Here is a 144,179-nt window from a genome sequence, read left to right as displayed (position 1 = left end):
GATTATCAGCCCTGAGCTGAGAATTTTCAGCTTCTCATTGTCACCAATATTAAAATAAGGGCACCTATTAGTTAATCCTTTCAGAACATACACAGGCAACCATAAGGTTTAGACCCCATCTCTTAATATTTGTGGAGCTGATATTGAGCAAGAAAACATGTCTGGGGGTTCTGATACCTATGTATAAAATAAATGGGTTTATCAGCTACCTACAAAGATAAACAGATGTGGCTTTCAGATTTGGTAAATGCAGAAAATAAGGTAATTATTTGTAGCCAGGGGGCTAATTTGACTTGGATTTCTGACTAAGGTATTACCTAAACCTTCAAACCTTATAAGCTAAGTATATGAGTTAAATTATGTTTCAAGGACAGAACAGCGATCCCTGTTCTTTGACACTTTCACCTTCAGGTAATGCTTGATTAAACTTATGGCTTCTGTACATATATTAAAAAGGGCCCCCAAAGTATTGCTATTATTGCAGGATTTTAGAGTCTGAGTCTAAAAGTCTGACTAATTAATTAGGATGCTATATTTACAAGTTATCTGGATATTTAAGAAGTGCAGTACTTAATATGCTCCTGCAGTTTTATAGCCATAGCCTTAAATGTACTTAAGCATCTACCTTCCACTAAAATAGCTGATGTGATTTAGTAGCATAAATTCTTTTGCAGCTCTAACCCCTGGACTTTCCTCCTACCTTAATTCACTGAGATTTTTGCAGTCAATACCTCTGAAAGTGATTTTTAAGTGCTTGTGTATTAGACAAAACTATTCAAACTTTAAGTATTTTGTATAATCTGTCTATATTTGCGTTTGCTTACCTATATAAGGTGCATTTGCTTACCTATATAAGGAAACAAATAATGCTTGCCTATATTTTTGAAGTACAGTAAGGTTTGTGATATGCTCTGAAATGTTAATATTTCATTATCTGTCTTAAATATGGTTGATACAACAGTAAAAGCCACACCCAGATAAAACAGGAAACAAAATCATTTATCTCTAAGAATCAAATTATCTTCAGAATACATCTTAAAGGGTTTTTTTAACATAAAATTTTGAATAAATAATGCTTATTGATTCTACTCAATAGCATATGGCATTTTCTATCTCTGTCCAGGACATTAATTCATCTCTTCATAACATTTTCCTTAATGAGTAAATTTTTTTTCCCTAGCTTCACATCTGGAAATGTGGTTTTGAAAATAATTCTTCCTATCCATTTAGCAAGAAACAATCTATAAATATACCTATGCACTCACAGGGTTTTAATACTTGACAGCTTTATTAAAAACAACAAGTACACACAGTCTTAGCATTGTTTCTAAGATGTTACTTACCCGTGTCTGTGTAATATCAGGAGAGCAGAATGAGACACTGGCGTCTCAATTTGCCAAATGTGAGAGGTTATAAAAACAATTTTTCCCGTACAACATATTTATGAAGAAAATGTACTTCAAGAATAACGACTCAGAAAAACTGGCACATTTAGAAACAACTCAAATAGAAGTTCATTTCTTGCGAACACTGAAGGTCATTTTGTTTCCTGTTTTTTTCCCAGCCTTCATCAGAAAAAATGATTGCCACTTCTCACAAAATTCACAGATTTTATGCATCATTTCTATTGCTAGGTTTATCATGGAAATGAAGGCCAATAAAATTACTGGAATTTATTTAGCTGACCTTTATCTTGACTAGCTTTGATTATGTAAAAGTGAGGCTTCTAGCTCCAACTAGTAAGCTAGCTGTTGGTTTTAATCAAAGAGAGGCAGGCACCTTGAGCAGAACAGTGCAGCTTCCTGCTCTTTGATACATCTGGAGAGACTGAATTACCCAGCTTCTGAGTCACTTTTTTCAGTCAGAAGAGTCCAACCAGTTGATAACAAGTGAAAGTAAATACAATAGTTCCTGGAAAACAATACCCAAGTCAAAATAGTGATTCCACTGCATCTCCAACTGAGGCATTAAGCACTGAATTAAACAGGCACTGGATGTGCTCTTCCCTTCTCAGGAGCTAACTCTTACATGGCTTAATCTTTCACAGTGGGGACCTTTCTGAACTGAAGTTAAATGGCCCCTGACTGTTATTAGTTTTGTTTTGTTTCTATTTTTTTTTTCACCCCCTAGAATTACTTTCTATGTGTGTCTGTTGCATTTTTTATATGTTTTTTTCATTTGTAAAAAGAAACAACAAAAAAGAAAGACCAAGAATTAGGAAGAGAAGAATAAAATTTAATGAGCATTAGTTTATTTTTTAAAAAAATCAAGGTAATATAATGTTCTTTTCTTTTAAATGGCTCATAGGTTCAGCTGCAATTTGCATTGAGAGAAAAATTTGAAACTAAAAACAAACCTCCAAGACTTGGCGAAGAAAGAGATCAGGAGAAAAATGACACAAAAATAAACAATTTGTTAACTTTCCCTTCAGTAAAGCAGCTTTTAGAATTGGGGGTAGGGAAGATGGGTTAGATTTCTGTTAAACTCATTAACCTTGAGAATAGCTGTAGAAGTCATAGGATAGGTTACCCAGGACATTGAACTAGGCCTCAAATCTTTCCCAGGGTAAAGCTTTTCCAGCACTTGCAGCATGATGTCAATGCAAAGCTTTTCCCAAACTTCCTGGAACAGTGACAGGCAAATCACTGGAGACACAAAAAATATCTGGGGCCTCAGCCAACAGCATTCCTCTATGAATACTGGTATCTCAATTTGCTCTTTATTTTTCTTAATTGCCATTATGCAATTTCAAAGATTTACAGCCAATTAGACTAGGAAAAATAAAATAAAACAAGGCCGTAGCTGAAAGTTACAGCAGCGCTTTTACCACATAGTGGGCATAAGTTTCTACTGCAAACTCAACTAGTTTACAACAAAATCTCCCCTTTAATCTTCTGTGATGTTGCAAAAAATCATCAACCTCCCAGATTATATCTTATCTGTGGGTTGTGTAATGAATGTTTTAATCCACTGGAGCAACAGAATAAGCCATAATTACATGTATTTTAAACTGAGGGTATGTTTCCTTAAAAATGTATCCTATTTTAGTATGAAAATCTCAGCTTAAAACAAACAATCCATAGACTACATGATCATTACTCTATATTTTGTTTATGTTGTCAAATCTTCCAACAGCATTTTAAAGAACTACCTCAAAGTACTGCTGTTTTGAAACCTATTGTAGATAATCTATATAATCATGAACAACTGACTCTAAAAGGGAGGGTTATAAAAGGCACAGAGTGCAGTTAAGCATATGATTGTCTTTGGGAGATAATGGGAATCGGTCATGCGACTCCTGTCTGTACCTCAGAAAATCTCCCCTAAAGAAAATGGAGAGCCTGTGTATGTAGGATCTATCAAGCCAGTGGCAGAGCCTTCTCTGTTGCTGTAAGCAACAGCATCTCCTTAAAAAGTTTCAAATGAAAAGGTAAAGAGTGTGTGGATTTGGCCTCATGAGAGCAATTCCTTAGCTACTTTCCTGCACTTCGTGTCCCTGATATTATCAGTCATAAGAAATGGTCAATGTTAGCAGAGTCTGGGAACTCTCCTTTAGCTCCTTACACATGAAAATATTAATCACTCTGGGTGTAGTCAGCCCCCTGCGGCTGATAATTCAGTTTTGTTTTGGAATATAATGTTTCCAGCAGTTACAGCCACAGCCAGACCTGGGTCTGATCCCTGAGCTGTCTTCCCCTGACTTGTTTGTCAGCTGCACTGGAGAGTGACTGTACAGTTGGCTCTAGTGTGGCCAGTCTCAAGATGTTTCTTCCAAGGGACTAAACTTCATTCCCATCCCTAGGAAACCTTAGCTAGAGGCCTACTAGAAACAATGGGTTCTTTTTGCTTGGAAAAATATTCCAGCTTTAAGTTCTGTGCACTTGTCTGCAGAGGATGCTTCTAAAGACTGAAGATCTTTCCTACTAAACTGAAATCCATCTCACTGTTGCTTCTTGGTGTTTTGTGATTGCTTTTTTTGGTATTATGTTTTGTTCTGTTCTGTTTGTTTAGTTTTTATGACAATCTTCTAACCTTCAGGGCTACGCTACCACCTGTGTGCAGGTGTTCTGAAATATTTAAACATTAAGCGTTTAGAAAGCTGGCCTTAATTTGGTCTCAAAGGGGGAGTCTTTAAATAAACAATAGCAGTGTTCTGGAGAAAGATGCCAGATGAAAGGGTTTTATGGTGCATAGGAATTTTTTATTTTATTTTTTGCTTGTTTGTTTGTTTTTGTGTTTCAGAACTGTCACACAGGCTCAGAGGTGGAGCAGTGGTTCACCGTATGAGGTGTTCTGTGTACACAAAACAAAAAAGCAGGTCTTGATAAACTCAGCAGCGCTTATTGAAATCCTAAATAAAATAAAATCTCTTATAGTGAACAGCTTCTGCCTCCATTTAGCAACAGGGAATTCATTATGACCAGTTGCCAAATTTGACTTTGGAAATAGACCATGTATTTTGTCTGTATATGTCTGGTTTATGTATTTTAACTGTGTTTACTTGACAATAAAGGCAGAGAAGTCTTCCTCTTGAACTCAGTGAAAGTGTTGGCTCTGACCTCTTTTAGGAAAGAAACAGACCAAAAAAGGTGATTGGTTTCTGTATTGAATTCTTTTATTATTTCTAACTCAAAGTGTGATTCTTAACTGCCTTGGGTATAATTGGACTGCATACACAATTATTTTTTTGGAGGGAGAAAGCTCATGAGGTCCACAAATCAATTAGAGTCTTGCGAGTGCTGGGGGAAATGTAAATCTAGAGAAATCAATACATTCTGCCACTCATTGCTCATTTTTTTCAGAGTCGATCTCCCCAAAACCTTCTGAAATGCATATCACAATAGGAAATTGGGATGTGAAATTAAAATACACAGGACTGTTAGGAAAAAAAATATGAAACTCTAGCAGGGAGCAACGATATAGGTAAAAACTGTAAAAAATAGGAGCAGGGGACTGTGAATGAGAATGAGGGGTTGAAACATGTGCAAAAGAATTCAGCTATTGCTTTTAAAACAGACATTTTTTTTCAGTCTTTCTAAATCTGCATATTTACTGAAGGGAATCCCCCAGACAGAGAGCAAACAATGAAGACAGTTGATGAAAAATATCAGGGCCAGTTGGGAGTTAGACCTGCTGTGGGATTGCTTCACTGCCCTGACTCCAATGTTTCCAGTCTGCAGCAGCTGGATGTGGGGCTCTCTCTGTGCCAAGATTGCTGCTAACAGCTGGAGGGATGCCCTTCCCCCTCCAGCTCTTCTTGACAACAGAAGAGCCAGTTTTAAATTTGTCAAATGTGGGTGAGAGAGGGGAAAAAAAAAAGGTTTTCACTATTTCTAGGCTGGCATATAGATGACTAAACCTAGGATTTTTTAAAATTTATTTTTCTTTTGAGCAGAAAAACAGAGTGACTGATAAACAGTACCTTGGAATTAGAATGATTTTTGCTCTGAGAGCCTCCTCCAGAGAAGAGCTTTGCAGATGCACCAAACTCTGAAAGATTAGAAATATGAATGTGTAGGTTTCTGCAGAAACCAGTTAGATAGAGAACAAAGTAAGCATTGCTGATTTCAAACACATATATGATATTGTGGTGTTTCTGAAGGCTGAGAGAAATGTAATCTGCTGATTCTTTCAGCTGAGGTTTGCTGATGGCAACTACCCCAAAATGGAGTGCAGAGGGGAGATATAGAAAGGTGGTGAGCTGTAACTCACTTCTCATGTTCACGTTAGCACCATAAATTCTAATGCTTGCTAGACACATCTAGACCCACAGGTGACAGATTCATTAAAAAACCCCCAAAACCTACTTAATAATTTTTCTCCTTTTTTTTTTTTTTTCTATGTCTCATCTATATGCTTATGTAATGGGCGAACACTCACTTTTTCTCTTCACTAGTTAATAATGGGATTCTTTGTTTTCAAGTTCCAAAGCAACTTATAAATGGTTGTGAGCTCCTACTTAGCCATTAGAAAGCATGTGACATTCAAAATTCAAAATGGATTATTAAGCGTCAGGGTCACAGCACAGCATATACTTTTAAAATTATGAAATGCGTTATTATTTAAATTACAGTTACTATGAGAATATTACTAATTTTACAGATAAATATCCTTCTGTGAATATTTCACAAAATCCATTTACAAGCTCAGTTTTGGCACATACATGTTCCTTGTTTCAACAGACTTACATTCACTTGTTCTGAAGCAGAAAGAAAACTTAGTACACATCTAGTGTACCTGTGCAACATTTCACACAGGTTATTTATCCCTAATATTCCCCAAAGCTCAAGTTTTCTGTGTGTCTTTTCTTTTAGAAAGACACATTGCCTTATCATCAAGGCAAGAGTTAGAGTAAAAGAATTACAGACACTACCCTGCCATTAAGAGGCTTCATTTCAGATTTACAACCTCCCACTTGGTACCTCCAGGGAATGTTCAGGCTACAAAATGACCTGAGAGGCAGGTATATCCTTTGGGAACAAACTCCCAATGACACCTGTGATCTCAATCAGGATTTATACTTAGAACTGCATATCAATGCATAAAGTCAGCGTAGAAATTCATAAGCCAAGGAGACTTGTCCTTAAGACACTAAAAATGTGAGTAATCCTCTCTAGCGAGTAAGGTTCCTCAGAGAACAGAGGCAAGAGTCAATGAGCAGAGGGTTTTGCAGGGTATACTTTTCTGTACGGACTCTTAGTTTATCTTGCATTAGTTTCTTTATGTTCTTAAGTTCTTTTTTCCCAGTAACACAAAACATTTGATATTTTTTCTCAAGCGAAGACCTTCCCTTGTTATTACTTCAGCTTAAAAATATGAAAAAAATATTGCCCAAATCCTTGTATATACTGAGTTACATTCAACTTCCAGAGGATCTTGGTATGTGTGGGAGGAGATAATTCTATTGTTTGGAGGAGAAAGTATTTTAGTAGCATAAAAGAGTCAGAGTTGATTCTTTGGCATAACTTAAAGCTAGTGTCAGCTTCAGGTCAAGATACATAAAAGTTTTCTTGTGTTTTGTTTTGTTTAATTATACTAATTTTACATTGCTATTTTATGCTTTGTGTTCTTACCACAAACTTGTAGCTTGTGGAGTTGCTTGTGGACATCTCTAACTCTGTGATACCTATGCCTTCCTTCTCCTGTGCTGTCTTGTTGCCTCTGCTGATTTAGACCCGCATCTGATTCAACTTTACTGTCAACTTTTCTCACTCTCATATTTAGGGAATGAAAATCACCACAATTTTGAATTGCCTCAAATTTTATTTATGCACCTGCACTTTGGAAAATATTCAGGTTTATTTTTAGGTAAATACCAAAGAAAAGTTCTATATTCCTAATTCTTTCCTATTAAAACTGATGTGGGCTTTCATGTTCTTTTGCACACTAAACTCAGCAATTTTTTCATAACCTCATACTACAGAAAGCCACAGACCTTTATTTTAACTGAAAATAGTGTACAAAATCCTAGTTCCTTATGTTTCTACTGTATGTCTCACAGGTTTAAAATTATATCTATATGAAATTATGAGTGTTTTTCATCCACTTTTCCCACCAAGAGGGTAACTTTGGAGACAGTATGTCTGGGCTGACAATATTTAAAACATATTTCCTTCCTTGGTAAATTTGTCTGAAGGCAGATTATTATTGAAATGTCTGTCCTAATGCTTACTCTATCTCATTTTTGTATCTGCAAGCATGAAAATTATTACCTACACTATTCCTGTGACAGGCTAAGAGGATGCTGGTCTTGTCTTGAATGTATTTCAAGACCCACCATAAGCTTCTGTAAGTTTTTTTGGCAGTTAGAAGCATGTTATAAGGTAATAGTAGTAGTGTGGGGATTTCTTCAGTGACCAGATTCCTCAGCACAGTAGATACAAGAGCAGGCCATCAGGGAAATCAGTGGAATACTGCAAAGAAGCAGGTTATTTGCTTCAAATTACTTGAAAAATAATGTTATGTGTTGGGAAAGTATTAACCTGAAACAGTCCTTTGTGGAATGATGGGCAATTCCACTACAAATCTGTTCTGCTGCCATGGTAAAAGCCAAACCCCATACTCAAGAGTGAATATCAGCACCAAATAGTCTACTTTTACCTGTCTAGCTTTTTCTTTGGGATACCATTCTCAACAATGTTGCTTCATAGCTCTCAAGGGGTAGATGTAAATTTACCTCAGTCTCATGCATTTTAAAAATACTTTTTTCCACCCTTTTTTGGTATCACTTTTTGCCCAAATTCCTCCAACATTATCACTCTTATTGATCAAATATTCCTTGATTTTATGTGGCTCTTTCAAAGCCATAGCAAAGAAGCATTTAGATTTTAACAGCTTTGGAAAGCAGGTTGGTTTTTTATCAGTTTGCTTCTTCCCACCAGGCTTTCTTGCCTTGGGGGGTCTGGTGTTAGACCTCTGGAAGAACCAGCTTCCTATAGTCAGGTTTCCCATTTTATTCAGCAAAGAAGGCAGTTTGTGTCAAGCAAATAGAAATATTTATTTTTAGGGTTATTTATTTTTGTCCTGGCTTAAGGGAACCAGGATAAAAATTTCCTATGGCTCTACTAACCTGAGACCTCCTGGGATCCCCCAGCATGCTGTGGCTGTGGCTGTGGCAGTCACATTGAGGGGGGAGCAGCTGTGCTTGTGGGGAGAAGAAGGGAGGAGAAGGAAAGGACCAGTCACTGTGTTCCTGCCCATGGTGCTCAGAGCTTTCCTTACTTAAAGGTAAGAACATATAAAAAGGCTCCTCAGAGAGGAGGGCTGGTGTGCTGTCTAGATTTGGGTTGTCTGTCATATCTCCCTCTGCTGCTGTTCCTGTATGCTGTTTCTTGCCATCATGCACCCAGACAGGTCACCTTCCCCTACCTCCCTGAGCAGGACCACTTGGCTACTCCAAGGCAGACTGTCACTGACACTCTGGATTCAGGTACCTCCATCTGCTACCAAGCTCAGTTGGGGATTTTTCTGTTTGGGAAGTAATTACCATGGAATGAGTGGGGGTTTCATATTTATATATTTGTATTTATTTATAATTCATCATCATGATTGTTATTACTTTTTTAAAGCTATTCTACCTTTTTTCTCCAATTTTAAAGTCTCCCCCTCTGATTCTCTCTTTTATCTTCCCCTGGGAGGGTTGTGGAGGGATAATAGATGTCACCCAGTTATTGGCTAAAACATTGACAATTCTCTTTAAATACCCAGTTTCAAAATATGGAAGTGTTATCACATCAGCAGTATCCTAGGCTGCACACTGCACGAACCACATCTGCTCCCTGTCTGTGGTATTGCAGCTGGCACTGATAACTGACAGCAGCCAGGAGGTAATAAAACACCCATGGAGAAGTGAAAGCTGTTCTTGAGACAGATTTTGATGGAGAGATGGCCTGTCTGGCCAGTTCTACCTTTCCTTCAGTAACAAAGCATTTTTCTAGATAGCTCATTAAACTAAAAATATCCCAGGTGGTCAAGGTTTTGGGCCCTTCAGGTATGCAAGAGATTTTTACTGTTGGTGACAGAGGAAAACAGATAAGAGGCTGCCAAAGACTGAAGTCACTTAAACCTGCACAGCTACACAGGGATTGTTGTTCTTTCTAAATGCTATTCCCCTTCCCCAAGTGTGCTATTGGTACACACTTGTATGCTGAATAGGTTGAATTATTCAGCTCCATATGTGTTGCAGGTGAATCTAATAAAACCACACACCTAATGGTGAAGTCAATTCAGAGATAGGTACATAAACATTAATGAAGTGCTATGGCTAATGACCAATTTCTGGTATCCATTGCTCAGCCTCCCCTGCTCTGTGGTGTTACTTCCTTCAGCAATGCAAGATAACATTTAGACATACACTGAAGTGACAGCCACACGAACCACAGGAACAGAAATATAGCTACTTTCAAAGGTAGAAAGTTCAATATATGAGCCTTTAAAGTGTCGTGGTTCCCATCAGTAAGAAAAACTGCTTTATAAAGGAATGGTTTTGTTTCTAAAGTAAAGCATACAGAAATCCAGCTAACCACCAATGTCATGAGTTCTTAACTTAGCAAAGCTATCAAAGCAGACAGATGTCGGTTTCTATTTTGCTAGGCTAATGCTGAAGCACCAAAGGAACCCACACTAAACAAATGAGAATTTTTTAATGTAATACTGAGAAAATCCATATGACTCTAAGAATATTAAAAAAGTGGGCTAGGTCAGGGGCAATTCTATACCTAAAGCAATATTTATCAAAAAGTTTTTAAGAAAAATAAAAATGGATGCTTCTATATTCTATAGATGTGTGGCTTCGTAGCTGAATAGCTCCTGTTGCCTTTGCCTCTGTAAAATGGTCAGTTCTTCTACCAGTTTGCTGCACAGGCTATGCAACACTGTGACATGTCCCCAGATTCAGAACAGTAGTGCCTGCCTGCACTATTTGTCTTTCAAACAAGGAGCACAAATGAAGCTTAATAGATAAATGGACTTTATCTCATATCTGTGAACTACTGCTGAGCAGCTGGGAAACCAGATAGTTTTGGGTGATGAATATCTGTCAGCTATTTAACATACCATTAGATGAACTGTCTGTTAATGATGTATAAACCTGTAAACGACTATTGGATGATTGTAGACTTAAATCATTCTAAATCATCAATTCTGACCAAGGCATGATTCAAATGGCTTCCATGTGAAAGGCTACAGAATTCATGTAAGACAGAAGAATGGGTGTCCTACAGAATATTTTTTCTGGTTTTTTGTCTTTTTCCTTTGTTATTGAAGGGCAGAATTCCTGAAAGACTCACACTTCACCTTTTTAGGAGGTTCATAAGAGCTCGTGCTTTTTAACACTAACCAACAGTTTCATTTTCATTTCAGCAGTTTCATCACTGACTTTCCTGTTTCAGTTTTAAAGAAATAGTTCTTGCATTGTAACCAAAACTGTAGGCAGTCTTGCTTAGACACATAAAAAAAATAAGAATTTATTTATTTATTTTTACTGACCAACTATTTTTTTACTATTAAAGATGAAATGCTTTCCTTTGAAAGTTAAGAAAATATGTTTTCCTGTTATAGAAATCCATATGTTTATTAAGGAACTACTCGAGAAAGAAACTTTCTTCTCTACTGTAAAATGTCAAAGCAGTTTCTCCAACTGTGCCCTCACGTTTGGAAATTAATTCTAGTTACAAGCCTTGGAAAATATTCCAGGTATAACAGTCCTCTAGTCAAAAAAACTTCTTGACAGTATCCATTTAAATTAACAAACACAATATATTACTACTGAGAGAACTTGTTTGCTAGCTTCTATCAGTGCTGCATCTTTCCAGTTTATTGTAACTCTCTTGTTCAAAACCAGAGGATCATAATGCTAATGCCAAGACAAGCTACAGTGATTCATAGACATAGTAACAATGCTCAGACCAGGCTAAACAAAGAATTATTGATGTTCTCCCTCTAAGCACTCTAAAAATAAACCAAGTTTTTTTACGTTATTCATAAGCAGCTTCCACAAAAGCTTCAGTTAATATGAACTCCCAAATATTTTAAGGTCCCAGTATGTGAAAATGACTCCAAAATTCACTATGAATGATTAATTTTTTGACTTAGATATTAATGAACTTGAAAGAAAGCATGTGTATTTCTTAGTGTTGTTTACTCTCCCCAGTAGCAAACACATCTGAATTTGGATATACAGAATTAATTTGTTTCAAAGAAAGAAGGGAAGATAGAAAGACTGAGCACTGAAAACTTGTTCTTCAGACCCAGAATCCTAACTGGTATTTTTAGTGAGGTAATTTGAAATGAACAGTATAAACCTGACTAGAAATCATTGTAGATGATCTAGCATGCTATTCAAAACACATAATCATAGAATATGCTGAGTTGGAAGGGACCCATCAGGATACCCAAGTCCAACTCCTGTCCCTGTGTAGGGCACCCCCAGGTTCACACTATGTGCCTGAGAGCACCATCCAAACCCTTCCTGAACTCGGGCAGCCTTGGTGCTGTGACCATTTCCCTGGGAGAGCTTGTTCCATTGCTCATCTGCCCTCTGGGTGAAAAACTTTTTCTTCATGTCTAACCTAAATGTTCTCTGATTCAGCTTCCTACCATTTTCTCAAGTCCTGTCTTTGGCCACTGGAGTGAAGAAATTAGTGCCCTCATGAGGAATTTACAGACTGCACTAAGGTCACCCCTCAGCCTTTTCTCCAAACTGAACAATACAAGTGACCTCAGACAGTCCTCTTAAGTCATCCCTTCCAGACCCCTCACCATCCTTGTTGCTCTCCTTAGGGCACTCTCCAATAGCTTGATGTCTTTTCTACACTGTGGTGCCCAAAACTGCACACAGCACTCATGGGGAGGCTGTACCAGTGCAGAGTAGAGTGGGACAATGACCTCCCTTGATCTGATGCTGTGCTTCATGCACCCCAGGATGTGGTTTTCCCTGTTGGGCACACTGCTGGTTCATATTCATCAACCAGGACTCCCAGTTCCCTCTCCACCACCCTGCTCTCTAGCTGCTCATTCCCCAGTCTGTACTTGCCACCAGGGCTGCCACGCCATAGGTACAGAATTCAGCACTTGCCCTTGTTGAACTTCATGTTTTTGCCTAGATCTGCGAAAATAGAAGGAGATAAATTATGATTTTGGTGATGTGAGGTTAGAACAGTATTATTTCAATTCTGCAAAATACTGATAGAAGGGTGTGTGTGTATGTGTGTGTGTGTGTGTGTGTGTGTAAGAACAGAATTGAGGCTCACTGTCTTCATGGACACAGTCAATGCTGAGCTCTTTCCTGAAGATTTTCTATTATTGTGCTGTGACTGGCATTGCTTCACATATGATAGCTACAGATGGTGCTTTTGCACAGACACAGCCCAATGTCTGCAGGCAGATTTATTACCAAAATCCTTGTACATGAAAAGCTAAACTTCAGGCATCCTTTTCCATGCTGTCCCATTTGGTCTCTTGCATGACACACATTTCCCAGCTATTGATGTGGTTTGTCTGCACCAGTGCAGTTGGATGTAGCACTCTGGTTGTTAACCAAAAGGGAATTGTCACTTCAGGTTGTGGCACCAGAGTAGCAGCTGTGAGGAGTAAATATACTTGACTGTTGCATGTGGTAATGAAGATAGCAGCAGTGAAGAGACAGACCTCACCTTCATGATGAAGTATTTTGGGAAACTGCTGTTTGTATGTCCTTCTTCAACACATTTCTGATACACTTTTCTGCTTATCTTGTTTGCAGAAATAAATTATTATTACATTACTTTTTGGAAAAGAAAATACAAACACAAATCCATGCAGACTCTGTGACTAAGAAGCAGAGTACAAAAAGCTGCCACAAAACCCAAAGAATTAATATTTGGGAATAAAATTATTTAGTTTTGAGAGCCTAAACAATGGAGACCACTATCATAATGAAAATGGATTTAGTCTTGAGTGCTAAAACTCAGTATCTATTTTATGGGAAGAAATAGTGTGGAAGATACACTACTGATTAATATTGTTTATTTATTTAAAAAAATATTTAAGAATGTAGATTTAAGAAGTTATTTTTAGATAAAATCTGTATGTATAAAATATGGGATAGGACAGATTGAAAGTTTAGTATCCTTCTGTCCTCTTTACGTTGAATTCCAGCAAAATCATCAGTTTGGACTGGGCCTAATGTGGTAGTATGAGAAAAAGACTAAGAAGTATAAAACCAGCAGTAAACCTCAGCTTGTTTTTCAGAGTGTAATAATGTTCTTTTGCTGTCTTAGTTCATGTAAAATTTATTACTTTTGCATTGTAAAGCAAAAAGGTAAAACACATGTTCTTGCAAATGGGATACTCTTTTCTGTCTCCTTATTTTCTCCTCTATCTCTGATCCTATCTCCAATAAGCACTGGGATCCCAAATCACAATAATTCACTTTATACCTTGGCCAAATCTGAAAGGAATTTGGGGGTTGGGGGGATGGAGGAGTGTGGTAGGAAAAGAGTTTTTGTTACCACAGGGAATTTTCTTTGCCGAGGATCAAAAGCTTACAGCAAGCAATGAATGTGGGAAAACTTTGAAAGGAAAAATCAGAGGAATCCTTTAAAATGGAAAGTTCAAGGTACTGCTAACATATGCTCTTGCAGCATAAAACCCCCCTCAAAATGGTGCTTTATTGTCTAGAAATGGTACTGGAAAGCAAGAGGTGTGAAACAAAACCACCTTAAGGGTTAAAAAAACAAAGGGACAACTACAAGCAAGAGACTTGGCTACTTTTATAGAGCAACTCTTAAGGAGTTTCTCCATCAGATGTATCATTCCAGTCTGTGCTACTGAATGTTTTCTGGTTTTGCCATTACAGTGAATAGGAAGTAACTTCAGCAGGAGCACAATCAGTCCAGATTGAATACTTTTAAATGATCTTCTACCTCACCATCTCTGAATAGCACTCAGTACTATGTTAACAAACCTCTTCACCTTCCTCTAATACTAAGGGGAATTTTGTATATCAGTAAAAGCTCAGTGTATTTATTAGAGCTGTTCAATCTACATTTAAGGAAAGAATTTCACAGCTATATTTCTAAAGATTTTAAGTTGCCTAAACAATGGCAGCTATTGTTGACATCAGGGAGAACTGGCAGCAGACATTTAGCAATCAGAGCTATATATTATTTGTGCTGTGTAAACCTTTACTCTGATGCTGAATGACACTTGAAAATGCCGTCAGTGTTTTACCATATATTTCTCACAGAAGTTCCATTGTATGCACAGAAGCTTTCAACAGCTTGCACTGCCATTCCTGTAATGGTCCTTGACAAGACAATTTTTTAGAAGCATATTTTATCAGTGACCAGATCTAGAGAGATTAATAGCAATGATTCAAGAGGCACGAGCTAATGCAGGAGGAATGGCACATTTCCTGAAAGTCTTCTGCCTTTACCCTGGGCTGTTTCACTCAGACCTCCCACAGAGTCAATTCTCTATGACTAGTTTTCTTTTATTCATGATTTAGAACCTTCAGAACACTGAAAAGTCAAATAAAATGTCTTCTCATTTTTCTCTCTGTCCCAGTGTTCTGAGCCCATTCTGAGCTTGGTCCCTTCTTGCAAACTCCTTTTAAAACCCTGCAACTTTCAATGGGTTTTAAAGACCTGATGCTTTTACCAGAACGAGCTAGTCCTGTTAAAAGAGAAATTGCAAGCTTGCTTTTGAAGCCCTTCCTCCAATCAGTAAAACCCAGGATGGTTGCTGAGAACCTTAGGCCAGGGGAATACCTTCCAGGAAAAGTTAGGTAGCTGTGGGGAAAAAAACCACTCTGGAGGGAATGGGAATACAAATTCAGATACAGGGATGAATCATAATCTCTTTGTTCATTCCTTCAATCTGAAAATACATCTTGGATGAACTTCTAGATAAATGAGTAGAACTGCATTTCTGTTCTCTAAAATTTGCTTCAGTTACTTAGCAGAGTAATTCTGTATTGCTGAATTAGAAACAGGTAAGGAATCACTTTTATTTACTCTTGGGTAGAATCTTACCAATACATGTTTCAAACATAATTTCTAGGATTAAAAAAAAAAAAAACTGCATTGAAATTTCAACATCTGATGTTTGAAGACATTGTACATAGTGTCATGAACATGCTTTTAAGGAAAAAGTTTTGGACTGAAAGGAGTACAACGGAGAGAAAGAAAAAAAATAATAATAATTATTCACTACCAGTTTTTGGTTTACAATCACGAAGACAATCTAAGCCCTCTAGTCTCATGTCATCCATGTCCCAGCCTATGTTCCTACCCTGTGGGTCTTGTACTGTGTCTCCTCATTTCAAAGTGAAACTTCATTTGCTTCAAGGCAAACGGTGGAGGAGTAAATGAAACTGCAAAAAACTACCCTAAGAAAGAACAAGTTGACACACACTATCTGGGCTGCCTGGATTTGCATTTGAAATCTGTTCATAAGAAAACAAATGTGAATGTTAGAAGAAGGACTCTGTTTCTTACCTGACCTTTACTTTATCTACCAAACAGAAAAATCCACTAAAGAAGGAAAATTGATACAGGTTGATTTAATAATTTCCTTGCCCCCATTTTTTTATTCTCCAAAACAGCAACCCTTGTCAAACAAAACATTCACTCTTTACTATCTACAAGCAGAATATCACTGGATATCTAAGAGGACTTTAATTTCACTGTGATCATTAGCACATGTGTTCATTTTTTCCATGACATACAGGGTGCTGTGACAGTTTGCCTGAGTATATTCAGGAAAGGAAACGGTCAGACTTCCCAGTATTCTAGGAGGAATGTAGCATTCAATAGAAGCACTCATCATGGTTGTGATTGCCATCCTGATCTCAGTGGAAATTTGAAGTAATATTTAAAAGTGACTGATATATCTCCTTACTGTAAAGAATGCAGGGTTTATAAATTAATCCTTGTGTAACAGAATTTAGAAGACTGAAGCAGGAGAGATGACATGATAGGGATATTAAAAAGCAATAAATTTTGTGTTATCTTAAAAATTGCAAGGTGAGAATGAACAATATTGAAGATGTTTCAAAAAGCACTCAAGTCCCAGTGGATTTTCTCCATCAAAAACCAAAAAAAGTTTTGGAAAACAGTTTTCAGCTAATGTCTACAATGTGCATTGTTTGAAATATTTCATTAATGCTACTATATTAACTGGCAAAACAGAGTGCCTTTAGCTAGACATAGTGCTCATGGAGGTTTAGGAAGACCAGTGATGCATAAATAAAGGTGTAAGAAAATGAAACTGGACTTCAAAGTGCTATCACTATGACTTTAATCTAAGTGTAGAAGACTTTGTTCAAGTGGAAAAATAATATTAAAATCAAAATAGCCAGCAGTAGAATAATCACAGTGACATTATATATTACTAGAAAATATTTGTCATTTCTTTAAAGGAGGAAAGCGGTAAGTCCTAAATCAATGAGACTGACAAATGTCAGTAACATGATAGTAACAGGCAGTCTCTTCAGAAATAGGACATATCTGAGAAATAGAATCACTAAATGACTCTGGCTGGAAAAGACCTTTAAGATAATTGAGTCTAACCATTAACCTTACTCTACTGAGTTCAGTGTTGAACTATATTCCAAGCACCACATCTACACATCTTTTGAACATGGACTGTACAATTAAAATTTAGTAAGCTGTTTGTATTTAGAATATGATAAAAAGACTAAGAAGTATATTCAGAGAAAATTTCTCCCATATGAAGAACTGGAGTGTCTAAATGCCTGACAAGTGCTTTGCGATTCAGCTTCTATTGGCACTATCAGACAGGAAAGATAAAAAAAAAATTATCTTGGGAGATACAGCCTTAGTGACCATGGGTCTGCGAACTTGGCAACAACTGGGTATTATATTCCCTCCTAGACTGCTGTGACAAAGATGATAGAAGAGCATAGTCAGTCACCTGAGCCAGCAAGTAACACTGAGTGCTATCAGTGACAGCACACAGAGGAAGATCCTAGAGGTGGGCCAAGATCACCATATTCCCTTCTGTGTGTAGTCTTCTGTACAACAGCTCTGGTTACTCACCCAGCCATCTATCCCACTGCTTCCATAGGCAAGAACTCTGTCTGGGTACAGTAGGTATATGCACTGATGATGCTTGAAGAACCAACAAAACAGTTCCTGCAGGGAATTACTCTGGGTTGCACTTGACAGAGAAAACCCTGCTCTTACAAGTAGGAACCTTTACTTGTTGCTAAGGAGGAACTTGGCCTCTGAGTGAAGAAGTTTTGGTTGAGGCTATAAAACATAAATGAGTCAAGCTTCTCTGAGTTTTTGACTTTTCATTGTGTCTCGGCTTTTTAAAGAAAAAAGATCTTTCTCCAATGAAAAATACCAATCTCTTTCTGGTAAGAGTAAGATTTTATTCATATAGTGTATGCATAGCCTCTCCTAATTAATTCAGCTACAATTCAAGGAATTTGTCATGTAGAGGAATTCATAGAATGTCTCATTTTAGCTGTCTGAAGTTCACTCATCTAATCTTAGTTCCTGCCATAGCTGCTAGAGACATAAGGTGACTTTCAGAGGATCACCCTATAAATGGCATAAAGGGATCATTCTTTCTAATGTCTATCTTTCTCCACTGAGTAAAGATGACAGCTTTACACTTGACACTGAACTTTTAGATAGCCTGGCATGTTAGCTGCCAGAAAAAAAGGGAGTGAAACTATAATCATTTGCAGTTGTAGACTAAATAACATACATCACAATTACATTGGAATGATCCATCATCTGTGACTTAGAAGGTGATATTAGCCAGGTTCCTTCTGAACACAAGAATAAAATTGACTTTTAGAAAAGACTTAGCTTATAACTAATACCATTATTTTTTTTATATTGCCAACAGAATTGTGTCCTGTATTCCCTAGAGGGATTTGGTGAGCATCACCTGCTTCTAGAACCACCCTCTTCAAAAACCCAGAATATCTTGTGCAAAGGCTGAGTCCTCTTCTCCAGTCTTTTTTTTATTGCTGGACTATTAGAATGTTCATTTATAGTTTATCTGAGTTTAGTTTAGTTTCATTAGTACACTTTGCTTTTTACCCCATATTACCTGCAACTAGCACTGCATTTGTGATCTTTTTCACTGCACATATATCCAGGCAAAAAAGTCTTTTTCTTGCAAAGAAAGAAAACTCACTCTCAGTTTTGCCATTTCTGAACTGTGCCTAGTCTCTCTTTTTTCTTTTTTCTCCAAAATCTCAGTCCTAGCTCACATCATCAGATTCATTTGCAGGGGATTTGAGAAGTCATTGGATTCAAGCTTGAGTTGTAAAATGTATATGAAGTAAGAAAGTACTCTACTAAACTGTGGCCACCTGTTTCATATAATCTATGATGATTTGTCTCCATAAATCACACTTATTATAAATGTGATGCAAGAAAATCTTTTCCTAGAAAATGGCAAGAATTTTTGTCATGAGTTGAAAAATATTTCAGCCATTCTGAAAGAATTCCCCACGCTGCTTTGGTTCATAGTAAAAGCAACATACAGCAGAGTGGTGCCTCCAGCAATGACTAACTGTAGGATTCAGCATTGTGTGCAATGGTTATAGCAAGATTTTTTTCGATCAGTTTGAGTTTAGGGCCTCAAGCTATTAATTCAGCACAAAATCCTACAGACATTTGAGCAGAGATTTGCCCTTTTAGACAAAAAATATTTGTCATCATACACCTGAACTATAAATAAAATGTCCAGGGGTTGTACTATTTATTTCTTGGTCACCAGGGATTCATACATTAAATTTGGATTCAAAGTAATTTTATAGTTCTTCCTGTTTAAAGAAGATATTTTAATTTAGGTCCTGTAGCATCAAGGGCTATCTCAGGCTGTCCCATTTGTTTTTGCTACCCTTTTGCTTACTACTGCAAGATTTTTGTTTCAGGTTTCCTGTAAAACAGTTTCTGAGCAGCTAGACTCTTCTTTGTTTCTCAATAGATTAATGTCTCAGACATATTTGTTTAAATATTTGCACTTATTTCTTTATTCTCCTTCCTCTACTGGCAGTGTTACCATTAGCATCTTCCTCCCTCTCTATATTTTTACCTCTATCTTACTTACATATCTGTGTCATCTCTATCTAGATCTGTATGTATCCAATGGATCATTACTGGTAGTTTGCAGTCACCTGCTGGTCTGCAACAACTTGTGAGATCCCTGCAGTGCTGATTTGGCACCTCTCTAAGTAGCACTGCTGTTACTCAGTAGGGATTTTGTACAGTACAAGAACCTATAGACTGGCTTAACCAAAGTATTACAAGAGAGTTTTAAATAGAGTGTAGTCAGTGGGTGCCTGTGGCCTCATTTATTTTTGAAAGACTGTATTGATGTATCTCCTCCCCAGAATTCAAATAGAAATCTGGGAGAAGATCCCTTGAAAGACGAGCCAGAGAACGAGGGAGACCCTCTTTACCCCCTGCATTAACATTTCAACCTTGCCTCAAGTACTTAGTACTGAGTTTGAGAACAAGGGAACTGATGTCCTGAGGCTTCAAGGCACTACTTTGCCTTTGTTCAGACGTAGGCCATCCTGTCTATATAGATCACTGTGCTTTAGCAGGAAAGGCTCCCTCATGTCCTAAGAAGGTAATAACTTCTCTTCATATCATCACTATCTCAGCTCTGCAGTCCTATTCCTAATTGACCTTAGGTGATTCTGATAGCAGAGACCATGCTTAAAAAGCCATCTGTGCTTACATTTAAATACCTAACCATTCATCAGGCTTAACTCTTGGTTAGTAAGTCTTCAGATCTGGTGTGTAATGACCAACAAATTAGATAGCGGAGTATAAAACCAAGGTTAGTCCTGTGCAGCTTGTGTTTGATAGCAATAGCTGTCTGGGTTTTTTTTTTTCTTTTTTCTTTTGCAGGCTTCTGTGTACAGTACAGAGTATTTCACAAATGAGTGATTAGGAAAAAAAACCTCATTGATTTTGAGCATTCACAAAAGTGAATTCACAGGCAGCAGACAATAGAAAGGTTCCAGTCTAACTCTACATGATGCCTTGGCCTATTCCAAATCTCAGTGTTAGTTTGTAGGTGTTTTTGGGGGGTTGGGGTGGGTGGGGTTCGCACTGAGGCAGACATGGACTGGGCTAATACATAGAATGCCATTAGTTGCCTGTATGGCAACCAAATACACTGAGTGCTGTTGAGAAAAGATTTACAGGTAGGATTGAAAGACATGGAGGGAGGAATGAGAGGTCAGTCATGGATATACCAGAAATGTGTGTATGTCCCAGATCACATATAAGGAAGGTGTAATTAAATATTCTTCATATTTAGGATTATCTGGCTTATAACACTGCACTGAACCCAGAATGTAGCATTATGTGGAGATATCAGATGTCTGTTGAAAAGACATCACATTTCTCTGTAGGAAGTGATAAACCGGCTAACAGACATCTTGGTGATTATCAATCCATTTGAGATGTAGTGTTAGCATGCTGGTGTTTTTTTATGTTCATACAGGGTGAGTGAATGAATGAAACTTATTTTTAGTTCTCCATCTATTTTACTTTTCATTTCACAGCCAGGTAGACAGTCAAATAGAATATTCAATATGCAGTATAATGCAAGAATTAATTTCCCATATGGAAAACCTGATATCTTCCCTCTTAACAGGAATAGTATTTGATCATGAAATTATTTTGTGGTAAACTATTGTCTTTTGACAGAAATGGAGTTCATATGTGCAGAGTTTATAAACTGCTGGTGTCTTTGCTGGCTAAGGTACTAATGCCTTACTCTAACAAATAAACACTCCTTGCAATTTGATAGCCTAGAATCTCAACTGGCTTTGAATAAATTTAATCAGTCTCTTAAAGTCAATGGAAATCAAAGGTCCATTTTCTTATGAGACTTTCAGTGGCAAATATGAAGAACCAACTTTTATTTTTTTTTTCAGAACTGTTTGGTGGCCTTATATACGCACACAGAAAAAGAGTCAAGTGTATCATAAAAATCAGAGAATCATTGATCTTGGAAAAGACCTTTAAGATAATTAAACAAAACAAACCAAACCAAACCCAAAATTTTTCAAAAAACAGCCAAACTTTAAAAAGTTCATCATAGTTCCTAGTCAAATAAATTTCTATTTGCAATTTTTTTTTACATGACCCTGTAATGTCAGAAAGCGAATAGATAACATATGTATGAATTTAGTATTTTATTTTGCACCTCTAAGATTCTTTTTAAAAAAGAAACTTCACACAGAAATCCACAATAATTAATTGAAACCTTTCTTGCTGCTGGGAGGTCAAAAGTCTTCCTGAAGAATCATCATGAAAAATGAGTGCATACCAACTGGTGTGTCAAAACACTATGTAGGGTAGTGTTAGAAAGTAACCTGGTGAAAATCTTTTACCAATTTAAGAATTTCATATTAAAAATAAATGTGGAATATACAATATATTATCTTATATACATAAATGAAGATCCGTTCCCTCCTTCCCTCTGTGTTAATCTTTATGTTAATTCTTTATGTCCTCTCTGGTGCTGATGATAGTTCTAGGGCTGTATAAAGACACAGGAAATATAGCTCACAATAGAATTTATGGTGTCACTAATCAAATGCTGTGAAAGAAACACAAAGCCATAAGCATAAATTCTCACTATTCATTATGCTTTCTGTTAACCTCTAAATGAAGAAATAATCTGCAGAAACCACAGTAGCATTGAATTTGTAATTGCAATAGTATTCTAGATTTAAATCTATGTAAAATATAGTATTTCTAACATCTCTATAATACATATGTATGTGTATATGTAAACAGCGAGGAACTGACATTGTTTAAGGATTTTTTTTACACTGCTATTTATACTACAACTATATCCAAAGACCCATCTGGTCTGTTTTTGTGTTAGGTGCTATGAAGATATACTTAAGTGATTACAGGGTCTTTGCAATGAGGACTTTCACACTAAACTTACAGAAGCTGGGAGAAACAGACCACTAGCCCTTTACTGAACAGATAGGGAGCTGAGGCACAGAAAGATTAAATGACTAGAATATATTACCAAAACCCATATTGTTATGTCATCTTTATTTTATGGGATCATGTTGCTGTTATCCTATTAGGTCATAAAAGGGTTAGCAACATCCTGGGAACTGGATCTCTAGGAACTGATTCTTATTCCAATTGTGACTGACCAAATTAAACTTGACAAGTTTGGCTATTGATTTCAGTTCACTTCACATCTGTTCTGATCAAAGCTTTGGACTGCTGTGTACAGAAGTTGCCATCGCCTTGGCATTATAGTGAGGTCTTATGATCTGCATTTCAGGCAGGTAGCACTTCTTTTTGTGCCTATACCATGCCTCCTTTCCTCACTTCACCAGCCTGGTTATACATTTGCCTAAATGTCAAAATCTAAATTGTAGTAAGGTCCATGAGAACAGATGATTTTAACTCTCCTTTATGATCAGAGGAGAGACTGTGTTAATAGAGTCTCTAGTGTTAGTTGTTTTACCTGAAAATTAATTTTAAATCTGGACATCTGGACATTGTCCAGCTTTTTTCCATTGTTTGAGTATGTGAGACATCTGGCTCAACTCTAACTGTATTAAATGTAAGTGAATGAGATAATTCCCACCTAAGGTCTATGAAATCTAGGAAAAGGAAATCTTTATTACAAAGACAATCTCTATAGGCTTCTACTCCTGAGTGAATTTTGTACACTGGGAAGTAATGATCCATCACTGTTTCTACAGGATATATGATCCTTTCAAGTGTAAAATTCTGTCCTCTCTGGCATAACAACTCCTGGAAGAGTGAATGCAAGGCCTAAAATGGGTGTTTTCTTGTACACATTCAATATAGAAAAGATACAATACAGTAGCCTGGTTTTAGAACATGTCACCTGTAAGTTATTGATTCATGTGTTATCATACCATGAAGAGTCTGAAATAGCAACTTTGTTATGGGCTTAAATACTCTAGTTCTTGAGTACACTTACAACATTGTAGCTTAACTTCTTCCAGCAATTATAATACTATCCTGACTATCTCCTCCTTTCTCTTACAAAGGTACAAAGAAAAAACATGATTCCCAGAGTCAGGCTACCCTACACCTTCATGTAGCATATGCTAACAATTTGTGCAAGATATACAGTGCTAATTGAATTGTATAACACCAGAGCAGTAATTATCAACCATTTGGAAAAGAATAAACTGAAATGAAAGAACTGCACAATGTGATTTAGTGTGTTTGAACTCTCCACTAATGGACATTTCTTGAAAGAAAAAGAAAATAAAATGTCAGCTTTGCTGCTTAGATGTCAGTGTTAAAAGTCTACTTACTATATTTTGCATCTCCAGAACAAATATAATAGCCTCTCAGGATAAATATGTTATACACTGTGGAGAACAGTGAATGCTGAAGAAAAATGCTGTAAGGGCATGAGAAGGATGCAGACTGGCTGTAGTCCAGCTCCCCACTTGTAGATTATTGCTGTAAAATTTCCGTATACTTCCCCTGAGTACAATGAAAAACTGTGTAAAGTGATACTTCTGGCTTTGAATGAACTAACAGCACCAGGGAATTTGTACAATAAAATGGAAGAGGGACAGCTTATACAATCACTTTATCCTTGGAAAAATGGATGCATAAAAATGTTGTTAGAGGTTTACCTATAATATTTTCTTGATATATTTAAACTTTGTTCATGGGCATTAGGCAACTTTGCAAAATGTGGATCTGGGTATAGGCAGGCCTGAACATGCCTTAGACATTAATGAAGCTTTTAAAAGGTATGGTATGCAAGGAGTCCTCTACAGACCTGCATTTTCAACTAAAGATTTACTTAATACCAATAACAATACCTTGCTAACATTTTGGCCTTTAAGCTGAAAATTAAGCAGGGGTACTCTCTTTATGAAAATCACATTCCTCAAAGAGGTAAGTATCTGGTTTAAAAACAATATTAAAAATGCTTTTCCATAAGCAGCTTATAAACATGCTTCAGATTTATCAGAGAATGCAGAGCTCCTGAAATGGGAGAAGAGCTATGGAGTTTACTAAACATACAAAAACCTTTATGTGAAAAATTCAGATTCACCAAGATGTTTAGATTTGGTTCCATTTAACTCAGAAGCTGGGAACCAAAATGTCTGTGTGGATTAGTCCATCTACAGAAGGCAGCTCAGAGTTGCCAGGTTGGGCACGCACCATTAGAGAAGAGAGCAGTGACTGCATCACTGAGAAACAACTTAAATGTGGCATAATGCTTATTTTAAAAATCTAATCAGGTGAACTGCAAATTGAAAAGACTTTCTTTTACTTTGCAAACAGCACATATAATTTATTAAAATGAGCAGAAATAAAACCATAAATAAAATTCAGATTAATAAGAAAGTATTTCCTTCCTTTTTTTGCTATGATGTAATGAACAATTTTTCTTTCTCATGCAACAGTGCAAACCTTCCTGTCCCAAAACACCTAACTACAATTTAAGATTACTGGCTATGTGTCTGTGAGAGACAGACAATAAGGCCATAATGGTTGGCTGTGTCCTCAGCCTGTCCTCTGCCCTAGGGATCCAGCATTATAAAACATTCATTGTTCTTGTCCATGGCTAAGAACAGCTGAGCCATGTGGACCTGTTTTTCTGCTACGTTTCCTCAGCCTCATTAAATTTTTGTACCCCTAATGCTATTTTTTCCTTTTTCACTAATTTTCTCAGAATTTTTATGAGTGAGGAAGTACTTTTGAGGGCACTTAGTGTAAGACAATTTAAGGTTCTTGAAATTCTTTTTATTTATTTACCAAGTAACAGTAAATAAAGCAGAGAATGTTTGGTTTTTTAGTTTTGTTTTTTTTTTTTGGGGGGGGGGGTAAGAGGCAAATTATTAACTGAAAAAGACATAAGTTACTTATCAAAAAAGTTGAACAAATTTGTCGGATTTGACTACCTGTGCCAGCTGAAAGAGGGTAGATTTAAGTTAAACATCAGGAAGACATTCTTTACTGTGAGGGTGGTGAGACAGAGAAGTTGTGGATGCCTTATCTCTGGAAGTGTTCAGTACCAAGTGAGATGGTACTTTGAGTAGCCTGATTTACTGAAATGTGTCCCTGCCCATGCAGGAGGTTTGGAACTAGATGATCCTTAAGGTCCCTTCAAATGTCTACCATTCCATGATTCTATCAAATATTTTTTTTGTAAAAAGCTCAAGGAGTTTATTGTTGGCATTTTCAAAGGTATATAATTTTGTATTGTGCAATATCTTGAAGAAAGAAAATTCCTCCCTGTCTTAGAAGACCCTGAAAATATGCAGCAACTTGCACCTACACTGGGAAACAGCTCCCAGCTTCCATGGAGTACAGACACATGAGAAAACAGCTGCTAAACACAATTTAGAATCTTAGGTTTGTGCAAAGTGTGGCTCTGAATTTTTGCCATGCATCCAAATCAGCAAAACTGTCAAGTGTAGGGGAGCAGCTGTCTGGGAGGGTCAGAATAGAAGCTGACTGCAATCAGGAAGGTGATGGCTTCAGTCCTACAAAGACTGTGACCACACTGGGGTGGGAGCTGTGGGCAAGGACTGGGAAACACGGCTGCTCTCAGGAGAGTTGGGAACAGGCTGGTGGCTTGGGGGTGGCCATGCTCCTCTGGGTGAGGGTGATCTCTAAAGTCCTGAGCTATGATTGAATGTGAAAAACTAGAGAGGAGATTGGATTCAAGACTTTCATCTGCAGGTCAGTAGAGTTGGAAATTAATATCTGAGTATAGTTGAATACCCTCATGAATACCTCATTTTGTGGGGTCAGATGTGTCTTGGTACCCAGTGCATTAGGCACCCCTGGGGGTAGTCAGGGAAGCACTGTTTAGGAACTTGCTTAGGTACCAGACACATAGGGTGCTGGGGACATGAAGAGCTTAATAACTTAAAAGCATAAAACATTATACATATATTAAAATGAATACTATTAAAATTTTCCCATGGGATAAAATCTTTGTAGGATTTCACCCTAGAATAAAATTTACAGCTGAATCATAATCCCTCAAAGATGGGGGTTGTGGAAACTTTGAGACAAGTTTAATTATATTACTGATTAATAAAGGATGACAAAAGTAAAAGGTCTGGCCTCTACACAAGCCAATTTTGGAGGGTTTTTTACAGCATTGTATGCAGTTACACAGTATTGAAGCCAGAAGCAATTTTTCCCCCACACATTTTACTCAGAAATTTTTATAGTCTCCTAATGAAGAATCATTGTGTAATGTCCTGGAAAAGTTCCCTCAGTCTTCCTAACCAGAGCTTTGGGCAAAATAATATGGGTCCCCATACAACTTATCTCAATTTCATGGAAGAACAACCTGAAGTTTTTCCAGGGCATCTTGTCTGACATACACTGACAAGATACACTCAGGTAAGACCTCCAGTTTTGATTAAAATGGAGTTAAATATATGGAAGCAGATTTTAATTAATTTAATTAATTAATTTAATTAATTAATTTAATTTAATTTTAATTCCTCAGCACCCCTATTTCCAAAATAAAAGGTGTTTCAGTTTCTGAGAACCCTTGGCTGAAATTTTGAAAACTTTCCATGTGATTTCAGCAATATTTATTTTGGTAAACTGTACCAACCATGTACCAAACTAGTGTACAGATTATGTCATACCAGTGCTTTCGTTTTATACCATTTAAAAATAAAATTCAGATTGATAGTGGAGTAGTGAAAAGGCTGAATCAGTCATGAAAGGACAATTCTAGTCCTAATCTGTCTCAGGTAAAACTGGTAAGTGTCAACATGTCATGCAGAAGGTCTTCTTGAAGTTGTTGTGTCACAAGTGCAGACCACAAAGGAAGTATTGAAAGAAGAGTAAGCATTCCATGTCAGCAAAGGGGGAGCTTTAGGAGATGTCTGATATGAGAGGTGGCACAAGATAGAAAACTGTTGTTAATATGTAAAGATCAACTAATTACTAAATACATTAAAATAAGTAAGTGGAAATGGGATCAACTGAACTCAGGCAGCTGCAACAGCGTATAACATCCTTTGTAGAAGCACTTAGTGAGGCCTTCGACCTACTGTTAGAGGAGAAGAGGTTAATTTTGCATGGATGTGTGACCGTATAATCTTATTTTCTTTTGGATTCCCAGTCATGATTATTGTTTTGAATATGTAGTGCATGTCAGGCCATATAAGTGTAGAATTGTTATTTTTTAGGAGGTAATTTTGATGGTGAAGGCAGTGATTTGTCTGACAGGAACACGAGGATGTTTGAATTTGCAACCAAATGCCAAGCAAACTAGCATTTCCTGCAAATGAGAAACCCTGCTTTTAGATCACATCCATCTAGTGAAGCCCTGGATACTTTTTATAAGTGGCACTACTGCACCTCCATAATAATTAGGATGAATACTTCTACTTCATATCACAGACCTGCTGACCCACCCCTTAGCTCTCAAGCAAACAAAGTCACAAGACTGATATATTGTGAGCCTTTCATTACTGAAATTGCTCTTATTACCCACAATATCTAAGCTTTATTACTGACTATGTTGGTTTTACAAGTATCCTTGGGAATTTAGAGAGTTCCACAGTTCAGAAATGCATCAGCCCTGCCAGTACTGAATGTCATAAGTAAATAGGCAGCAGGAGAAATTCTAACTTCCAAAAAGTCCAGAAGCCAAACAAAATATTATGGGTAGAGAAAAAAAACAACAAATCCAAACATAATTATATAGCTGGAATTCAGGCTGTTTGGACTTGGAATGAAACTGCTTGCCCAGTCCTATCAGGGGATCTTTACAGTTCCAAACCCACGTATGCCTCCCAATTACTATTTCTATTCTATACCAGCCTGCTATTTTCTGCTCGGATGGTAAGCAAATGTTACTTTTAAATATATTTTTTAGTCTGTACTTATTGTCAACTGTCAGGCAACAAAACCAGTAGAAAAAGTGTGCTAGTCCATCTGCCTTTCAGGCCATACCTCTAGGAGAGGCTTTTGTTATCTAGAGGGTTTCTTCAGTCTGTTTCAGAGACTTATGCAGAAATAGATTTCTCAGTCAGCCATAAGAATAGCAAAGACAGCAATTAAAGTATCCTAATGTTTCTAGAAAAATGTTTACACTTCAGATTGTCATGTTCAAGGTAGCTTGACAAGAAAAATTACAATACGTAAAGAAAAAAGATGTCCCTAATGCTAATCTGAGCACTTTAGAAAGAACATGTAGGCAATAAAGTTATAATTTGATCTCAATTTTAAAATTACTCAAATCAATCATACTATTGATAAAATAATATTATAGAAAATATTATTATATCAATATTCATATCAATATTATTATATATAATATTGAGTTTATGCTAAGATTATGAGTACTTTAGATGGAGAAAGGGGAAATAGTGTTCACATAGGCTATTAGGACTATCCTAACTGATTAAAATATGTTTTATCTAAAGGGGAATCACTAGATTTCCTACTTCTTGGAACAGAAATATGCCTTATCACAACAATCCTGAAAACAGAACAAAGTTGGCAGCAACCTTTTCTTCCTCTAAGGACAAATGTTATTTGTATAGAAATAGAAGCTGCTTTTCTATTCTCTTACCCATTCCCTGGGTCCCCCAGAGCTACTGTATCTGCATGTCTGTGGTTTGGCCACAAAGAATCAAATCCCAGATGGAGTCAAGGACATCTTTTGGGCATAATTTACAGAGAAGGAATAGCCAGTGGGTTACTAGTGGATGATTTGAGTAAGTTAAGCCAATGTTAAGCATGTTAGCTGGGGAGAACTGTTGTCCATCAGTGTGGGGAATTTTTTTTGAAGGAGGAATAGTTCAGGCCATTTAATCATATCATATTCAGGGCTGGATGCAATCAGTGTGTGTGTCTGTACTATGCTATGCAGAGTGCTAAAGGGAGGAGGTGTTAAGAGTCTCTGTCACCACCCAATCCATCTGTCCTGTTTTGCTTCCATATTAGACATTACAATGTATCTCTCCTGTCAAATGGTAACGTGCTCAATCAAAGCTTGTTAATGCAGTGTAATACAACAAATTATTACTTGTGCAACCCTTATCTTTGAGGACAAGTACATGAGGACTTGTCATAAGTTATGCTGCACTTAGGAAAGGGTAGGGGCATAAAATAAAGAGAATTTATGTGATCCATGAAATGGAATGGTAAGAATTACTTTGGTGTCATGCTAGATTACAGAGACTAGTGCCATACAAAAATATTTTCTCTGACTAAGATAGGAATCAAGTGTAGGTAGTGGTGTCAAACAAAGAAACTAAATACAGATATTACATTTATGTAATTTATTTAAAGGCTTTTACCATATCAGAGAAGTAAAAACAATAAATAAACACACAACAGTGTCTATGAATGTTTATAAATCTGTTTGGTTGTTTTTTTTTTCCTGTACAGTTAGTAAACATCAGAGATTTTTCTCTGATAAGAGGAAAAAATATGGCCCCAGCCAAATGCAGAACTGACACAGCTGAAAAATGCAATAGCAAGTTCTCTTGCTCCCAGTTTGCAAGCCTATTTTTCAGCCCTCTCCTATGCCAAAAAGATATTTTCCTCTTGTTCCCTTATGAGACCTCATCTGCACAAACCTTTTTCCTCTTTTGGACACCCAGACTTTGCTGTGAAACCTCCATGAGGTCTGTATACAAGCAGCTACAAGAAAAACTCCTATACTGAAGCCTGGCTTTGCTCTGTTACCACTGGGACAATTCTTTTGTGAAAAAGATATATATTTTTTAGGATACTGCATTCCATAAATGCACTGATTTTTTTTTTCTATTAGTCTTAAAGAGAGTGGGAAGCACACCATCCATTACAACCAGATCTGGAATTAATAGCAGTCACTGGTGCCTTTAAGAAGGCCGATATGACAGAGGGAGAAGAAAGATCTGCCAGTTACTAAAGCTACCTCACACATCTCATGACAAAATCCCATTTTTAAATGCTAATATATTCAGCATACTTCAACCGTTTGGACTGAATTTTTCCATACTCATTGACTACCTCAGGCTAAATTCTTTTGGAAAATTTGAGCAAAAAGATTTAGCTCAAGAATTTTTTTCTCAACTGGCTGAGCTTGTGCACTTCCCAACTACTAGAAACAAACAAGCTCCTTCCATTCCTGCAATGGAAGATTCTTGCAGTAATATAACTTAGAAATGTTCAACGAGTTCCTTACTTGGCAGAAATAAACATAACAGTGGTGACTATAATAAGGAGGGGTGATTTTGCATTGCTATGGTTTTGGTCTTCCCTGTGAATCTACAGATCTTTGTAAGAAGTTAAGACTGCTACCATACATTCTGTGGAACTGGAGGGAATAGAATGCTTGATTATTTTTATTTTATTTTCAAAGTGAAGTAATGGGCATTGATCTACAGATACTATTGTATTCTGCCTGGCCACAAGGAAAACCTGCTTGATTTTGGTCTGACATGGACTAATGTATAACTTTGATGTAGTTGCTAGAGATATTTCTAAGAGAAAGATGCATTAAAAAAATAGTTAAATTTGTAGTTTTGTACTAATTGATCTCTGCAGCCTGATTAGTGAAGACATAGGACCAGTAAATGTGGCTTTGTTCTATTTTATCTTACTCCTCTAATAAAAATTTCAAAATCCCTCCGACATGAGCCAGCTAGAAAAAATGAAAGTGAAAATTTTCCATATTATTAATATGGGTCTTCTTTCATGTGCATTCTCTACAAACATTCACAGCTCCTGTGATGCTGATAGCACTTAACCTATTTTGAAACCTCATTAACCTCCTTCTTGATGCTTGTGAAATGAGATTTGTTAGATACTCCACTCTTTAAATATTTCTCTTCTGTTAAGCTAAAAGCAAAACAAAATAAAAGCAGCATATAAAGACCTGGGAAACATCTCATCATTGATGTGCTATTTGTCTTTCAGTAGAGTAAGCATAGAATATATTCTCCCAGATTTGTTGCTGCGATCAGTGATACATCATCTGTACAATTTTTTTGGTTCTTATGCTTCAGATAAATTTCACAGACCTTCTGTTCAAAGTTACCCTTAAAATATAAATATTAAAAGATATAACAAAGAAAAATATTATTTAAGTCTAATAATCCAGTCCACTGGATATTTTCTCATATTCTGAGTAGGCAGTCACTGCTCTAAATAAACCATGCCCAGAACTTGGTTTATTCCTCAGTCTACTGTAGTTCTCACATTGCATTTAGAGATCTACACCAAAGACTGTGCACTCTAGACTTCTTTTTTTCTTATAGGTCTCCAACACAGTGGAGGAGGGTAAGTGGATTTTTGAAACCTGGTTGAATTCTAGCTGCTCTATAGAGAAAAGTATCCCACTGTACTATATCCCCTGAACTATATAAAATATTCTCAGACATTCATAGGTAGCTGTAGAGTGATTTCTGTATCACTATCAGAAAAAAAGCCTTATTTCTAGGGTGAGATGAAAACACTTAAATTTTAAACTGGAAGCTTCCTTTAAATGTGTTAATTCTTTTTATTTTAATATTTTGAAGTGTGAAGCCCTTCAGTGGTCTCTGTGAATGAGATCTGAATGGTGGATGTGCAGCTGTTGGATTTATGGATCTGCTGGATCAAGAATACTAGTTTTTCCCACTGTTAATATATTTGGGGAATATCCTCTTTAAACAAGGCTGAAGTCTATAGCTCTCAGTACCTCATGTGCTAGTCAAAGAGCTCATGATGAACATACCCTCAAATGCCCTTAATATTTTGCAGATGCTGTGAACACCAATTACAAACACTGACTGCAGGGAAGGGGTTAATGATTAATTAAGTATGATGATATGAATTAAGTATCAGCGGGGTCTAGAGTAATTGATGTCAGGTGAATGGGAAACTCCCCAGGATAATGTTAGTGCCAGAGGGAGTGGTGATTAGTGGGGATAAATGCTGGTGTGATCTGCATCTGATGAAGGCAGGGTTGAAATGTTTGTGGGACTGGGCTCAGCTGAGAATAATAAGGGCTTTTCTGTTCCCAACTGAGAGTAAAGGAGATTTTGAATCAAAATACATAAATACAGGTAGAACCTGTTCCATCTTTAAAGAGTGCAACAAGGAATATGCTTTTAATATATATCTGTATAAACCTCTAGCAAGTAATTTTAGAAGTTCAATGTGAGCTGTGTAATCCCTAGTTTTCTTAAGTAGTTTCAAAAGAGGAAGAAAATTGAGGTCCATTATTTTTTTTCTCTATTGTGACAAAGAACAATGCAAAACAATCTTTAAAGAACAAATGAAGACTTTACTGCACTTTCATTTACTTTATTTGCAAACTAGGTTACAAATATTCTGGTACCTGTCTGGTAGACCTCCTGGAGTACACCAGGTACATTCTATTGATAGGTACATTCTATTTAGTTTTAGATATTTATAGTTATAACTTTCTAATGTATAGGCATGTCTAAGAGGGGCTTCTTCAGCTCTAGAAAATTTTGATTCATTTACAAAAAAAGTTTGTGGTGTGCATTATAAAATGCAGTGTGCAACACTTAAAGATTCTCATAATGCATGTATTCCTCTGAGATCAATTAAGATTGTGCAAGAAAACCCAATTATTTCACTACTAAACCTAGATGTGATTAAAAACCTTATTTCTTGAGTAACTTGATGCACTAATCCACACAAGCAATTGTCTATCTTGAGTAATTATTTTTAAATATTTTCCACTTCGCAATACCTAAAAGGGCCATGATAATGATGCTTATTTATTTACTGTAAGCAAATCCTCTAAACCTCTGATGTGAATCTTGGTCCATGTCATTTTAGTTGACATGCCAAATGTGAAAACCAGAGCAAAATTAAAGAGTTCCCTGGGATATCAAATTTAATTTGCAGAAATTTGCTGAAGTCTGGCCATAGTCTGTGAATAATACAGCCCAAACGTAGGTCACAAGAAAGAAAGTTGATTTTTTCTCTGTGTTTTTGAAATCATAAATTTAGCCTTGTTGAATGACTGGATGGCTCATTATCTGTACATATCGTATATTGTGGCACTGTACTATTTCTGCATTATATAAAAAGGTAGCTTTAAGTCCAAAATGACAGACATGGTAAAACAATGGTGAATCTGTTTATGAAGATAAACCAGAAGAGATTATTCTGTAAGTAGAGTTTAACTTCTATATATGGAAATAAATTCTTAGTGATTATTGTACCTCTGCATGGTAAGATAGGTCTAAAATATTAAATTAAGAATTATTTCATATCTTTTCAAGTTATCATTATAATATTTTATGTATTAATTTTATAAATAAAATAAATTTAATTTACTTAGTTAATAAAGAGATTAATCTGTGAAGTCTGCAAAATTTAGATATACAGATTTTGCAAAAGATCTAATAATATGGGAAGAGTTTGTTTCACTTTCCAACAGATTGTCTACATGTCAAATACAGAATACAAATTTTATTCTATTATGAATTATTTTTTAATGGCTACATACTATTTCTCTGGTAAGGATTATATAATTTATTCATAGATACTGTTTTACAAATGGTGTGATTCTGCTTTAATTAGAGGTACAAGTATTCTGGGTTTGGATCGTGGTTTGTTTTTTTTTCTGGTCAAGAAATTAATCACTTCATTCCTAAAGAGCCTTTATGAAACAAAGTGTGTAACATTCTCTGTTCCTTTACAGCAGGGTAACTTGAGGATGAGATTGGTCAGGGAATCCACTTCTTTGGACCAGATGACCTTTGGAGGTCCCCTCCAACCCAAATTATTCTATGATTCTTTGACGTGTTTATACAACAGACCTTTCAGGGAGGTCATCTGGAACTCTTATTGACCTCTGTGGAACAGCATTTATGCCAGCACAAAGCAGTTGGTGCATAGGAGATGTAGAGAACCTGGTCACTAATTTAAAACCAGGTCTTGTACTTTAAATCCCACATGTTCTGACATGAAGAAATATTTGTTTTTCTGACTCTTTCTCCATAAGAACACATAACTGCTATGAACTCAGCTTTCTGGATTCTGTGGCTTCTCTGAGGTTGGGGTCACTTGGCCAGCAAAGCGGCGCTCTGCAGCTGCACCACGATTTCCCCCGACAGTCCTCTCCTGCAATGTCTGTTATATTTTGCTTGCAGTATGTCTTGCTGAGTAATGTATGCAGCCTCACTACTCATGGGTTCTGTGTAGATCACCTCTTTCAGGGAGTTTGTTAAAATTGCCATTGTCTAAATTTCCTGGTAAAAACAAGGGGAAAAATATCTGGTTTTCTGAACCTGGACATCTGATGGTATAGATACTCCCCTGCTGCTGGCAGAAGGCTGCAGGAAATTTGGGACAATCCTTGGAAGAGAACAAGAGGTGACTGGATGTGCAGCCATGCAGCTAATGCACTGAGTGGGCATTCCAGCAGTCTGGATAAAAATTATTTATGTTGTGGCTATTTGTAAAATGGCCTGGGCGCTTTCCAAATGCAAGAGAAAAAAACATCCTCGCACCCAAGAACTGGGGAATACAAAGAGAGATAGACACTTAGTGAAGGTTTTTTGAGGACAAGGCAAAGAAATCAGGTGATAAAGCTGAAAGCAGAAATAACCAAACATTTCTAAATATGGCTGGTCTGCTTAATGTCAATACTAGCAGCTATACTGCTGCTACTACGATCCTAATACTCCAGTCTTCTGTGTCACTGTTTACCTTGTCTGGAAACTCTTTCTTGATTACTTAGATCCCTTATGGTCTTCCCTTTACTGGGTAAATAACCCTCCCAGGACACAAAGTAAGTCACATGTCCCTGAGCAATAATCAGATAATAGTCTGCAGTTTTGGAGTCTTGGGTAGCATGCAGGAACAGAGAATTTGCTGGTGAATAAATCTTGTGCACTAGGAATGCACCCCATAATCTTAGTCCTGATGGCTGGACACAGTCTGCAAAATATGAGGATAAATTGACATTGCTTTCACAGAGTGATGTGAGAAATTTGAAGTTCTCTATTTTGCCTGGTGCTCTAGGGAGTACAAAACAATACAGCCTGCAAGTGTTCAGTGTAGTCAAAATACAAGAATTAAAATATGAGTTGTGATAGGGAAGCAGAGAAACAAAAGTATCACATAGTGAACTGGAATGCCCAATGAGCCATGTGCCAGGTGAAGTCAGTAAGAAATGTCACAGGTACCATTTGTATTCCCTGGGAAAACAGTCACATGATGTTTTTAGTTAGGGCTGAACTGTCTGGATAAATTCTAGAATTAAATTCCTGGTTTTCTAACTCTGGACAGCATTGTAAGGGTACTTTTAAAACAATCAGGGAATGTTTTACACAGGCAAACATCTGTAATTTCACTTCACAGCCATGTGATTCCAAATCAGATTCACTGCTGGAACCCCTAAGGAAGGCAGTGCAGTGACACAGCCCCCAGCCTGTAGCTTTTGGCCTGCCAGGATGCTTGTGGTCACTGTAGATGCTCAGGGAAGAATCATCATAGGGCAAAGGCTGTCCTTATGCTGAGTCAGGAGCTTGATCTGAAGGCAAAGGGCTGATTTGGTCTTGCCCCTTCGATTTAGGTATCTAACATGCAGCCTGGTAGAAGTCTGTCTCTCTTATTTCAGCTTCTTGGCTTCTGGTGTTTCCCCAAGGACAGGTGACCTATTTTTAATTAGAGATATAGCCAAACCTATTTTTCAAAACACAGCCCTAAAGGCCTTTTGAGACATTTCCTTAGGTGTCAAAAGAGCTTCAGTTTAGTAGCTCTGACCATTAGTGAAGAGTGGATTACAGTCTGAGTTTACAGATCAAGTTTAATTTCCTAAATCCTGCCAATTGCAATCTTTTTTTTGTGATTCTGGACCTCAGTCTGGAATATGGTTACAGAATGACTGTGTAGGAATCACTTCTGCATCAGGTTGATTGCATTTTTTTTTATGGTTTGGCAAAGAAGAAATAAACCAGAATTCCTACTGGAGACAAAACCACTCATGAGTCAGCGTGAGGGTGGTGATACACTGGCACAGCTGTCCATGGAAGTTGTGGAAGCCTTCTCCCTGTGGAAGTATTCAAGGCCAGGTTAGATGGAGCTTTGAGCAACCTGGTCTATTGGGAGGTGTCTCTGCCTATGGCAGGAGGCTAGAATTAGATGATATTTAGGGGCCCTTCCAGCCCAAACAATTCTATGATTCCATTATGGAGTTTCAGATGAGACTGTAAATCTTATCTAGGAATTCCTTATATCTTAAAATGAGGCTTATGTTTATAGCATGAGAACAGTGAGACCAGAAAATGATTGACTGCCCTCGAGGATCATGTCAAACATAGCAAAGATCCTACATTTCTTTGTGAACTCAAAAGTAAATTCAGCCATCACTAAAACAAAAGAACTGCAGTTACTATATGAACTGGACTAAAAGTTCATGCATATGAAAAAACATATTGACTCACTCTCTATTTGAGAAAATCCTCGGTGAAGGAAGTACTCTTTTGTGATCACTTATCACTCAAGTAATAAAAATATTTGTGGGTTTTATTGGACAATCAAAAGGACTATTATAGCCATTACATGCTGCACTTCCCAGATGTCAAGAAAAATGTGTAAACTTATTATAAATATAAATAAGTTTTACATTACTTGCTATGACATAAGTTGCTGCTGATAATGTAAGTAGTAGTTTCAAGAGAAGGGACTGTTTCTGTAGGGGAAAAGAAAATTAAAATATGTATTTGCAATGACCTAAGTGCATAGCATATGAGAAACTGTAGTGTAGATACATCACTGCTTGATTGCTAATAGATTGTATAATGTATTTTTTCATTTATTTTATTTTCTTTCTAGAAAAACACCATAAAAATTTTGGAATATTTTTTTTCCCAGATCATTTTATAATTCTGAGAAATAGCAATACTCATGTTTCCCTAAAATGAATAGGGAAAATTGTTTCCATAGCTGAGACAGATTGCAGTAACATCCTAAATATTTTTTTTGAAATGGATGAATTTCAGGTTAAAATTAAGCTCAGTTTTACTTGTTTGAATGCTTCAGAAAATTCTGGAAAAGAATTCAGAAAGTACTTGAGTACATTGTACTGGTAATAGATACCAGTTAACATAATAAATAATTTTTAATTATTGAAATACTTTTCAATCAAAACATGTGAATATGAGGAAAAAAAAATTGATTTTCCAGCAAGTGTAACTTCTGAATAATTTTCCATTGTTTTTTGTTGTTTGTTTTCTTTGTTGTTTTTTCTCCCTGTCTTCTTTTTATGTTTGTTGTTTTGATTTTGTTTTGTTTGTTTTATTTTGTTTTGGTTTGCTTTTTTTTTCTGTCCCTTGGCTTCACCAGCTGATACAGCTGTAACAGCTGCATAAAAAAGTCTGAAGAAGCAGCCAATATTGTCATATATCCTTGTTGATTTAACTTTCCTCTGAATTACATGAACATTATTTAAACCATGAACATTATCTAAACACAAGAGAAAATTCATATCTGGCTCTGATTCCACTGACATGAAACTCCATTGAAATTGAAATATATAAATGATTTCTCTTACATTTTAATTGAAAATAATATATTTATATATTAAAAAGGTGTCTGTTCTAGAAATTTTAGTATAATGTAAGTATTGCAATCATATTTAGAAATGAGGATACTTTAATTATATTTTTCTGATATTGTTATAAGAACTGAGTGGCTGATAAACCAAACATTGACAGGAAAACAGAAGATAAGCTATAAAACTGGTCTTTATCAAGAAAAAATGTTTATAAGAAGGGTCATTGGCTATGATGAAATAATGTCTATGTTAAAGCATTTTCTTTTTTTTTCATCAATGTTATAATGAAGGGAAGAGACTCATCCTACTTACCTGAATATGTCTTTCAGAGATTTTTATAGCTAAAACAATTTTCCACTGGAATCCCAGTTTTGGATTTGAACTAATCTTTTTTTGGAGATGGTCTCATTATTTTCCCCAGTTTCAGACCTCACATGGAGCAATTACGGAGCTGCATGTGTAGAACAGTTGTATTTGCCATGACTGATTAACTGGAGTGACTGAGCGTTGCTGTTTTGTGAGAACTGACTTCACAGAGAAGTGAAGGAAAAGACAAAAAAAAGGAAACCTTTCTATTATCCAAAGTGTCTGCATGAATTGCAGAGCTGCAGCTGTGAAACTGAATGTTCGTTGTTTATTTCTGAGAGATGGAAATTGGAATGCTTTGTTTAATTTAAAAATTAAAAAAAAAAAAAATCCAAATACTAATCCAAACACTACTTCTAAGGACTTGTGTGATCGTCACTTTGGAACACCGAGCAAACAGTATTCGCCACTTGTGGGATGTACTGCAGAAACTGGGAGCAATGGGACACCACCAGCCTGGCACTGAAGTGTGACTGTCTGCAGGTGGCCTGGAAGATGTGAGGTCCTAGCACAGCCATGCAATGGTCAAGTTCCAGGTCAGCATCCGTCCCAGGTCATGCATCATGTTGTATACAGCAGGAGCATGGCAGCTCTCTTGGTCTCTCCTATGAGTCCAGGCAGCATTCAGACATGCCCTTCCCATGGCTGGGGAATCTCTATCACAGTGGGATTGCTGGCTCTGTCCCCCAACATTTAAGAGCTGGCCCTCTCCCAGCCCCCATATTGATGCTGCGAGGCCCACTGAAGCGTTGGCAAGCAGCCCTGACATCACTGCTGTTTGAAAGCAGGAGTATTTTTCTTGAACACATTAATTGTGCTGAGAATTATACCTGTGCAGAAACCATTTTGTTGGGAAATCAGCATCTGATTGCAGGAAGTCTAGAAATAGATTTCTACTACAGCTGGTAAAATGGTAGATTCCTGCCAAATGGACTGTGGTTTCCTGCATGGATCTGGAACACAACAGTGACACAAATGTGAAGGTTTTGAGTAATTTTCTGCAGAAAGATTTCTTTCTCTCCCCACCTGGAGAGAACCAAGCAAGAATGGCAAGTGGGAAAGTGTCTTGGTTATCTGAGCTCTCCGCATTGAACTCAAGGATTTTTTTAAAATGTTGCTAGTTTTCTTCTGTCTGTCCACAAAAGGTCATAAAACTTGTGTATTGTTAAAGGACAAGTAATTCTTACCTCTGTAGTTAGAATGCCACCAGTAAGTGATCTTACATATTATATTTATATGTCAAAGACTAACTGCGTTGTTAAATCTTCCCACCTACATTAAGGACAAAAGAACGCTAAATAGCCAAGTATTGGAGAGTATGTTCTTGGTCATCCACCAGTAGGATACCTCTAGTCATCTGTTAGGGACTGAGCTGTATAATACTGTAGTACTTTTGGATGTTAAAGGATAATAGTTGTTTAGGATGTTTAGGATAATAGTTGGCATAGTTATTTTTGGTTCTTAAGGGTTCTTCAGAACATCTAAACAAATGTTTTAAAAGTGCCTGGGGGAAATGGATGCTTAAATTCACTTGGTTACTAAAGTCATGGTATGTATTTTAAATACTGTTAAATGTGTATATTATTATGAATAAAAAAATTCAGTTTACTGAAGTTCGGATATGCAGACGTATTTTTCTGGAATGTTTTGCTCCTTTAGAACAGGGTAACACATTTACATGCACATCTGCCCACTTATCATATTCTGGCTTCCATTCTGATATGTTCTTCGGTACCAATATAATGGGGCTAATTTTATAATAAGAATTAATTTATTTTTTAATTGAGTTGAATGACTAAAACACACTCTTATGGCCTTCATTCATTGTTTCAGACTCCAGCCTGTAAGTTATTTATAAAAATCATTAAAAAAACCTAAGGCAAGGAATTCAGTTCCATTGGGAGGGGAGTAAGGAGATAGATCTTCAATCCAATTTTGCTGTAATCAATTCTGATGATATTTTTATCACTGACAAGTCATGTTATGGGAACTTTCTCCATCTCTAGCTGGAACTGCTAGGGCTGTTTTTCCTCTCTGGAAAATGTTACAGAGGTATAGCTAGTAACTTTTAGTGCTTTTAGAATCCAAATACAGCTGCAGCTCCCTGCTAGCTGAAGATTAGGAGGGAGGAGTGAAAAGCCACTGGGCATTAAATTGCCTGGTGGTAGGAAGGTATTTACAGGTGTTCAACAGATATGCCAGATGAAAGGGTTATTGGAAGTAAAACTACTTAACACAGGACATCCTCAGGTACAGATATTAATTTTTTCAAATGTGTCATTATTATTGATGAAATTGTCAGAAACTCTGGAAACTGTTCAAAATACTTTGTGTCAGGACTCTGGTCAGATCTGTGGTAAGGACCTTTCAGTAAGACTGAAACAGATGTTCAGAATTAAGTTTATTTGATCTCATAATTCGGCGCCTTCAAAAAATTTAAAAACAGACATTCTGAAACCCAAAAGTTTTCAAGAAAATTTTGTTCAAAGTTTTAAATTAATTAAGCATTCAGTTATGCTTGTTCTTCCTGTGAAGTGTGGAGCTCAGACAATTTGCACAACAGATCTAGAAATCCCTGTTAGAATCCCCAGACAGCTAGTGAAGCCTTGAACCAGCTGAAGTCAGATAAAACTACCATTGACTTTAGCAAGGCCAGGATTTCTCCCCTTACTGACACATTTAAAGAAATGATCAAAGTTTCAGCACTTTATATGATCTGACTCCATATATGCAGTAATTGCTCTGTCTCTAGGCAGAGGGTCATATTTAGCATGTTTTGAGCTCTTCAGTGTAAATATAATAGGAGAATTCTAATAAAACCACAAGATTTGCAAGTCATCCTGCAAAAGTTTTCATCCCAGGCAAAAGGTTTTGCTTCGGCTCTAATAAAAACAGTTATACAGCTTTTCTATATAATGAAAAAAAGAGCAAAGCAAAAAACTCACTCACTTAGGTGGTCTAATCGCATTTTTCCTTCAAAGTCTTCCTTGAAAGCCAAGGAATAATTGTAAATGCAATTCATAAGGAAGAACATATCAGTTGTTATACTGGTGAGAACCAGCATGTAGCCAGGTTAGAGCTGAGTCCATTTTGCCTATTGAAAAAGTGATCACAGGGCTGACAGCTGGAGTTTACTTGCCTGTACAATAAAGCAGCTCTATAGGTCCCTTTTGTTGTATTCGAAATGCCAAATGTAATTGCAATGCACTTTTTTACTTTCCCCTTCCCCCCCTCTGTTTAGCATTATGTGTTTAACCAAGAAAACAAGAAGATAGATAAGTAGAAAAAGATCAACATACACCATAAATAGTTTTAGACACTCTCTAGGTAAATGGTAACATTTTTCACCATTCTATATTTATTCACAGGTAGTAAATTAGCTGGTGAAGAGAAAGTCCAGTGTTAACTTGAAACTGTGCAAAGAGGATCAGCTACAAGCACAGAAAACTGTGAAAACCATAACTCCTGGTGATACTTCATGTTTTCTATCAAGTTCTGTGCATTAGTGATGCTTGAGTACAGGTAGCATACATTCAGTAACTGGAAAATAGTCCTTAAAATATGGAAAATCAGAACAAAAGAAGAAATCAAAATCCCAAATCATCTCAATGATTTAACTACTTAAACAGATATTTTCTAGTTTTCAAAAATACAGTAGACTTGGATGCACCTTGCAGACTTTTTCAGTCATAATTCTAGATAGCAAGTATGTTTGCCAGTATGTATTCCCTATAAACTTCCCATTCACATGGCTTTCTGTAGTGATCATTCACTGATCACATTTTGTTAGCAACTTTTCTCCTAAATGGAAAGGATGCGAGCCAACTATCTTACCACTGGAATGGAACAATCCTTAGACAATAACAAAGTGATGCCCTTATTGTATGACAAAGAGAGAAGAGACATATGGGCAGAAACAGATCCCCCCTGCCTGGAAAATCACTCTGTGAACTGCCTGGTCTTTTTGAATGCATGCTATGTTAGACAAGACTATCGTGGATCGCATATATTTTGCCATCGCATTTCTGAGAATGCCATAATTTATTTTTAGGTACACGTTGGAACTTCCTTATAGGTGTTAGGTGAGAGAAATTCCAATGTACTTCATACTGGCTTGGGTTGTTCTCTATTTTGCAGGGTGGTCACACAGACAGAACTAAAATTCACAGACAATGTTGTTTGTTTTACCAAATTATTATACTTTTTAGACATCAGGAAGGCAAGACTAACTCTTGACAGTCTTGGATCCCAAATCACATATAGAACAAAATTAAGCTTTTCGCTGAAATGCAGAATTATATTTTGGTTCAGCTCTTCCCTGTTACTGTTACAGGATGCACTGTTGCAGGATCTTGTCCATGCAAATACAAACAAAGCCTCTATTTCTTCCAGAGCTATTTCACAGGAGTGTGTAAATGCTTGTGGATGTGCAAGTGTGAATTATGTCATACTTCATTGCCCTGTTTTAAGAGGTAAAGTAGGCTGAGAGTTTGTGAACTCCAGACAGGCAAGGATCCTGCAGAACTAACTCTAATAGTAACACAGACACTGGCCAGGAAAGGTCTGCCAGTAGGCCCCTAAAACCACGTATGTGACTATTAAAGAAAAATGTGCTGAACTGTTTTTAAAAGGGCCGTGTGTTTTGTAGCTAAGTCCTCAATGCAGAACTCAGATAAATAGGATTTGTCCTCATTTGAGACAAGCATGTTTAGCTGATGTCACTCTTCAGAAAAAAAGTTTTCATTTTGAACAGCTTACTTTTAATAGAAGTGAAAAACAAGGTTGGTTTGTTTCTTTGGTCCAAAAGCAGACTCTCACTCCTGAGAGTCTCTATAACTCTCATAACTCTCGCTCCTACACCCATCATTGATAGCTGATTGTTTGAAATTCCACCAGGAAAAATATTTTTTAAGAAGTGAATCTGAATGACCACTTAAATGTTTATCTGTGATAGCTGTTGGACCTAGGTGAGTATTAGAAAACCTCTCAAGAGTTTTGACTGGGCCTAACATGCAATATTTTCACGTGCTGTGGAACATGACTATTCCACATTTCTTCACAGCTCTCAGGCTCATCTATCTATTTGAAATGGGTACATTTTAACTTGCCCACCAATCCGACCTTGTGCCCTTGGCAAATATTGATTAAAACAGGATGTAAAAGGCTACCTTGAAAATTATGATGCCAGGTGGTGTATCCTGGAGCTCCTGGCCTTGCTCATGGGCAGGACAGGCTGTGTCACCTGAGGAAGAGCCCTGTGAAGGAATGGTGACTCAGGGGCCTTTTGCATCTCCACAGTACTGCAGCTACTTGAAGCTGCCTTTTAGAGCAGGAGTGAAAGGATCACAGACATTTCTGGGCAGAAAGTGCCAGTCTGGCATAACCTCTCTAACCATCTTGATCAGCCTTTGGTTTAAGGCACAATCTATTTTAAAAACATAGTATTCCTGTAACTTTCCTCACCAGCTGCCATTTCTATTCAGTCCACTTATAGAGTTCAGAAAAAAGCCCAGAAATTGGCATTGTGGACAAAGTTTGTCTGTTATAACCAGAGAGGAATGTCTTGAACTTAATATGTTTGGTTTGGGAGATCTGTTTTTGTCCGCTATAACCAATTGTCCATTATAGCCATGTCCATCATAAGTGTAGTGTGCACTATATAATTTAACAGCAGTGGTTAGTACAGCAAAAGCCAACTGTTGAGACTGAGTGGGAAACCTGAGATATTTTGTTAACCAAATATGTCCTAAAATAATCTCAATTTTTTGAGAAACTATCAATCTCTGCATTCTTGGCTAAGTGCTGTTGTTGAAATTTTAAAGTGGTCTATTCATCCCTAAATGTAAGCTTCACCAAGAAAAGGATTTTTTTTTATTCTTTCAAACTATCAGATGCTTCATGTAATAAGTAGGACCTCGGCATCCCTAAACGAGGAAAAAAGGTTAAAATGGGAAGGGAACAGACCCAAATAATTTATGTGGAGGAAAGTGTAACTTTAATTAATTGAAATATAAAATTAATCTTCCTTAAGTATAGAGAACAATTATATAAGACTAAGATTTTTTTATCAAGGGAAAAGAAATAGTACCAAAATTTAAGGACACATGTAAAAATTATCACATTTATCAAGTTTTGTAGCATGAAGAACAAGGAATGGAATAGGGATTAACTCACAATGCAGTGCATTTTACCCATTTAAATGCCACTGATCTTTAACATATCCAAGTCATTTTTCTTGAAGAAGAAATGCAGTTGGTTAGAACTAGTAGGGTTTTCTCGGTCAAAATGAGTTATAGGTTTTTTTTTCCTATGAAACAAGGAATTTTTTCATTTTACATATTAATATGTCAATTACAAAGAAAGCCAGAGAGATGGTATTCCAGACTTACACACCATTCATAAAGTTAGCAGATGATGTAGCCCATCTTGCAGTTAGTGACCCTGTGGCTAGGAAACTCACCCAGGGGGTGGGGAAACAAAGATTCCCTTTGCAATGGCTCTGCCTTTCAAGAAATATCCTGGGGGAAGCGGGGTTTTATTTTATTTTATTATTTTATTTTATTTATTTTATTTATTTTCATTTACTTTATTATTTTATTTTAGCTTATTGTTATTATATTTTATTATTTTATTTTATTTTTAGTTCCCTGTTAAAACAGTCCCCATTTACATGAGATAGAACCTTTTTAACTAACTTTTAACCTTATAAACAGGGACTTAAATCATTGTGTCCTTCTTGTTGTCTCTAGCCTGGCATTCTGAGACCTTTTTGGACTTCCTGGACTTTGTGTGGCCAGATTGGTGTCATTAGGAGAGTATCATGGATGTGTTCTCATCTGCTGAAGCAGGTCTGAGATGGGGCAGAGGGAGAGGAGCAACTTGCACAAACTTAACAGCTTTTGTAACATGTGCAGGCATCTACATGTACCAAGTAGTTATGGAACAGGGAGTAAGCCTCAGGCACAAACCCTTCTTGGGTGGTAGCCTGTGAATTTGGCAGTGAGACACCATGAGATAACTTGTATGAGAGCTCTGCTGTTCAGGGGCCATTATTAACCAATTCTTAGGTAAACTCTTCCTGAAATTCACTTCTACCATCCTGAGACTGAATATCCAGTAAGCTGCACATGGGACTTTTCAGTTAGTTTTCTCTGGTTTGTTACCTACGCTTGTTAATGGTAATATAAAATGGTTCACAGGCAGCTTGGTACTGGAGGCTGACATTTTCTTTTTAGGTCTCTACTGTGAATAGAACAAGACTCTTGATGAAAAAAAAGCAGTTTCTTGATCAGAAGTGTTACACAAGTTACTGTAATTGCTTGGCCTGAGCACCTCAGGGAGCAATTCTGAACCTCAGTACTGGTTCTTGCAGGCAGGATAAAGTCAATCTTGCTTGGCAGTGAAGTTTCAGAATTTCTGCTCCATCCTGACTAAACTATGAAAAAACTCTGCAGTAAGCTCCAGCATGTCTCAGTCCACCCAGATATAAACTAATTCATCTGCTGAAAGTTTATGACAAATGAGATGCAGCCAGTTCCACCTTGGCCTTTAGAGCTGAGAAGTAAAGGCCTGTCTCTGTCCAGTGATAAATGAGATGTTTATTCCAAGGTTTTGCTCTGCCAATGAATTATTGTTGGAACTGTTAAGAAAGGAAAAATAGTGGCTGGAAAAAGGAGTGTATTATGTGAGTGACACAATGTTTGTGCATGTATGTGGGTGTTCTGAGAAGATACTCATGATGCATAAAAGAATAAGGATGAAGAATGCTTAAGTGTTGCCAAGTTGTCAAGTGTTTATCTTTTCAGATATATTGTTGTATTGACAGTTCTTTTTACTGGATGGCTCCTACAGTAAGAAGAAAAAAAGAAAGAAATGGATGGAATCCTGACAGAGTAATACATATTTTCTTAGAATTAGAAAATAGTATAAATAAATTAATAATGTTAATATGTATATAAGTTCTTACTCCATGAAAGGAGAACCTGTTCTCGTTCATGGCATAAGAGAGAATCCTGCAATGGCAAAATTGTTTTGAGTAACACAACTTCATCTCAAAGTTGGGATTAATTTATTCAGGCAAGTCAACTCCCTTTCTAAAGCCAATACCAGTTTTTATAGTTGTGGTGCTTCTTTGTCAGAGTGTCAGTGCTTTGGCAGCACTGATGTTTGTCTTGCAATCTCTCTTCTGCCCTTGTACCTGTCACTAGCAGGAACAATCAGCCTTCTTCAAGAGTTAACCTTCCTGCTTCACAAATTCCATATGATCTCTTCTTTCTCCTTGTGAGAGAGGTGATTTAGCACTTCTCAAGAGCTGCACAGGCCCATGTCTGTTCTCTGACTATGAATTTCCCACTCCAGAATCCAAACGACCTAAGCCTACTCCTCTCCCTGGCTTGTGCACTGCCTGGATACCTTTGAAGACTTCAGGGTGTCTCCTTCACTAAGGAAAAGGACCTGCAATCCCAGTAACTTATTAAAATTGGAAAGCCTCCATATGGTGTGCCAGACAGAGAAGAGAGTCCTAGTTCAGTGCTCCCTGTCAGTACTCACATACTCATGACTCAGATTTTGGGCCCTCCTAAAACACTTTCCATTTGTTATAGAAACACTGTACTGAATTTGAAAATTTAGGTGTGACCAGCCTCTACACTCATACAGACAGACTTAGCATTCCAGGTGATGACTGGGATAAATTTTAAACTTTGTATGTCTAGTATTCAGTGTATTATTTATAAAGTGAGCATCAGTGATGCCTTCTACCCTCAGTATTCTGGGCAGAGGAGGTGTGCATATGCACATAGCCACGGATACTGGTATGAAAGCTTCTGCTTGCTGTATTATTCCATGACACTGTACAGATGGTCTTCTAGATTACAAAGGAAATGCCTCTGGCAAGCTGTGCTGTGCCTGATGCTATGAGTTATAAGCTTACAGTTCCTCAAAAATATCTCTTTATCTCATTTTTTTTGTTCTGCTAATAGAACAATGTGACACACAATACTTCTTAACAGTCAGGAAACACTTGTAATGTGTTTAGCTGGTCACCTGTGAGATTTCCAGTTTGTAAAGGTTTCTTTAACTATCAGTTGAAAGGGACATTCTGAGACCATTAAGCATTCTGCAGTCATCAATGGCTAGTGGCTAAAAAATAAAAATAAAAATAAATACTCATCTCCTATCTTCTCCATCTCAGCATCCCACAATACTTCCCTCTTAACCAGAAAAATACATCTTCACTCAGTTAATTCTATCTTTTTTGAAATAAATTTCAGAGAATAGTCAAGAATCTTCAGTAAAAAAGAAATAAAAAGCTGCTCTCTTCGTATTTACTACTTGTCTTTGGGTGTTTCATATTTATTTTACTTACAATTTTCATCAATTTCTAAAATGTCAAACATAGCATTTCTTCATAAGGATTTTCAGTTTTGAATGATAGATTAGTCATCATCTCACCTGAAACAATATTGATAACCCTTACTGAAGTGGATGTGTAAAGGGTCAAAATAATCAGAATATGTTCGTTTTAGAGTTCAGTTTTAAAAACAGAGTTTTAACTTTTAACTAGGAGAAAAAGACTGTTTTCTTTGAAGATTGAAATGAAATGTACTCAAACAAGACATCAATTTGGGATTTTTTAGGCCTTTTTATGGCATATAATCTGATCCCCTAAATGTCATATTGGCAGTTAATGAATGCCAGTTGAAAAGATCCAAACACTTTACTAATTAAACATATTCCTATAAATGAATGTCCAAGAAATAACAATGGAATTTTCAAATTGTTTCCTCTTTGTCTACTTCATCCTTGCTCCCATTGGATTTTTAGGAGAGTATAGATGAGATATGTACAAAGCAGTCCAACTTTCTAAACCCCGTCTTATAGTTGTTTGCTGCTATTTGAACAATGCCACAGGCATGGGACAGCAGAACTGCAGGTCAGGTCTGAGGCAGAGTAGAGAATATGATTTTTAAAATTACAGATGGTGAAATTCTTTCTCCTCATTTAGCTGCAAAACTTAAATTCCATGCATTCTTTCCAGGTGAACTCTTAGGTTAAGGACTTACTTGGAAATAGGATGGGTTCTTCTTCATATTTATCTTTTATTTCAGAGATGGTTAAATGGACTGATTTTTATAACTGGTCAAAGGCCTGCTTTTTCTTCTGTTGAAGTTAATGGCTATGCTTATATTGATTTCTTGGAACTCTGGATATTCTACCAAATGTATTCTGTGCTAAAATGGGGTAATCTGTTTTTATATGAAAAGTGAAATTTATGGTCAGTATATGTTTTTGAAGACTATGCAGACCTTCAGCAATCAATGCAAAATAATAAAAAATTAAAAGGGAGAAGCATTCTGTCAATAGCACTCCTGTAACAAAGGGAATGCTTATTTTATATTGATTAGCTCCTCTTAAATAATGCATAATGGCTTCACAACCATGTAGGCTCTCGCAGGGTTGTTTATTGCAAGCAGTGGCAGTACAGAAATGCTCTGAGAGAGCAAAGAAATCAATACTGTATCTGTAAACACACTTGCAAATGCAGTCCCATGGCTCACTCTCCGATCTGCAGCTCCCATTAAGCCAGAATAGTGTGAAATAAGACTGGTTGTTACATTCTGCTGTTCTCTTTCACCATCTTTCTGGACAGAATTAAGTTGCTGAGACACTTAATTCAGAATCCAATCCATAAGTAACTTATACTTCTACTCACCTATTGAGTATGTATAAGAGTACAAATCAACTAAGCTATTTCCAACATGCCAGATTTGCATACCAGGACAGATTTTTATGAGCTTCCATTTGTTCAGACACCTAAGAGTTCTGAGGGAAATTAAAAAAAATTCTGGTGAAACTTAGGACATTCTTAATGCAGTGTAGTGACCCTTAGAGCACCCTCTCCAAGGAGGTAGCTGCTCAGCTAATTTGGATCCTAAGCCAGTGGGTGCTTCTTGAGAAAATTTTGCAGGGGATTCCTTAGCATGGATAAAGAAAATGCCTCCATGCTTTGGAAGTGCTGTATGGGTGCCAACTGAAGAACCAGATGAAGGCAGGTAAAGGGAGAGAAGGGAGCAGTAGCACACATGTACTCCAGAGGCACCTGGTGCCATGTCATGAATTAAGGTATTTAGGTTTCACACAGCTCTGGTCATACAGCAAGGAAATGCCACGCTTCCCCAGTGACATCTGCAGATTATGTCAAGGGCAATATTCCAGAAGGACTGAGTGAAGATGAGCTTTCTGTTTAGGGACTGCTTGTTCATTTCGTTACCATTCATCACAATCTGAGATCCTTTCAAATATCACGATCTAATACCTGTGAGCCAAACTCCCTAAATTTAGGAGTCTTGAGATGCTTTTCCATTATAACTTTTTTTTACCTTTAATATGGTATGAGTGGCCCAGTGAATCCAACAAAGATCCTGGTGTAGATTTTTGCATATTACATTCAAAGTGAAATAAGCATCATTTCAGATGATGAGCATTCACAATACCCCCTGATACTACCAGAGATAGATTAACATTTGTAGCACTGGATTCCTAAAAGTAATGGCAAAGAATTAGTAATATAATGCTAAACACATTTGATCATTTAGACAAGCTTCATTAGCATGAATTTTGATTTATTTTTATAGCTTGACTCTGTGATAATGTGTCTGCATAGTTTTAGGTTATGATCATTAATGTACAATGCCTTCTCTGGACACAAAAAGTGGAATGTATGAAAAGATTATAGTCACCTAAAAGTCGAGCATCTATCTTAGACTTGTGGTCTGAATTTAAGGGAGAGAATCCTATCATATGAAAAGCATCCTATCATATGAAAGTGACCAGCAAAGGTGTGTGGAGAGCTGGGGACAGGGGATTTAAAGTTAAAAATAGAGGCTATACAGTAATTAATAACAGTTGGATATACAAATGGGTACTGAACAATGCTGGTTTTTCTCATTTTGAATTCTTCCAAAAGGAAAGATTATTTTTGAGGTTAAATGTTAGTTCAGAGCCAAATTTCAGCTAAAGAAAGCTCCAAGTCATTTTGCAATGACTCTAATAATATTGCTTCAGAGGAAACTGCCTGACTATTAGAGAATGCTTCACAGAAATCTGTGATGGCTGAGAACTGGAGTCCAGAATACTGTACTGAGGGCTATTACATGATTTTTCAGTACCTATATAAGGGTTTATTGGAAGTCATTGAGCTTGTTCCTTAGTTTTTAATGGGATCCATATGACAGATATAGAAGAAATTAAAGAAGCAGAGTGAATTGTAGAGATCTGAGATCTGTCTAAAATTTCTTTTGGACAAGGAGTGCGAGGAAGCTCTGGCCCAAAGCCTGGAGAAACAGTGTCTGCAATATCATCTCAGTGGCCCCAAGACATGGACAAAGGTAGAAAATGACATCCACCTCTAACCACAGAGACTTGCTTTATATTTTCTTCCCTCCCTTATGAATTTTTCCAGATGGGCTTACCCTATATATGGATGAGTACCCAGCAGAAGAAGGCAGAGTGGATAATCAGGTTTGGACCATAGATATAACATTTTCATGAATGTATTTTTCACTTTAACTATTTCTAAGAAGGTGTCTTCATTTAAACCTAGTATTATACATAATTATCACGGTGCACTTCGCTTTCATGACCTGGCCTGTTCCTGAGGGAGCTTATTTAATTTGGCTATTGCCATATGGCACTACAGAATATAGGCAACCTTTGAACATGGGTAAAATTCAAAGCTGAAATATCACCTGAATGAATGCAAGAACAAATCACAGTTAAGAGAAGCATAAGATTGTTTCATCTTATCTCTGGTGTGGAAACTATGAATAAAATCCAGATCGAACTCACTTTTGGGTTGTACTCTATTCAGGCCACCCAAAAGTAAATGGAATGAGCTGGGGAAAGGAGAAGCATACAGCCTCTGAAGTTATTTTCCCATACCCTAAAACAAAGATCAATGTCTATAACTTAGTTTACACTTTCAGGGTATTCTGCAACTAGTAAATGCACAAATTAAAAATCACATAATCATATGAATGTTAGGGAGTGGAAGGAACCTCTGGAGACCATCCAGTCCAACAGTTTCATTACATCTGTAATTATGCCTTCAGATAAACCTCACTGTCAATGATATATTTTAAAATGTCTATCTGTTAAGGCTTCATATTGGTAATCATTAAGCAGTAAAATAGCAGTTACTAGCATGGTTTATTGCAAATCAGTGAGCTGATCCCTTGCCTTGGTACTGCAGCAAAAGAACTTTTTTGCTAGTTCTTTACAAAGAATTAATCATGTGATTTCATCTAAGAGAAAGAAAATAAGCTGTCTTTCATTAAAGCATTCTATAAGAGAAAGTATATTGTAAATGTATTTCTCAGCTCATGGATGCAGAACTGAAATGAATTATTCATTTCCAACACATCCTTCAAATCAAAACATTTCAGCATTCCTTACTTACTAACATCAATGGATTGTGTGAAACAGAATGCTATGTTACAATAACCTCATGATTTTGAGGCAGAAGGATCCTTGAATAATATTCAGTCTCTGCTTTTCCCTGGAAACTTCCCTACTTTCAACAGTCCTCCTCTACTTGCCAACAATGACCTAACTCTAAAATTATTTGGTACATTTGAACAGGGAACAAAATTAGCTCCTGAGAAAATGGGTGGCCTATACTATAAGCAAAGAGTGGAACAGGGCTTGGATTCATGTCCTGACTGATGCACTAGCAGTTTTTATAATTTCTGTGAAGTCCCCCTGGCCAGTGAAAAAACAGAATTTTTTCCAGAGAAGTTGCATTGGCCGCATATTACTGTTACCATGTTTTTTAAACTAATTGGGTTCCTTTTTATATATTTAAAGAATTTGCAGAGCTGTGCTTTGTCATTACTTTGCAAGCACAGCTCTTCAGGGTAGGAATCTGATTTAAACATATATAGCTCAGAGTAGCTTTTCCTGAAAGAAGTAAGGACATATATTTTCAAACGTCCCCTATATACACTTACCCAAGGGTCTGTTTTAATAGTACTGGGGAAACAGATCATTTCAGTGGTAAGGAAGGAGGAGAATTACTTACTGCAGTTTGCAGGGCACTTTTTTTAGATTTGAGAACTGCTCAGACAGTCAGTCAACATCATGCTCTGAAGGTACTTAGATTTTGGCAAGTACATGTATCCATGGAACAACACACAAAAAGAAACCCTCATGGTCTGGAAGGGGTCAGTAGAGGTCTGAAGGTTAACTTAAACGAAAGATCCTGAGGGAAATTATTCTCAATGAAAACTGACACATATATGCCCTTGACTGACTTGGAAAAACAAACATATATTTCATCCGAATCTCAAAAAGCTCAAATATTTAAGCTGTGCATCAAACCCTGGACAAATTTTGCACTGAATAGCACTAGCTGCCAAGGAAAAATGAATTCACACACTTTTTATTTCTACTGCTTTAGTACCCAAGAGAACTGTTTTCCACTTATCTGACCCCATAAAATACCTTTTTTTCAAAACCACCACATTTAATAGATTTTCATAAGGAACAATTTGGAGTATTGTCTAGTCATTGTCTAAGGTGAAGCATGAACAGAACTTCTAACACAAGATGCATATACTATCCCCACATTCTGTATTTAAGGCAAGAGAAAATATCTTTAGAAGCAATAAAAGCTTTGTCTGCCTAATGAAGTGATATTTCTTGCACATTCAAATCTCCTACTGTAGTCCATGGGCTTTTTGCATGTGTAGCAAAACCACTGTAAATGTAACTAACTATAGGTGCATGTTTATATGAAAGTATGGCTGTGAACTGTTAATTGTAATAACAGGAAAGACATGGAGTTTTCCGCAAGTTATACAAAGAGACCTGGGCTGTATGCTCCCACTGAACACAAACTGGGTACTGTTCTTACAAGTTTCTTAATGAGAAGACTGTCTTCTGTAACTAGGATGAGTCTTTATTATAACAACAGATAAGGTGAGACAGGAAGGAGCTTGAAAGCCAGAGAGATGGATATACATCTTCCAGTAGGTATCTTTGACAGAATTGACACAGTAATTAGAAGAGGTTAAATGCTTCAGGGATGTTACAATTCAGTCCAGACCTTAAAAGATCAGATAGCCTTATGAGATGCCTATCATATGTGCCACTACTGATCTCAGACACCTTAAGAAAGCATGCTGCTGATAAAATCCTGTGTCAGTCAGAAGGCACATTTTCATACAGATGGCAAGAAGTGTTGAGTGTGATGTCTGATAGGAGTTATACTGGTTCTAACTAGCTGAGATTCTGCCTCTAATCAGCACAGTGCTGGTGAATGATGACAGCATCTTTAAATGTCTGGGAGCTGCACTGTGTTCACCCCAGACAGTGTTAAAAGGGAATACTGTAATGTTTGCATCACAAGGATGCCCAGAGAAACGTTTCAATATCAGGAGTCAGTTTTGCTTCCCTTGTGAAGAATTTGTTTCCTTTGTAGGCTTATCCTGAGAAGAGTATGAAAATAGCAGAATTACTGTCTGTGATAGAATCACAATTGGAAGACAAGAGTTTAAAAGCTCTCTAAATGTGTTTAGAGGCTCTTATTCATTATAAGAGAGCAGTAAAAAGCTCTTATTCATTAGAAGAATGAAGAAATACTGGAGTAATTTACCAGGACTGAACTCTTTATTTAAAAGTGGCTTTAGTGAAAGCAAGGTTAGTCTGGAAGTAAAAAATACTGAAAGAAAGCAGTCTAACAAACTTGAAATGTGAAATGTAAATGCATTGGGAGGGTGCAGACCCTTGTCTGCATCTGTAAGGACAGAATCTAGTTGGTTTAAAGTCTAGCAAGAAAGGCTCAGGATAAACTTAATAGCATGAAAAAAGATGGAGCTGGAAGGTGTAAAAAAACATTATCAGTGGTGTTTTACAAACACAGGTTTATTAGCATCTCCTAAAGGTGGTTTAGGGACTCTCAGGGCAGGATGAAGGATCAGAGAAATTGAAAATCAGATTAAGACAACAAATGCCACTTGGACAACTTCAGAGACATCATCATCACCATGGAAAATAAGGTCTAACCTGAGAAAGTTCTTTTGTATTTTCTTTGGTACTGCAAAAATATGAGAAGGCAATAATGGAACTTACATATAACATAAGCACCTCTCTTGAAGAAGCTAAATTTTATAACTACCTAGACCAGAAGATATCCACAAAAAATAGGTTTTGTTTCTAAGTGAATTTAAAGTGATGGCTCTTAGTACCACTAATGCTAGCTGCTCCACAATGAACAGGCAATATCAGTTTTTTCTTTCCCACAGACATTCCCACAGTCCTACAGGACTTTCCCCTGCTTCTGTGTTCTACCAACTCATGCTGGTTCCAGTAATTAATTTTCTTGTATTTTCAGCATTATTTATCAACTGAAAGCATTTTTAGGAGGTATACATCAGTGAATTCTGTGCTATTCTACTTTAAAGTTGTAACAAGGAACTACAGAGCTAAATCTGCTGTCTGTTGAAAATTTTGGTAAGAACTTAATTCTGGGGTATTGTCTGTTATGAAAAGTCCTAGAGAAGCTGTCAGAAAAGAAAGCAAGATGCTCTGATGGAAAGAAGCTTCTAAAAAAAATACTGTACAGTTAAGATTGTCCATTTACTATAAGATTTTCTGGTGGCTCTTAACTATCTCAAAGCAGACTTCTTGAATGCAGATGACCACTGTAAATCTTGTTATCGAGCATTCATATTCTGATAACACCATAAATACATGCTGAAGTTGCTTTAGGAGCTTTTTAAAGCAATACCTTAAATATGTAGACTCATATAGAAAACTACAAAAACAGATTCTCATTCTCCATTAGATTTAAGATATTGTTGCTATGTTTATCATCCAGATGATACTTACAGAGTTCAAGGGTGAACTTTTCATCTTCGAATAAAATTGCACCCTACTGCAGGGTAGCTTCAGAGTTTGCTTACCAGTCCCTGAATTAAGGCTTGCAGGATTCAGCAGCTCATGCCTCTCTGCCCTCTTTGTGACTGCTGCATGCAGTTAATTCCTCCTGGGAGAAGAAGCAGGCCATCAGTTTGTTTACCATCCAGTCAAGATACTTGGCAGTTTCCTTGCACAAAATGAGCTGCTCTCTTATCAAGAAAATGTTTGATCCTCTCACAAGCTCTGCCATCTGTTGAATAAATATAGGCATATGAAAGTTCAAAGTGTTAATATAAGTAATAACAGGCAGTGGAACCGTGCATGATATCGACTGGTGGAATTAAGACACATATACTCCCCAATTATGCCAGAGTTACAATGTTAGGAACAAGACAAAAATCTTTTAAAAAGTCACTCCCTCAAATTTCCTTGAAGAAAAAAAAGAACAAACCAACCAACCAACCAACCAAACAAAAAATAAAAAATAAACAAACAAAAACACCAAAAAAGAAACAGATCAATATACTTTCTTGGCTCACACATGGATTTTATATTTAACTGGCAATTTAACTCTACTAACACAAAATTAATTCACAGTCTATTTATTTAATCATTGTGAATTAACTTAAAAATATTCTTAGAAATACAGTCTCAAAGAGATACAAATTTTCAGTTTGTTTCTTAGTCCCAGAAAGACTGTGAAATCTTTTGCTCAGATTTTTTGGTAATGATAAATGGGTTTGGTTTTGTTTCCATTTCAGAATACAGGAAAAAACAAAAACAAGCCTGTATACCTGTGCTCATAAATAAAATCTTCTCCAGCCTCTCTCTCTTGCGAGAGTTTTTAAATATTCAAGTAGATTTTTGTGTTATAAAACTATTCATTATTTTTTCTCAATAAGTGGAACAGTTTTTTTGAGCATAAATATTGCGTAGTCATATCATTGTCTAATGTAGCTTATGAACATATTTTCAATATGTCCCCATAAGATCATGTTATTTTGTTATCAGCCTTTTCTGGGCTAGAAAATGCCTACAGCTTAGAAGAACTGACCCATCAAGATGTATAAACACTTGTTTTCCATAGTCTGAACTGAGAACAAGCATTAAGAGATTTGCCATGCTGGCTCAGAATCCAGCACCTCTAAGCCATTATAAAATGGTTTGTATTACAAGTAGCAATATGAAAAGGTGAGATAACATTAAAATTAATAAATATTATATCTCTCATTATTAACAACATGATATGCTAATGTGATTTTCATTGTCTTTGTGTTTTGTGGGAAGGCAAACATTTTCAGGACAGGATTCTTGAAGAAATGCAATGATAGTACCATCCAAGCCCTGGGAAGTATTAAAATCACACTAGCCAAGAGGCAGGAGAAAGCAGGAGAAAGCTATAACAAACAAGGTGGCAAAGTAAAATATGAGACATTTATTAGTCTAAGATGGAATCACAGACTATTAAAAGTAAAATTTATGTAACATCATAGAAATCCATATAAGTAGCACCTAAACAATCTAGCTGATGGAATATTTTAACTGATGTAGGACTTTCCTCACACATCTATTAGCCATGTGTATTTTCAAATCTTCTAAATTAGTTACCTGTATATCTTCTATGGTCAAGAAAGTTACTTCCAGGAGATGTTTATTTCCACATTTTAAAAAGTTGTTTAAAGTAGGAGTAATGGATGGTTTTCAGCATCTGCCTATCTCTTGTGACTTAAGAACACAGAGCACTAGTTAAGTTTAGATAAATTGTAGACAGCTCATGTTGGCTCCACAGAATGCAACCCTTGACCAGCAGCTTGTTGCTTAAGCAGATATGAATTGTTATCTGCAGAGATTTATCAGTTATTTGGTAATGGTAAAGATTGCAGACAACAAGAACTACTGATACATTCCAGCAAGAAGAAAGGCCTGACAACAGTATAAATGCAGAAGAAGTGATTGCTTTAGCTACTGTATGTTTGCAGGCACTATAAGTAAGCTATCTAAATTCTGTCAGTGCTCAAAGTGTCACTCACGAGGAATTTGGGATTTGGATTTCAACAGCAGTTTGCTAAAAGGCTTTGGCAAGTCACTTCCCCACTGCCGGCTGCCTATTTTCCCACCTGTATGGAGGAACTCGGAGTCATTACTTCTGTAACATGCCTGAAAATCTTGAGCTGAAAAGCACATTTTAAAAGATGAGTAATTATGATGGTACTGTGTAGTGAAATGAGGCAACCCAGTGCCACTAATTGCCAGAGAGTGAGCATGAGCTCCTTTTATTGGCCCCCAGTCCTTCTCATGCGCAGTGGGGACCCACCCTAATTAGGCACAGGTGGGCTTGACACAAGCTCATGCTCACTCCCTGTCAATTAGTGACACCTGGTTGCCTCATTTCACTACAATACTGACTCAAAATACTGACTCAAAATACTAACCTGCTCATTTTCTGCTGATACAGGCAATGTGTTCTCAAACTTCAGAGCTATGAAGTTCAGCTCATGAACTACTAATGTAAGACAAACACCAAACCCAAATATAAAATATGAGATTTTGCTGCTCTAATGTCACCAGAGTATTAGGGTGATTCCCATATTTCTGATTCAGGAATAAAATATTGATAGCTGTTGATTTTTAACAGTATTTTTTTGGATGGAAATATTTTTTTAATCTTTCCCAGAGGAAAAATCTAATGGGCCTTAAACAAAATTATATTTCTCTGTGATCTGATTCTATTCTTTTTCTCTTGGCTAAATTTTATTCATCTGCTGGTGTGATACCCTTAAAAAACATTATGAAGTTTATATTCTTGCACTAAAATCTTTCATGCTGTTAACACACGACAAAAGGAGATAGACCAAAGAAAAGAAGGTTAGTGTAAAGTGAAAAATAATGTAATATTAAGCTATGTTTTTGCTTTCTGTAGCATTCTTTTTTGGTGGTTGACACAACTGTCAACACAGATGACTATACTTATACGTCTAAGGCCCAGATTGTTCAAAATGGCTTCCTAGTCTGTGGCTATTATTTGAATATGCACTTCATGATACCCAGTATTTGAATATGCAGTTCACTTAGGCAGCTAAACTGACCGCAAGGAAATGTTCAGTGAATGTTCACTGTGACTGAATTTGAAAAAATTTTAAAATGCTAATAGAAAAATGTGGGCTCACCTGATAGCAACTGAACTTTGCTCAACATAAATGGGCTGGATCAAAGGTCTCCATAAAAAATTAATTCCTATACCATATAAGAACATTGTCATTTTACACAGGTATTATGAATAAGTCTCTAAACCAGATTCCTTCAAATTTTTCATTTAATTCCTATTCGCAGGGAGTGAGGGTGGTGTGCAAATCACTAAGTATCCTCCTTTTACCTACAGTAGAGTAGAAGAGGAAGTGTAGTGCCACCGTTCCCTTTCCTTATTTCTTTAAGATTTGTGAGATGATAATAATTGAAAATTACTGTCTAAAAATTCAGATTATGCAGGGGAAGAGAGAATCCAATTCTCAAGAGAATTTCTGACTGAAATTCTACCTATTTTTGGTTTGTTTCATAGGCTTGAGTACACCAATATGACAGTGTGGCTGTTGCTTTCTTATCTCCTTAGTGTCTCATTCCAAGAAAAGGAATAAAAAATGCCTTTTGCACCAACAAATAATATCCTTCAACAAGCATGACATAAAGGAGGGATGTGTTGTAGATACCATTACCTTATTCCACAGACTGTGGCAAAGAGGACGTCAGTCCTCCAGCTTTGGTGGGAATTTTAAGAGAGTGACTACTGGAATCTTGTAGAGTACTGGTAGGAAAAAGCCTTGAAATAGCACAATATGGGATAAAAAAAATTCATGATGATTACAAATAAACAAGAAAACAAGGAAGGCAATCTTTATTTGTAGGTAAGTTAATATAAAAACAAAATTAAGCACAAGAGAATTTGCTAAATGTGCCAGCTACGATCATGAGACACTGATTGCAAAGGCAGAGGTGAGCCCAGGTTTTGAAGGAGAGGCTTTACTTTCAGACATGCCAAACTTCTTTGCTCTGCTGACTGTCTCAGAGGCCAGACGCAAGAGATACAGTAATGATGGAGGCAGCTTACAATCCCCATGGTCAGCCATAGTGACAAGACATGAAAGAAGTTGAAAGAATACTTTTTTTCTCAGTAGCATTTGTTTGTCCTTGCCACATGTTACTTAGGTTGTATTTTCTTTAACTATCAACTCCATACGTGTCTGAAAGCTCAGGAGCTGCTGGAAGTTTTCTCCTTCCTCCTTTCTTCTCTGGCTCACTGGGATGTGAACTGCTGAGCTCCTCTGTCTTCTGCAGAGACACATCCAGCATCTTTGGGAAAGGGAGCATTCTATCATTAATAAACAGAAAAATCAGCTAAGAGGATCACTGAGCCATAGTTACACAGCTGGCAATGGACTTTCAGCCCACTGGAGGGAATTCAGTTATTCTTGGTCAGTGCAGAGCATTCAGAGTATCACTTTAAACTACTGTGCCACAGTCATATATGAGACAGATTTAAAAAAAATTCTGTCCTACCCCAAACTTATTCTTTGTTTAAATGAGTGACTTTTTCTGGTGAACATTATTTAAAAAGAACAATTATGTAAATATTTTTTTCCCGACAACTACGTGCAAGAAGAAAAGCTTCAGTCTCAAATCTCCAGGTAATGAATGAATGGTATTTCTTTTCCTATATAATTCAAAATTATTTCTACAAAAGTCTACAGAAAGGTGTTAGCATGTCATCCTGATGTCTTTTTTTTTTTTCATAAAGGAGAAAAGGACAGTGGCACAAACTTATCCTGAACCTAATAAACATCATATTCAACATATAAAATCAATGAGATAGATTCAGTCAGTGACTCTTAATGGTGATTTGTATGAGTCATTTTTCTTCATAAGGAGAGTTAAAGTGGCTGCAGCAACTGAGCAAGCAACACAATAATCTGCTTGAGGTATTTTTATTATTCACAAAACTCAAAGTATACAAGATCAAAACCAAGCTACAGCTGCTTTTGACTAAGTGTAATTCAGCCTTTGCTTTACATAATGTAGTCTGTTTTACAAGAGAAACATTTCAACTTTCCACTAAAACTGTGCATTTGTACTGTACAAAAGACATTTGCCCCTGGCTACCAGGGATAGTACATTTCCTTTAAAGTGGTCTATTGCCTTTTACTGGAAAGCAGTATTGGGCCATTTTTTCCCTTCCATGTTCTCTAGACTTTGCTTTGCCTCTATGGTGTACTTAATAATATAAAAGATCTCACTACACTGAGGTAAGGGCACCCTTAACAAAGGGTTCCTCATCTCTACCTTCTGAACTAGTTTCATTAAATTACTCCTTAAACTACCTGTAAGCTTTTCTGCTTATATCCTACAAATAGTTCTAGACATTTAAGATATCATTAGTCACCATCTGATCAACTTATATTTGGAGTCATTCCAGTGAATTGAAATGGTCAGGGCTTTGCCTGATTGTGTTCTGATTTGTTGAAAGTCTGACTGTGAATATGTTCTAAATCATTCATAATATTCCTGCTAGTAATTTTTGGCCATATCTAGTCTTCATGATCTATCTGTAAAAGCCAGAAAAATAGCTAACAGCTGTTGGCTACCCTCCTGTTAAGTCACCAAATAGCCATTCATTTGACTATCTGATAAGAGAATGATATTTTGTTTTCGGTTTTTGGTTGGTTTTTTTTTTGTGGGGGGGGAATTGTTTTGTTTTTTTTTTCCTGAAACTAGTTTTCACCTTCCTAGTGTGGCAGAATCATTGCCAGAGGATGTTCAGTCAGCTAATGGAAAGAATATTCCTTTCCAAGGATTTATATTCTCTTCATTTACTCAGAGAACTGCAGTAGGTCAAACAATAATTTCAGCATTCCTTGGTTGTCTGTCTCCTCTCTGTGTGAAATTTTGATGTCATTGCTTTTAATTTACTGATTTTTATACTCAGTGATCAAATAAGATTATATTAAATTTTCAATTATGATTTTATGCAAGCATTTTATTAACTCAAGCTGTATCTGGAATTCTTGGTAATAAGTGAGATGTGACTTGAATTTTCCTGCTAATAAGGAAGATGTATGATTGTATTATGTATGTACTATGTGATCTACCAAAACAGAACAGTGCAGAACATCAATTATATAGCAGTCCTTAGCTACTAACTGTATAATGACAACTTTTTACGGTAGGGCTTCTGCCACTCCACTTTTAGATTGCCTTTTTAGCTTTGAGAATGATGCACTTAGGAAATCTTTTGTTGAGTAGTTACTCTATTAGTGGTAAAAGAATAAACTTTTTTTTTTTTTTCTCCAGTGTTTATATTGAAATCTGGACTGATGTAATCTGAATATGGATCCAAAAATGTCAAGTCTTTAGGTCGTTCAGGAGAGGATGAATTCACACTATAAAAGACAGCTCCACACATTTTTGGTAGTAGATTCATTTGCTAACTACTATAATTTTGGATAATATAGCTAATCAGACCAATTTCTTACGTACATGTATCTCTAAGAAGATAATTCAAAGATAACAATAAAAGAGTTCTCTAAAAGAATTGAAAGGAGAGAAGCGAATCTTTAAAAATTTCTAAAAGCTCAAAAGCTTAAGTTCTTTCAAGTCTGCGCTTCCTTTTTCTCATCTGTAGATCATTTTGTATTGCACTGAGTAAGACAGGTGGCGTGAGAGGTGGTTGCTATTTGTAGGCCATGTTGTGATCCTCATAGAGCAGTAGGAGTAACTGTTATTATATGCAATAGCAGTCCAGAATGACTGATGAATTAATGTCTTTTTTACTGACTTCTCCAGCCAGCTGAACTGACAGTGGTCAGTGTTTCTAAGTCAAGAAGGGAGAGAAGAAATTCGACCTTTCTTCTGCTTTAGCAAGAATTTTAGAAAGTGGAAATAAATGTTCAAAGTGTAATTCTACCTGAGTGACAGGTTTTTTGCTTCCAAAACAAGTTAAACACATATCTGTTGCCTAACATCTGATTACAAAATGTGGTTATCTATTAACGCCTATCTACATATAAATCATATTAAGTTTAACCTAGTTTTCTCTCTGGAACAAAGGAGAAATTACATAAAGCACATTGTTGTGTAACAAATACATTATGTTCTCTAAAAGCTGCCAGTCTCCAGTACAGGATTTACAGCTAAGAAGAATGTCATGCAATGCTTTCTCTGGAAAAATAATAATTTGCAATGTTGTGCTTTCAACTCTACATGGGGAAAATATCTCTGCCCTTATTTAAAAAGGGAAAAAAAAATCTAGCCTTGTAGGTGAGAGAAAAGTTAGTAGACATAAGATTCAGAGTCTTCAAAAGCATAATATAAATTAAAAAGAACCTGAAATCTATTAGTTTTAGAAACTCTCTTCCTTTAAAATCTTACCTCAGGATCTCAGCCTTGCCTGCAGTGACTTAGAAGTTTACCTAACAGGACAGGATAAGCTGATGAGAAGTTGTTAGAGACAGAACAGAAGAAAATTTTGCTGTTTTTAAATGAATAATACAGAACAAATATTGAGTAATATGCCCAGTGAAGGACAAAAAAGTCTGAGTGTTAGCACAAGTCTACAACTGTTTGTGTCTGGACCAGCATTAGGTCTTTCTGAAAGAAATGGTCTTTCAGATCTTTCCTGAAAATCCTTCCAAGTGCAGTGTGCAGGAAGAGTTAAGATACTGAGTAGGTTGTTAACATCCTCAAAAACCAAGAACCTGAGCAAAGTACTGCCTCTCTGTGGGTAACAGAAATGCTGCAAAACCGTCTCATGGCCTCTATGGAGTATAAATAATCCAGCCCAGACGTGGTTTCCATATACTTGAAATCCACCTTTAGAGGGTCAGAAACGTTCTTTCAAGGAAATGAGCAGCCGGCACTTTTTTCCTTTGGAAAAATGTCCTCAAATTTCAGTAGTAGAAATCTTTTCCATCCAAGTTTCCTTTGAGTTCCTTTGGCAATTAAATGCATGAAAGAAGTTTCATAGATTATGAAATACATACATCCATAATTTAAGATTATTACACAGTTTAGAGAGATGCTAAAATAGTTACTGGTAGTCTGGTGAAATATTAAGCAATGTGGCCCATTTCCTGTAGAAAGGAAGGAGCCAAGATAAACTTAAAAATGTAAATGAGCAGCATCTGCAGCATTCATTTACTTCTACTGTCCTCTTTTTTCTCTCTTCACCATTTTCTAAATCACAACAGTTTCCTCAGATGTTATAGTTTTAATCATGTATGTTCCATTGTAATACCTTAAGTAAGGATAGGTCTCAGGAAATTGTTTGGAATACAGAGCATTTCCAGTCTCAGTTTATCCCTTTACAGCCATTTGTACCCTCTGAAATAAGTGTATGCACAGATTTTTTTTAAAATTTCCAACTTTGTGATTAGTAGTTTAATTTGCTGGTTTAAATCTCAGTCTCACAAACTATACAAATTATTTTCACCTCATTACATAACACATATTCATAAATAAGATATAATAATTTATTTGAGATCAATTTAACTAGAATAACTCTTTAATATAGGCAGAAATACCTATATCGAACCTATCACTAAATTATAGGTAAAAGCAATGTCTAGCTACAATGCTAGGGTCAAGTTTATAATCTTTTTATTGTTTCCCATGTGCTGTTATGTGATGGATTTTTATGACAAAGAATCAAAGGCTACTTTAGGTCAGAAAGGACCTCTGGATGTCATCTAACCTAAGCCCCAGCTCAAATTAGATCTAATAAAAACCTCCTTGCTCAGGACCATGTCTAGATGAGTCCATAACAAGTCCAAGTCTGACAATTTCACAACCTTGCTGGACAATGTTCTCCAGTATTCAGCCACCTTCATGGTAACTTTTTCCTTAGAAATTTTGAAATTTTCTGTTTCCCAAGTTATGTCTTTTGCCTCTTGTCACATTAGTGTTCACTATGAAGAAGAATTTACTTTGTGTTCCCTATATATTTGCATTAGGTGTTTTCCAGACAGCAGTAAGATCTCTCTGTAGCCTTCACTTCTGAGGACTGAACAGATCCATCTCTTCTCTCCTCAGAAGTTCTCAGCCCCCTAATAATTTCATGACTCCTTACTGGCCTTGCTCCAAAATGCTTATGTAATTCTTGTCCTGGCTCAAGATTGAACAATCACTTGTCAGTCAGCTTCTCCCTTAATAATACTTTTGTTTTTCCTCTACTGATGATCCCTGTGTTCTCAGAAATTACTTGCTGCTTTGAACCACATTCCTTCAACATAAACTGTTTGAACACTGATCACAGAAGTGTTGCCTGCATGCCTATTTCACCTCCCCTGTGACCTTCTCTGCTCACAAAATAGTTTTTCTAAAAGAATTGGCAATATTTGACTTCTGCACTGGTGGAAGGCTTTTTTGGGCTCCAGAGTCCCTTCCCCATCACCTCCTTCACTCAACCTGGAAAGACTTTAGGGTCACATGTGAAATGTCAGAAATGAAAAGTTGATAAAATATTCAGTCAGGTGTTCTCTAATCATAGAATTCCTGTATAGCCTGTGGGAGATAAAAATGATCTTAACTCAAGTAGATAGAAACATAGACAGTTTTTCTGTGAAAATAGCACATGGTAATGAGATAATAAGCAGGCCTGTAGCAGTGCTGTGAGCTCCATCTGTTGCCAAGCTTATCCTCTTGGACTTCCAGTAACTTCTTCCCATTGTGTTCACGTTATATAGGTTTCTTTCTTGTTTTTTCATAAAGAATTGAAGCAAATTTATTTAATTCCCTTTTTTTCCATTCTGTCATCCACATACTTCTATTCATCTACTCATCAGGGGATAATAAAGCCATAACCTCCCATCTTAATAATAGGCCTAGTAATTAGTTAATATAGAACACTGACAGGCATCATTACGCAACAAATGAGTTCATATTTTAATCCCTTAACACATCATTAATCTTACTCATTTAGAAATCCACATTTCACAACCTATCTTACACATTATTTTACCAGTGAGTTATTTCTTTGAGCATTAACTTTTCGGTTATTCTCTAAAAGAGATACATGGCATTTAAGAAGCCCTACATATTCTTAGCAACATCTAGTTCTGATGTTACAGCCAGGTCTGTACTAGGATAACTTTCCAGGTGTAATTTGAGATTGGAAATTTAGTCCATTAATCATGCATGGCAACAACGATACTTCCAGAGAAGAAAGTGGATAAACGTCCTTTTGACTCCTTGAATTATCTGAGAACAGGAATAGGTCGGCACAATGAGGTCTCTGAAATTACTTTTCCTTTTTGTTGCATTTTTCAGCAGCTTCGAATTGTTGTCCCAAATAAAGCACAAAAAGCTGTTGCTGATATTGCACTAGAATGAGTGAGACAAGTAGGAACTGAAGGAATTCAAGGTCAAGCCCAAGGTAAAGATTAAAGCAGAAGCTTTGCTTTTCATTTACATTTTAGCTCCACCTCAGATGTATCAGATGGAACAACCAAGGCAATCAACTGCCTTACAGAACTAAAACTCAGAAAGAATCTGGCTCAATATGATGTGAAGGCAAACTTTTCTGAAATTGCTTCAACAGAGAATATATGTATGGAGAGAAGCCAACTTACTTACTTTTAAGGACTGAAGAAAAAAAAAAAGAATTTTTTTCAAAGTGTGATATTAACCATTTGTCTTCATACTATGAGAAATGAAAGATATAAAGAAGTATATATTGCATGCACTATGATTTGTAGCTAGATTCTAAAATTTCCCACTCTCCTCTAGCACAGACTGATATCATCCACCATTAAATAAAAGTGCAAAGAAAAGAAAGAAGCTTTGATTTAATTTTTTGCTGCTTGCTACCCTGATAGATAAAAATTTCAGCCTCTACTTTAGTTTGGACCTCAGCTGAACACAGGGTCCAAGCTAGATATATTCCTATTGGTCAGAAGCTAGATATATTCATATAGCTGTAGAGTGTAACTGAGGAGAGTATGATAGTTGCCATAGTTTCTTCTGTTCCTTGCCCTCCTAAATGTTTACAAGATTTACCAGCCCTGCCAAAGCCAAGTTCTGACCTGCTCTTAACCTATGTTAGGCTATTAGAACTTCCCAGGACTCATCCTTGTAATCAGAATTAATTGAAATAAGGCAGAGCTAAAGCTGTGTATAATTACCATCACTCAGACTATGTGTCTGGGATTAGGTCAGACCACAGATGAAGAAACCATTTTTGTTTCTGAGTAGATTTGAGATATCAAAAATGTACCTATATTTTCTTAAAGACATTTTGTTTTGGAGAAGCTTCCAGTAATTCCTAGTAACAAAGAGAGCTCCAAGAAAAAAGTAGGCCAGTAAAACCTAAGATATTTTAAATGCAATTCACCATGTCCAGGCATATGATTTTCACTATTAACTGCATCTTCCATCATTCCAAGAACATACAATCTAAATTTGTCAGCACTGGGCAAAAATAGTGCATAGCTATAGCCAAGAAATTGGTACAGCAATACTGGCAAAGCCAGAGAAGCACATCCCATTTAGTCATGTAAATACATCTGTTGGTAAGAAAGTATGTAATTTTAACTAAGTATTATATATATTGTAGAGGTATGACTTTAATTAATTCTTTGTAATCCAATTCTTCTTTCTTTATTGTTTAAGATGTCAAAAAAAAAAAAAAAAAAAAAAAAAGCAGCTAACTTATTCCAGAGAGTGTATCCAAGATTTCTTGGTGTTCATTCTTAATATTGGTAGACAAAAGGATTTTGAAAGCAGTGAGCAGAGTCATCTAAAGGCAATACCAACATGGGCCAGCATCAGCACTTGCTGAGCTCTAATACAGTCCATAGATAAAAGCATCTTTAATCTTAAAGTTCTAATGAGAAACAGTATGAAAGGATAAATCACACAGGAGATATTCAGCTATAGTCAAATCTTTAGTTCCAGGAAAGATTCCGAATACCTCCACATGGTCTTAGACATAAAAAAAGACATCAAGGAAAGAGATTTTTTCATCAGGAATGTGCTTTCAGAAATGAAAAAGATATTGCCAAAATAATATCTGAGACAAAACCAGTATCATAAGAATGAATAATCTGTCATTTCAGAGAATATTGTTCTTCTTTCTTTTTGTCATCACTAGCAGGCACTGTTGTATTCACTTGTCTTTGCTGTGCCAAACTGTGGCTACTGTGTAGCCATCTGCATTTCAATTGCTGGGTCGCTACTCACACAGTGGTAGAAACTGTACTTACATTGTAACGGGCCTTTGCCACAGGTATAAGATTCTAATTCCTGGGTAACCTTCATGTAATACTGAAATTATTAGACAGTTTGCAGTTTCTGTAATTTTACTTTCTAAGAATCTCTCTCATATACATATTTTTAAATCCATTTAGTTTAACACACTGCATGATTTTAAATTCCCTCTACCTCTCAACTGAGCCTGTTAAAGTGTCTAGACAAAAATGTGCATTCTGAAAGGAAGCCAACTAAAGTTCAAGATCTCACAGCTTCTCTAAATTAAGTAATCTGTCTCTCGGAAAACCGTGGCTTCAATTAATTCATGATTCCTCAGGCTGCTCACCTTTTACCCTAACTAAACCTGATGGTACAAAACAAAAGGAGCAATTAAAAAAAGGTTGATTTTCTTATTTTATCCACCAAATTCTCAGGTAGACATGAGAATGCTATTTAACCAATTTTTTGTTTGGCTTTTAACACTGGAAGATTTTCCCCTTCCTATGGAACAACAATCAGTATTTTTTAGTCCTTCATATAAATAATGTAAGAAATGCCAGCACTGAATTCCCTACCTAGGACTTCAAATTAACTGGAAGACTACACACATACTATTTTTTCTGGAGTGTGTGGCAGTTTTAAATGTGTCCTTTCACATGATAATAAATGTTTCATATAATGATTTATAGTTAGATGGTCTCAATTTACCACCCTTTTTTCATTTTGACAATCTAAGCAATTATGTTAAACTAAACTAGTTAAGGAATTGAGGAAAAAGTGGAAAAAAGTGATCTGCTAACATAACATAGCTCTGATACATTCTAAAATCCTTGGTCATGGATTTAATATATGCTCTTTTGTACAGGTAAAATTAATGAATAAATCTGGCACAACTGGGCTCAGAAGTAACACAATTGTCTGCATTACCAATATGATCATTCTGCAGTGATATTTTTTCAGTTGTGAACTGAGATACCAGTGGATTAACAAAACTAGTTTCTAGTAGTGGAGATGAGGCATATAGTTGTTCCTGCAACCCCCTGAATTACACCGTAAATGAACACATTTATCTCTGAAAGCAATAGTTAACTGCATTTTAGAGGGAATGTTTGACTACCTCCTTCTTCACTGTTTAGCTTGCAAAGATACACAGATTATGACCTAAAGATTCAATGAGGAAGTTGAATTAATAATATTTTTAAATGGTTTCTGATTTTTATTTCTCAAACAAAAAATCAAGTTGCTTGTTCTTTCAACTTCCATCAATTGTCAGTGTTTTACTGAGTTTTTCAGGACAGTCAAAAAGGAAGCTGGACCAGAACAATGGGTAACGTAAGCATTTATCTCCACTACCCTGCATGCTGATAAGTAAAAGCCAAGTAACTGTTCTCTCTCATCTTTTTACTTTTCTGTTTATTACCTCCTGAAATAATTTGCTCTGTTTAACACAGAAAATTAGATGTTTTGATCTGTAGATTTCCCCTTGTTCTGATCTTATTATCCCATCTGCTTATTCTTTGTCCTGTATAGAAGGAACAAATGCACTTTAAATTGTAACAATTTTCCTTTGGATATTTTTTGTCTTTACGTCCAAATATTTCCCAACTCAGGTTGCAGTGGAAATTTTCATACACAGCAGACAGTATAACTGCTTCCCACAGAGAGCATCTCTTATGCTCAAAAGATCTTTCATGAGTGAACAGACACAGTATTTGCAGTTTTGCTTGCTTTAACTGAACCAGCTCTCTTTATTTTTTTAATGAGTTTTGACATTTAATTATAACACATGGTGCCTTAAATTTTAAATTCACAGTGTCAGATATCCTTACCAGACTGGGGTCTTAGAAAATGCATATGAAGAACAACCTGGACAGAAGCCTCTGTGTTGCTACTAGCCCTGGTTATGCTGAAGTTCTGCTGGTGAAGGGTAGGAAAACATCCTTGCACATCCCAGAGGGGCTCTGGCCTCTCAGGCATGCTCAGAACATACCTGCTTGAACAGTCTCAAGTTATTTAGTTTAAAATATACCTGGGTGCCTGATGTCTTTTGGGTATAATAGCCAAGGACAAATCTAATACATCCATCTTCAGCATGTATGTGTATGCAGTCTAGGTAGGAGGGGCACATTTCTGTGCTCTTAAAATAAACTTTTCATCTCAACTGTGATATATTAAAAGTATCATTTTTTGAAATCTTTGTCAAACAAATAAAAAATGCAGATTTATCACTAGATTTTCTTTTACTAAAAGTACCGTTGATACTATTTTTGGAATAGGATAATTACTTTTGCTAATAAAGCTATTGCTAAAACCTGTTTAATTTCATAGGACTCTTGTGTCTGTGACCATACAGTTCTGAAACAGATGTGACATGACAAAATGCTGCTCCTCTCCCTTGTTGGCCACCCCTTTTTCAGTTACTCTGTTATGCTTCACCAAGTCCTGTGCATTTAAGATACAACAGCTGGCTTTTGGTCTTGCATGGTTGATATTTACAGTATTGATACCAGGATTTCTAAACACCACTTGTTTTCAGGCAAGAACAAGGATTGTCTAAATGAACATGTAAATGCTGCTTTGAGGGAATAGCCCTTCAGCAGTTTAATTTCCCTGACCATCTTCAAGGACATGAAGGTCCTTGCATGAAGATCTGAGCTTGGAGTGCTCTCACTGCAAAATGGCCAAATAACACCTGGCTATCAGATGTCTTCTGTTAGTGTGGTGTCCTCTTGAGCTAATAAGACCAACTGAGAAGCTGTAAGAGTGACAAAGATACTCCACAAAAAAAAAAAATAACCCTAGGCTTTTAAAATACAGCTTTCCATACCTCAAATGTGAGATATAACAATGGTGCAAAAAACAGGCTAAGCAAAGAAAACCTGAAGTAACCAGCCTCACCTTATTTTTTTGGCTGCACAATGAGCAACAGTTGAACCAAAGTAAAAATTGTGCTTGCCCCATCTTGCTGTAATACAGATTGTTCTATGCAAATTATCATAGGCCCACACACAGATACCTCAGTAAGAATACAAGAATTACAATCTAGGACAATCTAATTTACTGTTATTGAATTAGCTCAAAACTTTCACAACTTTTGAAGTGTTGCTCAGATGTGATGTTGGAATATAAACTACTATCTGCTGATCTATGGTCTGTGAAGAATATCAAGCAAGCCAAACATTCTTACAGTATTGTGTTCAATATATTTAATAACTCTTATACAAAAGCCTTGTTACTTTTACTCAGGTTTATTATTACACTTCCAAATTTATTTTTTAAAAACTTTGCATTTTAAAGGTTATATATATGAGGAAGCTTGAAACTTCAGAATTTTTTGTTGTTTGAATCTGCATATTTTCTCTTACTAAACAATCCTGTAGCCTGTGAATTCTCTGTTATATCTTAGTTTTAAAAAAATTAGTTTAGTCATAGCAGGTCTACTACTTCTTTGCAGACTCACTGAGACATTCTTCCTCTGTAAATTCTCTCATATTTAGTTCTTTGTGGACTTGTTGGGGCATATTTGGACATCATTAAACTGTTAATTTTGTACCATTGTGTAACCCAGTCTCCATACATCCCTGGAACATGGAGGAGCAGGTGCAGATAGGCAGGGAGTGGTAAGGTGGGTGGAAGGTCTTGCCTCATCATTCCCCACATGATACAAAGCCAACACAGCACGCAGGAAATGAAGTCACTTTGAGTTTGTGTAGTTTGCTGCAGGTTTGCCCCAGCAGTAAACTAGCTCTTAGGTGCCCAAATGGCAATTTAGGTGGAATTTAGCTTCAGGAGAGGGATCCCAAAAAAATCCAACAAATCTGTTCAGGCGCCTGAGATGGCAAAGGTACTACTTTGGATCTCATCCAAAATTACTGTCATCCAGACTGAAGGTGCAGAAGAACCATGCCTCAGTTCCATGTAGCACTGTGAGAGATACCCAATGCCCAATATCTTAGGCAAGTCATAAATTGGGACCCATACCTGCCATTGGGAATTGCCTTTCTCTTTCACTGTCACAGCTGCTTTCTTTGACATGCTTTTTTTCTGGCAGAAAGATTCGGAGACATTTTTATATCTTATATAGTTTAGATTTTCCTCCTCCAAGTTTCATTTCAATGCATGAATGAGATTTCTCTATTTTTTATGGATCTTTCTACGTCTGGAGCATGAGGAACTAAATGACTTCTTTCTGGTGTTGGGCATTTATCTCATAATCAGGTGATCATCATAAAATAAATATATTTTTTTTATAAGAAAAAAATATCAGTAATTACTTGCAGAAATCAAAATACACAGAGCCAAAATGAAAACACATCTCTGGACTACTTTGCTGTTAGAAGAGATGATGAAATGATAATGAATTGGGAAAAGAATATTTCTTTATATAAGCAGATTTTATGGAATACGGTGTGTAACTCAAAATTAGTACCTGGTCCCAGCTGGAGGAGAAAGAATAAAAAAATATACTATAGATGGGAGACTCTGAAAGAAATTAGAGTTAAGAGGAGGGCCTACCAATTATGGAAAAAAGGGATAACTACTGAGGAAGAATTTAGGAATATTGTTAAGTCATGTCGAAAGAAAATCAGAGACACAAAAGCACAATGCGAACGGAATCTCGCCACCTCTGTGAAGGATAACAAAAAGTCCTTCTACAGATACATTAGCAGCAAAAGAAGGGGCAGGGAAAATATCCATTCTTTACTGGACACGAGTGGGAATATAGCTGTTAAAGATGAAGAAAAGGCTGAGGTATTTAACACCTTCTTTACCTCAGTTTTCAGCGGAAAGACAGGTTACCCTGAAGACGGATGGCTTCTGGAGCTCATAGAAAGTGACATGGATCTAAACAGCCCCCCTGTAATCCTGAAGGACACAGTCTGTGACCTACTGCGATGCTTGGATCCCCACAAGTCTATGGGACCAGATGGGATCCACCCAAGGGTAATGAAGGAGCTGGCAGAAGAGCTCGCCAAGCCTCTCGCTATCATCTACCAACAGTCCTGGCTCACTGGGGACATCCCAGATGATTGGAAATTGGCGAATGTCACGCCAATCCACAAAAAGGGCCGGAAAGAGGACCCAGGAAACTACAGGCCCGTCAGCCTGACCTCAGTGCCTGGCAGGGTCATGGAACAGATCATCCTCGGTGCAATCACACAGCACCTGCAGGATGGGCAAGGGATCAGACCCAGCCAGCACGGTTTTAGGAAGGGCAGGTCATGCCTGACCAACCTGATCTCCTTTTATGATCAGGTGACCCGACTGGTGGATGAGGGGAGGGCTGTGGATGTGGTCTACCTAGACTTCAGCAAAGCCTTTGACACCGTCTCCCACAGCATCCTCCTGAAAAAACTGTCAGCCCGCAGCTTGGACAGGAGCACCCTGTGCTGGGTTAGGAACTGGCTGGAGGGCCGGGCCCAGAGAGTGGTGCTGAACGGGGCTGCATCCAGTTGGCGGCCGATCACTAGTGGTGTCCCCCAGGGATCAGTGTTGGGCCCAGTTCTGTTCAACATCTTCATTGATGATTTAGATGAGGGGATTGAGTCCATCATCAGCAAATTCGCAGACGACACTAAGCTGGGGGGGAGTGTTGATCAACTAGAAGGCAGGAGGGCTCTGCAGAGGGACCTGGACAGACTGGAGAGTTGGGCTGATTCCAACGGGATGAAGTTTAACACGGCCAAGTGCCGGGTCCTGCACTTTGGCCACAACAACCCCATGCAGCGCTACAGGCTGGGGACAGAGTGGCTGGAGAGCAGCCAGGCAGAAAAGGACCTGGGAGTCTGGATCGACAAGAAGCTGAACATGAGCCAGCAGTGTGCCCAGGTGGCCAAGAAAGCCAATGGCATCCTGGCCTGTATCAGGAACAGCATTGCCAGCAGGTCCAAGGAAGTGATTCTGCCCCTGTACTCAGCCCTCGTGAGGCCACACCTTGAGTACTGTGTCCAGTTCTGGGCCCCCCAGTTCAGGAAGGATATCGAGGTTCTGGAGCAGGTCCAAAGGAGGGCAACCAGGCTGGTGAAGGGACTCGAGCATAGACCCTACGAGGAGAGGCTGAGAGAACTGGGGTTGTTCAGCCTAAAGAAGAGGCGGCTCAGGGGAGACCTCATCGCTCTCTACAACTACCTGAAAGGAGGGTGTAGCCAGGTGGGGGTTGGGCTCTTTTACCAAACGACTTTCAACAAGACAAGAGGGCATGGACTTAAGTTGTGCCAGGGGAAGTTTAGGTTAGATATTAGAAAGAATTTCTTTACGGAAAGAGTGATCCGTCATTGGAATGGGCTGCCCAGGGAAGTGGTGGATTCTCCGTCCCTGGAGATATTTAAAAAGAGACTGGATGTGGTACTCAGTGCCATGGTCTAGCAACCGCAACGGTGGTTCAAGGGTTGGACTCGATGATCTCTGAGGTCCCTTCCAACCCAGCCAATTCTATGATTCTATGATTCTATGATTCTATGATTAAAATAGTGTTTCTAGACTATTCAAAAGCACTGTGTTTGTGCATGACAATTATTTTTTCGTAGCATCTGTAACACAAATGGAGACCTGGGAATGGAAGCTATCACAACAGGATTTTGTATGCATGAAAAGGAGTTTATTCCTGGATGTCATGATGAAAAAGAAGGGAGAAATATTCAAACTTTTTAACTACATCAACATAGATTTGATTGTTTTGAAGAGCAGCTAGGTCAGACAGCAAATTCAGAAAAAATGTAGAAGACATCATCTATTCAGTGCAGTAGACATTATGACAAAGTCTAGAGACTACATGTGAAAAGTGACAAGATTTCAGTGACAAGTGCCTCTTTGTGCATTTCACTGTAGGGATCTTTGTGTAAATACAGATTTGGGTGTAAAGAACTGGAAGAGAAAGGAAAAAGGATACTTCTACAGGTGTGGATTAAGTCTAAGACAGGCCCTGGCACAGAGATTCACTCACTATGACTAAGATGTTACAGATCTGAGAGATGTTGCACACTTCAATGATACCAGTTGCTCTCTGTACTGTGATGACTAGAAAATCAGAATTCTGAATGAGACAGTCATGGTGTAGATGGCTAAAAGTAATCAAAAAGAGAATTCTTAGTCCAGATCTTTAAAAAACACAGTCTCTTTACTTCATAACGTCAGTAGTCTGAGAAGAAAATTTGATACAAAAAAGTCCTGGCAATTTTAGTGTTTTAAGAATTTGTTCTTCCAATGAGAAGATAAAATAAAATCATACTGGGAGTCATTTTCTGATGGGTGCAGCATACACGATCCTTTTTGTTACAGTCAAATATTCCAGGATAGGAAGCCAACAGGTTTCTTTGATAGTGTCCATAATAAACCTTTTTCCACTTTCCAGGAGTGGCTGAAAAAGCCACAGAAATGTATCTTTAGTAAAAGAATACAGAAATGCTCTCAGGAGTATTGCTTATAGTTTCTTTCTATTATAGCTCGAAGGTGTTGTTGTCTATTTTGTTTGTGACTTTGTTTGTTTGATTATATTTTTGGTTTGGGGTTTTTGCTTGGTTTTTTGTTTGTTTATTTGTTTTTGTTGTTTGGTTGGTTGGTTTGGTTTTGGTTTTTTTGTTTTTTTTTTAATGCTGAAGAAGATAGCTCTTAAGTAACCATATTTAAAGCAAATTAAAAATATAGATCTAGGGTAGCAAAGTCTGAGCCAACTTCTCTTGGTCAAGTCTATGACCTCTACTGTCAGTGGGAGTATTGTAGGCTTATAGAAAGGGCTTTTGACTAAAGTGTACAACTCTTTGTGATGAAAACTACCATGCTGAAATGAAGCTGGACAAACATTGGATGAATCAGTTCCACATTTCAGGTGATACAGTGGCACTCATATTGCCAATAGATGTACAGATGATTGTCTACCATATCTGTGGATCCAGCATGGGCTTCTTTGAAAGACCACCATACATGGCATGGATTGTCCTTCTGCATCATGTAGCAATGTGACTTCTAGTCAATCCTGTCACATGAATGGTGTGAGTGAGATAACCAAGCTTCTACTGACACTGCATTGCAGTTAATGGTGCCTAAATTTAGCAATGATGTGGGAAAATTGCCATCCCAGGTAGAGTCCCAGACAGAACTATCCACAAGATTAACACTCCCACAGCATGATATCAAATTGTATGTAACCAAAACTTTAATAAAATCTATTTTGTCAAAGATTTATGATAAAAAAAAAGCAGAAAACATTTCAAAAGCACAAAACTTACCTTATATAGATTATCTGGGGGGAGTTACAGGCATATCTGTGACAGTTAATGAAAAATTAAACCTTTGACTCACTTACATAACAAATATTTAAATGGAATCAATAGTTTTTCAGAAAGAGATTTGCATTTCAAAGGATAAGGACTTGCCATTTTGTACTGTCTCATGTCTAGTGGAATGCTCACATTGTTTCTATTCTTACAGTTAACAAGAGAAACCATGATTGCATTTTCACTGCAGTAAGTGGAACATCCTGTTCTTCAGTATGAACACCTCAGAACTATTTACTTGGCAATCTTGTGGGCTTTTTAGCTAATGCACAAGTAAGATATGAATAATCGACTTAAATATTTACATTGGGCATTTCCAGTGCATTAATTCCAATGCGGTTAATTCCAATGCAGAATTTTCCAAGGGACTGGAAATGACACTTCACTGTGGACTGAAGCACTAAGTTTCTTAGCTGTTAATATTCCCATTCATAATGTGATATTGAAAACCCTTAAGGCCTTAACTACATACCCCAAAAGGCAGGCAGACTTGTGGAGGTCTAGTTGCTGCTAATAAAATATTATTGGTGAGAAGGGAAACATGCTGGCAGCTCAGCTACTCAGTGCAGCACAACCCTCTCTGTTTCTCTATTATTTTCTTCCTGTGAAGGTTATTACCCACATATATCAGGTCTTCCTTTAAATTAGTCCAGTGGTAGCACACATCATTTCAAGCACATTCAGAATTTCATACTCCTTAGACTTAGACTAAAGAGACCAAAAGTTACTTATTTTTAGGCATTCTTTACTAAAGAGCAGCTCACATAACAGGCACTTTATAACTCTCAAGCACCCACTGTGCACAGCTTGTACAGAAATACAACCAGAGCAAACAATGGACAGCAGTGAGTGTTTGACACTTAGGTCCTTTTGCAAAACAGAGCAGTATTTTTCAGGAAAGCACAGATGATTTGAAATATTTGAGCTTTTCAATATTTGTACTATTACATACATGACTTCTTCTCAAGATGAAAAACTTTAAGAAAGGAATGGCATTTAATTATCAGATAAATAGTAAGTAGACACACATTGCCAGATAGTGCATTAACTTCCAGCTGATGTTAAAAACCTTTGAACAGTTTAACCTGGGCATGGAACTTACTCCTTTTCTGGAGTCTGTGTACAACTGTGCAGTGGAATAATTGTGTCTTTTCTGAGGCTGCTGGTCTTACCACCCTCATTCCTGCTGACTGCAAGTGGGGTCTGAGAGTGCTCAGCCATTCTTGAGTTATTTTTCCATTATTCTCACTGTCAATTTTGTAAAATTTGGCACAGGGTAACGTAAATGTTATTTAGGAATATGTATTTCAATAATTAACCCAAAAGTGGTCTTTTCTTCCATTAAACTCTAACCCATCTGTTCATCACTCTTGAAATGGACAGAGCTACTACCTGATGGACAACTATCTTCTTGTGTTATATTTTTGTTCTCCTAGAAATTAAATTTATTTTTGCATGCAGCATCTTTGCTTTCATTATATTACTGCATGTAATATATGTGCCAATTAATCCTGAGCCAATTTGCCTGTATTTCTTTGAAAGCTTCTTGATGTCAGCCATTCCTCCCAAATTATAACAAACAATACAGTTTGTCAGATTCCAGGTTATGCCCTCAAACAAGACCTAAATCGACCCGTCACAGTAAGTGGCATGGGAAGCATTTATAGTATTCTGACTGAGCCCTGACTTGAATATCTCAACATCTAGTGGCCCAGATTTAACTTTGTGAGGGAGATGTTCTTTATATTTTTGTGTGCCAGCATGCCCTTTGGTGAGGTGCCATTGATGTTACTCCTCAGAGTTTTAGTCTGCACTACAATAGTTTAATTTCATCTCTTCTTTCATTACATATTTCTTCTCAGGCCTCTTTCTGAGGATCATCTATTATTCAAGTTGTTTCTTTCTGCTCCCATAAAACTGATTCTTAGAACCATTCCATTTTAGTATTTACTTTTTTGTTGTCCTCAGGAGAATGAAGTTGAATAAAGGCACTGAAACTTCCTTTTTATCATCATATCCATGGAAGAACTTTTGACTTAACACATTGCCTGGTTTAATCTCATCAACTACTAGTGATAAGGTGCTCAAATCTGACAATGACAAGGTTCATGAAAGAAACTAGAGACAAGGACAGTTTCTAAGCAGTAATGACACTAAAGTATATACATTTTAATTTTAAAATATAAGAACAGAAGAGAATAAGTGAATGATATAAGTCCAGTTATTCTTGATATAAGGTGACCTAGACACCAAACATTGGACATGTTTCAACACTTGTGAACTCTTGATTAGAAAAGAAGAAGGATATTCCCCAAAAAGTAAGCACCAAAACTATTTTTAAAATGGCATTTGACTTCTTCAAAATAAAATGTATTTGTTGCCTGTTGGACTTCAGAAGCTGCAGACCTTCTAATCATGAGGAAGGCTGCTTACCAGTCTTGCAACAAAGAATAAGGTCAAACTTAGGCAGAGATGAACAGAAAATAATATTTTATTTTATTTTTATATTTTAAAATTCAAATAATTTTGTTTTGGTGGAGTGTGTACAGATTACAAGACCATGAAGTAACTAAAATTTAGCTATCGATGTAGAGATTTGAAGTGGGAAGTCTGACTACTTTCAGAAAATCCAACCAGTGAATGAACCAATTATTTTGATTTTGGGGCCAAAATTTTTTCTTCCATACTGTCTATGAATACAGTACTGTCTTTGCTCAAATAATTGTGGGAGATTGCTTCTTCATGTCAGAAGGTCTGATGCAGAACAGATGCTGAGAGAAAATATAGCCATCCACAAATCCTTAAACTAAGGATATAGCTGTGACAAGTTATACTCCCTATGCAGGAGACCCAGTCTGCACTCAGATACAGTTTCCTTACTCCTGTGCTAAATCTGTGTCCCATTTCTATCCTCTTGTGACTGAGAGGGGGAACGGAAACTTGAACTGTTTAGTTCCAAACTAGTTATATACTACCTCTGAAAGTACTCGCTTCATGAATCATTTCTATCTCTAGATAGTGAAGATATTTCAGATACTTTCTGGAGATGTGGACAGTTGTGCAAAAAATACAATTGTGTAAAGCTTGTTCCTGTTTGAATAGAAAATTCTACAAATAAGATCTATTCCCAAAGCTCATATTCCAGTATTAAAATAAGTGAGCTGGAGCAGGATCCAGTGTATTATTATAAACATGAGAACACCAGGCATTCTGTGTTACATCCATATTCCCAGAGGAGCAGTCTGTACTCTTAGCATAACTGACAGCTTAATGAAGTCCCTCCTCCCCATTTGTTTCAGCTAGCTCAGAAAGAGGAAAAATGCCTGATTTAAGGATGAACTCACATGGCTGGTTAACTCTGACACTCCTGTCTTGGATTTTGATCAAAATGTAGATAACTAATAGAACAGGGGATCAAAAACCAAGCTCAATTAATTGGATGACTGATGACATATTCACTTGCATCAGATTGGTATTGGCACTCTCATACATGGGTAAATGACTGAAGACTTAATCTTGTGGCTACTTTGAAAATAAATATTTGTCTTAATATGAAGTTAGGCTCAAAGCCATTGTTAGTATATCAGTTGTGCAAAGGGCCCAGGTCAAAGTGGAATTTAAAATACCATTGTTTTAAGGCAGAATATTAATGCTGCTAACCATCAATGAGTAAATGCTGATGATTTAAATTTATTATTTATTGTGGGAGACGAGAAAATAAACAGGAAACTGTTAAAAATCAGTGAGATCTTATTCTAAAAAGCTATGAAAGTAATTTTGAGCACATTTTCATTCAAAACAAAAGGAAATACAATTTTTTTTTCCGGAATTTTTCATTCTTGGGTGAAGAGGGATAAGCACAGCTTCAAAAGATGGGAAAGGTATAGTACAATGGAAGATGTGGGTCAGAGCAGTATTATTCCAGCTGCTTTCACACATCCCATAGTATTGCTACTTGCTTGTATAAAAAAGGCCAGGTACTGAGCTGTAATATGCATTTGTTCAAAGTGATCATACTGATAGTGATTCTATAAGAAAGATGAAGTTAGGGTATTGCATGATTGGTGAAGATATATTGGCATGGATATTTGAAGTGCACAAATAAATATGAAGAGTCAGAAGTCATGGTAGTACCTTGCTATTGTTTTTCTGCCAGGTTAGTCACTTATATGCTTCACTCCTAGATCCATCTCTTAAGATAGATTTATGTGGCATCTCTGAATTTGGCCAAATAATCACCTCTTTCAGTCCTGTTTTGATTTGTCCCTTAGGACCATTCTAATGGGTATCTAGGAAGTATCTGCTATGTACAGAGGCTCTTCCTAACAGTACTTCACCTCTTGCACAACACCCACAGAATTTATTTGACTTAATTACCTTGCCTTGTTCAGAAAAAAATAAAAAAAATAAAAGAGTAAAAGTTGACCTAAAGTCTAGTTCACCTAAATAAAAATTTCAATTCCCTCTATTGTCAGCATGGCCTCATCCTACCCTAAATCTTATCTAGAAGAGACTGTATTCAAACTGTCTTGAAATATCCATGACCATAGTTTTCTAATGCTAAAAGCTGTGCAGAGCTTATATAAACACTGCCTTATCTAAGATTTCTGAGGATGTATGTGATTTCCTTAGCACATCCTGAGCTTGTATCTGCCCATTTACCAACTGATAACTGTATTTCTGAAATAAAAATAGCAGTATTTAAATAGATCCCTATAAAACAATACTAAAATTTAAATGTATTTGACAAGATTTTTGTCCAAGACTTGACTTTTATCCACATGTAAAGCAGTACCTGTTTTTCCTGGAAAATTAGAAGGAAAAGCAATTCTATTCACAAAGGAGTAATAGTTTATAGAATGAAATGAAATGTCTGTTGCTGGGGTAAATGGCAAGCAATGAAAGACTTACTGAATCTCGACAAAATCCTGTGTAAACATTCAATACAGAGAGGGAACATTTAAAATAGTTAGAGAGGTTGTAGTAGGGGTGAATAAGAACAAATTCAGAAAAAGATGCATGGAACAAAATATGAGTACAAACTTCCTGCCCAAAATATCTACACAAATCTTTGAGATTTCTGTCTTTAAAATTAATATTGCATTGCATCTGGGTTAGAGAAACTCCATGCACAATTACAAGTTAAGTGGAGAATGGATTTGAAATGGCCTGAGGAAAAGGACTTGGGGGTATTTATTGAGAGGAATCTCACCGTGCCTGCACTGTGAGCTCGCAGCCAACTCTATCCTGGGCTGCATCAAAAAAATTGTGGCCAGCAGATCACAAATCACTGTTCAAACATCAGTAAACAAAAAGGTAAGTATCACATGATGATTTGTTGCTATATACAAAGGCATTCACTGCATGTAATTTTACCTGCTTGCACTCAGTATCTTGCCTGTCAGAAGTCCTTGTGAGATGGAGCCAAGCAAAAGCAGCTGTGAGCATTTTAAAATTCAACATGTGAGGTTAAGTTTCTTAACAGCTACTACATAAATTTGAGCCTTACCTCTGCAAAGCAGTTAGTTTACAAGCTGATATCAGCTTCTTTTATAACTTGCATGTCAGTTTCCAAGTTAGCGACTATGCACAGGTACAAATCCTATTTCTGTCTTAAGGACCCCTGCAGTGTTCCTATCTTCCATTCTTAGGTGCTTATGATGGGGATGGAGAAGGATATAACATGAAAACATGTTTTCAAAATATGAAAGTAAAATATTTGTTTGGCTGCATGTAACAGTAGATACACCACACAACAAAATGCCAATAACAAATATATTAGAAGAGTAAATTAAGTATGCATAGCAGCTCATTAATACAGATAAACACATAACAACAGGATTTGTTTTTAGGTTATTATGAAAGTTATAAATGACATGTCTGTGCAAAACATTTCAATTTACTATTTTTATGTATTTTTACTACTTTTATGTTTCATAGTTTCTTACTTTACTGTTTGTTACATATGGCATTTCAAAAATACACAATATACAAGTTCTCTACTTGGGAGAATATGCAATAAACACAAGACCCTTCTCTTGAAAAGGAGTGTTACTGAAAAATAAAAGAAAAAACACAATTAGAGTGAGAGATGAACTACAAATCAGGCAGAGATATTCTGGGGTAAAAGCATTGAAGAGCCATCAGAAAAGAATCTGGGACCTCATATATAAAGAATGTGGTTCAGTGTCTCAGTGACAAATAACCTTTTAGGGAAAAGTCTCGTGCAAGAGATGGATTTTATATCTCATATGCAGTAACCTTGGAAAAGGGAGTTTAGAAGACTAGCTGAAAGAAACAGATCACTTAGTCCAAATGAAAAATTTGGCTGAGGAGAAACAGTGATTGTTAGAATATGATTGACACTGGCTCTGGAGACAGATGTCCTCCTGCCCTCCCAGCTGGAAAGGCTGGCTGGGTGGAGCTCCTTTAGAAAACTCTCTGCTGCCATTGTACAGCTAAAAGAAGAGTGGACGCTCAGAGGTAAACTTTCAAAGCACTGTGTTTGTTAACTACCCATTGACAAATACAGGAGATTGTAAGGAAACCTCCTGCACAACCCTTTGAAATCCTACCCGATTTGTCTGAGATGATATCTTGCCATTTATGCCAGAAAAGGTGGCTTCCAAGATAGAGGTGGATCTTTCGTGACAATGGATAAAATGGGTGATCTCAGGAACCCTTTGCTTTTTAAAAAAGCCGTGTGAGGTCTCCTATACTTCAGTTCACATTCAATGTAGGTTTTTTTCTCTTCTTGCAAGATCAAAGAATTTTTTTCTTATGTCATTACACATGACATGGGTAATGAAAGCTTTGAGAAGCTAGAACTGACAGTTTCCAGCATGGCCTCTATCTAATTCTGCAGCTTTTCAGTATTCTCATTTCTATGGGAGCAAGAGGGGGGAAATGATTAAGAATACTTCACCTGGCAATCCTTGAACACTCACCATTGTGAGCTGAGAACAAGCAAAGCCTTACTATTATTATGCTTTGCCCATGTGTACTCACAATGAATCAACCAGCACTTTGAGTGTATTTTCATTATAGCCATGGTTTGCTTTACAAAGAACTGGAGAATGTATGAGATAGTTATAAATCATATAAGTGAGAAGTTTTGGATTCCATGTAAAAATATCTGTGGATTAAAAGTCACACAATGAAAAAGGAGAAATTCAAATTCTCAATTCCATTAGCATGTGTTTGGGCACGTTGGTGTCTCAATACAAGTCTGAGCTTTCTGGCTGGGACACTGAAACGTCAGAGCATGGTTAAATATCCCAGAAAACATGACACATGAATTACTTAAAAGCTTGATATTATTTACTGTGTTTTTCTTCCCTTCTTTCTCTTTTTCATTTCTGTCAGGCTCTTTATGATGTGTGAGCAATTATACAAGAATGTGTAGCAAAAAAAAAGTCATTGAGTGAAGGTGGTCACCAGTTAAATTGTGCACTACACTGTCACACTCAGTGGAAGGATCTCTTGCTTCTATATACATTCTTGTTCTCAGTATCACAGAGGGGGAAAATAATTAGGTATGGTTTTTCACAACATCCACCAGCTTAAATGTGATTCAACAGGTTGTATTTTGGTTGTGGTTTTGAGGGGGTGTGTGTTAATTCTGCTGATGAGTTTGGTAGTGGCAGTGTGTGAGATGCCATTAAGGAAAAAGACTGGGTACTTTGTGTAAATAAATTAATAAGAATTCCAGTGTCACGGAGACTGTGATCAACGTTGTGTTGTATTACAAGTAGATATCTCCATTTCTAGTAAAATGCTTACACATGTTCAGAAACCTCTTTTGGTTTCATACTGAGATGGGAAATAAAATATCAATATCCTTGACTGAAAAGAAATGGTAACAATTTATGAATGCAATGGCACAGCTTTGATTTTACTGTAAAATAATAAATTATGTATTCTTATTCTTGAAGCAAAGTTTTTGTTTTGCCACAATTTTATATTAATTTCTATCATTCAGAAATTATGATATAGCTTCATTTATGCATAGCTCTGTTTTTACATCCAAAAGTAGGATCAAATTCCCATGACAGATAAGTTTCTTGCTATCTTGTAAATGTAATATGTGGGAAATTTTAACCCATTATGGGAAAAGAAGAGTAACAGGAAACTTGTGCAGAAGAGATCTTAGAACAACTATGTTACATTTATTATGAGATCTAAGTCTGCTAAACTTTTCTTACTTATAAGCATATTTCTAAAAGGAAAATATTAGAACCTGCTGTTTAATATTAAGAAAATTGCTCTGGAAAAATATCCTCATTGGTAAGAAATTTTTGAAAAGAGAATCCAAACCCTTGTGTCAAAAAGTTTAAGTTGCTTACAATAGTATGGAAGTGCATAAACAATACCAATCAAAGCTTCATGACAAGCCAAACACAACCTGTTTAATTGTCTTTTACAGGAGCTAAATTGAGCATCATTGGACAGCTCCCATGTCCACATTTCCCCCCATCAGTTTCTTTGTGGAAACAGTTTAGATGCAAGATTTGACGTAGTCTGAATGTCAATGCAAACATCCCACAGATACAGAGTGACTGTTTAACTTAAAAAACATGAGTGTACTTTGAAAACTTTATTAGCAATCTTTCACTCTCAAGTATTTTTATAAACTGTTTCCCAGTGAAAATGAGATGGTCCCTTAAATTGAAAACTGATTAATTATACAAACTATGTGACAGAAATGTTTATCTTTATAAAAGAAAAACATTTACAGAGTGATTTCAGTAGTTTATAGTAAGTAAAGATAATTAATAGTTTGTTGCTATTCTGTGATTTTTCAGTGAGATAATCCATAGCTGGTGGTGTGGGGAATAGCTTCTCTTTCTCAGTTCACCAAACACAAGAAACTTCCACTGAGTGGTTTATCTTAATAGCAGACATCTGTCTGTTTTTCATTTTTCACACAGTAAAGAGGAAAGATCTTTGTGTTTCTTAGGAGTCTTAACATAGCATATACTCTTAAAGTAACAGCATATACAGATGGCATTTTTTCACCACTCTTATTTTGCCCTTACAGCACACAGACTTAACAGAAAGTCATCCAGAATCATTCTAAGTGTTGTGAAGAAGCTTTCTGTAGAAAATAGCACCGTGTTCTGAAAGCCTCAGTTGGCAGGACAGTCTTGGGAGACCCATGTCCCAGCAAGTGGTGTGTCCTGTGGTCCTAATAGTTGCTCTGACACAGTGTCTCTTGAAAAGCTCTGGGTGAAAAGCCAGATATCCATGTGCTGAGGAGTAAATGCTTGAGCATGCTCCAGTATTGCTGGTCAAAATAACAGTAAAATTCAAGCCCATGGCCCTTGTACTCCAGTTATGGCAGCTCCTGGTTTGAAAGACTTTTCAGAAGGGATGTCCATGAAAACTCTTTCCTCACCAAGGCAGGACAGGGAAAAAAAGTTCTTAGTGAAAAATAATGAGTTTGTCAACATGTGTCTCAATTGGTCACCATAAGGAGTTACAGGTTGCCTCCCCTGATCTGTTTTCCTCCTTTCCACATGTCATTGTGCAGTGTGATCTGACGATGTCACTCCTGATCTGAGAAGAATCATATTGCTACCTCATCTACTTTCTTCACTATCCTCTGTCCTGACCATGTCTTCATTTAGCCCCACTATGATTTTAGGTTAAAAACTGGAATTGATTAAATCCCTTTTGAAGACTGGCTTACCTCTTCTAGTGGAGAACTTAATGAAAGCATCTGCCTAGAGGGCCAAGTGCACAATAATCTTAGAGCAAGAGCACACAGAACAAGAGCAAAGGTGTCAGCAGACAGCTTGCAACTAGATGACTACACGTGCAGGTAACAATTTGCAGGCAGCAATGATAGCAAAACAGAGTTCAGAAATTAACATCGAAAACAATTAGAGGTTCAAAGGATTTCTGTATGAGGGAGTATTGAAAACATTGGAACTTATTAAGAAGGTGAGAAATCAAAAGAGACCAGATAAGGTGACTAATGTAATGAATGATTTTGAGAAAATAAATCAGGAGCTCTCATTTAGTCTTTACAATAAAAACATTCACAGTAAAAGAACAAGGGGCATTCAATGAAAGACACAAGATCTAATACCTATTAAAGAAAATACCTTTATTACCTGGTGAAAATCATAGTAATAAAATCTTACTGAGGCCAAGGGCTTAGCAGGATTCCAAGAACGGGTCAATGTGGTATGTGAACATCTGCAGTAATTCTAGGTAGGAAGGCTCATTTTTGAAGAAAGTAAACCTTTCACTCTTAATGTCTTACATAAAGCCATGGGAAGAAACTTCGTTTTGGGATTTAATTGAAAGACCTCCTATAATTTCTTCTGCAGGACTCTGCATTGCTCAATATGGTCTGATGTGGGATGGTACTCTCATGTTTCTATGGATCAAATTTGCCATGAAGTTAGCTGTTCACTGAGTTATGAGACCAATGTGTCTTTAGAAGTTATCACCTCTCAGATGGGAGTTACTGACTTTCAGGTCACATTCAGTAACTAAACTTTGTGTGCTCCTAGTCCAGCATAAAATGTGGTTTAAGAGAACCAATTTTTATGCTGCATTTCAGCAAACCTAGGGACAAGGACTAGCCTTTGTTGTGAGGTACTTCACTGAGATGAGTGTCAGCAACACTGATCAAGAAGTGCAAAGATATTTGACCTTCCTACCCTTCTTTAGAAACCATTTTTCTCCCCAATGGTTTATAATTTTAAATGTATGGAATCCTATCTCTGAATAGTTCTAAGTTAAAAAATCAAATGCAGACTTGTTTATAACATATATATTCTCACAGACATGTATGTAGCTATGTATATACATATGTATATACCCTGTATTCATACATGCATATGCATATATGCGTGCATGTGTAGATATATACACATAAACAGAAGAGATATCTTCATAACTTTGCCTTCCCTCTAATTTCTTGTGGGCCAGTAATAAATACCATCAATTTATATTGTATCTCAATATCATCAATATGAAAAGCCACCTTTATGATCCTTAGACTTTATTAAGGAACTCCTGGATATAGTATTGCAGATGTCAGGTATGGATTTACAGACAAGTGATTTCACTAATATTTTAAAAAAACAAGTCTGTCCCAGAAGAAGCAATTCTTCCTTTTACAAAATCAGCAGTGATTAAATTCAAGGAGACCTATATAGGAAAGGAAAGGAAAGGAAAGGAAAGGAAAGGAAAGGAAAGGAAAGGAAAGGAAAGGAAAGGAAAGGAAAGGAAAGGAAAGGAAAGGAAAGGGAAGGAAAGGGAAGGGAAGGGAAGGGAAGGGAAGGGAAGGGAAGGGAAGGGAAGGGAAGGGAAGGGAAGGGAAGGGAAGGGAAGGAAAGGAAAGGAAAGGAAAGGAAAGGAAAGGAAAGGAAAGGAAAGGAAAGGAAAGGAAAGGAAAGGAAAGGAAAGGAAAGGAAAGGAAAGGAAAAGTGAAAAATGTTGCTATAAAAAAAAACAAGCCTTAAGAAACAAAACAGTTTAACATTTAATCTCTCTTACCACAGAAAAAACATATGCCTATAGTGCTTATGTCTGCCTTATAACAATGCAAGGTCTTGAAGGATGTTTACCAATCCTAAGAATACAGAGCAAGAAAACATCATGTTTTCTCTCTGCTCGGAGATAATGACAGTCTCTTTACCTGTGAAGGAATATAAGGAAAGCCAACAGATTTAGACAAGTATGTAATTAACTTTCCTGGAACCCAGGCAGAAAACACTGGATAGGGCAAGTGCATTGTAGAAGAGGGCAGTCTCAGGGAACTTTTTGTGGAGGAGATGTGACCCCTGCCACAGCTGTATCACCTGTGGACACTCCTGGCAGGCAATCTGAGGAGCAGGGGTTCTTGAAGAGCAGGGAGGCCAAGGAACAGGGCTGTCTGAGGTGCAGGGAGGCTGAGGAATAGAGAGGCTGAGGGGCAGGGGTGACTGCACATCTGCAGCCCCTGGGCCAGAGGGGTAGTTACATGGCACTCAGCTCTATGCCCCCCTCCTGCCTTCCCTGCAAGCAAAAGGCCAGCAAGGCCTCGGAGGAGACCATTGGGACCGAAAGTGTTTCCTTTCAGCTCCAGGTAATCAAATACATTCTGGCTTGTCAGTGTTGGGGTGATATCAGGCACAGGCTGTGAGGGGCTGCAGTCTCAAGATGTCTTCTCCTATCTCCTACCCTGGTGCTGAGGGTGTCCCTTCATGGGCTTTGCTGCCCCCTGTCCCTTGCATCCTCCAGGGAATAGTTGTTGCTTAGACTCTGGAAGATCTTGAGTTTGAGTCTTTTCATGCTGGGAGTCAGGTGGGTGTCAGAGAGGCTGCTCCCAGGCTCTTCTCCATCTGGCTCCCTGCTGCTCTGTTCAGCAGACTGGGAAGAGACTGGTTTCTGCTTGTCACCTCACACACCATCTCTCTCCTGCTCAGGCAGAGCATGGTATTTCAGATAATGCCCAGGCTGTTATTTTAGAGTTTTAGCTCTTGTTTGTTTGTTTGTTTTTATTTTATAAAAAATCATATTCAGTATATTCTGTTCCTTCATTCTCTTTCATGTTTTGAAATATGTACAGCACAGAGGATAATGGAGAAGCCATTCACTTTTATATCTTGAATTTACATGTGTATCTCACTATAGGAGGGAAGTGCTGGTGAATGTCCAGAGAAGAGCAAAGAAGCTCACTAAGGGCCTGAAGCACAGGTCCTATAAGGAGGAGGGTAGCTCCTGAGGGAGCTGGGGTTGTTTAGTCTGGAGAAGAAGATTTTGAGAGGAGACCTTATGGCTCTCTTCAGGTACTTCAAGGGAGGTTGGAGCAAGGAGGAAAACAACCTCTTCTCCTTAGTAGACTGTGATATGACCAAAGGAAATGGATGTAAACTGCACCATTAGGCTGGATGTTAGGAAAAATTTTTTCGCTGAGAGGGTTGTCAGGCACTGGAAAGGCCTGCCCAGGACAGTGGTGGAGTAACCATCCCTGGAGGTGTTTAAAAGTCATTTGGACCTGGTCCTTAAGGAGATGGCTCAGTAGGTAGCATATGGTGTTGGACTAGATGATCTTGGAGGTATTTTCCCACCTGCAACATTCTGTGATTCTGTACAGGCACTGCACCATACCGGATACCTGAATGGGCTGCTCTGCATTATCTTCTGTATGAGCATGCTAAAGCCTGAGTTTTAATTGCCAGGGACTACTTCAAAACTTTCCAAAAGCATCTCTGAACACAACAGTCCTGCATTTCCATAAGGCTCTGAACAACACTTCTGCTGAATTTAATAATTTGTACACATAGCATGACTATGCTTTGGGGATGTTGGTAAAACAAAGAGAAAGAAACTCTGATGATCACTCTGATCCCCAGTAGGTGAAATCATTGTGGAGTCCTGCTGGATGCTTCTGAAGTGAAGCAGAAGATAGCAACACAACAGATGTAAAATATTGAAGTTCTTAATCTAGCATCCCATAAAATTAATGAGATAACAGCTAGACAATACAGGAGAAACAAGATCAGGACCTAAGAATATGAAAGAAAAAAGGAAAAAATACACATTGGCATAATCCTGTGTGTTTAATCAGAACGTGGGACAATAAAAACAGAGAACTTTCTCAGATGATCTATTTTTTGGAGGAGTTCAGGGTATTTTAGAGGTGATTTTGTACTCTTATGACTGCCAGTGCTGAACAGTGCTGATGAAAAATGTTGCATAGAAATCCACAAATGTTCAGGCCCTTTGATAAATAGGAAAATAATTTTTACTGTATTTTTATATTTCTTTTTAGTATCAGTGCTGATAGTTTTTACTTTTTACTCTTGACCCAAAACATATTTACATCCTTTTCCTTTTTTTCACTTCTTTTAATAATTCTAAATATTTTTTTTTCTTTCAGTCAAAGGCCACATCAGTGGAATGCATGACAATATACCATGAGCTAAGTTTATCATGACCAAATATGCATCAGTTTGAAATGTTAACCCAGAACTTCCTTGGAGCCAGTGAATAATTAGTTTAACCTGGCAATGAACAATATAAACTTAACCACAGAGATGGCTGGTGTTATCATCTTATGTTTTTATAATGCAATAAGGACACCAGGTTATCATGATTATAGCAGCAGGAGAGTTTGTAGAATGAGCTCATGTATAAATAGTTTCTCATAAACACTGTGAACATTTATGAGACTCATTATTTATCATTAATTATTTAACTGCAGGTCCCCATGTGGGCAGTGAAATCCTGCTGATTTACTACTTATCAGGAATAAATTACCACTTACAACTTGGGGTTTTCATGATTTTCCTTTTGTCATCATAAATAAACTTAACTAATGAGAATGTTTCCTTCTCCCTGTTAAACTTACTGCTGGCAAGAGGCTTTTTGGCTAGTGACCTAATATGAGATAAAATATAGGATAAGTAAATAGCTGTGTATTTTTATGAAGTCTTGGACTGTTTGCAAAAGATCTGAGAACTCAGCAAGGGATCAGTATTTGCTTACATTTACAGTGCATTTGTACATTACCAGATTTTTGAAACTGCTCAGCAACCACAATTAAAGCCAGATTTTTTTCTGAGAAGAAGTTTCAAGTTTGTCAGCTAACTGCAGTTATTTTAATACTTAAATGAGGACCATTAGCTAAATCCTTATTTCGGCACCACTCTGATCCTCAAAATTCCATCTCAGCTGCTGCCTAACCCTCTAGGTGTCTGTGTTGCTGCCAGTTATGTCATTAAAGGACATTAGGGAGCACATATAGAAAGAAATCCTAATATCTTGAGACACGTTTTAATCCTTCTTCATACTTTAGACTCAACAGGATTCAAAACCCATGTAGTCTGCAGTGCATCTTTTGGCAGGTTTCCTGAGAAGGAAGGCATAACCTGATGGACAGCAGCAGTCTGCAGTTCTATGCCTCAGACAATTGGCACCAAAGACACACAGATGATTTGCCCATTTTCACACACACACATGCATGTGTGTGCACAGAAATTTGGTTTATCCCAAAGCCCAGAAGTTGGTATGTTCTGCAGCCAAGAAGGCAGGTCCTCTTTTCTTAATTTGGCCTGGAAGCTTCAGTACTCAGCTCAAAGCTGAACCCTGCCAGGCCTTGCATCTCACCCTGTAGTCACTCTTGTGATGCAGTAGAAGTGTTTTTATGGCTGTTTACATATCTATACACAAGGCTGCAAACCTCTGCTAACCCAGGATGGTGTCTGAACAACAATAACCCACCTAAATCTCTGGCTTTTTTCAGATAGGCTCCTCTGATATGAGTTATGAGCACCTGCAATGGGCTCTTCTGTATGCAAAGTAGGGAGGTTTTATGAACAACATGTTTCAACAAAGCACAATGTGTATTTTACGTGATCTAAACATGTTTGAAAATGAGATATCATCTACATTTAGTTCTTTTTATACGTCTAAAAACTGTGATTGTGATACACAATGCATGTGTATTTTCAGATATATAAACTTTATATATAATGTATTTATTTTACTTATATTTACTTATTTAATATAATTTACAAGGTAACTTGTAAACTACATTGTTCAAATCATGTTGGGTTTGGTTCTTTGTTTTGTTTTGGTTTTGTGCTTGGGTTTTTTTTTTTTCACTTTTCAATGTTGTTTTGAAATCTAATTTAATTATATACCCAAAGAAGGAAGTGACAAGATTTAGATAATTTCACTAAAAATTTCATTCTTGGGACTAATTATATGTATAAAATTGTATCCTGGTTTGGGTCTTCATCAGAAGTGGTTCCATAGTGTGTTACTAAACTATTATCTAAAAATATAGTGAAAATTGCATTATTGTCTCAAAGAAAAATATATTACTATATTGTACTGGAAGACAAGGTTTTGACAAGCAGCCTTTAGTGTAGTATTTGTGGTAATTCTATTGTTGAACTGAATCTATATTCTTGCTGTTGATCAGAAAGTTTTGGGGCCCACTTTCTTCTCCTAAATTCAAAATACATATTCAGAGGAAGAATGACCCGATATATATGATTTTAACCACTTAGGGGGTTTAGCCCTTTCTGTACTCACATGCTGATGAATCTCTTTTTTATGACCTGTGAAGACACACACAGACCATCCCTGCAGAATATCTCCTCCCACTGCAGTCAAATTGATGTGAAAAGTCTTGCCAGTGGGTTATTTAAATCATGATATTCTGTTCTTGCTTGTCAAGAATGCTAGGAATAAATCTCTTGGCACTTGCCTTTCTGCACTGCCCACTAACATTTTCTACTATTTCTGTCTGTCCTCATGACACTTCTTGGAGAGCTTAAGCTGAAAGTGCTAATTATTAATTTAGGGCTAGATTCTGGCTTCTACAGCCAGAGGCATGCTGGAGGGAATGCAAAGGGACTCGGATTTGTTATATGCATGCTCCTTACCACTGAAATCCTCACATATCCTTGGCTTGTATTAGGACACACTCATGATACTTTTTAATCAAAACTGCCCACATCAGTTATGAGTTCAGATTACAAATGAACAGACTGTTAAAGTTTGAAATTATTTTTTTTCAAACACATAAGTACATTTTCTTAACTTGAAAAATGGATTATATTAACCTATCACTGATGGGTTTTTTTCACATCACAGAAGGGATTTACCTCTAGGAAAGAAAAGTTTCATCATCTTGAAACCCAATAAGGTTCAGTGTTACGATTTCGGTATAACAGGCTAACTGAGGCATAAAGGTGAAGTGATTTGCCTATGGCCATGCTATAGATCAGTGCCAGGTCATTTAAATCCCTGCAAAATACCTTGCTCCATAATGTTTTTGTTCCTTCTTCTTGTCAAGTATAAATAATTTGGTCTTTATTTGGTAGGCAGAAAGCCCTTTTTTACTCTTAATGTATTAGTAAGATAAAATATAATTACTAACCTGACTCTAACAAGAAAAATTTCAGGCCAAAGAGAAAGAGGCTGAAACCTCTTCATTTGTTAGGCAGACATTTTTTTCTTATTTCCCTTGCCTTCAGGTCTCTTCCTCCACAGTGCGCCTTTCTGCTTTTCAACTGTATCAATTACTCCTTCCATTAATTTTTCCTGTAACTTTCTCTAGCCTTCTTTTCCAGCCAGACCCTTCGTGCATGTTTTGGCAAATTTGAGGTTCTGGTTGTGTACAGCTTGTGAGTTGTGACAAAATTACTCCAAAAACATATAGAGAATCCCTTAGGTATTTACCATGTCCCCCTTTATATTTTTCTCAAGACCACCCTCCATAAAGCTGCCTTCTCAAAAGCTGTTTGAGAGAGTGAAGATGGAGAGTGAAAAATCTACAGCTCAATGCTGTAGATTTTATAATAGCTAAAATGTAAAATGTTTGTACAGTTTTATATATTTCACTGTGTTCTCTTTTCTCCCTACAAACAAACCAGGGATCTCATGATTGAACAGCACTCACTGATACATTGTTTTAAATACAAGTTAGATATTAAAGAACCCAAACTGTGAGGATTCAATGATACTTGAAGGGAAAGTAGTTTTGCTAAAAATGTTGATGCCATAAAGGGGAACAGTATATGTCATCTTTTAACAAAAAGTAGATCCCCCATGAGGTAGAGAGAAGAAATACCCAGGAGTCTAATCTACTGTATGGTCATCTCTATAAGTTACTGGCATCATTATGATCTGGGGTGTGGGTTGTTTTTTTTTTTATTTTTAGTTTGGTTGGTTATTTTGGGTTTTGTTTTTGATTTTTTTCACATTAGGAAGGAAAGGTGTATAAATAAAGCCTCAGAGAGGTCAAGTAAATAGAAATTGGGTACTAATTCCTGCCCCTCTTCTCTCAGTCCCACTGTTCCCATGCAAGGCCAGACTAGTGGGTTAGGGGCAGCTGAGGACATTAGACTTCACCAGAGAAGTTTTCATGAAGAGGTCTGGATTACTTGAATGGTGAATGTGATTCTGGGTCAGATGGCTTAGTAGACAGAAGGAAGGAGCTAGAAGAAAGCTTAGATTTTCTCTTCTCTTGGAGGAAGTACAACCAAATGTCAGTTTTGGTTTGGAATCTGGGCAACGTTTTTTTGTTTTGTGGGTTTTGACTGCTCCAGCAGAATCTTTGAGGTTTTGTTTTATTTTTGTCAGCACAGTCTGACATTTTATTTTCACCTCTGCTGCATTATCAGGTGTGAGTTTATCCCCTTAGGACTACTCAGTTCTAATGATTGTGTCTTAGATGTGAAAATGAAAGCACTGCAGAATGTTACTAACTGGAACTGATACTAATAGCAACAGTGCAAATAATTTGTATTGAGTGGTGTTGACTTGAAGCTGTAAAGTCCTTAGTGTTTCAAAGCCTACTTCAGAGATTACATCTGTCCTACCTCGATTAAGCCACATCATTGGACAACAGAACTGTTTAAATTATCATTCCTCTGGTATTAATATAACTGGGCATTTTCACAGATGTTTTTTAGAAGGAATTATTGACTATGGAAATTTGCCAAAACAGGTGACTCACAGAATGCATTTTTTCATGCCCTGGTGAAAAAAAAAAGGACATAATGGAAAAGAGATGAATATTCTGTTTCTCCATGTGTGATTTGTATTTATATATATATATATATATAGAGAGAGAGAGAGAGAGAGAGAACATGGGCAAAGATCAGGAAATATTTTTTCAGGTGCTTAATACATCACAGAAATAATAAATTGAGGAAATTACTCACATTAGTAAGGTTTTGCATGCTTGGCGCCACATGCTTAGCTACACTTAAAGTTTTTTATTCCCAGGCAACCATAGAATGAATGAACCATATTGCTCCTCTTGATAGCATTACAAAGTTGGCCTTTGTTCTCCTTCTTATAGCCTGAGTTTTACACAATTATTGTCAATGAAGCACTAATGAAACTGTAATCTTTCATTCTGAGTGTTTGGTTTGTACCAAAAGCTGCCTGTGATGGACAGTGTTTAGAAATGTCTGTGCCTGCTGAATAGAGTTGGATGAAAATTCCTCTTTCAATAGACAAAGAGAAGGCAAGTGGGCTACTCCACAGGTATTCCAAGAGCCTCAGCCTCAGGCTGAAACACAAACTGGATACCATCATTGGGAGGGTGCCCTAGATATGGACACTGGAAACAGCAACATTTACAAGCCTCACATACACGATGTGCTGTTGTTTAAAATATACCCCCAAACAAAAAAAGAATTTTTATGTTTTCCTAGGCTATATCAACAGAGGCAGGGATTCAGAGATCAACTAATCCTTATTTTAATGTTTATGGGGCTCTTAGTTGCCAATATTGTTTTAGTTCTAATGTTTAATATTTATTCATTTTGCTTAATCTCTGAGGAAATGCTCAGTAGAGGCGAAGGAAAAATATCTTTTAGATCATTTTTGTCTAAATGTCAGCACTCTGAGAATAATTTCTAAAGCTAATAGTCTATGGAAAGGTGTGCTCTGGTATGATATGTTCAATTCCACCTGCATTTTAAGAAATGCTTAATCACTGGCCAGATTATCATTAAATCTTGTGCAGTGTGTGCAGAGTAAAACTATCTGAATTTTCTGGGGCCATAAGAAGCTAAAACTAGATATTTTGAGGAAACCAGTATATTGCAAATCCAGGCTGAATTAGAAAAACATGAAATCTACCAAAATTATTTTAAAAGTTCAGAATATTTACTAGCTCATAGCTTCTCATAAAATCACAGAATATTTTAAGCCAATTAGGTACTCCCCAATGAAGTGAAATGCATTTTTTTACAAGAAAACTTACTAAAATCAAAATTTGGGTTGACCTGAGAGAGTTGTTCATTTTGACTCAGCAATTTAACCACCAATGTGAAAATAATAACTTATTCTCATGGCTTTGAAACTCCTTATTTTTCCACTGCTCTCCAATATTCTGTAGAAGAGCTCTTTGCTTCATGTGAGATACCTTGTAACATAACAAACAAAAAATTAATGTTCAGAATTCATGTTGTAGTTGTATTCCTAATGATAAAATCCTCCAGATGTGAAATGGAGACAGGCCACTATTTGTACCAGAAGTTCAATTTCTCATGCAGAGGGACTGACAAGTCTCCTATGTCTGAAATCCCATATGGTTTCTCTGGAGCTATGACTTGCACTAAGCTTAAACAAGAGGAAAGCAGAAAAAAGTTTAAATTGCAGGCAGTTTTATTCCCAGTGGAATAACTGTAATAAGAATAGCAAGAATGATAAATTAGATAATCTTGTTGTATGTTGGACACTGGCAGAACATATCCTCCAGAAATGCCTGTTACAGTATGGTACGTATATCATGTTGTAGTGAAGAAAGTTGATACCTTCTCTTTAGAAACAAAATTTTTTTCAACACAACCATATATGTAATTGATCTATTTTATGCAGACATCTTCCCAGATTAGTCCATGGGGGGGGGCTAACTTGTGAAAGCCTTGTCATTAAAGTCTCATTACTGCTATGCCTGGAACCCTCTGACCCATCTCTTCTTACACAACATCTCTATTCACTACTGGAGAATTCAAGATCACTTCCAGGCCAGAGCTTTACACCTGTTAGCTGGATCCACTCGAGGCTATACCTCATTCTCTACTAGGATTCCATACTCAATATGAGCAATGCTTTTTCTTCATTTGTTATGAAAAGTTCTGATGATTCTCTTTGTAACTAGCTTTTCTAAAGAGTATGCAAGGTATATTGTGATAGATCTTCCATTATATGTCTCTAAAGAGATAGAAAACAGGTGGTGTTGCTATGCTTATGGTGGTTTAGTAGGTTTCTGTTAGCTTTGCATACCCATATTTTGCTAGGAGCGGGGCAGAAAGATCAGCTGTGTCCTTCAGATGTCCCTAGTTTGGGTGATGACTGCTTCTTGCAGGTCCCATTTTAAAAATTTTCCCTTGTGGTTTCTATTCTGGTTTCTCTCCTGGGGGAAAACTGCTGCAAAGGGATTAGTGAAGGATTTGTGTGGGACAGGAAGAGAATAAACTGGTTCCATAACAGGTCAGGTGCAATGAAGTAATAGATTGCAATTTCCAAAAGGAAGGCAGGGTAGGGTGTAGTCCTCTTCTGTGCCATGAAACTCCAGAGCAATTCTGTCTTACCAGAGCACAATATTCTCAGTTGTGCCTAAACAGCCCTTACTCTCCCAGCTGACAGACTGGCATTCCTGGGTCAGAGTAATGTTCTGTCTATATCAGACACTACTGCTCTTGTGGGCTGAGGAGAGTGCCTTTCTACACTGTGAAAAATAAAACATGCCAAATAATTACAGTAATGATGCAAAGAGCTGGGGATGCGATGTAAAATTTCATATTGATTCAAAGTCAAAACTGCCTCTTGGCCTGGCCTCCTAACGCTTTCTGCAACCGTGAAATTTGGCTACAATTGTGCAATACAATACTGGTGAGAAAATGCAAAGATTATTACCATGCTTTCTTAAAAGACAAATGCTAAAGCTGGACGACCACAGTATGTAAAGCAATGGCAATTTATTTCCCTAACCAGGACAGAAAGACAAAAGTATATAAAAAAAACCTCCCAAAGCCCTGTGATTATGAAAATGAGACATATTTATGGAAATGGTGGAGAAATCCTAAAATGTTTCACCTGGCAAATGTCCCAAAAGAGGAGGGCCCGGAAATAATTTTTCCTTGTCTGCCTGTTGGCAGGAGGTTTGTTGGATTTTGTTTTGCATCATGGAGATTATACTTCTACATTTTAGTGAAGACCACAAGGCAGCCCTGTTGATAAAACCAAAAAAATGTCAACCTCATCTTCTTGATGTACCCCACAAAGCACACACAAATTATCAGAGTAACAAATTCAAGGTCCCCAAGGTCCTGCTGACCTTTTTTATTCCCCTTGTCTGGACTCTTCAATGGCTCAGACATCCAGAGTCCAAGTATTCCCCCTTCCCTCATCCACTCTGTAACACAAAGGGGAAAAAAAATCCCCAGAAAGTACTTTTATGTTTCCTCCCAAAGTCCATGACCTTATAAAATGGACCTGTTCACACAGAGATACATGGTGCTTTCTGGATTAGAAAACAATCCTGAAGGACAAACAGATTTTCAGGAAGAGCTTAGTAGCTTCAAGAAGAAAAGATCTACAGCTGTATTCACTCCACCACCTCTTTGCTTTGCCTGCAAGATGGTATTACTGTATCAGAAAATCTAGCTGTTTATTGTAAGTAATACAATTTTTTAAAGTGTTTTTTTCCTGATTTAGAATTTAGTGCTTTACTGAACCATTTAAAGTTACAGAAGTCTTAGAAATTTTCTTGCTGGTGTGATTGCTGTCTAAAGACTGTCCTTAACAGTCTGGTTTTTTACCATAAACATGTTATCACTTTGAAGGAAAATGCTTGCCTGTCATCTTGAAGATTTATTCTCTTGAGTCCAGAAGAGCTTGTCAGTTATTCAGTGTGATATACTTTCCTATCTATACTTGCTTCAGCAGAATGTGGCTATCTTAAATCATATGGAGCTGATACTTGATAGCTGTTGGGGAAGGGCACATGAACCTACAGTGAAATACCTCAACAGCAAAATACATTGTGCTGAAAATAATGTAATTTTGTATAGCTAGATATTGGTAGTTTGAATAGTAAAAGGTACAACTGCTGAATCTCCTCCCTGGATTACTCTGCAGCTCTCACTTGCATAAGTAATAATTGCTAATGTGAACTCTTTCCAGAGCTACCAGGAATTTGACATGAAAGTTATTGTAATGAGCTGATAATAACAGGCTTAGTGGAACAGCATAAACTGAAGTAATTGGATCATCACTGTTTTGGTTTTGTATTATTACTGGTAAAGACTGTCCTTTGAGTTATTAATGTACATTATGCCCAGAGACCAATACTTATTCTTTTTAGTGTATATGTGGGTTGCTTAATTTTCTACAGACACAAACAACCACATTTCCATTTTCCTTAGAAGAATAGAAAGGATCTTTGAGGGAAAAAAAAAACAGAGTGTTCAATGATGTTGTAGTTAGTCAGATTCAGAGCATAGAAGTTGGCTGCTCAATGTGCTGGTGGAGAACACAAGCAATTACATTCTAGAGGAAGCCTGAGAGCATCTGATCACCAAAAGCTGTATTGCCCCATGGCTAGTGCTTCCACACATAGGTCAGCAATGAACATTAGACTCCTGTTGCCTACCCCAAGTGTAGGTACTCTAATTGCTGGTTTGGGGAGTGGGGGAAGGGAGGAAGGGAGAGTTGCTGATTAGGAAAATGGACTTGAGAACAGAACCCCAGTCAGCCTGGTGGGCAGTAGCTTGTGAGTTGACAAGGTTTGGCACGTGCCCCATGTTCAAAATCATTAGATTTAGTTTTGAACATGTTCAGAAATAGAATTCTAAGCAAAAAGAAATGTGAGGACAATGTGGATGCCTGTGGACCTTAGCTCAAATATTAGGAAATTATGTCTGAGAATAAGAGTTTTTATAAACTCCTATTGATGAGATTTGCATATTTCATTCTGGGTTAACTGTGTTGCATACCTGTGAATGCATAATATAAGCATGTTTTACTTAAATATACATGTGACATGTGCAATACCAGTACTATATAATATCAAGAATAAGGACACAGGTATTGATATGCATGCATAGATATGAAAGCAAAAAAAGGTAGGGATACAAAGAGGGTAGCCAAGCATATCTGCTTAAATAGTTTGACAAATTCAGTAAGTGTAACAAAAATAACCAAACTGTGAATGCATTAGCTCATGGCCACACTTTGACCAGCCAATGTACTAGTCAAGTGAACTCTAACACTACTTTTTGTTTCTGCAAAGTAATAATTTCAGATCAACCATATTTAACTACTGAAAAGGTATTAATATGAACAGATGGAAATGTGGGGTCATTGGGCTACAAAAAGAGTTGAAACAGGGAACTGATTATTCTTCTAGTGAAGAAATGAAAGTGACAAATAGTCAAGATACTTTTAAAGTCAGATACTGTGCATTACATTGTAATTAAATAAAAATTTAAAAGATAGACTATTTCTTTTCTTTCCTTCCTTTCTTTCTTGCCTGCCTTCCTGCCTTCCTTCTTTTGTTCCTTCTTTTTTCACAAACTAGGAAAGAAAATACTGCACCATTCATATTTTCGTGTAAAAAAAAAATACAGGGTTGGATGCTTCCCTGACTCTTCCTTCAATCCAGTTGTACTGGATTGTTGTACTGCAGTCCAGTTGTACTGCAGAGTAATGGCTACTTCTCAAGTAAAAGGCTTTTAAGGACTGTAATTTATCTTGGCACACACAAGATCAGCTGAGACCCCTGAATTTTCCAAGGAAATCATTTTACCTTCTTCCATTTTCCAGCCCAGAATATGCATATTTTCATAATGTTAACTTATTCTAGGAAGCAGTGTTTCTTGCCTGGAAACTTGCATTGCACTTTTTTTCTAGGGTTACCAGAGGAAAATTTTATTTAAAAAAAAAGAGGAAATAAAAATAAAAGGGAAAAAAACCCTAGCAAACAGCAGATCAGACCAGTACTCAAATGTTTCCTGGTCTGTTTTGTAATACAGAGCCCAAGGGTTTTTGATAGAGTCTAAATTTGGCAAAATCAGCTTTCCCATCCCTCCCTAACTTTTTTTTTCTGTTCTCCAACTATTTTTACTCAAAGTTTCCCTTTGTCTCTGGATAGACAGCAAAGATATATGGATAGGAGTCTGGGAATAGGATAAGAAAAGTAAAACTTCCTGTAAAAAAGTAAAGTCATGCTGAAAGCAAAACCACAGACATAACACTGGAAATTAGTATATATTAGCATAAATCTATGGTGACTATATAATTCGTTAATTCAGGCTGAGGAATGACTGGAGTATGCTGTCTAAGTACCTTTGCTGCCATGCATTAGTTTATCAAGAAATGGATAAGAATCTTATTCCAGTGTTAAACTGAAGTAATGTACCTCTGGTAGGTTCAGATACAGATATTCAGCCTGTCCAGTTTTTTTTATCTCATTTGTAGGCATCCATCATCTGATCTAAATCAAGAATATGGTGCTGAGGAAGTCAGTCACACTGCTTCTTTAAGAATGTAGCTGCACAAATCGTATGCAAAGGCTTCCCCATTGCCTGTGACAGCAATGGAAAGGAGTAAGAGGCAGTTCAGGACACACAGATATTTAAATCAAGTACTTAACTAATGTCTAATTTAAACAGGGTGTTTTTGCAATTCCTGCAGGCACCCACGTCTTCTATTATTAAAAGAAAAGTGAGGTTTTGAAGCTCTTTATTAAGGTGTAAAAAATGAAATTAAACATTATTCATAATCTCCTTTTGCACTAGTTTAATTTATAGAAATGTATTTTGGTGGGCAATATGGCTTCCTACAGTACCGTAACATTCAAGCTACCATGCTTTTGGGTTCTTTAAAATAAGTGGTATTTATTTAAATAACATCATGATTGGGATTAATGTTTGAAAAGTCCACTAAGTTTTGTGAGCTGATAAAAAATGGTGATGAAAATCAGAGTGGATAGGCACTCCCACATTTCTTTGTGCCACAGGACAGTGTTTCGGCTTGACTATAAAATGTACAGAATTTCTGCAGGGTTTAGGCTCTTAGGCTCTCCTCCTTAGGCTCTTTCATGTGGTCTTAAAGGCAAATTAAGATTAAAACATTCTTTGTGTGAGATCTTTTTATTTTATTGAAAAGTTACATTCTGAATTCCCAATATAACGAATGGTTTCCAGAATAAAGTTGCAGAAGTGCCTTCTCTTTTCTTAGCAGTATGCTGATAATATATTTGCCCCATTATTTCCACTACTGTTTGGAAATATTAATTGGAAGATATATATGTATTTATTATGTGACTTTGGTTTACTACCTGAAAAGTTTTTAGACTTCAAAAGAAATGTTATCAACAACTTTTACCTTCATCAAATTTTAAAAGAGTTCAAGTGGATGATGTAGGGTTATTGTAAAAAATATGCTGACATTTTGACTTATTTAAAAATCTTATTCTGTTTCACTGAAAGATATGCAGGAAATCCATCACTACTTGATATCTCTGTAGGATTCTCACTTGACTGGAGTCAAGTCTACAGCTGCTGTGAGATTTAATAACACCATGGTTATGATATCATCAGATAGCAAAACCTTCTGGACAGCTGGAACAATTTTTACACTAATGCTGTAATTAGATACATAGAATTGTCTTGGTACAGAAAATTAAGGCTCAGACAAAATATAGTGTACCACTTACTAGCCAAAGGTCAAAGAACTTATCTCGAAATCTTCTAGCTTGTTCTGCAGAAGAATTGTCTGGGAATGCTGGGTCCTGTTTACTTTGATTGAAGAGCTTATATGGAAAGACAAAACTACTGTTTCCAACTGAAATTATTTTTCTGATGGTGCCTAGTTTTTCTCCTAGATGGAAATCTGCATTAGTTTGGATTATTTCATTATTTCACCTTAAGATACTATGTTCTTTTTCTGAAAAAATGTAAACATTTCACAAGAATGTGCATGCAGAAATGTAAGCTTATGACCACAGCAATTAAAAGCACATCTATATGTCTGGGATGATGATACCCATTTGATATCCAAACACACTTCCTCTATAAGCTTCATATCTAGTGAATACAGGATGAGGTCCTTGCAAATAGGTGATGCTTCTCAAAGACTGTCATTTCACTAATTTGGTTTGTAATTGAATTACTGATGGTTCTTTGTATACTTTATCAAAAAGTGTATTGATTCACACTGTTTAAAGGCTCTGCTTTGAATGTGGATTCTTTCAAATCCAAACCAAAATGGTGTTACACAGGACTATTATTGAAAAAAATGAATTTGGCACACAGATAAAAGATTGAACCAGAACTCCTTGGACTATTTGAAAAACTGGTTCTACAAAGCTTGATAAAATTGTGCAATTTTTAGGAATTAAGTTTGTAAGTGTTTGAGAAAAGACTGTGATCTAAATCTGTTCATCTAAATTCAGAAGAAAAGAGCTGCCTATGATGTTAGCTTGAGGTTTTAACTGCTACACTAATCAGAAAGGAAGTTATTCAAGATTTTTAAGCACTACAGTATTATTTTTATTTCATCAATAGCTACTTGAATGAATGTGAAATAAGTTAAAGTGATTTGGCTGGGATTCAGTAATGCATGGGAAATACTTAAAATGCAGTCAAGAAGGCTGCAATCAAAATTAAGCCAAGTAAAATAAATATCTACCCCCCCCCCCCGAGTAACAGAAAATGTTGTAGAATAATAGTAAAGAAAAATACAAGTGCAAAAGTTTAACAGGAGGCCCTTGAAATAGATAGCTAACTATTTTGGACAAGATGTTGTACTCAGGCTGATGAATGAAGTCTAAAATCTAGCAACATTTTGGAGTTAATCTTTGTTTTTCTGCGTATAGACAAACCACAACTTCTCTCAAAACTAAGAATCAGTCTTTCTGGAGGATAAGGAACAGTAAGATGGAAGCAAAAGTGGCTGATTTGACAGAAGATGAACTAAGGAATGCACCAAAAGAGGTGTTCAATTAAGTTTAGAAGGCGATCAGGTACATTTCTGTACACTAAGGAACAAAATGATATGACAATGTTAAGCATATTAAGCACAGAAAAACTTTAACAGGCATCCTTTCTTCTACACTGCCTGGTGAATTTGTGACATTTTCCCTAATTTGATGTGCAACATTTGGGGTTTGAGAAGATTCATCAGTCCACTCATCAACCATTCAAGTACACTTTGCCTTCAACATTGTATCTGATTGTTGAGACCATGACAGATTCCTGAGTAAATCCTGCTGTATTTGTGCCTCCCAGAGCCAGACAAAATGCTTCTGAGAGACTGAGAGACTGACTGGAAAGAGCGGGTGCCCCTGGCTGTTAAAGGTAGAGTGTGCATGTGGTATGTAGCTCGATATCCTGGGTGGAAAACTTGGTGCCAAACCCCAAGTATCATGGTTTGATATCTGACAGCTGCATAATATCCCAGAAACTCTTTCCTCTCCCAGCCTACCAGCTGCCCAACTAAAAATGGAAATGATTTATGATCCCCAAAGACCAGCTGATTGACAGGCAGTGCAGGAAGGCGTGGGGCCCCACTGTGACTGTGGCATCTCTAAAGCAATAAGAAGAGATGAGACCACAGGGATACTCCCTCTGCAGAGATCAGGGAGATTTCTCTTACCCAAAAGGCTGAGCTGTGTATGCCTAGGCATGGAAAAGAGCTGGGGTGTGATTTTTTTTGTTGACATTAGAAAGGAAATGCACTATCACAAAGAGTATTTATTCTGATTTGTAACCCAGAGATCCATGGGATAGTGGATTATATATGCTCACCACACAACAAAAAATCAGATACCTCTTTGACACAGTGCATCTGTATATTAGTTTCAAGAGGATAAAAATATAAACTTGCTGGAGTCTTTGATTTCCCAAGCTAATAAAGTTATTTGGTGAATAATAGTTGACAGCTACACCCACTTGCAGTCATAAATTCTGTAAGGGCTGGTACAGAAGTTTAAAATCCCAGTATGCATCTCTTTCTCTCCTATAAGTTTTAATTATAATGTATCTCACTATTTTTAAGAAACTTTCAGTCTACTTTTTGGCAGATGTGACAGGCAGCTGTAACATTGATACTATCATTGCTGTTCATCCTACTTCTCACAATGATTCTTGGCACGTATTAATTAGCAGAAATAGGAAAGGTGCAATCAAATTATTTAATGCAGTTTATTAAAAAGAACTTGCATGCTGATATCAGATGAAATTTGGCTCATGTAATTACAATTTATGAATTTTAAGTCCTTGAAAGCTCAGTGTTAGGCAGAAGGAGAAGCAAGGAGGGAAGAAAGCTTTGAATTCTTGTAAAAACTGGGGCACCTTCTTACATTTTCTACCCGTTAGTTGTTATTAGTAACATTTTCAATTATAATCGATGAGATACACTTATGAAATCTTACCATACACAAAAACATGCCAAAAGTTAATTAAATGATGTCTAATTTAAAATAATTGAGGTAAGTACAGCTGGACCAGTAATGAAATCTTTAGCATAATATGTAATTACCTCCTTGTGCGATCCAACAGAAAAAAAATGACCTTATGAAGTGATCTGGAGGTCAGCAGCTTCAGCCTGCATTGCTTCAAAGACAGTGACAGGCACCTCAAGAAATGCAGCTAAAATACGGAGACAGTTTATTACAATGAACGCTTTGGCTAATCTGGTGTAGTAGGGCTAGAAGAGTCAGACAGACATTTCCTAAGGAAAACAATGATTATTTGAGGGCTTTGCAGTTTACCTGTAAACAAAGATTGGGATTGTATACTTCTAACCATCTAAAAGGAAAAACTCCTTAGACAATGTGTTTGTCACAAGAGCTGATTGAGATTTCATCTCATTTTTCTGTGAGGGAAAATATTTTTAAAAAGCCTGAGTCCTGTTAAAAAGATTTGTGTTTTTAAATTTGAGGTGTATTTTATAATTTGAATGGCCACAAATAAAATGAAATATTTCAAAATTTGACAAAATCTTCATTGATTAAGTTAAGAGAGGGAGGCATGATCAGTTTTGGTGGTTTCTGATGGGATAATTCAGAAATATGAAAGCTAATACAGTGGTATGGAAATTGTGAATTCACAAGTGCAAAGAGAGGGAAAATAAAATTAGATTAGCAGTTTTGTCTCCTTCTTTAAATTTTTAGGTGTGAGATTGCTACAAAAGTGGGTCATTAAAATATGTGAAAACCTACTGGGTGCTTATTTCTGCTTCTATGAAAAGGAAGTGTCTGGAATTAGCAGTGCCACCAGTTTCTTTGCAATTGCTTACTATAACTATATGTGTGCAAGCTGGTTCGTATAGGAAAAACATGATTGTATGCATGTTCAATGATACTACATTGCCCTAATGTATGAATTAGTTTTTCTATACCATAATTAGCAGAGCTAAAGTGGATTATAAGAGCTGAGAACATGGACCATATATACTTTCTCTGTAACAACAGTCTGCTTTCGGCATGTCTTAGCTTAGTAGATAAAGAGGTGAAAATAAATGCCAGAGTGGCCATCACAGGCTAGGAACTACTAGAGGACTGTTTTAGTACTTGTATCCAGAATATCTCCTTTATACTAAGATAGTCCTTTTGGACTGATGCAGTATGGCACAATGAAAAGACCTTTTTTTGCATTAAATATAAAGACCCTTAAATACTCTGAAAGAAATCAACATTAATGTTGACTTTTCTGTTTTTAGAGTCAACAAGTGAATTCTGTAATTTAAGTCATACATTTGTGTCTTAGAATTTATGTTGCTACTTAATTGCCTTTGGAAGCAATTTGGAAGTGTTGAGTGCCTAATAGTCAATAAATCAGATAAGGAAGGAAGAAAAGCACCTTTGTTCTTAACAAACATGGTAGAGGCTATAAAATGACAGCATTTTTTAGAGCAAACAAAGTAATAATAGTAATAGTAATAGTAATAATAATAATAATCATAATGACAATAACAATAACAACCAAAAAAGCCAAAACACAAAACTCCCAAGAAAAATAATTATACATTTGGGATCTGATAATGTCAAACTGCAATGATGTTAGAGAAGTGAAAAATTATCCAAATATAACTGCCATAAACTGTTAATTTCAGAAACAGACCACAGCCTTATCCACAACAGACTTCTTTCTATTTAGCTCTTATCTTTACATTATGTTATGTCACTGGTGAAATACAGCAGCCCATGTAACAGTCATCAGGAAAGCAGCATTTTAATTGCAAGTAAATGCAAGTATGTTAAATCTAATCTCCAAAGAACAAATATTTACCAAGAGTTTATGATCACAGGCTTGTAGAATAAACAGAGTACAGTATCTGCTTGTCTACATAGGTACTTGACTTTTTTTATTTAAAAAGCATTAGACTACTGAATGCAAGTGCAGGACTAGCTCAATGAAAACATTCATTGGTCTCCAAACCTGCAATGTTAAGGACCACACACACAAAAATGTATTCTTGTGAGAATGAAAGCTTTTTAAAAGAGGAATTAGAGACTTAATGAGTCTTTGTAACATTTTAGATAAACCACATATATATTTTGGGCTTTATTTCATTAGATCTGATCTGTGGTTTGTTGTGTCTATGTAGCTGGTTATATAAATTTCATACTACTAAAAGAATTACATGGTTCTTTTGGTGATTCAAATCAGAAACAAAAATTGTATGAAAATAATCTGCTTTTCAAGTTTATTGGAACTTATAAAACAAAATCTTTAGCATTTTCAGGAATCTGAGTACTGACTATTATGCATCATGATCCAGATGTTATACAGTACTGAATTTCAGAAAAGATGGGCTATAAAAGCAGTCACAAAGAGAATTAACCTGTATTATATAAAAAGCTGGGCTTAACTATCTTGAGCGATTATAAGAGCAAAACAAACTAGAATGACAAGAATTTGTCTTTGTGCATTTAAAATGTTTGGAATAGTAAACTCTTGAGACAGATGAAGCTACATCTATTTCTAATAATCTTCACATAGGAAAATCAAATATTTTGGAAAAGAACTTTAGATGCACTTTAGAACTACTGATACCTAGTATATTGACAATATACTATTAAAGGAATCAAACTAAGAATTGAAGAAAATAGAGACAAATGCTGTGATATAATTCAGTGTTTTATCTGAATAGTGTAGGTGAATTCTTCCAGGATGGAGAATGACAATTAAAAAGTTAAAATTACCTCCTTGCAAGAAAGCCTAATTCTTATCAAGTTGATGAAATTAAGGTTATGACCACATTTAAACTTTTTTAATCCAATTTGGCATTTGAGGCATAGATGACTCAAGTTCATATTACTGTGTTGTTAGGAAAATAATTTAAAATGTTAAATTATGTGAAAAACAGGTATTTGCTAATTGGTATAAACAAAACACTGTCCTGGAACTTGGAAACATAAAGGTGCATGACCTCATGGACCTCAGCAAGATACTCAGTATAACATTATGCATTTTTTTTCTTTGATCCTGGTACATAAAACCCTGTCACAGATGAGAATAAGTAAGTTTTTATAGTTGGTATAATTTACAATTCTTTTACAACTAATTTTGTCCATCAACATGTCTATCATTAATTAATTTTTTTTCCCATTGGACAGAGAATTTAGTTACACTAAATATTAAAGGAAAGCTAAAATTCAGGTACAGTGAGTAAAGAAAATCTCTCACATCTTTTAACATACATCCACTCTCAGTATGAAAGAGTTGAATATTAATTCACATGCTGAGAAGTTTTGAAACTAAAAGCCTTTCAAAAATTACTGCCCAGAGTGACTTGAACTCTCCCTTGGATGGTCTATATGATGACTATGCTGAATTCTGCTCCAGTCTCTCAAAAGGGCACAAAGCCTTTTAGAAAAAACCTTTTCTGGAAACGTCAAATCCACTCCCTGGAACACATAGGTGAGACAGAAGAATGTCCCAAGTTCCATTTCTCTATTATAACAAACGCAGTGCTTCCTCTGGCATCATGTAGCTCTAGCCACCTTTCATATAGACTATTTTACACAATTAAAACCATAATCACCGTGATCTTCTGAATCCGAGTATACAGAGATTTTTTTAGGGCACATGAGAGATCTGTAGCACAGAAGCAATACTAATTGCCCAATCTACAAGGCCATTTCCATTTTGAAACAAATTGATGTTTGATATCCATGTCTTTCAACCATGGGCAGTTATAATTCAAATGCCATGCTGTAGCTCTCACACTATCTCAAATATTTTGCACTTCTTTCTAAAAGAGTGAAAACCACCTGCTAGTTTCTTCATTTGCTGGCTCATCAGGTTACCTGTTCCTAGCGATGAAAAAGGGGATGGGTAACCAGCCTAAATTTGTTAGGGTACAGTGGGAAGACAAATACTCTTCTTCAAAATTATTCTTCTGTGCATAATATATCCTCTAGATGCAATCATGTAAGACTTCACATTGTGCTCATAACCCAGAAAGTGTTTTGTTTTTTTTTTTCAAAAAAGAAGTAAAAAATGAATATATCAGGATCTCAGAACATGATTTTGCCGTGGGGCAATATTTTCATGATGATGTTCTCACAGCCAGTCAACAAATTGTGTTGTTACACAATATGTAGTTATCATAATTGAAGAATCTTTTTCTATTACAAAATCTGTTGATTATCCTGACTCAGTGCTGTGAGGGAGAGAGTTAATTTTTCATATTAGCTCCTTCCGCAATGCATTACAACAAGCAACGAGTGAGGTTTGTGTCTGAATTATTGACAGATACAAATATATTCTTAAAATTCTGTCTTTTCCTCACTTACTATTACTAGATAAGATTCCTATTCCCCCTCTTTCATATTGCTGCTGCCTCCAGGAAAATGCTACACATTGTCTGAGCAACCAGCTTGTTTTGTTGGTCAGCTGGCAAGAAAAAACAAATGCTAAATATACATTTGTGACCTTAGGAGTCTTCATCAAGCTTCATTACTGCTGGTTCTTACTCTCCTGCATCGTTACTCACTTCAGACACTTCAGGTCAAGGCAGTGAATCAGTGGAGCTGGCTCGGAGCTGGGGTGTCCCGTGGGCCAGCTGCTGTCATGTGATTAACCAAAGGCACTGCCAGCACAGAGGCACCAGGCAGTCTACTGGTTTTGCAGACTAAGGGTGGCAGTGGTTGTAGCACTGAATCAGTCATCCTTCTCTGTCAAGTGGTGTCACTTAAACCACACAAACTTCCAGATGATGAAAACCAGACTGAGCTATTTGAAAGCGTGTTGTGTCTGTTACTACTCTTTATCTCCACCTGCTGGAGTTTATTTCAAACATTCCCAACTCCAACCTCTTTCTCTGGTTGAGGTACAAAAGTTATAGATGTGATATGGAAATACCAGTGCTGGTTATAAGAACACTTATAATGCTGGTTGTAACAACTAGACTTGCATGGAAATTTCATGCATAAAGATAAAAACAATTTCACTGTTAAAACCTTGTAGACTGGCATTTTCTGAAGAAACAATTCATCTTTTCCATTGAAAACATTTTTAATTTCTGTGTTTATATTTTCCTGTTACAAAATAACAGACAATTATTAGGATTTATAAAATAAAGAAAACAAGACAAAGCAAAACTTACACAAAAAGATTTTTTTGCATTTGAGGCATATTCCAGTTTCTCCTAGAATAGATTATGAATCAGCATTGCTAATTTGCTCCTTAGGTGATAAAATATAATGTTCATTTATGGATGTTTACAATATTTAAAAACTAAGAGTACACATAACTCAGAATTCTTTTTAATTGGATATGTCAAGAAAACGTGAAATTTCCATATATATTTATATAGATCATAGATCTTGGCTAGCTTAAAAAACAGAAGTGTCAGTAACATTATTTTTTTTAAAAGTAGGAGAAAGAGTTTAATTCATTAATGGGGTTTCTTATGATGGAGATCTTTGTGAAGACAAAGCAAACTGAAAGAATACATTTTTCACATACTCTGACAAAAATAACTATGGTTTATTTATCTCTTGTAGAAAAATGAGTTCCATTGCATAGGCTCAATGCTTTAAAATTTTCCATCTCCTCTGCTCACACATTTTTTTAGGACACAGCTTTACCATAACAGTAGAAGGCAGCTGTTAGAAGACACTATGTTCATAAAAGGAGAAGTGATTTAGTATTAATGGCTAGGATGACTATGACCTTTAATCCAAGCTTCATGTTTACAGTTAGTTCACTGGTGTGGCATTAATACCAATAGGCTCCATCCTCCTTTCTGACTGGGGAGGCATAATTTTTCTACTGCATGAACCCAGGTACTAAGCCTGAGATCTGTAATGCAAAAGCACTGCAGGCAATATCATTATAATGTTGTCTGCATGTTTTCAGCTTGACTGGGTGCAAGTAGTAAGTGTGAGAAGTGCTCTGAATACACATAGAAGAAGGGCCCTTGGTGCTTTCCTGGTGATCTTGCCAGCTCGTAGGGTATTTAGGGGGAGTGCAGGTGGGGAACACAGACGGAATTATGGTTAGGGGTAAAGATATCTTCAGAATTGAAAACATGATGGCAAGAATAAATGTATAGATTTACAGAGTCTAGAAACATTGCAAAACAATTATCTTGAATAATATCTTTTAGTGTTCTATAGCCCCATAGGAAGTGATCTAATTTTGGCCCTAAGACTTTGTTTGTTTGATTTTTGGTTTTTTTTGTGTGTGTGTGTTTTTGGGGGGTTTTTTTGTTTGTTTGGTTGGTTTTTTTGTTTGTTTTTGGTTTTTTCCCTGTAGCTTATTTGATACAAAGTATGTCAGTGTACATGCTGAAATAAAATGTTTGCTTAGGATCAGTTAGGATTGGTTAAGATGAGAATATGGAAACTGATTCAGAGATCATCATTAATGGAGAGATCATGTATACAGATTTTTAATCAGGAAAGAAGGAAAATTTTGTGAACTTTTTAATCTTGTCATAATGCCAAGAATAATTTTGTTGTTGGAGACACTGCAGATTAGCAGGAAGTAGAAGATATTCTTTTCTCTAGAGTCATGATATGGATTCATTCAGAGATTATGATATAGGAGAGCTTATCAGAATTTATTGTCTCTGGATCTGAATTTGAACTGAATTAAAGTCTTTGGAGAATATGTTCAGCTAACACAAATAAATTATATCAAGCAAATTTCTGTGATCAGGAAATTCATTATACTATCGTGCTCAAGTACAAGATATATATTTTTCATAGTACATCATTCATACACCACAGAAATTTCATTTTGTTATAATGATTAATTTAAAAAAGAGAATCTGGAATATAATGGTACAGAAATTCTGTTAGTTTAAATGTATTCACATCTGTACAATGATTTAGGATCTTCAGATAGAAAGGTTTAAATAAGTGCAAAATTTTCCATTGAGACCACTTCTTCCTATATACAGTTCAGTTATATAAAAGATAAAGATAATTTTCAATCTACAGGTATGTATAATGAGCCCTGATCCTATAAGTTTCTGAGGCAGGGGAGGGGGGGATTGGGGCATTATAAGCTACATACATTGTTTACAAAAACAATAACAGCTACTGGATGAGTGCTAGGAACATTATTACTCTAAACATATGGCCTCTGAAGTTTAGCCCTTCCTTTTTAGAGGCAGTCTTTCAATGTGTTAATTCTGTCCATAACTGAAAATAGGAATGAGCAATTCTACTATTGGTTAAATAAAAATTAGAGGATGGAATGAGTTTCCTGAACACAGTCATCTAGGTTTAGTTAAGTTTTTCAGTGACTCTTACCTGCCTCCATTTGAGGCCATTACATCACAACAGATAGATCATTGTGTCCCCCCATGTACAGTGTCCTGCCTATAACATCAGCTTTACAGATGATTTAGAGACTTTCAAATGGCACTGGATGTGCATATTTAGGCAGCTGGATGGAGGAAGGGAAGGAGGCAGGAAGGTGGAAGGCAGGCAGGAAGATAGGAAGGCAGGAAGGAAGGAAAGAAACAAGGAAGGAAAGAAGGAAGGAAGGAAGGAAAAAAGGAAGGAAGGAAATATATGCAAAATATATTTATATATATAGATATATGATAGATATCTAAATATCTACACATACATGAACACATGTGCATGTGTCAATACATGTGTGTGTATGCATGTTTTGAAAACAATTTGAAATAATAACAAATGCAGGAAAGCATCTGCTTTTTAGAAACAGAAATAAACACTGTCAAACCATTCAGGATGTATGACAGCATTGACCCTGTGTTCATGTCCTGGAGCTATTTACTTTGTCTCTGTCCTAAGCTTTTTGTTGAAGAAATGCCTCCTACTTCCAGAAGGAACTAATGACCACTTAACTAGCAGAGGTCTAGGACATTTGTGTCTTCATTTATAACGTGCTTAGTAGAAGCATTTCAGTGACAGAAATTACTTTCTGCTCATAGTTTAGTGCTCCTTCATGTGAAGTGTTGGTAATTTCATGTTTCATGATAAGTATTGGTATTGAGAAGAAATCCAAATGTGTTTCAGTAACTGTGGACATCTACAACTAATAAGAATATCTAGGATGTCTTGAACATGGTAGATATTGACTAGAACTAAGTTTGTATTACTGCAGTGGAAATGAGAGTAACTTGGCTGAACAGTACTTCAGAAAAGGCAGATGCAGACATAAAGATGTAAGGTATCTGTGCACATACTTAAGTTTATGAGAGGAACCCTCTGCTCCCCCACATGTGTACAGATAGTAGTGACACACTTCCTGCCAGATTGTAACCCAGATGATGCAACTTTACAAAGGAATAAAAATGAATTATGACAAACTGGGTCAATATGTGACAAAGAGATGTTGCATGAAATATTTCAGCCTTTCTTTCCTCCTCTCTTTTATCAACTATAGGCAATTATTCTTTTCAGTTATTATATAATTGTTGTATTTTCTTTCTTGCTTTACTGCACTGTAATCTTGTTGTAGATAACAAAGGAGACAGAAACATGAAGAAGATATTATTAAGGAACCAGTAAGTGGAAGTAGTATCATTTGATGGTGCACAGTTATAATTGGGGAAAAAAACGAAAAGAAACCTATAAAACATCTTTAAAAGATGTTGAGAACTAAAATTTATCTCTCTACTGGTAATAATAGGGAAGTACTGATTTTTTTTTTTTTCAGAATAAAAGCTCTGTCCCTCTCAACCACTCCATTTTCACAAGTTAGTTTGCTTCCTCTTTCCCTGGGCTGAAAGTACTTCACCATACCTCTGCAACTCTTCCCTCTTCCTCTAATTACACCTCTACTCTATAGTCAGCAACTAACACTTCTTTCAAAGATGTTATAAGTGGTATGTATCTAACTAAATTATGAGCCATTGGTGTCTACTAGCATTTAAAGTTATTTAAAATTAAAAAGGTCCATCTATTTTTATGAAAGCATGCCTAATTTCTCCAGCCACACCAGGTGGTAGAATAAAAGATACTGTGTCTGCCTACAAACCTTGCCTTGCTTTGTTAGAGGCCTCCTATGGTGCACCTAAGTGAGTTCAGAATTCCCTCTACTTGGTACCTGAAGTGCTGGGGAGCAATTTTTTGACAAAGCATTCTGACTCATTAGTGACTCAGACACTGAACTGGCTCAGGCATCTCCTGAGGGATTTATATTCAGGCATTCAATATGATTGATTCACTTAGTACAAAAGGCAAGAAGTTCCTCATGGTACCTGACATTCGGAAGAGCAGCTTCTTAAATTGTCATCTTATATGACTCCTTTATGGCTCTCTTTGTGTTTGTTGTTGGTGGTGTTCCCTTAAATGACAACTTCTCAGAGTTGAGAGAGAGAGATGGAAACGGTAGAGTATAAGCAATAGCAGCAGTAAAACCAAAGGCTATGAGACTGCAGTCACAAGGAAACATATTATAGTTCTTTGGACCCAATGTAGAATCTGTTAAGAAAAATAATGTAATTACAATGTATTTATAATAAAAGGAAACACAAGAAAAAAATGGCATGGCCCAACAAGTCTCCTTTCCATAGCATTAAGGAACCAAACAGTGATAAAAATCTAATTATTAGGTGCTGATGTTTTCTTTGCCAACAAACTGAGATGAGAGATCCGTTCTGACTGAGAGCCTGATGCTCCTGGTGGCAACAGCTCTCACTATCTTTTAAATAGCAGCCTGGTAGGAGGAGATTGTCCAGATGTCATAAGGCAGTTGCAGTCAAAGAGAGTTTAAACGTAGATTCCTAGCTTTCCAGATACTGCCCAAATAATGAAGAAAACATGGTTTTGAATTTTTTTTCCTATTGTATCCATGTTTTTAGGCAGTCAGGACTATGAATTCAAGGGCTATTACAGAGCAGATAAAAGTAAAACTCCTGCTTGATGTCTGGGAAAAGTCAAAAGTGCTCTTTGGATTATTGGTGGAATATTTTTTGCTAGTATTTTAGTGGAAACTAATATAAAAAAAAAACAATGGGGAGAAATTTAGCTCTCCAATCCAAGTCATTTCTTGCCAAACTACTTAGCTGTTTCTTTCCCCATTATCCTTGAATAGGTTGCGCAGTGCCTCTTTTCTACCTCTTGAAATTTTCTTATAGTCTTGAAGTAAAGTCTGTAGAGGGATATTTTAACATAGTATACAAAAGTCAAGATGAAAAATATATGCAGTTGTGTTTTGCTGCAAAAAAACATGATTGGACATAAGAATTCTTGCTAAGTTAGCAGCTGGTTTATTTGCTCTGTGTGTGATACCAACTTGTTTTCTGTGTACACTGTGTGCTAGGTTGCAGTGTTGTCTCTACGTAACACAGATTAGTTTTGCCATGGAGAAGTAAGACTAAAAATGGATTAATATAATATTATGTTAAAAATGTGCTGAAGTGAGAACTCCTAGGAAGATGAAGAAGGAAAAAAAATTACACACTTTTGTAGCCTGGTGTAATGAAGTCTGCAGCTTTTTGGCTTAGGGTTTATTTTTCAAACAAATCTGCAATAGTAATTTCCTTTCTGAATGCTCTCCCAAAGCAATGTAATTATTGGCAGCATTTCAATATGCATTGAAAATTGAAGTGGAATTAATATTTTATTAATTTTTTGATACTTAAAGTCATAATCTGGAAAATTATTTGATTGTGGTAGCTGTAGAAAATATTACACATGTCTGAGTTTTTGAAGTTATGTGATACATACTCAGACACTATGGTGACCTGTACTTTTGGAATGTAGAAATGAACTGTGTAATTATTTTTAAAGTAGTAAATGGCAGGAAAGTGTGCTAAAATAATTCAGAAAAAGATACTCAGACATACCAGTAGGTAACTAGATAGGACGGGACAGTTATTCACCCAAAGCTGATTCACATACATAACTGTTCTATATTCAAGAGTTCAGACTGCATTGTGTTAACCAAGCACTGAGTAATGAATTGCCAAACCATGACATAATGTGCTGTAAGTGGCCTTACCCGCCTTTTATTAGAGAGCCTTTTTCCAACTTCTACTTCATGTCTGATTTTGATATATGTATAATATCTATATTCCTTTCCATCCTTGTATTCCTTTCTTGCCACTTACAAAGCATAAAATGTCTTCCATTTTATTAACCCAGGATTCTGTTAAAATCAAGGCTTACCAAACAAACTGTAAATATGTTAACTAATTTAGAGCTGAAGTAAATAATAAAAGAATAAAACCTGATGAGACTGAAGAAGTTAAATTGGTATAATTGTTACTGTGTATTATTTGTATTGATGTAATAAACAGATTTTACTCAGTTCTAAATTTTATACCAATAACAGTTTCTTTTTTTTCAGGTGTACACGTTAAGTGGATTTTCACATTTTTGTTTTTCTTTATTCCTGTGGTCTTACCATTGAATGCAATGCTTTTGGTTAATGAATGCCAGTTTGTTTCAGTATAAGAACATTTGGACATTTGCCCTTAATTTTAACGCACATCCCCGTAAATTTTAAACATTTGTATAGAGTTATCTTTGGTGTCAAATGTCAGCCAAACTAAGATTATATTACATGCTGGACTGGTCTCCCTACTTGTGCACATTTAACTATATAAAACAACGTCCCTCTTAAAATATAGATAAGAAAAAAAATCCCTCTTTTATAGATGAAACCTGAATTTCAAAGTGAAAAACACAGAACAAGCAGAAGCTAGATCACCACCGCATTATGAATTTATTTGTTCAAGAGCTTCATAATCCAATTAAATAATAGATATGTGCTCCTATGTTTTCATGAATGTTAGAGATTCTTTGACAAATGATTCACACTCTTAGTTTACTAGGAGATAAGGTAAATATATTTTGTCTGCCAGGCAAATAAAGCAGAAATTGTACAGTGGCAATCTGAGGTAACAGCTCTGTCCAGATTTCTCAAGCTGCTGAGCAGTGTGCTCTGAAATGAGAATATTCACTTCTTCCACCTCTTCAGAGTATTTTGCTTCTTACTCTTTCTTTCTTGTTTTAACATGTTAAACCTTGCCCAGCATAATTCAGACATTAGTTTACACAGATTGGGGTCCTTAAATATTTTCACAGGACTAGTGGGTGAAACAGAAGTCAGTTTTACTGATAAGAAATCATGTTTCAGATGCCAGAGAAGATTAGAACATGTTGAAGAATGCTGGAATGGAAAATTAACTTAGTGGCTTTGCAATATTTTTGAATAAAAGGTTAGCAGAAAAGAGCACTAATTTAAAAAAGAAAAAAAAAAAACTGTTCAACAAGTTGCATAAGTTTATGCAGAGTTTTCTGCTTTTGGCTTCATATACACAGTACAAATTGACTTTGACTCCTGTGTATTGCTTAGGATTAGATGATTTTTTTTCTCCCAGTCTCCATTGCTTTCTAACAAATACTGAGAAAACTAGACTCATAACTGCTGCCAGTTTGACAGTTTCAACCAGTAAACATTTCTTGCCTGTGAGCTCTAATTTTGGTAAGCTGAATTTATATATACAGATATAGATACACAGATAAATATTTACTGATTAGTCTTGAATTTCCTCATGGTATTCTACCTTGCCTGTTCTTAAAAATGACTCCTAAAAAATCAGAATTTGGAATGAGTTGCCAGAAATATGTCTTGCTTTATCCTTTATGCTTTGAATAATGCACAGGGATGTTGCTGAACTGGTCACCACGATACTTTTTGTTATAGAGGTTGTGTGCTGTGGTTCTTTTGAACGTTTTGCAAAACGTGAATGTCAAGATTTTTTTACAGAAACTTATTTATATTTTAATTAACTTGAAAAAGGATATATTTTACTGTATTTAGAAAAAGAAAATGGCTGTGTTGTTTTTCAAACCAACGATGTTATTTTGCTTATATTTTCTTGCTTTCTGTGTATGGTCTGGACATTTGCACTTGAAGGTCCAGAAGCCACTTGTGTGTTCTACATAATACACAGATGCTGTCAGAGGCTTTGGCTTGTAGGTTTCTTGGCTAGGACTACACAGTTGGGAGCTAAAGGTCTATGTACTCTGAGCCTAGGCCTTAATGATGTAATCAGGCCATCAGCCTAATATTTTTTCCTAGAACTTCAGCAAATGGTGGTGATGGTGAGGAATTATCTGGTTGTTATTAACCACAGAGTCATTCATTTGCTGAGGGTATATTACCTGCCAGCATTACCATTCATCCAATAAATGTATTTACCTTATAGCTAAATCTGAAGTCCTATAGGATCTCAACACATACTTTTTTACTCCTTTAAAAGAGAATGTTGTAAATCTTTTTTTTTTTTTTTTAATATTGGCCAGCTCTTCCTGGTTTTGAAACACAGCACTTCCTAGCACAAGTAACTCACTATTGTCACAAGTCAGAAAAAAATGAAACAAACCCAAAATCCTAACAATAGTAACAGCATCTGGAAAGGTAGCTAAAAATTTATGTTCATCAGTGTATAAATAATTGGCCTGTACTCAGAGACTGCTGACAGTGGTGCTGACAAAACTCTACCCCAGATAGTTAACAATTTGGGATGAATTATCATGCCTAAAGTTTGGGGATTGAGAATTTTTTAGAAGCATCAAGGTTTCTTAGGAACATTGTTGAAAAACACTCCGAATGGATTTTGATCATTCAGTTTTACTGTAATGCAAATAGTAAGTAAAGGTGCTTTTTAAACTCAAATTGATCAGGTGGTTATAAAACTATATAGATATAAAATATGCTATTGTGTTTCAGACCAAAGATTTGTCTAGCTCTGTGTTCTGCTGGAATAGCAGTTGCCTTGATAAAAATAAAAACAAAACAAATATATCAAATGTTATTCTTCAGCTATATTCAAATCAAATACTTTTCTGACAGTAAGGTGGTATGTCTCCTTAGAAAGCTCAAGGAATTTCTTTACTTGTTCTGTTTACCTTTTAGTCTACATAAGCTTTCTGTACCCTCAATATTCCTTACAAAGGAAACCCCAAATTTACCATCCCCTGTGTGAGGAATGATCTTTCAGTCACTCAGAGCAAGCACCCCACCAGGTTTGTGTGGTGGTTTCTGAGTCTTCTGGATGAGACAGTCAATGTCTGTGTCTAATAGACTCCATGTTATTAATGATTTGGAAGAGCTCTGTAATCTCACTTTTTTCTACAACTAGTTACCACTCCTTTTAAAAAACATGTTTTATACCTTTTAAGATCCTTTTTGTTCTTCTCTGGACTTTTTCTAGTTCTTATAAACCTTTTGTGAGATGAAAATGTTGGTCAAGTTGGGTACAAACACAAAGCACTTTCTTTTGTTCTCTATGTCTTTTCTGATAGTGTATAATATGTTTTCTCAAGTATTGTATGGATATTGTTATGGAATCATCTAGCATGCAGTTAGGTTATGCTCCTAGATTGTAATGATCTTCTTAGAAAGCTGCAATTGTTATTTTTTCACACATACCATGTCATGTTTATCAGCATTGTGTTTCACCTGTCACCTAGCTATCCAGTCACTGAATTTACTACCCTGAATAACTTGGTGTCACCAGCAAACTGTCATTTTGCAGTTCACCTCTTTTCCCAGAACTTATAGGAATACAGTCATTAGCAGAGTGATAGTGGTACTTCCCTTCGAGGGTAGCAAATGACCATTTATTCCCAGTCTCTGTTTCATACCTTTAAATGAGACAGTTGTGGTATTTTTTTATTCATTATCCTGTTTTATTTTTGTCATTTGTCTTTTTGTGAAAGTGTGCCAACAGAGTATATTATGATGCAATGAGGAACTAAGTAGTTTTCCCACATGGAGATGAAATTAGTTCACATTGAGTTTGTTTTACAATGTGAAACATAACCATTAACCTGTATCAAGATTTTTTTTCTTGTTTTGCAGCCAAGTCACTCTACAGACCTGAGGCTTTCTTTGTGCTTGGTTTGTCACTGGGGATCTTAAACATGACAACAAGAAAAGTGGTTGGAAACTCTGATACTACTCTTTCCTTTCCCCACGATTAAGCTCTATCAAGTTTGTGCTTCTATAATTCCCATTTCAGCTCCTGTTGTCCATTCCTTTAGCCTCTTATTCTCTCAATAGTCCAGAATTCTGGCATAAATCATCTGTCAGATTGAAACCAGCTCCCAAATCTGTATTTCCTTCTCAATTGCTGAATGAGGCTGAGTTTGCTTAACTGGAGCAATGGTAAGAGCAGGGCAAGGACATTCGGTTTTACAGCCACTTGACCTCACCTTTACGTATTTGCAAAACCAGAAGAATACAGAAGGAAACGTGTCTCTGTCTGTAAATTACTTTACAGAATAAGAATCTCTAGACAGTTCTTTGTTCCACATATCTTTTTGGCACTTCCTTGCCACTAGTTTCACTTTCCAAGTCTCCTTCTCAACCCAGTCACATTTATTTTCACAATGCCTTTCTCACCTTTACTTTCCCCTCTGCATATCTATAATTTGAAATGCTTAAACCTTTGTTAAATTAAATCAACAGAGACAGTTTCCCCAAAGTCTTTTGGTACACTTCTGTGTGATTACTTTTGTTCTAAGCAAGATGGGTGCTCCAGCATTACCATGCCTAATATAAGAAGTTATTATGCATGACCCAGTTAGCCTACATATTGCTTCTCTGGGTGGCTGGAAAGGAAAAAGCCAATTTGAAGTTACATTAAAGGAAAATTAATTTCAAGATTACAGATTGGATGAAAAATAAAGACCGTAAAATTAATTTACTTGGATTACTGGTAGCTGTTGGAACAAAGAGGCATTTCTTAAAGGAAACCTTTGTTTATTTTTGACTAATGAAGTTTAAACTTCATTAAAACTTCATTATTGCTAGTTTTAAAACAGTGATTAGAAATTCCTGGCTAGAGAAAAACATATAAGGCCAGAAAATACCAAGCAATTTCTGAAAAGCTGCAGAATTCCTATCCTATCCACCATGGAAGTCAAAACTGACAACTAGATTATGCTCACGTAGAAGCAACTTGAAACTGGTGACAGTATGAAGGCGTTTCCCTCTGAGAGTGTTCCTTTTGCAGAGACTGTGAATTAGGTCCCTAAGTAAATAAAAAATCCTTGTGAACAAAGACTGTGATACAGTCTCTTTGCAAAATATGATACTTAGGAGATTCTAATACTTTTCTGCAGCCTTGTCAAAGTATAACAAAAATAAGATGGCAAAAGAGCTGGGATGTACATTTGAAATGGGCTGCTGAATTTGGCAAGATCAGGAAGACAGCACTTTTTGGTGAAGTGTTCTTTAGGTGTCACTGAAAATCTGACCCATAACTTCGTAACATGTAGAACCAAACAAATGCAAAAATACTTCTAATGAGTGATCTGAGAGTAAGCGAGGGAGTTTGTTGCTCTCATAAGCAACAGCCAGGCATAGTGACCTGCATGTCTCACTTGAGGGGGAAATTATTTTGGCAAATTTTGCTAATAAACAACTTTTATCAGCTGAAGACATTTTAGAAGTGGGAAAAAAAGAAAATAAGAAAAGCTCTGTGGAAATATAAAATAAAATATAAAGGTTAAAGATTTCCAGTGGATTAAATCACATGATATTTATACATGAAGGTTTTAACATGTATATATACATGGTTATATTCACCCCACATATATCCTGTCCTGCCTGAGTATGCCAACATGGGGTGACTGGATGTGTGCACAAACCACCATAACTATTTCATTATGAATCATGGTAACATGACAGCAAGCCCCACATTTACTTTGATGAAAGAATATGAAAGAAGGAAGAAAGTAGCCTTCTCCCCCAGCTTTGCTAAAATCTTTGGCTGACTCACTACAAGTAGAATTCACCACTTGTGAAATCAAAGATGTTGCTCCAGTACAGCACATTCCTGCCCCAAAATCTTGCATTGTATGTGCCAGCCCTGGGTTTGTGTCTGTGATACCCCAGCCATCTCAAACAAAACTACAAGTCTGTATTTAAGTAGCTGACTGCCACAGGTTAATCTATAGTAGCTAATGCAGATAAGTCTAGACACTCATGTTTTAGGTACAACTGGCTGTAAAGTGTGTTTAGACATCCTGTGTGTATGTAGAAATGCACATCATGACACCACACAATCAACCCTCTCCAAAATACTTGTTTCCTTATATCAAGGTAACTACTCTACAGACACACTGAAAGGGAATTTTCTTAGCATGTGACTGTAGTGCTGAAGTCATTGAGGTTAATAATGAACATCAACCATAATCGACTGCATCTACATCTCTCTACCTCTTTTCATTGAGAAATCTGTCATAATATTTTTACAAAATTTTGTACCACAGTAAGCCCAATCTTCTTACATTAGGTACTCTGTTGAGGATGGTAAAGCTGAGCAGGAAATATCACAGGCCTGGCAAAGTGACAGCTACTGTTGTCCTGAGCTGCCTGATTTCCCTATTTAGGTATGAAAGACAAGGGCATCTGAATCATAGAATTTTCAGGGTTGGAAGGGAACTTTAAAATCATCCAGTTCCAACCCCCCTGCCTTGGGCAGGGATACCACCCACTATATCAGATTGCTCAGAGCCCTGTCCAGCCTGGCCTTAAAAACCTCCAGGGATAGGACTACCACCACCTCTCTGGGCAATTTCACCACCCTCATGGTGAAGAACTTCTTCCTAATATCTAATATACCTACCTTCCTCCAGTTTGAAACCATTTCCCCTAGTCCTATCACTACCTGACATCCTAAGAAATCCATCACCAGCTTTCCTGGCACCAGGAAAAATCTCCTCTTCCTCTCCAGGTTTGTGCTTATGTAAGTGACTCAAGGTAGTGGATTAGGTATGATGTCACCTGAGTGTTTGCACTACCATGTCCCTGCAGTAGACCTAAACCTGGAATGGGATTACTAGGATCATTACTATTAATATTTCCAAGATACATTAAAAAGCATTTTTATCTACCCAAAGAATATTTTATAAGAACAATTCTTTTTCTCCTGTTTCCATGGAAGTGTTTTCTTTTGACAGAGCGATATATACAACATTCTAAAGTTTCTTCAGTCCCTTTCTGTTTTTTTCCTCAAAAGATCAGTGTTGATAATGACACCTTGCATTGAATATAAACCCTCTTGTTGATTTTTCAGGACTAAATCACACTGAAAATAGAAGTTGGTCCTAAATGAACACTCAGCATTATTCACTAACAATTCTGATTTGCCAAAGCTTGTCATTAGGAAATGCTGAAGATACTCAGGGTTCAACACGTAATATACTACTTTGGCAGTAGTCATTTAAAAACAATGTGCCCTACACCATATACCCCACAGTTACATGTTATAAGCAAAAAGAAGTAGCTAGAGCAAAACAATTCCCAGAAACAGCTCAACATCTTGATGATGGTGCTATCCAAAGGGAAAAGTGAAACCAGGGATATTGTTCATTCCTGAAACAAAAAAACCCAGAAATACCAAAAATACCAGAAATACCAAAAAAAGAGACTAAGAAGGCACGATGAGTACTAAGAAGTGATCCCTACTATGATAAATTATGCAAAAGACTGCAACAAGTAATGGAATGTTAAAAAGTTAATTAATCAAGGTACTTGGTGATGTTCCTCTTTGAAAATGAGAGCTTTACAGTGCAAATATGATATAAAACATTCTGATGCTCACATTTAGTCTTCCCTTGTGGCATCCATTAGCAATTAATTGTTGCTATTACAGCTCCACCCATTATTAGAACAGAAATTTGTACTGTTTTCCAACGAGAACAACGATTTCTCTGTGACACAAGAAACAATTGAATGCAACCTTTAATGGGACAGTGTTTCCTCTCAGAACTCCATGGGATATGAGGTCTCCCTCTGTAGATTTCAGTTAATTGCACACAAAAGACTGCAGGAGATGGTATTTGTTTAAAATTGTTGCTGGCATTGCAATAAGAGATGCCACTCCTAATTAAATTGAAACGTTGTAATTCTGCATGGGAAAGTGGTGATCCTGGAACACTTTAAAGTGACAAATACTAGCAATAAGAAGACACAAGCAGGGGCAGCAAATACTTTAAAGTATCTTATTTCATATGAAATAGAGTTACAATAACAAAGTTTCTGAAATAGGTACATTCTTAGTTACCTTCAGTTAAAAAGTTAATTTGTTTGACCTAGCATTTAAGCAGATCTGCATATTCTTGGCTATACTCAGCTTTGGTGAAATGAAGATTTTTAAGAAATCAATGTAGGGAGTGATTTGTGTTCTTAATCAATTGGTGAATAAATGCTCAAAGTAATTTTCATCATTTATATCTCTAAAACCAATAAACCAGCACTTTTGTTTTAGAGAAAATTTATGTGTTCTCTAGCTGCAGTAGAAGTGCAGAAGATTGTCTGGTATCTAATATTAACTCAAAGAGCAAAACTCAGAATTGAGGTAGATTGATTTTCATCTCATAATTAAAGCAATAAATCAGGTTCTGTATCAAAATGTTTTCTTTTAGAATTAAGAGGAAGAAAGAGAATACAATTTTTTCTTCAGTGAAAACATTTTTTTTTCCAGGAGATGCATTCCTTTTCCCAAATAACCTGCTTAAGTTCTGTGAAGTGACTTTTTCGATAAACTATAAAAAAATCTCAGTTAACATAATCCAAGATGCCTTTTCATAGTATATTTTGACAATCCACTTAAAGGATTAGGAAAAGAAAATGGACAGCTGAACCCAGATCAATTTAAAAAAAGATAGCTAAAATACTGTTTTCTCTGCAGTTTGTAAAGGGTCATAATCTTTTTCATTACTTTTTGTATTAAAATCAATTTTAAAAAAGAGAAATGTTCCTTTACACATTGTGAAGAATATTTGCCCATTGCTCCTTAGTGTGTGTGCTGCTCTTTCAAAATATTAATCGTGAAACAGTACTAATTCAGGCTACATTTTTTGGCACTGTGGATTCTAAATCTTGTAGGCTTTCCTTATCCCCCTCCCATCTACCAGGGGCAAATATTTTGTATTTTGCAAGCATAAAGTCAGGGTGAAATGTGACTCATTAATTATTTCACCTTAAATAACAAATAAATTTAAGTCATGTTCCACTTCAAATCACAGATTTTCTACCTCCAGACTTTCCAGCTCCTTTTACATGATAGTAACCTGAGTTCAGGCTATTGAGCTATTGAATACTAGTCTAGTCTTGTCTTTTATTCAGCTGCCATAACTCTCAGTTGCTGAAACTGGGTCTACTTGCCATACCTATCCATCTTTTTAGCTTCATTCATTAGTGTATGTTGAATATAGCTTTCTGCGTTGAGACGGATCTCATAAATTTCTATCAGTACTGTGTGTTATTTTTACACAACTTGCCTCTAATTATTGAGCATCAAACTTCTAAAACAAACAGACTTTATGATGTTTATAAAGATGTTTTATTAAATATGGAATTTAGCAAGTTAACTCTGCAGGCAGCTTTGAAAACTGCAAGCTGAACCTGCAAAATAATCTCAAATTCCCTTTTGCTGGGAACAGTTCAAATTACCCCATGAGGGGGTCAATGTCTCACCTCCCTCTGTCTCCTCAGAATAATCTGTGAGAACAGAGACAAGAGAAAATCTATTTTTACAGTATTTTTAAACTATGTTTTTAATCTGGGCCCTGAAAGGGGAACTCTACAGCTGTTAAACTCCATCTCTAGAATGCTGACAAACCTGTTCCCATTTCTATCCAGACATAGAATCATAGAATCATAGAATCATAGAATTGGCTGGGTTGGAAGGGACCTCAGAGATCATCGAGTCCAACCCTTTTACTACCGTTGCGGTTGCTAGACTATGGCACTGAGTGCCACATCCAGTCTCTTTTTAAATAGCTCCAGGGACGGAGAATGCACTACTTCCCTGGGCAGCCCATTCCAATGCTTGATCACTCTCTCCGTAAAGAAATTCTTTCTAATATCTAACCTAGACTTCCCCTGGCACAACTTAAGACCATGCCCTCTTGTCTTGTTGAAAGTTGTCTGGCAAAAGAGACCAACGTCCACCCGGTTACAACCTCCTTTCAGGGAGTTGTAGACAGCGATGAGGTCTCCCCTGAGCCTCCTCTTCTACAGGCTGGGTAAAGACTCTAAAAGTCTTAAAGTGTCAAAGAAAGTTGAGTAAAACTCTTCTGTGATAGAATTCATTATAAAATTAGAGAGACCCTTACCATTTAAAGCACCCTGCCAGGCATGCCTTTGCTTCCTTCAATTCCCATTAAAAACTCAATGATAACCAAATTAATTCACTCATTTATACTTTTAACAGGTGGAAATACACTGTGTATATTTGTTGAAGCTTTTTATTTGGAAAAAAATATATATGTTTTCCAAATGAGTTTGGATTTTGACAAAACATGTTCATTGGTTTAAGAAAGGAAAGTGAAAAAAGGAAAGGTTGTTGGCCCAACAAGAAAGAAAGAGTTTGTGTTTTTACTTGAAATCAAGTTTTCCTTCAGGAATTTGTTTCATTTAAAAATGTTTTCAGAATAAACACTTTTTATCTGATAAAATGGAAAAGTATGTATGTAATGTTTCTTAAAAAGTGATATTTTTACTTCAAAAGTATCTTAAATCTTTTTTTGTTCCCAGTGTATAGAAAATCTATTCTTAGACCAGCTATCAGGACTTCAGATTTGATGTCTGTATTTGTTTTATCATTATTAAATTATTTATTATTTCTTACTTTTATTTTGCCTCTACAATTTACAGATTTCTTTAAGGCATTGTGCAAAGACAATTCTCACTAAGAAAACCCTGTACCAGAATCTAGCAATCTAAAAAGGCCTGGTTTGTTTTTTTGTTTGGTTTTTTTTGTTGTTTTTTTTTTTGTTTTGTTTTTTTGTTTTTTTTTGTTGTTGTTGTTTTTTGTTTTTTGTTTTTTGTTTTTTTTTGTTTTGTTTTGGTTTTTTTGTTTTTGTTTTTGTTTTTGTTTTTGTTTTGTTTTTTTGTTTTTTTGTTTTTTTGTTTTTTGTTTTTTTAGTAGAGCAGTGCTAGGACCACTTAGTATTCCTGAAGTAAATATCTATGCATTACAATCCAGCTAACCATAGCGAAACTCAATATGAATGCTATGAATATAAAAAACAACAATCAGTATGATTATATATGTGTACTTTTGTAATTAATACCTCCTCCAAGAGTCACAATGTGCAATTTCAGGTTACAAGAAAGCACAAAATTCCCTATGGATAGATACATTTCTTCACAATCTAACATTTTATAAAATAAACACTACTGTCTCTTAGAGGATTTGTCACTAGCAAACCTAAAATCATGTCACTTTAGAAAATGCAATGGCCACATTATAGCTTCTGTGACAAAATGCAATTGTTATTCAGTTTATCCTGATCTGAGAGTTCTCTTGAAAACAGTGTCTGTGTTCCTTGAGAGCTTACGTACATTTCCTTAATAAATGAATATATGTCATCGGGAAACAACTTCTGCTTTTAAGAGTGCTTAGAGACAGAGAAGCAAAGGAGCAGAGCTGAATCATCACACATTAACAACAGATTAAAAAAAAATAAATTGTGTGAACACACAAAAAAATAGGGCTGGTTGAGATGCACTCTTTGGAGCTTCACAGAATATACTATGGTCTGCAGCATAATGCCTTCTGCTTTAGGTGTTTCAGCACACTGTTCAGCACAATATATTTCAGCCAGGCAAGAAAATGTTAATAATGGACACATATATAAGGAATTAATTTCTCAAGGGACAAGCTTGTTCAGCCCAGGCGACTCAGACATTATTTCTTTTAGACTTCAGCTAATTAATGTAGTTAATGTAGTGCAATTTACGAAAAGGTGGAAGGGATCATATTGATAAGTGTCAATAGTGTACCTTGGAAACACCTATTATTTCTTGTCTGTGCCCCCAAAGTTCGGAAACAAAAAAAAAAGAAAAAAAGTCCAGCAATCATGTATAGCTAATATATAAGCAGAAGACAATTAAAACAAAAAAAAATTCTTCTCCTCTTTTGTTGCTACTTTATACGTATTCCCTTCCCCCCACTCTCAATCTTTCAGAAGCATATAGAGAATCAGGAAATATAATTTTCAATCTATTAATTGAAATATTATTTCTTAAGGAGTTGGATCATCAATCATTTGGACATTGGAAGAATTATTATTTTTAGGTAGGATTTTTTTCTCATTGTAGGATCTGTCAAAAGCCTAAAGTGAGCATCCTTCATTCTCACTGGTTTCAATATTAAAAACACATTACAAAATTAGGACATACAGAAACATTAAAACATGTAGGTGCTTTAAATCTCCTGTAAACACAGATCCTATGAAAAAAGAAACTTTACTTGATACCTAATATGTTTGGTTTGGGTTTTTTTTTTCCTCCAAGGTTAAAGAGTCTCCTTTTGTCCTTTGCTTTGGGGACTTGTAATACTTTTTGTTTAATTAAGTGACAGAATAAATTGACCAAGGCGATCAGGAAATGTTTTGATCCAGATTATTGGAATGGAAACTATACTGAGCTTTCCCAGTAACTTATAAGCCAGCATCCTTCTCCATTAGATCTGACAACTACAATTTACTCTGGACCTCCTGATGCAGCTTGTCACTACCAACAGGCCAGTATGTACATGGCCAGGGGTTACAACATAGTGATTCATTAGGCTACAACCATGAATCTGCCACTTCAGAGAAAAGGCCCATCCATCTCTCTACATTTAGCTGTCATTCCTACCATGAATGTAATGCTATTATGGAGACAGCCAAGTCCATTTCTCATGCCAGATGTTATTAGGAATTCAATCCGTCCTATCTGTGAACACTAGGCCCTTCAAACAACGAGATGTTGAGTGAATTACATATTGAGTGGTGAGGTTTTTTGGCATTTAATTATCCAGCTGAAAGGAACATGCTTAATTGTTACTACAGTTACTGGTTAGAGACTAAATAGGGGAATTTTATGAAGCGATGGTGGAGCATCGGCAGCTGAATAAACGTTTCACAGCACTGCAATGACTATGACAGAACAGCCTTTGTGTCTTTACTGAGAACAAATGTCTCTCTTGTTGGGTAAAATGAACAGGTTTTATTTTTGTTTTTTAAGTAAGAAAACATGTCATTATTTCAATGAGCCAAATTTGTTTTGCTCAACCTCCTGATAACCAGTTTTGGCCCTTCAAGCAGGAATTCTACCAGGATGAACAGAGATAGCAAGATAGTGCTAGTTATTAATATATTCTGACATATTTATGCCATGGTAGTCAGGGAAATGTTGTGTTCAGCACAGGGGATATGTAATCTTCTTGGAGATGAGCTGGAACTAAGTCCAGAGACATAGGACACTATCATGTCATCTCTCCTTACGTCTGCAAGACAGCAGAAGCCAAGACCATCACTTCGTGAACACGTTAAAGCAAGGCTCTGGAACTGAAATGGAGTTAAGCTTCATCCTTTAATTTGGTTGATTCAAAGTCTCAACATTACTTAAATAGTCTTGTGCTTCTCAGCTCAATCTGAAGAAAGAAATATTATGAATATACATGATATTTCCAGACTAGCTAATAATGATGCATTCTCCAGGAATGCTCTATCTTGTAATATGCCCAGCTATTTTTCAGTAATAAAGCCTTGAGGAAATTGAATCAGTCCATGGGACTTTATTAATTTATCCCTGTGAAGCTTCATTCTTATTTTGAAACATACAGCAAATAAGCAGATAAAAAGGCGAGATTGTTCCCCTAGATTTTAACTGAGAAATAAGACAAGCTAAGTATGACAGAAATAGAATAAAGCTGACATTTTCTGAGAGTAAACATGGACACTGCCTTTGTGGGTTGTGTCCCACAAGCTGTTGGGTTGTTTATTTTTTTAAATTTTATCTGCCTTAATGATATAGTCTGTAATCAAGGAAGTAATCGTCCCACTCATTCAGTAACAAGTTAAGTAATGCTTGGTTCATTTACCTACTGTACTTTGTTGCTGGCTAGAAAGAAATTATTTGTGATCTTTATATTTCATTGATGAAGCCAGTTTGTCTAACATTTTTTAACTGTATTTAAAGGAGAAAAACAAGTACTTAGACTGTCTGTCACTTGAGGCTCTTGAAAAATATTTGAACTAAAATTACACTCCATGTAGTGATAATTTAGAATAGTTTGTCAGAGCTTAGACTGCAGAGCTGAACAGCTTGTGCAAGAATTTTTGCAAGTATATGTACAATTACATGGACAATGGCTGATAACTTGATCCAGTCTAAGAGAATGTTTTTTCTGCTCTGGCTCTTATTTGATGAGTCTAACAGCCTTCAGAGCTGAGGGACTCCAATTAGCAACAATATGGGGCTCTGCTAGATTGGCACTCTTGCACATTAAGACCTAGACTTAAATCATTTCACAGATTCCAATGGATGTCACTCACACCAGTGCAGGGAAAGCTTTTCATTCCTCTAGCTTAACATTTCTTTCAGAATCTTTAAATAAACAAAAGCATTGCAGTCAGCTACATCTGTGAGTCTTCTAATTCTACATTCCTAATTCTTTCTATTTTAAAGCCACATCAATGATCTCTGAAGGTTGGACACATCTAGGGGCTCTGATGGTTGATGTCAGTTCATTCCAGCTTGGTAAATACTTAAACATTTGATAACTGACTCACAGGTCCCCTGCTAAGTATTAAGAGTTAATCTGTTGACAGCCTGATACCTGACAAAAGAGTGGGAGCAGGTATTAATATAGTTAACTGTTTGGGGTTAATAATCCATTTATATAGTGCCTTCTGCAAGACCTGATCTTGCAAAGTGGAAAGTAGTCTTAAGCTTTTTTTTCTTTAATGAGGTTTAGACACACCAGGTGCTGAGCCATGACAGATTTGTACTCTGCACAATGCACTCTGTAGTGCTAATCTTTATTTATTTGGTTTTAAAAACTCTTCATATGCATCACAGCACCTTAAAAGAATTTACATGCCTTGTATAATCATAGCACCTTAAGGAAGTGTATACAAGTAGCTCCATGGATTCCTCAGCCTATGAAACACACCAGTAATACCTGGTGTGATCTGACCTGAAGTTTTGCTTCACTGAGGCTCACCTACAAATTATTACATGTGTGATATTTAAGGTAAGACAAAGTCACGATATGATAATGTTCCAGCTCACAGGCAAAAAGTATGAAGGAAATGAAGAAGCCTAAAAATTAGGTTCACACTCACTTATGTGGTGAATCTATCTAGAAGTTTTCAGAATTCTATTCATCATTATTATCTATTCACTAAATCTGTCTGGAAGCTAATGTGCAATCTTATATTATTTATTTGTAATACAAACAATAGGTGCAATGACCTTTGCAGTTTTCCAATTTCCACCACATTATGCCAGATGAATTGGTTATATTTATTAAATTTATTTAATTTCATTTATCTATTTATGTATCCTCTGCAGCTGATTTAGGTGAAATAGCAACTGTAAGACAATGGGAACTTTATTTTTGGGCCACCACCTACAGGGCCATGGAAATAAAGGTGCAACATTAATACACCTTGCTGAGGTCCTCAGTACCTATAGATCCTTCGGGTCTTGAAATAGTGATAAATTGTTGACACAGACATTTTGGCCACTGATTCACAAACTTCAATTTTTATGGAACATTAGATTTCCTGTCTTTTGGTAATAAATGCTGATGTGGGCTTGTGGTCTTGCAGCAATCAACTAGAGGTAATTTCTGTCAGCTGAAAATTTAGCTCATATTATCCATCTGCCTTTGTCTTTAATCCCTGCAATTCTTGTATCTTAGATGCAAAGCATATATTGTGGTAGTCTGACAGTGCTCTGAATATCTCTTTTCTTTCTCCTGGGAAAAGGAGACCTAGCTCTGTAAAGAGCAACACAGAGTCCTGTAATGACAACAAAAATCATTCTCTCATTTTGCAGAAGCTATCCAACAGAAAGAGTTATTTCAAGAGGAGCTAAAATCAAACCACATATCTTGCTGTAGAGAAGTTTAAAATTATTGGGTGTTTACACAAGATTCCTTTAAGAAACTAAAGTTCTGACTACATTTGGCTAAGACAATATTAGTGACCCAATGTTCTGGACACTTACCATTATACTTATTTAAAGTACTTATTTAAAGTATTTGTCTGGGGTGTCCACAGGCAAAGCTGTTCTTCACTTTCCAGGCTGAAAGAAGAAGAGCCTCAGTTTGTATTGTCTAAATGCAGCTCCTTTCCTATGAGATGGCTTTTCATTACAAGGGAATGTAAATGCTTCACAGAGCTCTCTTTTGTTTGCATGCAGTTTATTTTATCATATTTCTAGGCCTTAGCTATGGACTAAGTATTGCAGTGATCCCTAATTGTAAAGATGTAGTTGAATAATTAGCAGTGTTACATTTTTTTGAATACCAGAGTCATGTCACATTTTTTCTCTAAATATTTAATTCTCCTCAGTTCTTATTATGCAAGGTGAATATTACAAAGTGCATTATTAAGCACTTTTTCCAGTTTTGTTTATAGTAGCTCTCTTTAAGTACTTAACTTTTGGCTAAGATCTATTTTCTGTTTTGTACCATATCAGACAGTCTGTTAGTAATGCACAAGCTAATTAGACATAAACAATTCTTCCAATGAACAGAAATCTAATCAAGACACTCCAATTTCATATGGCAAATACTATAAAAATGTCCCACAGGCAAAGAAATAAAAACTCCTCAAGAAATGCAATAGGAGAGTTATATATGAAATTTATCCTGTTGTATCTCCAGTTGATAACTAATAACTGATTCCTGAGGTAACTGAGAAACACTGGCCTATTTCTTAAATATGGTATGGAAATAACTGGAGACTTTGCCTGTTGTGGGATCCATCCATGCATCTTTTCTTTGTAGGAACTATTTGACAGCCTGGATTCTGCAGAAGTCAGACCTTAAACTTTGGTCATTCAACAGGTAAAGTGAAATACTTAAACCTTTGCAGGATCAAATCTGTGGTCTGATACAAAGCCTTGAGGTGAACAGGAAAATTTAAATTGGTTTTGAAGTGTTTCAATTGTGCTTTCAGCATAGGCAGCATGGGTTATATGTGTATTGAATAATCTGAGTGTTCTCCAAGTGCTTGGGACTGTAGTTGTGCTTGGGACCAGCTGTCCCTGCTCACAGCTTCTGGGTTAAGTAGAAAAGGGAAGACATATCTTATGAAAGACAGGTTCATCATTAATTATGCCTCCTGGACATCTATCAGGTCTCTATGCAACTAAGTGAAAAATGTGTACTCAGTCAAATATTCAGACCCCAAATCCTGTCAGGTGTGGAATGTACCTCTTCAGTAAATCTGTTTTAGCTGCTTGGGGTTTTTTTATTTAATTTTTTTGTTGTTGTTTTTTTGGTTTTTTCGGGTTTTTTTTTATTGTGAAGTTTATGTGCTGAGGTTTTATCTATTAGTCATAAATAGGTGAGTTAATGAATACATAAGAGAGAAAAATCGGTGATTAACCTCAGACTGGTAATTATGAGTTAAGGTGGGAAAGCAGGATTTGCATAGCTCATTAGTAATACCACTTGGTTTTAACCATATCAATTTTACACTAAATCACTCGTCACTTCACTAAGGATGCAGTAGGAACCTAGCTATGGTTTTCCATAGCACAATACCAGTGTGGCAATTTAAAGATTCTTGTGATGGAAAGGGCCTGTATTAGCTTTTTGCTGTAGAGTTCATATTGGCAAGAAATTGTTGAAAAAAGAGCAGGAGGGTGGGCGGAGAGCAGGTGAAAATGAGAGCACAAAGAAAAACCTTTCAGAGAATTTGCAAGGAGTGAGAAAATATATTCAAATATATTCAAGGTAACAGTGGCTAAATGGCTACGGCCCAGATGACAGGACTGCAAGTGGTTCCCTTGGAAACATCCTTCTATTGAAAGTAGTAGAAGAGTTTAACTTTCTTTTAGGTCATACAGACCCTTTTTCCACTAATATAAAAAAATAGCTAAGGAACATGAAATAATCAATATTAGCCTAAAATATTAATAAAAAATAACTCCACTTTCAATCCAAAAGTCTTGCATCATAGGATGATTAATTTATTCTGTCCCCTTACTTGATGCTGCAAGAACCTAAAGCAAAAATGTTATTTTTCCAGCTACCAGCTACATAGTTTACATTGTCATAATAAAGAAATTTAAGATTACGTGATTCTGATGATGACCCTGCATGTATATATAAAAAGAATAATATTTCTAGAGAAAAGTAAAAGATGAAGATGCAGAAAAAGGCTTGCGTTCAATGAGGCAAAGTTTTCTTTGAGAGATCTTTCAGCTTTCTCTTCAGGGCTTGATAGGTAAATCTCAGTTTTGATGAAAGTGTTACTTGTTGAACAGGATATTTATTGAAAATTAAGTCTACCCAATTCAGACCAAAATTATTAATAATCAGAAGTTCTTCATAAATAAGATATATTGTTTTGGTGAACAGACACTGTTCTTAATATAGTTTTATTGTTTCTGAAATAAAATATTTATGGTTGTCAGGCTGGATTTACAATCACTGAGAAAACCGGAGAAGAAAGAAAATTCCTGGCTTGTAAGTCACATAGGATCCATCCTCTGAGTCCAGCAGAGAGGGGGAAGAAATATAAAATTTTAATCTCTCATGTCCCAGAAGTATAGGATAAGTTTTGCTATGTGGGACCAGTTACCTCAGAAATCAGCTAAATTAACCACTATGGAACTCTGTGGATGCAGCTGAGAAGTTGTTGCAGCTTCCTGAATTAGTCAGGCACCTTCCCCATTGCTGCTAGCTGAAATCTTATTCTTCAGCTCCTGTAGTGTCATTGTCTTTTTTCATTTTGAGTATTTATGCCTCACTGTAACTATGTAGACCAAAGAACAATTATTTTCCATTCTACTAAATGACTTAGTTAAATTTATACAGCATTTATTTATACCTGTTTTTTGAATAATTTTTCTCGTCTTTCAGTTATTATCAAATCAGACCCCACTTCTGATAGAGGACTTGTCTGCTATCTGTACTCTATGTATTCATAAGCAGGTGGTTCACTGAGAACAGAAAACACCTGTGATTCCTTCAGAGTAATATGGCTTTTTTTTTTTTTTTTTTAATGTGCCTGAGTACATTGGCCTGGGTGATTATCTCAGCTCAGCAAGGCTCTCTTAATAAAAAATACATCCAGAGTATACTGTAAAGCAGGAGGGAAAATGTCAGTTATAAAATCTCTTTCACCATTTCTTCCCCCCATCACCACCTGGTAACCACTGTGTTTCAGATCTGAAATATTTTTTCAAAAACAGTGAATAGTGTATTAGTAATAAAACATAACACCAATAAAATCTGAGATAAGATTGTCAATGTCTTTTGTGGAGGCTGAACTTTCATTTTTTTGGGATATTTATGCAGGCAAAGGTCCATAAAAGATTAAACATGCTTTGACTTGAATAATATGTTTGATAAAAGATACTTTCTATGCTTCTTCAGGAAAAAGTAAATTTCATTCCTGGTTCAAAAAGGTCAAGACAATAAAGAAGTGGCTCAGAAATTAGAAAACAGGGTAAATGTACCTGGAAGATAAAAAAGTCACCCGTGGCTGTCACAGGACTGGGTGCACAACAGAAGCAGAGAAGATTTATGTTCATGTCCCTTTTGGCGTAGTTCCATGATGTGAATTCTATGGTGGCCACAACATCCGAAAATTTCTTGGCCATCTTCTCTGCAGATACTCTTTCCCAGACTTCATCTCAGTTTTCAGTCTGCTCAGATTGTTTAATGCAACTGTTTGTGGAACAACTTTGTACACTGAATAAATTATCTGATCTTTTTCCATTGGGAGAAAGACTACTGGGGGCTGGGGTCGGTGTGGGTAAGAAAAGTAATCAAGGAGAGGAGTAGTTAAATCAAACCCTCCTATGAAATACAGATACATCCTGACAGAAAGTCAGCATTTTGCAAATAAAAGTTTAAAAAAAGAGAACCACTGACTGATGAAATTGAAAGACTGAAGAGCTGAATAAAGCTCCTGATCTAGAAAGATGCCTCCAGTACTGGCAACAAGAGAGGTCCCAAGTGGTGCCATTTAAGGTTAAGATGGCTTTCTTGTGAAAAGAGAAGATTTTAATACTGTTCCAGTAAAAAGAGAACAGATTTTCTTTTCTCAGACTGCAACTTGCTATGAGCATTTGTAGATTCTTGCTGGGTGAAATCTTAAATTCCATCTAAATGAAACATTCATCTACTTGACAGTTTGTGGTGAATAGCAGCTTCTGTTTTCTGTCAGTATGAATTATGCATGTTTGGAAAAAAGCTTCCAAATTTCAATTAGCGAATCTTAATTTTCTTTCTTAGACCAGATGGACTTTGTTAACAAAAGGATTGTATCTATATCTAATGGACCCTCAAATAGTTTTAATCAAGTTCAATTGAGATAAATATTTGAAGCATTAAACCTGTCTCCACTATGTTTTTTTGAACAAAGTTGATTCTGGATATCAACAGCACACTGCTCAGCTTATTACTATTTTATCCAATTACAAAGCAGAATCCCCATGCACTAATTGGCAAGTACATAAAAGAATATACATGTTGCTTAAGCAGCACAGAGGCAAGGAAGTTTAATTAAGTTGTAACTGGCAATTTGTAACTAATTACATTTGGTGTTAGATGGTGCTGGTTTGTTGGCATGGAGGGGGAAAATTCTTGTTCTTATTGCAAGTCCCAAAATAGAGAAAACATTTTTCCTATGGTAATGCCATAAGTTTTAGCACTAAATATTTTATAGCCTTTTTTGAACAGGTTATTGTCTTTGAAATACTATAGTATTGTACATATTGAGGACTTTAGGTTTGCATCCCACTGTATTCAACAGGAACGTTATATTTTTTCTGACAAAGTATTTTTAATTCTACAGTTCAGTACCATCACCTTGATCAGTAATTCAGTATGTTCATTTACTTCAATAGCTTCAGCAGCTCTCTTTCTTGGTTATGAAGCAACATTTAGCAAGTATGTATGAAGTGAAATTTTGTAAAAACATAGAACTCATTTATTTGTTTATTTATATTACAGAATTGATTCAGTAGATACTTTGGAAATTTTTTGAGATACTTCAACATTCAGAACTGAGAAGCTGTCATTTTGATTAGATATAAACTTTCATTCTATAGCTTGACAGTAATTCTTAGGTCACACAATATTTCTAGAAATAATGTAAATGTTTAGAAGTAGAAATTAAAGGTCCCAATAAACTTATTGTTCCAAAACAAATTTTGTTATATATATTTATGAAAATAAATACTTTGATGACAATACTTGCATAAATATGTACAAATAAAAAGTTACACAATTATTACCTTCATTCCATAAGACTGCACAAAGAGAGTTGAACATTGGCTCAAAGTTTTTGTATTCACTAGTGGACTGAGTAAAATGTGTTAATGAATTCAAAGAATCATAAAATGGTTTGTGTTGCAAAGAACTTTAAATATCATCTAATTACAAGCCTTTTCTGCATGGACCAGGAAACCTCCCACTAGACCAGCCTGCTTGAAGCCCCATCCAACCTGAAACTCTTCCAGGGAAGGGGCATCCAATTCTACAAAGCCCCATGAGTTTCCATTATCCAGTCAAGTCTCTAAAGGAATTGTAAAACCAGAACAAAATATTTTTCTGTAAAATTTTTGGGTCATCTTTATAGCATAGATATATATATATGCATAAATACTATATAACACTATATAGCCTGATCAATAACTGCCTTTTCCTCCCAGTCTGTCATGGCCATATGGATCAGTTTGGCTTCTTAATGGGTTTGTTGCTTAGAATAATATGATATTTTTGTCTATGGTAAGAAAAAAAATCCCTAATCCTTTTTGAAGACTAATAACATCTGTTACGCTTTTGGATTATATGGAAGGACAATAATGGATGCCCAGCAGGAATTCCAGTTAAGTATCAGTTTGTGTAAACAGAAATGTGACAAAAATAAAAGTAACACCAGCAGCAACACATCTGTTTAAAGAGCTAATACAAACTACTTCAGGACAGTAATTTAGGCTATTTTTCAACATTTCTTGTTTGACACATAACCATATAAGATATGTCAGAAGCTTGATTCAGTTGGGGTCATGTATTCCAGCCCTTTCTTTAGGGAGAAGAAAGCCATAAGGCACAATCTTTCAAGGTCTGGGGGCAGTGAAAGGCTCAGTATGGGCTGCTAATTGTGATACATTGCTTCTCTCCTCTGGAGGCATGCTTTGAATGTCTCACACTATTAACAAATCTTTTTATTTTCTCAGCAAACATCACCTCCAAAATAAGAAGTGATCCAAAGTCACAGATGAGGAATACTTCTCCTGTGTAACTGGAATATCAAAAAGTATGCCTCTCCTGAGTTCTGCTATTGCATCAGAAACAATTATAAGTTGCCCAGCCAGAATAGGTAAATCATAGTCAGAAGTAAGTGTAGTCAGGTGAGTGGCCAGGTGCTCATTCAGTGGCTAATTAGTTAGGTTTAAGGGCTTTAATGGGAATATGGAGACTTGTGGAACTCAGGTTCTAGTTCTGTGCTGATTTATACCTTGCTTTATCCATATGCACAACAGAATTTAAGAATAGCTTTTAATGCTTAAAATACAGCATACACATGAAAAATATTCTGGGAGAGGTTTGTGCAAAAATACTTCCAATACTATTTTCCCCTTTGTAAATTACTTCTTGTGTATCTAGCTCCCTGTAAGCGAAAATCTGAGGAGCTTCAGATTTGTGTCTGCTAGCACTGTGTGTACAATAACTCTAGGGTAATAGACACCAGTTATCTTTGGCTTTTGTCAACAGTAATAATAATAATTATTATTACTGTGTTTATGTTTTTATTTAACAAATGCTGTGTTTGTTCTTATGCTGGAAATTAATAAGCAGAAGGTACACCAGACAAAGCAAACATCTGCTAAGCAAGTAGATTACCTACCCAGAGTACTCTTATGAATGTGTATCTAATGTAACAAAGAATCAACAAACAAAAATTGTAATCATTAAATGTCCTCATTACCTGTAACAGGGGTGGCAAGCAAAATCTAGATTAGCCCCTCACCTATAGCTGAGGACTCTTTACTACATTTCTTCTGCTATCAACAGGAAGGATAGAGATAAGACCTCCCACATCTGTTTACAGTGCAGATCATTTGTGCAACTGCTATTGGTGTCTGCACTCCCTGTGGAAAGGAATCATACTGTACATACCCAGTAAACCTTCTCAGTCCTGGGAGAGCTCTATAGGATATGAAAAGAATGGTGCACCCGAACTGCAGGTTGCTCTTAAAGGACCTCTGGGAATTCAGATGATCAGGCAGCTGTAATCAGGCCATCAGCTGCAGTATAAGTACAGCAACAAAGAGCTAGTCAAGAAAAAAATGGCAGGGAAGCTGTGGAATTTACAGTCTTCATAACATCTCTACACTTCATAGTCAGGGACCAAAAAACATCAATCAAATTAAACTTGTTTGTAACTAAAGCACAAACCTCTCCTTTTTTAGCTGCTTGTTTTGCCCTTGTGCACTCATCACTTCAGCAGTATTTCCACTGCAACATCACATTCTATCATGATGCAGCATAATACACTATAGAGCATTATGTACACTACAGGTTTTTTAAAATTCAGCTGAAACCATGAGGAAAATTATATTGCTCTTCTTGGGACAGGCAATGAATCTTCATCTCTCCAGTCCTTAGTCTTATGGGCTGATCTATTAATTACTGAAAGTCATTAACAAGGTTCTTACTTATGTCCTTGGTGATAAAATAAAGGCATGTGGTTTTGATTGCCAGGATGCATGTAACAATAACTGATTCTGTATTGTGTTAAGAACACAGCCCCATTAATAAAGAACAACATTGAAATTTCAGACAGGGATCTCCTTTCTTGGCCATCAGCATTGTGTGACAAGAGCCAGCGATTTTACTTCCCATGGATTGTCTTCCTCCTCTCCTTTCCTTCTTGCAAATAACTATTGACTCAGCACACAGGCTTTTTTTAGTTGAAATATTTCATACAAATCTGCCCTAATGCACGTCTGGTCTTGATTAGAGCTTCTAGATACTATCATAGTGTAAACAAATACTACGAGGAGAAGTTAGGATTGAATATATTACAGTTTATAAGCCTAGTTTTGTAAAAAAATTGTTGCCAGGATCAACATGAGGTAGCGGTGCCAAATCCATCACAGTAGTAACATTAATTAGAAGCAGATTTTTTCTTAATTTCTTGAAACAGAGAACCATGGCTTATTTCACATTTTGTATCAAATATACAGTATATCTATTTTCTTTATGAAATCATCAGATAAGCACAAGATGAGAATAGGTTTGAAAAAAGAGACTGAATATATTTAAGTTAAATGTTATTGAATAAAACAATAAAATCAGAGATGGAATAGCTGATGAAGTCTTGGCCTCTTAGAAATCAAAAAATCAGTCTTGTATAGAATGTAAGATTAGCAACTTGTTTGGGGTATTGGCAATGTTAAATGCCATGGATACTGTTGGCAGCCATCTGAATTCTCATACAGGCTAAACTGCAAAGAACACTGCATTTATTTTATCCAAACTTGAGCTAAACAGATACTTGCATTTAGTGAAGTTCATCCCCTTGTATGACTATGGGAAATGATGGTGGGGAAAAATGATGTTTTGGATTTTGATGTGCTCCTATGCCCTTCTGTGAGAGTGTCTATCTGTTCATATGAGCTCCTCAGAAGGACATAACTGCCAAAGGATAAACAGGGTTTACTAGCAAGAATAAAAGTTGGTATTTAGAGATATTAAACAATATATTTTAAAAAAAATGAAAAGCCATTAAACACGCTCACATTAACACAGAACATGTTTATGCTTTCTTTAAAACCAGGGACAACTTTTCAGAATTTGTCCCACAGTGAATCTCATTCACAGCAGAATTGGTAGAGGAGCTCACACTTTTACCCAGCCAAGAGCAGATCTAATAGTTTTTTAGGCAACATCTGGTTGATCTAACATATGGACTCAGAGTGAGACCTTCATTTTGTACAAAAGCAGGAGATAAAGGGTGAGGATAGAAAAAATACCCCTTTGTGAGTTTCCTGTGCAGGATCTCTCCCAAGGTAAAAACCCTCAATACCTCAGCATCCTCCACTTCCCTAACGAGTAATGGGAAGAGGGTACTTGAGAGGTCTACCCTGTGTTAGTAGATTCTTATGTTGCAAACTCTGAGATCTGCTTGAATCTGCAAAATCTTACTTTGACAAATGTCTTTTAAAATAAGCCACTTTCTCACAAAGACTGTTACATATTAGAGAAAACTCAGTTCCCAAGAGCTTTGAGAAAAACAGGACGCTGAAAAGCTCTTCCGACAGCAAAAGTGAGCTTTGTGTATTTTGTTAACCTTTCAACATATTGGTTACAAGATTTGCTGTAGCTGCTTTGCCCAATTGCAAAACAAAACAGAACCACAGTGTAACTGTCTGCCAAGTGTTGTGAAATATAGAAATGGAAAAGCCAAACCCACAAAGATCCCTTAGGCAATACAACCTCCAGGACAGACAGGTAAACAGGCATCTGGAAATTTAACAAAACACTTCTTTAGATTTTATGACTTCTTTTTAAAATACAGAATAATGGAATATTTTCAGTGTAATAAATCTATTTATGCCACAAATGGACTATAACACAAACTAAATAAAAACAAAAATATAGTTGGGAAAAATTAAAATATTTTTCAGCCCAACATGAGAATTTACTAAGTAATGCTGCCCTTAAAAATGAATGAATGATAATTCTATTTGGGTGGGTGGGAACACTGGATTAATAAATTGTAATAATAAGTATATTGCCATGCACTGAATGTATTTCTCTTCTATGGAAATTCAATTAACTTTCTAGTTCTTAGACACCCTCCAAAAAAGTTTTATGTCTTTTTCACTGAACCATAATCATTGAAGAACTTTGTGCACATCTGTACATACAAGTGAACAAAATACTGTAAACTTTTATTACACATAAACAGATTATTTCTGTAGAGAAACACAGTTCACTAACAGATTGAATCCCTTGGATTAGACATTTTAAAAGGAGCTAAAACATCTACTTCCCATAGGAAAACCTGAGATATTAGTAATAGCAGTAATGGAAACACTACACTAAACTCACTACTCTCACTGTGTTGGGCAACGGGGAATTTTCAAAATGCCATAGTGTTTACTCAGATCAGTTAGAATAAACAAGCAAACAAACCAAAAGCAATTGTGTTTTAAGTTAGTTAGGTTCTTCTGATGGCATTGCTTTTAAGTAGGACTTTGTACAGATAAATAAATAGGACCTTTGTTTCAGTGACCTCCTTGTGGTCAGTCCTAAAGTGGACATGTTTCATATCCTCTGGGGAAGTAATCAAGGACTGGTCAGCTTAAACAAATTTGCACCAGAGAAGTTAGTTCTACATACTGCAAAAAATGCCATTTTTCTTAGTTCATAAAAGTTTTTCAGGACTACAGATAACATCATACTGAAATGAATCAAAAAATATTTTATGTAGGGCTGAGTGTGCCTCAACATCTGCCAAGATCTACTCAACTGCTTATGTAAAAAAAACGGTTATTTATCTTGTTCTCAGAAAATGAACATATGCAAGATAATTTAATTTGTTTTTCTTATAATTAAATTTACCAGTCAAAAATACCCATGCTTGAGTTTCTGTTAAAATAGAGCCTGTGAAAGAAGTTTCTCACTTCAGGTGCACTGCCTAAATGCAGATAAATTTATTCAACTAGATTAAATGGAAACACAGCAGTTCTTGATTTTTCTATTAATGACTTACCTGGAATAATTTGTTCTTTGTATCTTTGAAATTGTCAGCAAAGACAGTGATAGCATTAATTGCCTCACCATGCTTGCTTACTCCTGCTGGAAGGTTTTACATTCCATAAGAGTCCACAGGCCCTGGCACAGATTTCTGGGTGTATTTCTTGTCAGAAAAAAAATTGTTACCCTATTTTATCTTGTTTAACAAGCTTGTTTTCACTTCAGATTCACTGTGGGCTATGCTAAACTTGATACAGAAACATTTTAATTACATCTTGAACCCAAGCCACTTCTTCCTTGAAGTACACAGCGAAAAATGCACTGCTTAAATAAAAATAACATTTTTTAATTACCTTAAAAGATCTTTCTCTGAGCACAAACAGTGATAGACAATACACATTATTTACTTTATAAGTCCATCAGTTTGGATATTGAAACAACACCCTGGTGATTCAGCTAATGTTACAGGAAAACTTTTTCCTGTACTGTTCTTTGGCATAACAAGTACTATATTATTTGGGGTTGTTTAGTTTTAAATTACTTTGTTAACTTCACCTGTTACCACTCACATTGAATCCTCTGCTAATTTCACAGTGATTTCAATCATAAAACTCATATAGAAGTATCATTATGCTAATGGTATAATGATGGGTACTTCCATTGTAAACAATAATATAGAGGCTGGAAGGTCTGAAATTTTAGATAAAGCAAAAATATTAAAGTTTTACAGAAAATGTGTGGTGTTTTAATCAAACATTCTGCAGCAATATAATTATAAAATTGTAGCATGAGCTGAGACAACCCTCTATTTTCCTTTTGTTTCATTTTTTGAAGAGTCACAAATATCTGTGTCCTGATAGGCAAGGGCTCTGAGATTTGGATCGTGTAATCAGTGAACTATATTTATTGTCTTGTCTTCTGTTTTCCGTGGGCAGAAGTACATTCATAAATACAGCCAAAACATTCTACTTTTGTTAACTGCTGACACATGGAAAGTGACTTTTTAAATGTGAGGTAGATGCTACAAGAAGCTTTTTGATAAAGTTACCTCCACTCCACAGACATAGTTTCATTGTCTCTTTTCAGTATTTCTGTCAGTATTTCTGTCAGTATGTTAGTGGCTCTTCAGCAGGAAGCTGGGAGCAAAGAGACCATAACTGGTTGGTCTGCTACTACTATTGCCTGTTAACTACTGCTAGCAGCATCACATCTACTGTGCTCCCAGCTGAAAAGTAAGCTTTGTATAGCACTGAGAGTTCATATTTTTAAAGACAACTGACTGTTCCACTTTGGGTGGAATAAATATTTGCCTATACCTTTGAAAAGGAGCTCAGGTATACAGTTTGAGAAGGAGATGTTTCAGTCAGGATATTGTTGGCAACTGGACTCATGAGATCTCCCTGACTGCATCTTGTTATTTTAAAGAAGATGAGACATGGCCAGAAAACCTTTGGCTAGATTCATAAAATATTAGGACATCAGTTAAGCCAGGAAAACCAATGTAAGAGAAAGATACTAATATTTTATCTAACGTATTCCTTTGGCCAGGTCAGATAAGATCACAGATTTTTTGATGTTGTTCTTGTTTAATTGAGTAATTTCATGCAAATTCCATAGAAAACTTAGAGTTTTTATAGTAGGAAAGCTTGCAGAAAAAACGTATTAGTGAGAACT

Source organism: Calypte anna, chromosome 2 (genome assembly GCF_003957555.1).
Source record: "Calypte anna isolate BGI_N300 chromosome 2, bCalAnn1_v1.p, whole genome shotgun sequence".
NCBI lineage: Eukaryota > Metazoa > Chordata > Aves > Apodiformes > Trochilidae > Calypte > Calypte anna.
The sequence above is the reverse complement of the archived record's forward strand: the minus strand, read 5'-3'. Positions refer to the sequence as shown.